The 117,060-nt window shown below is 49.6% G+C and overlaps 4 protein-coding genes across 7 annotated transcripts; 2 read left to right on the top strand and 2 right to left on the bottom strand.

The window, feature by feature from the left end:
• Positions 1–8,004: 8,004 nt before the first annotated feature.
• Positions 8,005–10,843, bottom strand: MMGT1 (membrane magnesium transporter 1). The gene is made up of 4 exons (XM_057404892.1): positions 10,735–10,843; positions 10,246–10,298; positions 9,171–9,274; positions 8,005–8,300 (listed from the first exon to the last, which is right to left on the bottom strand). Exons 1-4 carry the CDS (start codon positions 10,814–10,816, stop codon positions 8,138–8,140), a joined length of 402 nt encoding a protein of 133 aa, XP_057260875.1. The 5' UTR covers positions 10,817–10,843; the 3' UTR covers positions 8,005–8,137.
• Positions 10,844–12,013: 1,170 nt separating this feature from the next.
• Positions 12,014–31,559, top strand: SLC9A6 (solute carrier family 9 member A6). Its single transcript, XM_057404893.1, has 16 exons — positions 12,014–12,302; positions 17,960–18,159; positions 18,529–18,606; positions 19,234–19,310; positions 20,208–20,320; positions 21,743–21,848; positions 24,860–25,006; positions 25,230–25,330; positions 25,518–25,606; positions 25,802–25,915; positions 27,437–27,548; positions 28,308–28,461; positions 28,634–28,664; positions 29,804–29,883; positions 30,485–30,590; positions 31,089–31,559. Exons 1-16 carry the CDS (start codon positions 12,029–12,031, stop codon positions 31,362–31,364), a joined length of 2,058 nt encoding a protein of 685 aa, XP_057260876.1. The 5' UTR covers positions 12,014–12,028; the 3' UTR covers positions 31,365–31,559.
• Positions 31,560–46,892: 15,333 nt separating this feature from the next.
• Positions 46,893–72,366, top strand: FHL1 (four and a half LIM domains 1). Of its 4 annotated transcripts, none has more exons than XM_057404886.1 (6): positions 46,893–47,046; positions 68,466–68,647; positions 69,226–69,403; positions 69,823–69,992; positions 70,477–70,663; positions 71,376–72,366. In XM_057404886.1, exons 2-6 carry the CDS (start codon positions 68,492–68,494, stop codon positions 71,531–71,533), a joined length of 849 nt encoding a protein of 282 aa, XP_057260869.1. In that variant the 5' UTR covers positions 46,893–47,046; positions 68,466–68,491; the 3' UTR covers positions 71,534–72,366. The 4 variants fall into 4 exon arrangements, with proteins under 4 accessions (XP_057260869.1, XP_057260870.1, XP_057260867.1 ...); XM_057404887.1 differs by lacking the exon at positions 46,893–47,046 and adding an exon at positions 61,763–61,883; XM_057404884.1 differs by lacking the exon at positions 46,893–47,046 and adding an exon at positions 61,936–62,092 and having other exon boundaries at positions 71,379–72,366.
• A 2,486-nt stretch (positions 72,367–74,852) lies between these two features.
• Positions 74,853–116,302, bottom strand: MAP7D3 (MAP7 domain containing 3). The gene is made up of 20 exons (XM_057404880.1): positions 116,203–116,302; positions 104,165–104,266; positions 103,273–103,353; positions 101,673–101,836; positions 98,759–98,873; positions 97,806–97,838; positions 93,521–93,622; positions 91,442–91,540; positions 90,598–90,696; positions 89,427–89,552; positions 87,234–87,379; positions 86,364–86,494; positions 85,601–85,845; positions 81,124–81,259; positions 79,878–80,058; positions 78,529–78,633; positions 78,231–78,284; positions 77,547–77,640; positions 76,931–77,129; positions 74,853–76,066 (listed from the first exon to the last, which is right to left on the bottom strand). Exons 1-20 carry the CDS (start codon positions 116,285–116,287, stop codon positions 75,757–75,759), a joined length of 2,607 nt encoding a protein of 868 aa, XP_057260863.1. The 5' UTR covers positions 116,288–116,302; the 3' UTR covers positions 74,853–75,756.
• Between the last annotated feature and the right edge of the window lie 758 nt (positions 116,303–117,060).

Here is a 117,060-nt window from a genome sequence, read left to right as displayed (position 1 = left end):
CCTCTCTTAAGTAGATATCCTCACTGCTCATCAGTATTTTTTCCCTTGTAAGCATGAAGGAGTTTTCCTCTTCAAGCAAGCCCAGAGTCCTGCAGCTCCAGGCCTGGTCACTGATGGCAAATACCTGTTAGGTGCTGCTCTTCCCTGTTTGTTTGCACAGTGCATTTACAAATGGGTTAAGGGTATTCTTGCCCTGGTTTAACCAGCATCACAAAGTGATGGGCATCCTTCAGATTGAAAGCCACTCAGGATGTTACTGTGCTGTGCTTGGCTTGGCGGTGGTCAAGCAGTTGTGTATCTTCCTTTACAGGAAACTCACAAAAAACAACAAACCAACCTATTTTTATGCCTTCCCCCCCTTCCCCTAGAAGGTTTCTGCAGGTTCTGCCTCTAACCTGGCTGCCTGAAATGGCAGCAATGCAGGGGCTGGAGTTTTTCTTTTCTATTGCTTAATATCCACTAAGAAAGTTCTGCTGGAAAAATAGGAGTGGCAATGACTTGGCTAACAAACCGACAATGGAATAAGCTAAACTACTTCATACCAGCAAAAGGCAACATCACACCTTCAGCAAATGGACTTGCTGTGCTTGACTTGAAGGACATGCAGCCTAGTTAAGCTGAAAACAAGGCCAAAGACACTTGAGATCTGGCAGAAAGGAGGTTTGGCAGAGATCTGAAGGAAGGATGTTAGTCACTGGGTTTAAAAGGAGCTGCTGCTTTCAGGTCTGCAAAAACAAGCTGAAGTCTGTCTTAAGTGGAAAAGGAAGAAAGTGGAGAAGAATAATGCGTTGGGATTTAGCAAAAATCTTGTGGCCTGGAGCAGTTCTTAAGCTGTGCTTGTAAATCTGAATCTTGTGATCATTTCAGGGAGGGAGGGCTAAACTGAACAGGTTGGACTTACCTGGCATTCTCTGTTCCAGTTCAGCTGCAACCTGGTGTGTTGTTTCATCCTTGGAAGTAGACCCTTGCCTTGCCTTTAGCAGTGGTGTTTGTGACTGTCTCTTGGTAGTGGGAACCCTGTTGTCCATCAAGCAGGGAGCACAGGTAGGGGCTGTGGGTACTGCTGGTGGGACAGGCAGCCGCCGCTTGCATGTGCTGAAAGCTGGTTCACCTTCATCTGATCCACTTCAGAGCCTTCGCATTAGAGCTGTGTGAGATGCTCCTCAGGTAGAGCAAATCTGGTAATTCAAGAGTTCAGAAGCAGAACGTGCCAAGGAGGGAGTTAAACTTGGTGCAGCTTTGTGCTGAGCTCACCCAGTGGAAGAACATAGGTGCATGTGCCTTGCCTGGGTTGGCATCTGCACGAGTGGACCAGGAATGGTGACTGCTGGTGCCATGTAAAGAAAACATCACTTCTTACTTAGCATGAGCTGGGAAGCTATTGAAGAAGCTGCTGTGCATTAAGATTCTGAACTTGGGCTGAAGCTCTGAATTCATGGTGAAGCCCAGAAGAACAGTTTGGCCTGGGCAAGGCAGTGGAGTGGAAACCTCCGATCATGGCTGTGCTGAAGATTTATGTGTGTTTTTTGAGAGCTTGAGGAAGCTTCATCTTCACATCTGCAGATGGAATTTCATGGCTGTTTCCTAGCCCTGGATCAGCTCCAGCAGCAGTGGAAGTAGCCGGATCCTTGGCATTTATACACGCTTGCCGTCATCCCAGTCACTGTCACTCTGCTAATGCAGTCTTGCATAACATCCCTTAAAATATTGGGCACCCCTGGCTATTTGCTGTATCCCAACGTTCCCATTGCCACTGCTGAGCAGCTGGGAGGAGGGATGGAGCTATTTGTGAAGCATCCTCACAGTGGGTGCCCATTTAAAACACTTAAAGGCTCACAGAGAGCAGGAGGTTTACAAAGCATCACAAGGGCAAGGCTCTGTTTGTGCAGTGAGATGGTTTCTGGTCATTTTCTCCCAAAGTGTGTGCGTATTTTAGGGTTATATTAGTAAATATTTAACACAGAATATATCAAAGAGAGGTTCAGCCTCTTGTGAAGGATGGAGTTGGAGGGTTTCCCCTCTTGCTTCATCATGCAGCTGTGACCTCAGCTCGCCCAGTCCTTGCAGAGAAGGATGCTGGGCTCTGGAGCCATCCGAGGTCTTGGATTTGTGACAATAGGCAACTGCTTCCTGCTAGCTGGAGCTGGGCTTTTGCTGGCTGTGTGGACAGGCGCATTCCATCTCTTGAGGTGCTGGTGGTGTGAGCAGCTGCTGTCTGGGTGCGACTTCTAAAGCTTAGAAACCTGGCAGTATAACTGGGTTTGAGTGTAGGCGGCTGAAGGTGTTCTAATGAGCATTGGCTGCTGTAGTAGCTCATCTCTTGATAGTGGGTGCCTCAGGAGTCAAGGGTGCTTTCATGAGCAGGACACAAACACAAATGAGCCCTCTTCCCCAAGACTGAGAAGTGATAAAACCACTAAAAAAAGGGCATTTTGCTGATTGCAGATGGTTACAATGCAGCTGCTCAGCAGTGACATCCCATAGAAAAATAGCTGTTTCCCAGTCTGTGCAGCATATTAAACCCCTCCATGCACAGCTGGCACATTTAGCTGTGCTGGTGATGTTGGAGGGGCTGATCCGAGAGCAGCCTGCATCCCGTTTGCTTGCAGGATGTGAAAATGAGGTTGTTCCAATTCATCTGCACTTGGCTCTTTCAGAAGAGGGACAAAGCTATCTTGAGGACAGGTAGGGCTGCTAATTAAAGTCTTGTGGCACTCCTCTGGGAGAGCCTTTAATGATGGATGGAGGGACTTACCCAAGGTCATGCAGTGTGTCGCTGGCAAAGAGGGTTATGAAATCCATGCCCTAATTCGGTCTTTAACACTGAATTACCTCCCTTGGTGCTGGAAATCCCACCTAAACTCTGGTGTGTGTGGTGGGCTCCTGTGTTCCCTGACCAGCCTGGCTCTGGGGCATGAGGCTCCCTAGGGCTCGTTTCCATGCAGGGGTGGCTGAAGTGGGTGCCTTTGGCTGGAAGTGTGCATTTGGAGCTGGAGAAAGCAGAAGCTTGGAAGGAGGGAAGTGGTAGGACTGTAGTGAAGTTGCCTTAAGCAAGTAAGCACTTGTAGTGGTACTGCCTTGTCTTTACCGTGGAGTTCTGGCTTCTGACCTGAGCTGCTGCAGAGCCTTGCCTTTCTTAGCTGTGTAAAAGTGTATTTAAATGATAGCTTGGATACAGGGCTCCTGCCTCCGCACACAAGGAGGGGGCAGAGCATAGAAGCTGCTATCCAAAGTGATTGCCAGTGGAAAGAGAGATGGTTGGGGGACTGATGAGCTTTGGAAGAGGCTGTTTCAAGTGTGTGACGTTCAGACCCTCCTGTGGGAGCGTTGCTGGAAAACAGGGATCTGAATGTGTGGCACTTGCAGCGCTGCAGCAGCAGCATGGGGCTGGCAGGGAGCTCAATGCAGGTAGGGCATGCCGGGGCTCAGCTGCCATGGATGATGCTCAGGGAGCTGCTGCTGTGGTCAGGTCAAACGGGGTGAGAGCAGCTCCTGGGAGCTGGCCCTGGATTCCCCTGAGGGAAGGCAGCTGCTGGTGAGTCACAGAACCCCAGCCTGGTTTGGGTTGGAAGGGACCTTAAAGCTCCTCCAGCTCCAACCCCTGCCACGGGCAGGGACCCCTTCCACTGGAGCAGCTTGCTCCAAGCCCCTGTGTCCAGCCTGGCCTTGAACACTGCCAGGGATGGGGCAGCCACAGCTTCTCTGGGCACCCTGTGCCAGCCCCTCAGCACCCTCACAGGGAAGAGCTTCTGCCTAAGAGCTCATCTCAGTCTCCCCTCGGGCAGGTTAAAGCCATTCCCCTTGGCCTGTCCCTACATCCCTTGTCCCAAGCCCCTCTCCAGCTTTCCTGCAGCCCCTTCAGGCACTGGAGCTGCTCTCAGGTCTCCCCTTCAGGAGCCTTCTCTTCTCCAGGCTGCCCCAGCCCAGCTCTCTCAGCCTGGCTCCAGAGCAGAGCTGCTCCAGCCCTCGCAGCATCCCCATGACCTCCTCTGGCCTCACTCCAACAGCTCCACGTCCCTCTTGTGCTGCTGCCCCAGAGCTGGATCAGGGCTGCAGGGGGGTCTCCCCAGAGCGGAGCAGAAGGGCAGGATCCCCTCCCTGAGCTGTGCTCACGCTCTGGGGGTGCAGCCCAGCACATGGTTGTTGTCTTCCTGCCTCCTGTGACCTTGCCTGGCCGGCCCTGAGCTGCTCCAAACGCACTCAGAAACACCTTGGGGAAGGAGGGGGGATTTTTTCTTTCCCTGTTGTTTCGTTCCCGAGTGCCTCTGGGGAAACTGGCTCATCCAGCACCCAGCAGCAAGGGCTACACTGGGGATATGAACTGGGACCAAACAGCCTTGGGGGGGGGGGGGGGGTGTCTGTGCGTGCCCCGGGATCACCAGCATAGGGTGAGCCATTGGTCTGATGAGCCAAATGTCACCTTTGTGGTGGTTTTCTCTCTCTTTTCCTTGGAAAACAGCCTGTAATCCATGACACAGCACAGCCTGGGCCCTTGCCAGAGCGCCCTGGGGCTGTGTTCCGGCTCCTGCTGCCTCCCTGCACTCCTGCTTGCCTTCCTTGGCTGGAGAAGAGATCAAGTTAGCGCAGGGAAATGAATTCGCTGCCATTTTAAGGATGTAGCTTTCGTTGCACTCTCGATCGCTGAGACCCACCCGGGGCTGATGAAAAGGCTTTGTACCCGCTCCGGCACCGGACTGACTTTCACTGTGGTTCTCCCCCAGGTGATTACAGCTTCAAGGTGGACCTCAAGGCTGAAGCCAAGGAGCGCTTTGCCTTCGCTGCCCGTGCTGGCCCTGGAAAGCTGGTAGCAAAGGTTCTTGTTGCTTGTTTCACATTCAAAATCGCCTTTCCTCACCCTTCCCCTGCGCAGGCAGTGTGCCAGGGCCAGCAGGGAGCGAGCTGCAGCTTCCCTGCCCTGCCAAGCCTTGGGGCTGAGGGATGGGGGGGGCTCCCCACTGGTGCTGCAGGAGAGCCTTGTCTTTCGCCAGTGCCCTGGGGGAAAGCTGCTGCCTTTGGGCTCCAAGGAGGAGCAGAAACGGTGCTGCTCTGGAAGGGGGAGGGCTGTATCCAGTTGGAAATGTCCCCATAGGATGTGGTGGTGGAGATGGGAAAGGCGAGGGAGCCTGGAGCATGGGAAGTGAGTGATGAGGAAGCCAGAGTTAGAAGCAAATGGCCATTCCCTGCTTTCTCCAGGGAGGAGGCTGTGTTGGTGCTCCAGAGCGCTAGGACCGGGCCATAATCTATCCCAAGAAGCTTGAATCCAGCGCTGGGCAGCAGTGGGAAGGAGGCACACGGGCCTGGCAAAACTAATGCAGATTAAGGCAACAAATGCAAGTTATCAGCACGTGTCTTTTCTGTTATTGAATGCAGTAGAAGCATCCCAGCCTGGAGCCGCAGTGGTTCAAGGCACCACGGTCCTGAATGCCGTAGGGTGAGGCTGCAGACTTTCTCTTCAATCTAACCCAAGCAGCTCTTGGCACAAGCAGTGTTTTGCTGTCTCCTCTGAAGACCTGCACATTGCACGGTGAGCACGAGGGAGCTCTGGTGCTGGGGAAGGTGCCCTTGCCCTAAAACACTGATTTTGGGGGGGTTTGCACCCTCATGTTCAGTGCTGGGTGCCGCCGGAGCGCGGTGAGCCCAGGGTGAAGGGTGCAGTCATGCTGGGTGCTGTAATGCAGCAAACTTCCCTAGTTCTTCGCTTGCTTTTCAACCTCCCCCAGTGGAAAAGCAGAGCAGGGAGTGAAAAGTGATCTTGCTGCACAGACTTTAACCATTTCCAGCCCTGTGGGTAGGCTGAGAGCTTCCCCCAGCACCTGCTGCACTACCGCACCTTGCAGGAGCCTGTCCCCTGGGTTGGCAGGGGATGAGCACTTGATAGAAAAGCTTTTACTATGCTTAAAAGGAAGGCAAAATATGTCAGATCCCTTGACTAAGAATCTTAAAGACATGCAGATCCTCAGTAACGCTTCCCTCCTAAATGTTTTGCTTCCCTGCTTGTAGGGATTTGATTCCTCTCCCTGATCTTTACCTCCCGGTAATGAACACAGTTGCTTCATGTCAGTCCTCGGGGGTCACTTCTAAGCACTGAGTCACCAGGGGTTTGCTGCTGCAGCAGGCTCCAGGCTGCTCAGAAATAAACACAACAACTCCCAGCCACTTCAAGGATATCCATTTTTATTGGGCATTGTGAAATCCATAAGAAAAAATAGCTCGTACAGCTCTGTGGTAGAACCATTGCTGCTGGAGAGTCAGGTACGTGTCACGAGAAGAGACCTGATGCAGCCAACAGGACCCGTGCTGAGGTGCAGGTGATGTTCTCCACTCGCCCTGTCCCCCAGCAGCAAGTCCACCCAGCCTTACTGTACCACAAATGGGGCTTCTTAGATATGAAGGGTGAGCCCTGCCCCAAGAGACCCTTTCCCAGCAGCTCCTGCCAACCTCAGCATCAGCCTGGTACGGTGGTACCTGACCTTCTGCTTGCTTCTCCTTCAGCTGATTCCTTCCTCTGTGCCTCCCAAGGTCACCTGGCCAATGCTCACCCCTTCCTCCATGCAGTGGCCTCAGCAAGCAGCTCTCTTCCCCAGGGAGAGAGCAGTCTGTGGCAGAGCTGACCTGATACTTGCTATTTTTGAGGCCTTTGGTGACAGCAAGCTGGTTTGTGACAACCAGGACACCTTAGGAAGTAACCTGGCAGCTCAGCCACTTTCAGGTGGCAGAGTAACCCTTTCTAACCAAAGCCACATGCTCAAGAGTGACTGTGGAGCAGCAGCTGCAGATGTTGCTGTATCACTGGGGCACCCACTCCATAGGACGGGCAGAGTCAGAACAAGAGGCTTCAGTTTATGCAGTATTGTTGTTAAGCCTTTTGCCATTGACAGTTCTTAACAGGTTAAAAAGCAAAACCAGATGTTAGACAAAAAGCAGCAGCGAGACAGCCTCAGACCAGGCACAGTTCTCACTTCCCCATCAGTATCTTGAGCTACCCTCCCTTCGCCATGCCAGGTAGGTGGAATGCCAGACCAAGAGAGACTGTAGCATCGATTCAGCCCTAAGGGGAGGTGAGAACTGAGGTGTCAGTAAGAGTTAAGGGCTGTGTTATCTGTCCCACTACATGAAATCAAGACAGGAATCAACAAAAGGGCTCAGCTGGATAAAGAAATCAGACTGAAAGGCTCTGTTGGCAGAGAAGGGGGTGGCTGTACCACAACTTGATTACCTGTACCAGTGCCAACAACCAGAGCTGGCTGCTGGTCCCTACCCCTGGACCACAGCCAGAATGGGTATTTCTTATTGATACTTAAATACAGCTCATAGAAGATGATTTGGGACTTGTATCTGGTGCCAACAAAGCATTCAGCTGTCTGATAAACACCCCTGTATTCACAACCAGAGAGAAGAGCATTACAGTGGGCAATCAAGCCGAGATTATCTTGTGTGTCTATATATCTGTATATATCATGATATATGGTAGATTATCTACGTGATCAGATGTGAGCTGCCTCCCCCAAATCAACAGCCCCATACTGGGCAGCCTGAGGCAGCACAGGCCAGTTTACACTTAACTGAAGGAAGGCAATAAGGAAAGAATGTGATAATGGATAAAAAGCCCCAAAACCTTCACACAACTTTCTCCGCATCGTAGAAAAACAAAGATGAAGCAATCTCTTTGACTCCCCCTGCCCACAGTGTGCAGGGCTCGCAGAGCAGGAGATGCTGCCCCTTTTCCTGCTGTTCACCCAGCGTTTCTGAAGGCCTTCCACAAGCTGCAGTGCAAGCAGAGAAACCAGCCAGCACTCCACCGTTCCCTCTTGTCAAAGGGCATTAAATGCAGTGCAAACCAGCGTGCTTTTTTTTTTTCACTGGAGTTAAATCAGCTGCAACTTGATTTAATAGAGGGCAATGGGAAGGTGGGTTTCACAGCATAACTGTCGAGTGATTTACACCGCGTGGCCAATTCACAATGGAGTCGTTCTCATTAATCAGTGTACAAAGGTCATTAGTTTATATATATATATACTTTATAAAGTCTGGAAGATCAATATAAATACTGCTCCAGAAATTAAAAAAAGTGTTTACATCCCCGACTTGAATATTACATCTCAGTGTCCTGGGTTCACCATCAGCAGCTGGGAAAGCCTCAGCGGCGCAGAGCTTCCAGCTTCCGGAATTTCAGTGCTGAGCTGGATGACAAAGCATCTTGGTTTGAAGAGGAATTCACTGTGTCTGGGGACTGGAACAATACTCTACCACGATGATTAAATACATAAAAAGATGGATGGTTCCTTAATGTGTCAAACGTCCTTCAAAATATAAAGGTAGAGAGGCAGTGTTAATACTCTTTAAGACTCTTGCTTTCTTTTTATGTTTCCTTAAACAAAAACACAGAGGGAAATACAAAGGCAAGCATGAAGAACTAGTTCTACATTGAAACTAGATGATCTTAAGGTCCTTTCCAACCCTTCCTATCCTATCCTAAATACTGACTGCAGAGGTTGGACAAGCTTCACCTTCCTTGAGTTCTGCCTGCAGCACCAAACGTGCCAGCTTCAGCTCAGCTGCCCCTTGTGTTAACACCTTCATGCTTACTGGCAGCTTTCCCTCCGTTTCTGTGCCTGAAGCCATGGGGTTTAGGTAATCGCTATGAAATGCTATGAAATACAACCCTGGCAACTTGTTGGCTTTCCATCCTCTCCTGTGTTCCTGGAAACAGCCAGACAGGCCATGTCTGCCCGTCCAACTCCAAACTCTCCATTCAAAACCACTTATTTTCCTCAAGTCTTTCAGAGATTCTGCCTTGAATTCAATGTGAGATACAAATAACTCAAACTCTTGTAAAGAAGCAAAGGCAGAGGGAGCCAGGCATATTGCCCACAGGCTGAGACCACCTCAGGATCAGCCGCTTGTGGCTGCTGAGCTCTGACTTCCCATACAGACACTGCATTCCTCTTCCAACTCTGCACAGCAGAGGTGTGGCTGAGGGAAAGCAAGGAGGTGATTTCAGCTTTTCTGCTTATCTAACTCTGATATTAAAGACACAGCTGGCTTTCCCAGGCGTGACTGTTCACAACATGCATTTAAGAAGACCCAAGCAGCAAAGCTCTTTGAGTGCTCAGTGTGCACAGACAGCAGCAGATACATGTGGTTCATGAAGGGAAGAAATGAAAACATACTTATTTTTTAGCTCTGAAGTGGCATCCATGTCTTTAAACTCTCCTGCGATGTGTGCTATCCCATAGCACGTAACTGCAAAGGCTAACAGGGTCTGAAGAACTATCTGTAACAGAGGCACAACACAACACATACTTTAGAGTCTCTTTTCCTACATTGCTTTCTATTATTAACTATTTACCCCCCCAATAGCTCATCTTTCAAACAGTCTCGTGCTTTTCATCCCATGCTTTACAGAGGTGGAAATCCGAGTAGGAACCAGGTATGAGGGAAAGCAGTAGGAATATGAGAGTAGAATCTCAGCAGGGAAACTGAGGCACGGGAAGGTGAGATACCCCCACCTATTTAGTGTGGCAAAACAGTGATGGAGCCAAGAAGAGCTTCAGCTGCCGGACAACTGCTCTGCATTGCATGAGCTGAACGGATTCACAGGGCTCCTCAGTGAGCTCCTTAGAACAACCCCCTGGTTCTTGCATACTTAAGGCTCTAAATGCTCTCTCTGAGAAGCGAGCTGGCTGCCAGCACATGCTGTGCAGTGGTGGCAGCTGCTGCTCCATCCTAATGCCGTGCCCAGTTGTGGGTATTTGATCCCCTTTCTGATTAAGCAAAACTGGAACAGAGAATAACTGAAATGGGATTTAAACCCCCAAGAAACTGAAGCAAATGAAAACGACCCTCCCCCCCCCCCCCCCCCCTTCCTGAAGCAGGTTCTGCAGGCACACAGCCACGCTGGGTAAATGTCAGCCAGCAGAAGCCAGAGGGAGGAGGATGTTTATGCTGCAAAGCAGGAGACGGAGGCGAAAGCTCTCTGGGCTGAGTTCAGGGAATTCCTGGGCGAGCTGCTTCAGGGGGATGCTAAAGAAGGGCAGTGAGATCTGTACCTGGGGTTTGTTCTGACAGACAGAACACACCGCTGGGAGTCGGGATGGAAAACAGGGGAGGGAGCTCAAGTGAAAGCGCAGGTTAAAACCTGCTTTACCTTGTCTTCATGCTTATCACGTTAAAATAACAAAGCAACTGCGGGAGACTGAACAATCCACCCAGCACCTTACCGACGTTGTCACGACTGAAACTTACATCTATGGGCAACGTTTCGTCTTCCTTTTCTGTTAACCTCATGTAGGAGCGATCTACAAAACACAAACACGCACACGTCAGGCGCTCGCTCAGTGTAGAGAGCACGCAGCAGCAACACGGAGCGCTCGGGGACCCGGCTCGGAGCGATGCTCCCACCGCCCCGGAGCCATGCTCCGATCCCCAGCTCCGAGCGCTCCCGGTGCCGCTGTCAGGAGGGGAACGGCACCGGGCGGGGGGGGGGCACATGGAAGGGGTGAAGCCGCCATCGGACGCCGGGTTGCCCTTCCCTTTCCCTTCCCTTTCTTTCCCCTTCCGCTCCCGTTCCCCCCGCTGCGGGCCCGAACCCCGCGCTGTGCCGGTGCGCTCCCGGCGGGGCCCAGCTCCGCTCTCCCGCACCGCGGGCACGACGATGCGGGCCGTGCGCGCTCCCGTGCGGCCTCCCCGCCCCGGCCCGTGGCGAGCCGAGCCCGGTGCCCGCCGGTCACTCACGCTGCGCCGCCGAGAAGGCCGCGTGTGCGAGCGCGAAGAGGCCGAGCCCCACCAGCCCCTTCCACACCGAGCCCGCCGCCATCGCCGCCGCCGACAGGGGCGCACCCCCCCCACCTCCCCGGCGCACGGTGATGGCGTCAGCAAAGGGGCGGGGACAGGCCTCGCCCGAGGGGCGTGGTTTTGCGCGGCAGGGGGCGTGGCCGCGCCACCGCGTTCCCAGGCGGGACTGGGGCCATTGAGGAAATCCCGGAGTGGTTTGGGGTGAAGGGACCTCAAAGCTCCTCCAGCTCCAGCCCCTGCCACGGGCAGAGACCCCTTCCACTAGAGCAGCTTGCTCCAAGCCCCTGTGTCCAACCTGGCCTTGAACACTGCCAGGGATGGGGCAGCCACAGCTTCTCTGGGCACCCTGTGCCAGCGCCTCAGCACCCTCACACGGAAGAGCTTCTGCCTTATCTCCAACTTGAACTTCCCCTGTTTCAGTTTGAACCCGTTACCCCTTGTCCTATCACTGCAGTCCCTGATGAAGAGCCCCTCTCCAGCATCCTTGTTGCCCCCTTTGGACACTGGAAGCTGCTCTGAGGTCTCCACGCAGCTTCTCCAGACTGAACAGCCCCGATGTTCTCAGCCTGTCTCCATACGGGAGCTGCTCCAGGCTCTGAGCATCCTCGTGGCCTCTTCTGGACTTGCTCCATCAAACCCAAGGGGTTGGGGTGACCTCAGGAGCCAGGCTTGTCCCAGGGGGGAAGCGGACCAGCAGCGCTGGGCCAGGCAGCTCCTTCCCAGCTGAAAGCAGAGCACAGGATGCCAGGGACAATTCCTGCTCTCCGCATGCAAGAAGCAGGGCACCAGGGGACACACAGGTCGGGAGCCTGACCCCAGGCCAGCGCCAGCCATCCCAGGCCCTCCATGCCCCGAGGTGCACGGATAAGGGCCACAGAAGCAATTCCTTGGGGTATCTCCTACAGACCTCCTTCCAGCTGATCCCTGTGGCGCTTAGCGCAGCCCTCACCGTGCCCCCCACCCCTCGCGGCACGAACCCGCCTTGTTCACCCTGGCCCCACCTCGGGGCAGGCAGACCCAATCCCCCCTCCGCCCCGGCCCCCTTCCCCTTTGCACCCCCTTTCCCTGCCCTTGCGCCTTTACACGCTCCCCCTCGGCTCCGCTCTCCCGCCCCAACCCCGTCCCTATCCGGGCTCCCGGCAGCGCTGTCCCCGCCCCGCAGCGCCTGCGCCCAGCGCCGCTTCCTGGTGGTGGCGGCGGGGCCGGGGCCGGGGCCGGGGCCGGTACCGGGGCGATGGCGGGGCCGGGGCCGGTGCTGGCGGCGGTGGCTGCGGCGGGGCTGTGGGCGCGGGGAGCGGCGGGCGGGGAGGTGTCGGCGGCGGCGGCGCGGCCCGGGGCGCTGGAGGAGGAGATCGTGTCGGAGAAGGCGGCGGAGGAGAGCCACCGGCAGGACAGCGCCAACCTGCTCGTCTTCATCCTGCTGCTCACCCTCACCATCCTCACCATATGGCTCTTCAAGCACCGCCGCGCCCGCTTCCTGCACGAGACCGGGCTCGCCATGATCTACGGTGAGGGGCGCCGGGCACCCCCATCCCGCACGCCCCCCCCCCCCCCCCCCCCCCCCCCATTCCCCCGTTGCTCGGAGCCGGTCCCGCTCTGCATCGGGGCTGGTCCCCACCCGCCCCGTCCGTGGCACCGCAGCGGGTCCCTTCTCCGGTGGCCTCGTTCCGTGGGCACCCTCCCATGTGGGTGCAGGGGAACACCCGTATTCCCTGCCGGCTGCATCCCGGTCCCGCTCCCCCGGGGCTGCAGCGCTGGTGAAGCTGGTGGCATCCGGGGCTACCATGTGCCGGGTGGCCCCGCAGCTGTGTCACTGAGCACTGCTCCGGAGCTGAGAGTGAGGACTTGGGGCAGCACAGACCAGGCTTTGCCTTGCTTGGGAGCCTTGCATCTGCACGCTGGGGCTGGAGGTTGTGTTTCCATCCGGTGCTTGGAGTGCTTGCGTTACCAGGAGCTGTCTATGAGGAGTGGGGAGGCCGTTTGGGGAGATGCTGTCACCCTTTGCTGTGCTCAGGGACCCGCAGGCCCTATGTCCTGCTGCTCAGGGAGGGACCTGTGTGCATGAGCTCCTACTTTCGGGGTCCCTGCTGTGACAGGGTGAGGTGCTCCCACAAGAAGGGGAGCAGGTCTGTAGCTGCTTGGGTTTTGAGGCCAAGCTGTGACTTACTGAGGTGATGTGGGCTTGTGGAGCGGCCTGAAGTTACTGCATGGAGATGCCGTACATGGCTCTGTCCAGGTTATCCTGCATGGCTTGGAGTTCAACCAGAGCAGGGCTGGATGTTGTACTTGGGCAGTGATTAACACAGCCATGGATCCTCCTTCAGACAAGATGTGTTGAGTTCGGGGTTGCAAAGGTGTCATTGCTGAGTGCTGTGGTCAGTGCCTGTTCTCTGTGCCCTGACTCGGTGCTGGTGGCCAGACCCGGAGCAGTGATGTGACCGAGTCCCCTGCCCAGCAGGAAGCTTTGCTCCGAAGGCACTGACTTGCTGGGCCGTTGGCTTTTATGACACTCAATTCCAGTTAATTGGAAGAGTCCTTCCCAATGAAGGGGAGGAGACGCCTGTGTCAGCCCAGGGGCACACTGCAGCGCGCTGCCCTCATGGACTCCTGCAAGCCACCACTGAGGCACTGCTGGCCTCCAGCCCAGGGCAAGGGTTGTCACCTCCCCAGGACTGGAGCATGTGCTTCCAGGATAGAAGGTCTGCCTTCTCCTTCCACCCTGGGTCTTGCTGGCACATGGCCTTTCTATTCCTTTCATGCTTCCAAACTTGTTCTTCTCCTGGCGTTTTCTAACTCTTGGTGTTCTGTTCTCCCTGACCCACCTGGATGCTCCCCTTGCTCTCAGGCTGTTTGATCTCCTGCTGATCTGTAAAACTCATCTTTTCTGTCTGCTCTTTCGCAGCCTGGGCTCAGGGAATTGCTGGGGAAACGTAACGTCACCCAGCTGCTCATGCAGAAAATCCCCAGCTCTCCCCCTCCTGCCACCGCTTTTGGCATCTGCTTCTCAGGTTGTAACAGCTGCCGTAGGAAAAGGGATGTGTCATTTCCCAAGCAGGGCTGAGGTGCTGTTTTAGAGTGACAACTTAAAAGCTGCAGGGAGCAAAGCAGGTGCTGCTGTTGCTTTGCTGTCCCTCATCCCCGGCGATGCTCTGGTCCCCCCTGTGATGCTCTGATCCCTCTATGATGCTCTGGTCCCCTTGGTGTTGAACTGGTCCCTCTGTGATGCTCTGATCTCTCTATAATGCTCTGGTCCCTCTGTGATGCTCTGGTCCCTCTGTGATGCTCTGGTCCCCTCTGGCGATGCTCTGGTCCCCTCTATGATGCTCTGGTCCCTCTGTGATGCTCTGGTCCCTCTGTGATGCTCTGGTCCCCTTGGTGATGCTCTGGTCCCTCTGTCCCTCTATGATGCTCTGGTCCCTCTGTGATGCTCTGGTCCCCTCTGTGATGCTCTGGTCCCTCTGTGATGCTCTGGTCCCTCTGTGATGCTCTGGTCCCCTCTGTGATGCTCTGGTCCCTCTGTGATGCTCTGGTCCCTCTGTGATGCTCTGGTCCCTCTGTGATGCTCTGGTCCCCTCTGTGATGCTCTGGTCCCTCTGTGATGCTCTGGTCCCTCTGTGATGCTCTGGTCCCTCTGTGATGCTCTGGTCCCCTCTGTGATGCTCTGTTCCCCTCTGTGATGCTCTGGTCCCTCTGTGATGCTCTGGTCCCTCTGTGATGCTCTGGTACCTCTGTTATGCTCTGGTCCTCTTGGCGATACTCTGGTCCCCTCTCAGCCCCAGGGCAGTGCTGCAGCAGGGAAGCTGCAAAACAGACCCTGAATTCTGGGCAAGAGAAGCAATGTGTAAAAGCTTGGCTTTTTCTAATTAACACCCCCACCCCCCCAGACAACAAAATAAACCAACAAAACGAAGTCAAATGGAACTTCTGTACACCTCTTCCTGCCAAAACACATCAGAGTTCCCTTGATGGCTGTGCTTTTACTCTAAGTGAAAAGCTCTTGCTCCAGGTGGATTTATAGCTTATAAATCACCCTGTCAGCTCAGGGTTGATGCTCAAGAGCTGTATGGAAGCCAGAGTCATTACACAGGGACAGACAATAGGTGTTTAGCAGCTCCAGAGCTTCATCTGGGTGTTTAAAACGAAGCCCTCACCACTGAAGGTGATGAATTGAACCATTGTGTTTCAGTTCTCGTTGGGCTCTGGTGGTGGATGTGGCAAGAGCTTCTCTAGAAGCTGTTTCCTTGTTCCCACTCGGCCCCTGGCTCGCACATGTCTCCATTGCTCCTTGTCAGCATGAGTTCAGCTGCTCGCTACGTTTTCCTTTCCTCTCGGTGTCCATATTAATGCTCGCCTGGGGATGCTGTGTGCTTCCACTGCTGTTAAGTGCCTGCATGGCAATATATTAGTGTTCATTTAAAACCTTCCCTCGGAAACGTCCAGCAGCACCTAAAAAGTCAAAAAGAAAGCCCATGGGCTCTGGTTGTTTCTAATGGAGTTGGGAGGAGCGCAATGGAAACGCGCCCTGTGCATGAAAGAACTCAATTAATGGAGCAGCTTTGCCTTTAGCTTCCCTGCTCCCTGCAACTTTTGGCTGGCAGCTTCCTCCATGTCAGCTTCCCTGCGCTCAGCTCCCTCCCAGGGCTCAGCTCCGTGCCACTTTTGGCTGCAGGAGCATGTCCAGACTGGCAGGGAGGGTCAGGGCTTGCTGCTGGGAGAGCTGGAACCGTTTCCCAATGGTTCCTTACCCGGTCCCCTGGGCTCGGGGCAGGCAGCCTGAGCCCAGCGCTGGGGTTGGTGTCTGGAAAACCTTGGCATCTGAGTCGGGTTCGTTTCAAGTGCCTCCAGCGAGCATCGTTAGATGGGGAGGGTTGGTTAGGGACATGCTGTGGGGCAGATCTCTACTCTGCTGGGACGGGGGCATCTGCATGGTGACACAATGACCTGCGTGTTACAGGGTAAGGGAACACGTCTGATGTGGGGAGCCCCAAGCATGGGGGTCTCAGCAGATACTGGAGCTATCAGTCCCTTGTCTCTTATCCCACTCCAAGCCAGAGTGGGAATTCGGCTGCATCCGGAGCGTGGCTGGGAGCAGCTGCTTGGGTGAGTGAGACAGTGAGGACAAGCAGGGGTGCTATCAGATGTAGCTCTGCTTTGGGATGGGGATTAAGAGCAACGGAGGGTGAGTCAGGATCTCTTCTGAATTCCCAGCAGCAGCATCCGTGTCCGTCGTCCCTCCTTCCTCCTACAGGGCCTCTCATCTCAAAGTGCTGAGCCTGGGCAGTAAAGGGGTCGCTGGATGGGTTTCCATCTGGGAACAGGCTCCAGCAGCTTCCTGTGTGAAAGGAACACAAACCCAACTCTTTGAAAAGGCTTTAGAAGGCAAAGGGGGATGGGTTCAAACTGAACCAGGGGAAGTTCAGGTTGGAGATAAGGAAGAAGCTCTTCCCTGTGAGGGTGCTGAGGCACTGGCACAGGGTGCCCAGAGAAGCTGTGGCTGCCCCATCCCTGGCAGTGTTCAAGGGCAGGTTGGACACAGGGGCTTGGAGCAAGCTGCTCCAGTGGAAGGGGTCCCTGCCCGTGGCAGGGGTTGCAGCTGGAGGAGCTTTGAGGTCCTTCCTAACCAAAACCAGGCTGGGGTCCTGTGATTCTAAACCGCCCCAGGCAGTGCTGGAGGGGGAGAGCACGGTGTGCCTGGTGCTGCCTGCTCCAGAGGAGCAGAGGAGCAGTTCTAAGGGCAGAAGGCAGAACCTGGGTGGGAGGTTGGGAACTGGCTGCAGGAGATGCTGAATGGCTCCGTGGTCTCCTGCCCAGGCTCTGCTCCCGGGGGATGGTGGCAGAGGAAGAGTTTGCTGTTCCCTTCAGTCAGTGAAAGCACGGAGCATGATTTTAAGTCAGAGCGAAGAAGCAGGAGCGTCCTGGCAGGCAAATGGGGAAGCCTTCTCAGTGCTGCGGTCCCTGTTTAGTCCCCATGTGTCTGAAGGCTTCTCAGGAATGCGTGGTTCAGAGATGGGGTTGAGACCCAGGATTTCTGTGGTGCCTCAGCGCTGCCTTCATCAAGGAGTATCCAAACCCATCTGTGCTGAAGGCTATGTGGAAAGGTGCCCTGTGGGACATCCCTGCTGCCCAGCCTGCGGATGTCAGGGAGCTCTGCCAGGAGAGCCCTCTGCGCTACAGGCGGGTGAGGAGCAGCCTGCACCGTGTGAATGCCATCGGTGTGGATGGGAGAGCTCCCAGCTCATCAGCCTGCTGGGAAAGTGTTCTCTGCATCGCTGGCTTGCACATTAACCCCAGGATGCTCCTGCCCAGCAGCGGAGCTGGGGCTGCCCTGGGGCTGCTGCTCATGGTGCAGAGCTGAGGCTCCCAGGGGGTGAGGAGCAGACCCGGGTGCTTGGCCTGGCTTGGGGAGCTTCCAGGGGTTTTATAGAGCAGGGATGGCTGCTGTGTGCTGGGGAAGCTCCTCAGTGCGGGAGGAGGAGGGACGGTGCTGCAGCATCTTCCGAAGGATGCTCGCTGTCCTCAAAGTGTTCGTGGCGTTCCCGGGTATCATTTTTAATCTCTTACCAAAATGAAGGGTTTAATGTATTTCTGTAGTGGCAAAACGTGATGCTGGCAGGTTCTAGGTGCAACGTGCACAGCTTAGGCACACGTGAGCGGTGCCATGCCCGGTTCCCCACCTGTGTGCCAGCAATGCCCTAAGAAAACCAGCGTGCCCTCTATGTCTGCAGTTTGCTGCTCTAAAACAAGGGGGTCTGACTCATTGCTGGGGAGCCAAAACCCATCAGGACCAGTCCATGGCCAGTGTTAGAAGGTCTGCATGAGCGCTGGCAGGTCTCCTGGGAGGACACCTAGGGTTTTATAGAATCATGGAATCAACCAGGTTGGAAAAGCCCTTTCAGCTCCTCCAGTCCAACCGTTCCCAGCACTGCCAAGGCCACCCCTAACCCATGGCACTGAGGGTGTGTGAACCCTTGCAGGGCCGGTGACTGCAGCCCTGCCCTGCCATGTTCCAATGCCTGAGCACCCTCTGGGGCAGGAATTGTTCCTCAGCTCCATCTAAACCTGCCCTGGTGCAGCTTGAGGCCGGTTCCTCTTGCCCTATTGAGGCCTGGTCCGTGCGACCTCAAGGAGACCATGGCAGGTCTCACTGACACGTGTCCCCCCGCAGGGGTCCTGGTCGGCGTGGTCCTGCGCTACGGCATCCACGTGCCCAGCGATGTGAACAACGTGACGCTGAGCTGCCAGGTGCAGACCAGTCCTGCCACGCTGCTGGTCAACGTCAGCGGCAAGTACTACGAGTACACCCTGAAAGGGGAGATCAGCGCCCAGGAGCTCAATAACGTCCAGGACAATGAGATGCTGAGAAAGGTGAGGGAGCCGGTGACCGCAGAGGCGAGCGATGGGCACCTCTGTGGGGGATGCGTCCCGTAGCTGCTGCGTTATGTGCTTGTTTTCTCTCTATGTACATTTCACTTCTATCAGATTAGCATCAGCTGTAGCTTATAATTAGAACACAATGGAATGAAACTCCGGTTTCAGCTGATCTTAACTTAAGCTGGTTGGGCTCTGCACTGTGTCTCCAAAAGATGCCAGAGGCATCCTCAGAGTTGATCTGACGGCATCTCCTCCGGTGGGGGCACAGGCTTTCCTCCGTGTGTTTTATGTGACATCCTTATGATCTGTGTGTGTTGCCTTGCAAAGTGTTTGACTGTTGGGTTTTTTTTTCTCTCTTAACAGGTGACTTTTGATCCTGAAGTGTTCTTCAACATTTTGCTTCCTCCAATTATATTTTATGCAGGCTACAGCTTGAAAAGGGTACGTGCCTTTGCAGCTCCTGTGTTTTCAGTTCCTCTGCCCCCAGAGCATTCTTCATACTTGAACGTGCTTTCCTGCTTGCTCAGCAGGCTGTGGAGATGGGTACGGTTTTCCTCTGTACACGTGGGATTGTAGGAAGCAGGGCTGAGAGTGCCCCCGTCCATCTTGTCCATCCCTGGGAAGGGTCAATGACTTCAACCTCTCCCAGCATGGGTTTGGCAGGGGTTTGGAGGTCAGCTCTGGCCCGTTTCAGCCTCTGAAACACATCAGAGGGTGGGAATTCAGCAACTCTCTGGAATGCTGCTTTGGAAGCAGAGGAGAATGATCCTGTTTAGCTTGCGGGGGAAGGAAGGAGGAATGCTGCTGGGTTAGGAAATCAGTTACCAGGACTTAGAACAGCACCCTATTAAATACACAGGTATAAGAAGATGATGCATTCATGTTTATTAATGCTGCATCCACGTCTGCTGGTCTGGCAGTGTACACTCATGGGCACCGTTCAGCCGTGTTGGTGCAGCTCGTGGTGTCTGAGCAAGGTCCAAATAGCTGCAGAGCCTGTGTGGTGCCTGTGCAGGCTTGAAGGAGACTGTTAGCAAGTGTAACTCTTCCTTTTAATCCTCCTTCTAGAGGCACTTCTTCAGAAACCTGGGATCCATCCTGGCTTACGCCTTCCTTGGCACTGCCATTTCCTGCCTGGTGATCGGGTGAGTTACTGGAGCTGGTGTGGTTCTTGTGGAGGGCTTTGGAGGCTTCGAGAGCTCTGGCTGCTAATCCCAGCCCTGAAGGATCACACAGGCTCTCTGCCCCTGCTGCTCAGCAGCAGCCAGTAGTGCTATTCACCGGCCAAACGTCTGCTGTGCGCAGGGTGATTGCTGTCTAATTGCGTAGTGCTTTCTCAGCATCCCATCCGGAGCGGTTACACACCTGGCAAGGAAAGTTTCACACGTCCCTGAGGACTGTCTTGAATCAGGAACTTCAAACTGTTGAGAGCAGAGCCCTAACAAGCATGAGACACAGGCGTAGAGGGCAGGATCGTAAACTCATGTCCTGTCCTTACTTGCTGGAAGCAGGTGCCTGGTGAGCACAGATGGTGTGTCAGGTTATTCACCCCTGTGTGCAAAGGGAGCTGGAGGATTCCTGCTCTGAACAGTAGCACGCAGGCAGGCAAAGGGGGTTTTCCACTGGGGAGTCCAATGGATTCAGGCAGACTCAGCATCTGCGTTAGCTGTTCCTCGCTGAGGGTTTCGGCCCTTTCAAAGTCAGGCCAAGGTCACCCCATTGAAACGTGCTCACGTGAGACACTGCAAAGAGATCAGGAGACCCCATGAGCCTGGATGCTCCTTTTCCTGAGCCATGTCGTGCTCATGGGGGACTTTCCACCCTGGTTCCGCGGGGGGACCGTGTACGTGGTCCAGCGTGAGATCCAGCACTCGCCTCCCAGACCGTGGCCTTGGGGTTTCACTGCACTCAGCTCAGTTCTTCGGTGCCCTGGCACTTGGATAACTTTAGGGGTTAATCTGGCAAATTCAAGGGAATCGAGTCCATTGGGGTGTCATTTTAATGCACTGATGAGATGAGTAATTGCCTCTTCTAATCACCAGCTCTGTCGTGTATGGCTGCGTGGCGCTGATGAAAGTCACTGGGCAGCTCGGGGGAGACTTCTACTTCACTGACTGCCTCCTCTTCGGTGCCATTGTATCAGCTACTGACCCAGGTATGTTAGATGGGGTTTTTTCCCCTCATTTTATCTACATTTTGATCTGGTTTGAGTTGGGGTGAAGAGGGGAAGACAGTCTTAAACACCTGCAAGTGTCCTCCTTCTGAATTTTGGAGTTCAATGGATGTGTGACCTTCTTAGAGGTCACATTTGCCTCCATGCCTTTTGATTTCCTTCCAATTACATGCAATAGACCTTCCAAACCTCTGCTTTCCCGAATCTTTGTTTGCAGCCATGTCCTGGCCAGTCTCTCTCTTGACTTCACTGGGTGTTGGGACAGGTCCACCATGTCTCTGCCATCCTGTGCTGGCAGCAGATGCAGCACAAGCACATGTGTCATGTTCAGTTGGCAGTCTTAGTTTAGTGGTAATCATAGACTGGATCTGGGTTGCAAAGTGGGGAGCACCTCTTGGGTGTGATGGTGCTGTGGTAGACCTGATGGCAGATGGGCAGAGGCCGGGCAAGGACCGCAGGTAGAAGTAATGCTTAGAGGTGCTGCAGGTGAGATGTTGGCATGGTATCCCTTCTTTAGGCTTCACAACAGGAACGTGAAGATTCCACAGGTAAAAATGGAACGTTTCCCTGTGCATAAATGTGTTAAACCCCCTTCAGTGTGCACAGCTGAGTGCCTGGATGCTATTTTAGAGGACTTTGATTGGAATTAGCTCAGCCCTCTGCAGCAGCCTGAGCTGTGCACCATGCACCACGTGTTACATCTCGCTTGCTCTAGATGTTGTGATGCTTTTGCAAGGCTGAGGCACAAAACCTGCTGCGTTTTGGTTCCCTTCTTGGAGCTGCTGGATCACGGAAGGGCTTGAGGGTTCTGTGGTCTCTGCCATGTGGCTGTAAATCACAAGACACCCTCTAATGCCTGGCTTCCTCCAGTTGGGTCTGAAATGTTCATACATCTGTGCTGGCATTTCCACTCTGTCAACCTGTGTTGAATCCAAGGATTTCCCTTGGAGTATCAGAGATGGAAGGAGAAGACAGGCATCGTCCTGGACAAACCTGCATCCTCCTGGCCTTCTGTAGGTGGAGGAAGGCTCTCCCTGATGCACCATGCCAAAGGCATCACGAAAGCTGGGTGGCTTGTGTTAGCGTGGTACTGTGGCCCAGTCCATGAGCTCAGACCTTCAGCAAGCTCAGGGCAGAGTTTGCTCGTGTCTGCCTGCTAAAGACTCAATAGACCCAATGCCCAGGGTGCATTGAAAAGGAGCAGGAGGGAAATGATAAAGCAAATCCTCATCTGAAAGGGTGGAAGGAAGGCTGGTGGAGGGAGCAGGAGGGGTGGCTGGCACCGTCGCGGCAGTGGCACAGATGTGCAGGAAGGCAGCTTTCTAAACCAGGGCGTTTTGTCTTTGACTGCACCAAAATAACGGCGCCTTTTTGAATGTCTTCTCTTGTTTTTCTGTTTGTCAGTGACTGTTCTTGCCATATTCCATGAACTCCAGGTTGATGTTGAGCTGTATGCCCTGCTCTTTGGCGAGAGCGTCCTCAATGATGCCGTTGCCATAGTGCTGTCTTCGTAAGTGTGCTCTGCTTTTACTTTCAGTTGTTATCCGTGGTACGTGTCAGGTGCTGGGGGACCTCCTGAAGAGGTGTTTGCAAGAGCAGCTTTCCATTTGGAGTGTCCCCAAAAGCTCTAGTGACCTCGTGACCACATTGGAGACTGCAGTTTGGGACTGTGGGCTGCCCTTACAGCTTCCCTCTGCATGATGGATAGTTCTGTTTTGCTTTTATGCCTGGTTGACCTAGTCTAGAGGAAGTTTTTCTGTCCCTCTGAAATGGGATCAACACCACATGTGCTTTCAAGCCTCAAGGAAACTCCTTGCTGCTGGCTTTGCTCCTCCCTGCCTGCCTTCCCATCCACAAATACCTGCCTTGGGTGAGGTGGGAATAGTTTCCTTTCTCTCCCCGCTTTCTGTGCATCAAGAAGATGGTATTTCTTACTGAGTGAAATACCCTGCCCTGAACACATGCTGCCTTTCTAAAGAGTATTTGCTATTCTTTAACATCTTCTGTCCTCTGCATGCAGGACGTGTTTGATCTGCATTTTCACCGTGTAGCCATCATGGCACTTTGTTTGGCACTGTATGATATCTGCAGTGGTGACGGGTCCACGTATAGCTCAGACTAATGCAGGAAATAGGTCTGGAATACTTGTCACTCCAGCATGCTGCTTGTGTGGGTTTTCCTAAGGTGGAGGCAGCAAATAGCATCTTGTGAGCTGCGTATCCCCAGTTGTAGGCACTGAACTGAGTGCTTCTGTTGAGGCTTATGGAGCTCTTTGTATTGCTCGCTCTGGGCTTTATGCTGGATGTGTCCCCACTGGGGTGAGGGTAGATGCTGCACAGCCAGGTCGTGTTAGAAAGGGATCCCAAGTGAGGAAGGGATGGGGTCTTCCAGCCTGTGCTGGGAGGTTCTGGGTGGGTTTAGCATCAGTGTGGTGCATCTCCATACACGGAGGTGACCGCATCACCTCTCGCCCTGTTTCAGTGCCAGCTTTGTAGCTGTTGCTCTGATTTCCTGCCTTCCTCTTCCCACAAGCTGAGTTCCATCCACCCCCTGCCTGAAATAAGGTAATTTGCACCAGAACAGCAGCTCTGAGCTGCAGGCAGCAGTTATTTTGCTGCAAGGCTTTAGTGCAGCCCAGCCCAGCAGCATGCTGACCCCTTCAGGGCTCCTCGCCAGTTAACCTGTGCCTGTTTCAGAGCTTGCCATGGGCTTTGTCTTCAGGGTCACTGTAAGCAGCATAGGGCAGCCCCATCAGCACGGTGGCTATTGGTCAGTGCAGGTGTCTCCACTTGGGCACAAGCACATCTTGAGTGCAAGGAGGAGAGCTCCTACAAGAGCAGCCCCTGTGCCAGGGGAGGACAAGGAGCTGGGACTCCTGCATTGCTTGTGCCAGGAGCTGGGTGCCCACAGGGCTCCTCTCCTCCCTGCTTCCAGTCCTGGACAAACATTCCTGTGTTTGGGGAGCAGGATCCGCTGCTGGTTCCTGCCTTTCTGGTCCTGCCTCGTGCTGGTTTGGTGGCTGGGAGGTGGTTGCAGGATGAAGAGGAATTGAGCACAGAACCGAAAGCCAGTGGGCAGCGAGGTGCTGGGGATGCAGTTTGGGAGCAGGGAGGGGAATGCAGCTGCAGGGTCTCTACCTGCTTCTTCCCAAGGGAGGTTTCACAGGGGCTGAATGCCACAGAGACCCCCATGGGCAGGGACAGGGGGCATAAAGCTGGCGCTGATGTCTTATTAGTGATGCAGAAAGCAGAACCAGAAGGAAAACTGCTAAGAGGTAAAAACACAAAGCCAACATCCAAACAGTCGGTTGCGGAGGGGAAATGAAACCAGTCTGGGTTTATAAGAACAAAACCCCAAGCCCCAGAAGAGCATGTTGGGGAATGGGAAGTGTCAGATGGGATTGACAAACGCAGTTAAACCACAGTGTACATCGTGCAGTGTCAAAGACAATGCAGGAGAAGGAAAGGTGTTAAAAGCAGGGAAGTTGAGCAAGGGAAGTGACCCCTGACGTTGGTGTGCAGTTAAGGGAGAAAGCTGCAGGATGTGTGCATGAGGCAGTAACTTTCTGTTCCAGCAGAACTCAGGAGGTTAAACAGCAAAGGTTTAAAGTTCACATCCAAGAGTCTGAACGGAGCTGGCTGAGGGATTGCCGACTGGAAGTTAATGTTTTCTGTAAGCTTACATCCAAGAAAGGGATGTGAGGAGTCCGTAAATGGGGTTTAGAATCGTAGAATGGTTTGGGATGGAAAGGACCTGAAGATCATCCAGTTCCAACCCCATTTAGGAGGTGGATGAAGGCCCCCCTGTATCTCAGCCCTTCCAAGTAAAACAGTGGGAGGGCTCAGCTCACCGGAGCCCGGAGGGAGCAAACCCATTTACCATCCCACCACAAAGGCCTTTAGAAGTTTGGTGGGTGAGGATGAGCGTGCTGCTGTTGTGAACCAGCCCTGTGCCCTTTGACTTCCTGCCCTGCAATCTTTCACTTCAGAGCTCAGAACAGTGCCAGATAAATGCAGTGCACATTAAATGTGGTAAAGCAGAGTAAGTTATAGCTCTCCAGGGGATATTCACATCAGCCACCTCTGTGGAGTCAATGGAGGCTTCCCACTGGGATGCTTTGTGGTTGCAGAGTGCCTGCCTTTATAGAGCTGGTGCCAAACCCCCAAAATCCCATCATAAATGATGGACTGTCACTTAAGCAAATGCATTTGCAGGAGATGGTGCAAGAGATGGGCTTTGGTTTGATGCTCTCTAATGTCTAGAGCGAGCAAGTGCAGAGCTGTGCCTTGGAGGGGTGGCTGAACAGCAGGTCAGGAGCGAAGGGGATCCCAAATTGCCTGGGATGGGGTGGGAATGCTGCTGCTGCATGCTGTGATCCCAGAGGAACTGCAGTGTGGGACTTGGGTTTTGCCTCCCTGGTTTCTCAGGCTCGATGTTGGCTTATGTAGCTTTGTGGAGGTGCCTCCCCATCCAGACTAAGGGCTGTTCTGTTCTTGTGTGTGCTCTCCCTCCCTCTTGTAGCTCAATTGTTGCGTACCAGCCGGCGGGTGACAACAGCCACACGTTCGATGTCACAGCCATGTTCAAGTCCATCGGGATCTTCCTGGGGATATTCAGTGGCTCTTTTGCGATGGGAGCAGCTACCGGAGTCGTGACAGCTTTAATATCCTTTTGTTGTGTTTTCCCAAGCGTTTAGAGAGCTGCTTCTGTTGCTGTGCTGCATCTCACCCAGATGCAGCACTGCATGGTTCTTTGCCTTACTGCATCAAAGGCAGTGCCGTAGCTTCCTTAGGGGCAGGCTGTGTAGCGCTGCTGTGCTGCACAAGTGGATTTGCTGTGCTTTTAGCCTCCAGTTCCTCTCCAAATTGTCCTTAACCATCTGCAACGTCACCAAGTTCACCAAACTTCGGGAGTTCCCGTTGCTGGAGACGGGCTTGTTCTTCTTGATGTCCTGGAGCACGTTCCTGCTGGCTGAAGCATGTGGCTTTACAGGCAAGCTCCAGCACAGCCCTGTGTCCGGGATGGAGATCTGCAGGGATGATGGGGCTGTTGAGTTCTGCTTCTCCCAGTGTTGATGGCAGCCAGAGCTCTCCCTCTGCTTTATTTATTCTGGGGTTATTGCATTAAACCCCCTGTGCCTTTCATGATCAGGAGTCTAACGTGATGCTCTGCTCCCCAGGTGTGGTGGCTGTCCTCTTCTGCGGGATCACACAGGCCCATTATACCTATAACAACTTATCTACAGAGTCCCAGCACAGAACTAAGCAGGTAAGAGCTCTTCAGCCTCTCTAAGTCTCAAGTCCATTATCTTTTCATCCCCTCTAGCCACAGTGAGGTGCATCTGTCTTGCTACAGATGGGTTTTATGAGGAAGAAGTATTTACTGCGTGATGGATGGGCTCCTGTGTGTTCCCTGTTAAACCTCGGGTGTCTCACTCACTTTTAATATGTGTTTCTCTTTCAGTTGTTTGAGCTGCTGAATTTCTTGGCAGAAAACTTCATCTTCTCCTACATGGGACTCGCACTGTTCACCTTCCAGAACCACGTCTTTAACCCTACCTTTGTGGTGGGGGCTTTCGTATCCTTTGGAGCCCATTGTATAAGATATAAATAGCAAAGGGAGAGGTTCCTCATTCCCAGGTTGTGTTTTTCTCTCTGATGTGTGGGGTTTTCCTCAGTCAGCCTGGCTTTATGTTTAGAGGGGGATTTCTCCCATGGAGTGGTGCCTGTGCTGCTTACTTGAAGGAGATGGAGATTCTTCTCCCATCTTTGCTTTTCATCCCCCTGTCTTCTCTCCCTTCATTCAGATGAATTCTGGGCATTCAGATCAGCTGCTGCAGGGACTCCTGTTGGATGTGAGCATGGTCCGAAGCTCCAGGCTTTGTTATGTGCCAGGAGTGGCTTTGAGAATGGGGACTGCCCATTGTAGCCATTTATTTCCTGTTATTGGCTTGGTTAACCCTGGTTAAAAAAGCCCTTTTTTGCTCAAATAGCACAGTTAAGGCTACAGTAGTGATGCTGTGAGGAAGGATTTCCCCTTCTACAAGCTGATGTTAATGGAAACAAACTCTCAGCCCAAACCCAAGGATTTTGAAGGAATGTTTTCCATAACCCAGGGAAGCCGGTTCAGGTGTGCAGCATTACTTGCACCCTTTGCCCACCCTGAGGTTTATGGTGCTGCGTGCGATGTTGTTATCTTTGCCAGTGCTGGCGTATAAGGCTTGCAACGGGGTCTGCTGGATTCCCCCGGGAGCCTGGGGGATGGAGGGAGTGAAGAACATGGGGAATGCCATTCAGGTGGTTAGGCTGAAATTGTGTCCTCTTCAGCAGGAGCTGACTCACTGCTGAGATAGCTCATTCACGAGAGGGATCATGAAATGCATCTCTTATGCAAATTAATGATGCTCAGGACAGCACATGAAAGCTGGAAGCATTTTCCATATTATTCAGGGCTGCTCTGAATACTGGCTCCGAGATTATTTTTGCCATCTGGGTGCTGGTATTAAAAGACACAGCTTCAGAGATAAAAAGCAATATGAAGGGGCTGGTGCTTCTCCTATCTCACGGGCTATGAAAACAGAATGAGTCCCAGCTTCTCTTTTTTGTCCTTCTCAACTGCTGCTGCTTTCATTTTGCTGAATAATCTTTGGGAATGAGACTTGGCTTCAGGCTTCAAACCCAGCTGTGAAGTGTGGGGTGCCAGGGGCTGTCAGAGGAGCTGTGGTAGCAGTGATGACCTGAGCTTCACAGAGGACAAATAATTCTTGGGGTGGAAAAAGGAGCTGGCAGGGGGAAGCAGACGATGGGGAATGGTGTTTTTACTCTCCTCTCACTCCTCTATCCTGTCCTCTCATCGTTCACGTGTTTATTTGTGCTTGTCTCCATGTGATATTCCTGACTTGCAGTGTGTGCTTTGCTTTGGGGAGGCAGTAGCACGCTCTGCCCACTCTGCTGTAGCACTCAGAGCAGGGTGGTTATCTTTGCAGCCAAAGGACCAGGGTTTCTGAGGCTCCCCAGCGTTTCCGCCTGCTCTGTGTGCAGAGGTGGGTTGTGATGGGAGGCACAGGAAGAGCTATTTCCTTAATGTGTGCAAATACAGCTTGCTATCTTCCTAGGAAGAGCTGCCAATATTTACCCACTGTCATTTTTACTGAATCTGGGGAGAAGAAATAAGATAGGAACAAATTTACAGCACATGATGATGTTTGCTGGTACGTTATCGCATCCCTGCCTCCGACCGCGTGGCCCATCTGCACTTCCTTGCCTCTGAGCCCCTGGAAATAGTCCTTATTTAACTCTAAGTCTCTTACAGGCAGTGTCTGGAGGAGAGACTGGTCAGGAAAGGGCTCCCTTTGGCTGGGTGGTGTGAATACCTTGTTCTAGGGTGTAGGAATGAGCTCTTCCTGCCTTGTGCTTCGGTGCACAGCATAGGGCAGGAGGAGGGATTGTCTTTCTGCTTTCTGGGCTGGTGGTAACCCCAGCTTCACAGGGAATGCTTAAGCTTAAATCATCACTGTGAAAGTGCTGTGGTCTCCTCCAGTGGTGGATATCACCGAATCATGGAATGGTTTGTGTAGGAAGGGACCTTAAAGCTCCTCCAGCTCCAACCCCTGCCCCGGGCAGGGACCCCTTCCACTAGAGCAGCTTGCTCCAAGCCCCTGTGTCCAACCTGGCCTTGAGCACTGCCAGGGATGGGGCAGCCACAGCTTCTCTGGGCACCCTGTGCCAGCGCCTCAGCACCCTCACAGGGAGGAGCTTCTGCCTAAGAGCTCAGCTCAGTCTCCCCTCGGGCAGGTTAAAGCCATTCCCCTTGGCCTGTCCCTACAGGCCCTTGTCCGAAGCCCCTATCAGAGGGGTAGGACCGCTTGTGGGGCAGCACTGCTGTAAACCCTGGGTGGGGAAGCCTGCGATGGGGGCTGCTGTCAGTGCTGTGGGCTCACACAGCTCCTCCACCATCCCTTTGCTGGCAGGGCTGCGAGGAGCCATGGCGTTCGCCTTGGCCATCCGCGACACGGCCACGTACGCCCGGCAGATGATGTTCAGCACCACGCTCCTCATCGTCTTCTTCACTGTGTGGGTTTTCGGCGGGGGCACCACGGCCATGCTGTCCTGCCTGAACATCCGGTGAGTCAGGGGCTCTCTTGCTGCAGCACATCCCCTCCCTCATCCTGCTCTCGCATGGAGGTGCTCAGTTCGAAGAGATGGGAGGAAGGACACGATCCTCCCCTTGGGACCGCAGCCACGTACCCACCTGGCATCGCCCGTGCTAACCCTGTGCTTCTTGTCTCCTCCACAGAGTCGGTGTGGATGCGGATCAGGAGAACGTGGTGAGTGCGGTGCTGCTGGGCAGGAATTGGCAGGGGTTACGTGAAGCCGGTCCCTGCTCCGCTCCCTTCTGGCTGTAGGAGACTTTTTAGCTCCTCTGGGGAAAGGGGTTGCAGTCAGTGGGAGTGAGGATGTTTCTGTGCTCTGTCTGGTTATAATGAGCCTTCCTTTTAGTGACTTGTTAGGGAGGGCAGAGAAAACAACCCTGGACTTCCTAGTCCACATTACTGCTGGGAGCAATGCTCCCACATTGCAGGGAGAGACTGCAATGGATTCAGCCCTTCTCTGGCTGGGTTTGAAATAAACACCAAAATATGCATGACATGGAGGCTCTCTGCCTCATCCCGGTATCCAGAGCAGTACAGAAACACCATTTACTGCCTCATTTCATGTAGCATCTTCTGCCCCACTTGTACGTTTCCCCCCCTCCCTGTTTCCCGTGGGTAGCTATGTGGCAGTTCAGGAACCACCAGCCACGCTGAGATAAATGCTGGAGCATCAGGAGTTTCCCTGCAGCCTGGTCATGCTGTGGCTCTGCTTGATGGGTTCTGCACCTTGGAGGTGCCTTGTATTCAGAGCCATTTATTGGGCTTTTCACCTCCTGGGCAGAAAGCATCAAATGCTGAAGGCGGCCCAGAGCCATGAATCTGAAAGCCAGATTTCTGTGGAATGTGTAATTGTGTTCACAGTGCCCTCCAAACAGTTCTGCATTCTTTACTCTGACTAAAAGGAAGCCAGAGGTCCCCATCACACGCAGTGATTTGCATACAGAAGTCTCAGGCGAGGTTTGATGGAGATTGGACCTGTCAGTCACTACGAAATGTGAAGCCTGGATGCAGCCCCTGGCTCCGAGGCACTTTAAACCTCAGGGCCAGGAGCTGGAAGGCTCTAGCAGAAAGAATGCTTTGATACCACCTCCCTAAGGCTGCTCTGCGCTGCTAAATGCAGTGTGTGCTGGAAGCACCGCAGCCTGCTGTGGTGTGAGCATCCTTATGCTCTCCTAACCCATGGGTTTCTTCTGAAGGGGTGATGGAAGGTGTGCGTCTTCTTCCATCCCCCTGGGACAACCTGGAGCCTCCTGGCCCTGCTGGAGGTTGTGGCACGTTTCCCTGCTGCTGTTTAATGTCTGACTCTCCTGCAGGGTGTCCCGGAGAGCGAGAGGAGGAGTACGAAGGCAGAAAGCGCCTGGCTCTTCCGCATGTGGTACAACTTCGATCACAAGTATCCTTGTGTGCTGGGTCAGATCCTGTCTGCCCCAGCAGCTCTGCTGGCCCGGGGCATGGCTCGCTCCCTGCTTAGCAGAGGAGCCAGCGTTTGCTTTCCTGTGACACTGCTGGGTTTCGGTTTGCACCTCCTCGTGTCTGTGGCTGTGAGAAACGGCCATTTCCATCCACCTTTAGGGGGGATGCTGCAGCAGCTCAGGTCAAAGCTCGTGTCTGCAAGGCTGGAAGCCCAGGGACCCTCGATCCTGGTGGCAGGTGGGCAGGAAGGGCAGGGGTCCTCTCTTGCTGGATCAGTTCCCTCTTCCCTTTCAAATGCTTTGCCATCAATTAGTGGAGGAGCAATTTGCCACAATGAGAGGCATGGGACAAGTGATGCTGCGAGGCCTTTTCTTACCAGGGCTGTGTCTGGTCCACTCATGTCCCGCTGTGGTTATATTCACATCGCTCATTCCTATGACTTTTGTGCTTCCAGGGACTTGTTTTTCTTCCCTTCCTGCGATTTCCTGGGGACACGGAGTCCCTCCCTGCTGCCCCTGCATCCCACCCCTCGCCTTGCCAACATCGCCCTATTCCTCTTTCTTCCTTAACCCCCTCTGTAGCTATCTGAAGCCTCTGCTGACACACAGCGGGCCGCCGCTGACCACCACACTGCCAGGGTGCTGTGGGCCCATTGCCCGGTGCCTGACGAGTCCACAGGCGTACGAAGTGAGTCTCTTGGTGTCCTTTCCGTCATGGGTGGGTGGACTTTGGCATGTTCCTATTTCAGCGTAGCTTTCGGATGCTGCTCTGCAGCCTCGAGCTCGGAGCCTTGGTAGGGAGATCAGAGACTGGTGCTGAGGGATGAGCTAATACACAGAATCATGGAATGGTTTGTGTTGAAGGGACCTCAAAGCTCCTCCAGCTCCAACCCTGCCACGGGCAGGAACACCTTCCACTAGAGCAGCTTGCTCCAAGCCCCTGTGTCCAACCTGGCCTTGAACACTGCCAGGGACGGGGCAGCCACAGCTTCTCTGGGCACCCTGTGCCAGCGCCTCAGCACCCTCACAGAGAAGAGCTTCTGCCTAAGAGCTCATCTCAGTCTGCCCTCTGGCAGGTTAAAGCCATTCCCCTTGGCCTGTCCCTACAGGCTTTTGTCCAAAGCCCCTCCCCAGTAGGTTCCCTTTAGGTTCCCTTTAACCAGCACTTTCCCCGTTTGTTGCCCAGAATCAGGAGCAGCTGAAGGACGATGACTCTGACCTCATTTTGAACGACGGGGACATCAGTCTGACCTACGGGGACTCCACTGTCAACACCGACTCGGTGGCATCCAGCGGCACATCCCGGCGCTTCGTGGGCAACAGCTCGGAGGATGCGCTGGATCGGGAGCTGGCTTTTGGGGACCATGAACTCGTAATCCGAGGCACGCGCCTGGTCCTTCCCATGGACGATTCAGAGCCACCATCAAACGTCCTGGATAACGCAAGGCACGGTCCAGCATAAGGTTGCTTGGTTTGATTGACAGTAATAGTTGCATATATGATCAAGAAATATGTACTACCTAAAGTCTAATGCATGTCTCGAAATGTCTAAGCTGTATAAATATTATTTATATGGTGTCAGAAGAATATAAATATTCTCTGCCAAGCACTTGTAAAGAACAAGCTGCAAATTTAAGTTAAAACTGTGTTGACTGCACTGTGTAGGGTGGAACTGTTTTAGCATAAGAGTCTTTTGCACACAGTGAGCTTCTTTAATGTGTGGTTTGACAAAGGGTTTAGTTCCCAGCGGGGTGAGTAAAGGAGCTGACTCCCTGTTCATGCTTTGAGGCGGGGAGAGGAGGCTAGGGGAGAGGTGAGCGGTGGAAATCGCTTTCTGTTCAGATGAGGATTGTTACCTTTTATTTTGGTCTCAGATCTTCGGGTAGTCGCGTTTGAGATGTTTGAGCCAGAAATAAGCCACGCACCCTCTCAGCGGGCAGTAGCTGGTGCTAAACTTGTTCTAAACTTGTTCACTTTGTGGGAACCTGAGCTGGGATGTGGAAACCTCCTGCTTTCTGGTGCCCTGCTGCCCGAGCCCTGCTCTGTTTAGCAGGCTAATGGCACACACGCTGGCCAAAGCTGATGCTCGGATGGGAGCAGGAGGGAGGGATGGTTTGTGCCTGTAGTCGTGTAGAGGAGAAGGAGCTGATCCCACAGATTTTAGGGCTGAGTCCATCTTTGAGCTGGGGCTCAAGCCACCATCAACTCCTCAACTGGCAACGCCATTCCATGTTTTGGGAAGTGACTGTGTCTTTGTGTGCTCCAGTCCCTCCTCCTGCAGTCACAGATGTAGCTGAGGTGTGCAGGGCTGCACCACGGGGCCATGGAGCTTGGCCACCTCAAACACAAGCTTTACAGCTACAGATTGACGCGGTACCTCCGGCCCTCTCCAGGGGCATTCACTGAGCATCGAGGTGGTACTTGACGGGGAGTTGCCCATCCGTCCTCTTGTAGAGTCAAAACCCATTGCACTTTGTGTCCTAACTCCTTAGCATGCTGCCTGTCTGCAGTACCCACCCCGGCTCGCTCGTGGCTCTTACCGTTGAATGAGAAATGTTTGCAAGTTGATGGTTTTGGGTTTGAGTTTGCGTTCCAATTCTTCTTTTCCAAGGAAGAGCACAGAACAATTGGCGATTCCACGCTCGTGTTAAAGGGTTTACTGTCGCTATGGGAAATGGCTAAAAGTGCAGTGAAGTTAACCCTGACACCCTTCTTTTTCTGCTGGCAAGGGGGAATCACAGCAGTTTCCTGTATGTAATGTTGTTGTCTGGTTTAGCTCCAGTTTGGCTACACAAACCAGTCAGGGTTACCGGTGCACTACAGGCCTGTTCTGGAGTTAACCCTCTCCAGAGGGCTTCAACAGAGCTGTTTGAAAAGAGACGAGATGGAAAAGAGCTGGGTGAGTCCGAGCACTCCCATTAGGTTTCCTTGGAACAAACTGCACCTCTCAGGATGCGACCTTGAGACCTCACAGCAGTGTCCCCATGGCTGTTTTCCCCAGCACCACCTGAGAGCTGGCGGAGACAGGAAGTTTCAAGTGTGTGTATATATATATATACACTTGAAATGTATATATATGTATATATACACACTATATATATATATATAGTTGAGAAAAGAAACTTACACTTTCTGTTTGCTTTTTCATTTTCTCAGGTCTCAGTAACATTGCCTTAAATTGACGGACGTGAAACTGAATGATTTTGGCAGTTTAACCCCCAAAAATGCTTTCTTTTTCCTTCTGAACAAAACATGTCAGTGTTGCCATAGGACTCCTCTAAGAAGGGGGGAGGCTCTGTTAATATATAGATAGGGCATCTTCCTTGCACCGGTAAGCGGCAGTCTTGCTGTTGACGTAGCTGTTGGATTAGTGCTAGCCTCTTTGTTTCCTACTATGCAGGAATTCCATGAAGTGTGCATTTTCTATGATGTCTGTAACTTAACTTCACGTGTTTAAAAAATAACAAACCCAAAAAAGTAAAAAAAAAAACCCCAAAAGTAAAAAAAAACCCCACAGTAGGTACCTGTTGCCTTTAGGTTCACTGCATCACTTCGACATCCTGTTCCTCGTTCGGTTTGCCTTTTCACAGAGGTATGCTAAAGAACTACCTCTTGGTTTTTCCTGTGGCATCTGGCTGTGAATCCCATTTACAAAGCTGGTGCTGGTGCAGGATGGTTCTGCTCTGGTTCTGTGAACTTAAGATCCATAGAACCAGCACTGTTGTGAATAGTCCTGGTGCAGGCATGCATCTAAGCCAAAATTCAGGAATGATTTAGTAAATGACTTGGATCCCTCCTCAGCTGGGTGTTTTCTTTATCCTGCTGCAGCAGAGGATGCTCGAGTGCCTGGTTTCCAGAGGCACTGATGGGTCATGCTGCAGGTGAAGTTAAGGGTACCCTGGAGACCCTTTGCCAAATGGATAAGACAGCCCCGAGGAGGCAGTAACAGCACCCGCGAAGAAGAAGGTGCCCTTCTGTAAATTGAGTTTTCATGGCTTTTTGCACATGAAAAAGCATTGTAGGTAAAGTTCTGATTTGTCCTGGTACTGTCGATGTGTGTGGTAATGGCATTAACTCCGTAGTTGTGTTTGTGCAGCTGATGTGTGATAGCTGATGATCACTATTGGACCTTCTGTTTACACTGACTAAATCCTTTCCTGTTGCGTTGTACTGTGAAAGAAGGATTATGGGCTATAAAAGATGATGATGATGATTATTTTTTTTCTGGAATTGTGTGTACAGTTTCATTAATTCCCACGGAAATAAATCTGTAGCAAAGTGATGACGTGCTGCTTGGCCTTCTCAGCTGTTTGTCCATGGCCTTTGGCCACTGGGTAAGGCACAACATAGGGTGTTTGCCAGCTCGAGGCTGCTGAGCTCTCGTGGGCTTTCACGTCCTGTGTTCTTGTTGAATTTGCAGGTTGTTCTAGCCTCATCTGAACCATACTTTTGATGCTGTGTGCTCTCAGAGCAGCTGAAGAGGTTAGTTGTTCAAGTGCTTTACAGTCCTTCAATATAGAAGGCACCTAAACCTGGTTCTGAGGCCTGTGATTCAGAAAGGACAACCTTTGGCTTTTGGATGGTGTAAAAGTACATTGTTCATGGCTCTGTATCACTACAGCAGGATAGCCCCTGAAACCTCCTTAAACACTTGTCTCCCATCCATAGCAGCAGACAGTGAGGGGATTCGGTTCTGCTTCCCAAAGGGACCGTGGTCCTCCTGTGGGAAGCTGAGTCCTGAGCTCTCAGGCTGGGCTCTGCCAAAGCCTTGACTGCAGCTCACAAAGGTACCATGAGTCTGCGAGCGAGAAGGGCTCATCCAGCATCCTGCTGGTTATGGGTGCTCTGTGCTACTGAAGTCACAGGAGTGGGACAAGAGACAACGGTGTTATCTTATACTGTTAAATGATGCTGATCACACACCTCTAAACCCTGGCAATCAGGGTAAACACCATTAGTCCTGCTGCACACACACTGTGCCTCGTACTTGGGCATGTAACTAAACCAAACGTAGTTTAGCAATGCCTTTTAACCTCTTCAACCTCACAAGCCCTCAAAAGAAGTGCAGCGCCGCCTTGGCAAATGAATTTTTGTCTTGAAATAAGGTATGATCCTGGCTCTTGGGCTCACCATTGCTGAGGTGCTTCCTCCAGCATCCAAAAGGTAATCGGGACCAGAGGATGCAGGCAGGAATTCTCTGGGATGGGCTTGCTGTACCCATGTCATTTCAGCCATGGTGAAAGGATTCTGGATAGGTGCTGTCCAAAGGCACTGGGAGGAGGAAGGAGGCAGATCCCTGCATGCCCTGGGGAGGGGATGCACTGCAGGTCGGTGGGTAGAGCCCCCACTGGCTGGCTTGTCCCCATTACATCAGTTCAGTGGAGGCTGAGCTGATGAGGGACAGCTTCCAGTCAAGCTATCGCAGCGCGTGGTTTGTGTGGGGATCACCAAAGTGCTGGGAAATGGGAGAGTGCTGGGGTTCTACAGCCCCCCCAAAGCACAGGGCTGTTTCTAAAGCGATGCTGTATCCTCACACCCAAGGCACGGACAGCATTTGGCGGCTCTCTGCCTTTGTGCCATGCTGGGGAAGCATTTATGGGAGGAAAAGTAAAGAAGCAGCAAGCTTTTGATTCCTCTTCCTTACCTCATGCAATGAGCTCTTGTCCTTGCTGGCTCCTCTAGGTGGCAATATTGGAGAGGACAGTAGTTGTCCATCACCACCGTGTCCCTGCAGGCCCTGTGTCCACCATCCAGAGGCCTTCTCCATCCCCTCCATGGTCGCTATGCACTATCCATCTCCAGGCTTTACCTGCAGAAAGGAGAAGAGACCCTGCTGCCTCACTGACTGCTCTTCCAGCCCGAGCCCCTTTGCAGTCTGGAGGCAGTTGAGGTGATCTTGTGCCAAAGACTGTACGTAGGGATCAGAGAAGAGTTTGGGTTGGAAGGAGCCTTCAAAGATCATCTAACCAAGGTGCGTGTGGATGACCGTAGCTGTGGTGCTGCAGCTCAAGAGAGCAGAAAACAGGAGACATACAGAATATTTGAACAGGAATTGGGGCTATATTCTATATTCTTTTGTCATTTGCAGCATCTACATGCAAACTAATGAAGCAAAGGTCCCATCCATGCAACCAAAATGAGGACTGAGCAACAAGAAAACAAAGGACATCCCCCCCCTGCAATCCTGCATTCCCCTTGAAGGCCAGCTGCTTGTTGCTGTTCTTTCCCCACTGTTAGGCTTTCAGAGTCAGGAGTTTAAGCTTAATAGTCACAAGCTCCTTAAAGGATCAGTTTTAGTCCCTCACAGGTGAGCTGCAGCCCTTGCTGGAGGCGCTGATGGGTATCGGAGCTGCTTCAACCCTCCCACACAGCATCGGCATCGATGAAGAGATATTGCTCTTACTGACATAACAACATCTGCAGCAAAGGTGTGCCAAGGTCTGCCCTTGGTTTGGGAGCCAGGGGCTCTGGAGCATGTTATCTGGGACATGCAGCCCTTGTACAGCTCCATCTTGGTGCTCTTCCTCACTCCATGCTGGGCACTTAGAGCCTGGGTCAGAGGATACAAGATCCCTTAATGATTGCAGGAAACTGTAAGGGTTGGGTAGCAGAGCCTGGAATTTGCTGTCCCATATTGAGACATGCACATACACAGAAGGATTTGGTCTCCTTTAATTGGCTTTTCAAAGGGGATTCCAGCAGCTTTCCTCCTGCCAGCGATGCTCCAGCTCCAGGACCCCATTTATGGTTGCAATCTCCTATCCCTGCGTGGTTCACAGCATAGTGTGGTCGTAGCTACCCCGAAGGACATGTATGAGCGTTGCTCCCTTTCCTGCATGCATAAGCTCCCAGGAATGCAGACAAAGATAAAGAGCTAGACCTTAAAGCCGTCAGCTTTATGCCTCCTCTCAGCTCTTCCACCTGCAGCAGCAGCAAGGTTGGTTATTGCAGCTGCCCACATGGGCACTGCGCTGAGCTAGGAAGGCACCGCAGTGCAAAGGATGCTTTGGGAACAGGAAAACACCACTTGGTCGAGCATCAAAGCGTTTTGCAATGTGAATGTGCTCAGGCTGTGGCAGCAGCAGATATATTTTCCCTTGCCCTATAGGCTTGTGCTAAACTATGTCCAAGAGCTGCAGGTCCCCTCAGCCCTTCTTGTCCTTCTGCAGCCTGAATTCTGCCTGATGCTTCTGCCTGGGACATCTTTTCCCTCCTACCTCCCTCTGTGTCCTGGTGTCCAGAGCCCATGGTCAGCCCATGGACGGCTAAATCTGTTCTCCTGTGATACGGCTCCTGAAACTCCCAGGGGCACAAGAGGAAGGAGAGCACCGGATGCAGCATCACTCGCTTTTCCCTTCTCCCAGGCAGTTAATATTAATCATTGGTGCTTTTGGATACATTGTGTGAATTCTCCCAGCCTTTGAGGTTTTGGAGACGTGTATTAAGAGGGAATTGGGAATGCCTCTGGATCTCAGTGACAGAAGGGCTGGATTTAATACAGACTTCTTCCCTTCTCCAGAGAGTCTGGCATGCTTTTTAGCTTTGGAAGAGACACAAACATCCCAAAGCTGTTCAACTAAATCATTGCGAGGTCTGAGGCTGCCTTTTGCATTGGTGTCCATTGCTCAAAGTGCAAAACCCTCTGATGGGGCAGATCAAGTGATACAGCCCAGCAAATGCACCAGGTATGTCTGGATCCTGGTTTCCACCCTGGAGCTTCAGAGCTGTGTCCGCTGCTCACATGAGAAGGTCCAAATCCTCACTGAAGGCAAATGGGTTTCCCTTGTGACTCCGTTTCTGTTTTGCATGGGCCGGCTCCCCGCTGAGCTTTGCTGCTGGGAGATCTGCTGTCGATAAAATGCCTTCGCTCTGGGTCAGATGCCTTAAAGGGCTCAATGCTATTGTCCTGCTCGAGAGAAGCCAGGGCTGCTTGGCACGGTTACATGCCTGAGCTCAGCTCCCATCGGTGACTTGATGCTTCAGCTGCAATCTGCCTGTGCTCTGATGACAGAGCTGATAACAGACGGATTGCACTCGTGACAGGGGTGGAGGGGTTGAGTAAATATCCCCTGGAAAAAATGGATCAGCCTGCCTTGACAGATATTTGACTTGCGATCCCATTGCCAGCACTGGGCCTCAGCCATGCTTGCGAGGCTGGATTTCATTGCCCTAAGGAGGAGAGCCCAGCTGGGGGCCTGGCGCTCCCACCACGATAACAGTGGAGAAGTTGTGTGTGCAGCAGCCCAGAGCTGGCTGGGCTACAGAGCTCTGCTGATGGGGGAGCGGAGGGCAAATCTAACCCTGCGGATACACCCAGAGGGACCAGAGGAGGATGCATTGGCACCATTGGCAGCGACAAGGATCATCCGTTGCCCCCCCCGGGAGTGGATCTGATCCAGGACACTGAGACGGCGGGGATTATGGAAGCGCTGGAGCACACCAAGCAGGACAGTTAATACCTGCACCCGTGGGGCTGGCCGTGCTCCTGGCGCAGCGGCAGGAGTAAAGCCGAGGCCCACGTGTAAATATTTACAGCCCAGTTACCAGGGTTCGTGTTTGGCTCCTACCGTTGGTGTTTGTGGCTCCCAAGGACACTCACGGCATGGCTCAAGGGGCAGGAACCTCTCCGAAGGGAGGCAGGGGCATCGCTGAGCAGTGGGTCCAGCCTGGCAGCACCCAGGGCACTGGGTTGTGTGTTGCAGCAGCCAGAGCTGGTCCTGGCCGTGCCTTGTCCTCAGGGCGATGGCTCTGGCCCCCCTCGCTGCTGTGTGCTGCTCTCCCGAAAGAGGCTCCTTCATCTGCACTGAAATCTCTTCCTAACTCTCGTGTTCTTCCGCACATCCAAAGTCTCTAATGCCAGATATTTTTCCCCGCTGTTGGTTCAGTTTCTTCTGTTCCCAGCCCTCGCCTGAGCTGCCAAGGGGAAATAAATACCTTTCAGCCGGGAAGTGGCAGGAACACAGCTCCTCTATAGCCAGAGATACGGAGCAGAGACTTTCTCTTGGGTCTCTTTCAGCTTTGCTTTCAAACCATCTCTGAATCCCTTTTCTGCAGCAGGATTCCGCAGTCAGCGCTCTCATTTTCGCCTATGGAATATCCATTCCCAGAAAGCTCAGTTTAACCCAAAGGAAACACACGCGTGCTCCCCTCGTGCCGGCTGAGCTGAATCCATTGAGCACCCCATCCGCAATGGAAGGAGAGCGAAAGTTGAGCACGGACACATCTCCATAGCTGGGTATCGCGTCCAAACTCTTTTAGCCCCGAAAGCTGCCTGACAGCTCTTTACTGCAGCCCCTCCAGCACACCAAGCTCAGGAAATTGCATTCACCATTTCCTTGGTGCCAAACCGGTTGTAATGTTCCCATGATGATTCCTTTCTTTTGCTGCTTGTGAAACAAAGCCTTTTGGAAGCACACCCAGGTGTACTTTTTGCCTGTGAAGCTAACACGAGCATACAGCTTAAGGGGATGCTGCTCGCTCGGTTTGTTTGATGCTGGGTGACGAAGGCCACCGGGACGAGCATTATCAGTTTAACACAATCCTTTTTAGCAAAGGGAAAATGGATCTGACAGAGAAAGCAAAAACGCTGCTGGACACAAGGAACAAGCAGAAGAGGTGTGACCTGGTTTGTATGCATTATCATCAGCGTAGACCTGAGCAGTGCGCATCTAAACGGGCTACATGAAACATGGAGAGGGGCTTTGGGCAAGGTGTGCATGGGTCCCATGTCTGAGCAGAGCAGACTGGAGGAAGCTGTGGCAGCAGAGGTTTGTGAATCCCCTGCAGTGCTGCCATGTCTTCAGCTCCGCTTTTTGAACCCGAATCTTCTCCATGGGATGCTTTTGTGTCTGGAAGCTTGTCCTCTTCCAGCCCGTTGCTGCAAAGTCTGCTTTTGAAACAGGAGCCAAGGTGCTCACATGTCTTCGATAGCCTTCATCCCTAGGAAACGTAAGGGAAGCGAAGGATGCTCTTGTGTCTTTCAGCACACAGGGGAAGCCGAGGCACAGTGGGACAAGGTGACCCCCTCCAGCCTGCTGATGGGCAGGGGGAAGGCAGCCACAAAGCAGCTCAGCGAGGGGCTGCATGCACTGAGCACCACTGCTCCTGCCTGGACCAGGCAGGTAGCACCCGAGGGAGTGGTGTTACATGACTCAGCCAAAGCCAAGCAAGAAGGTTGGACCAGGATGAGGAACTTGGTCCCCTGAGCTGTAAGTCCCAGCCCATGCTATGCCTATTGCTTTTTATGTTCATTGCAGGATCTCATCCAGTTGTGTGTGTTTCTTCATGGTCCTCAGCTTTCTAATTGATTTGATTTTAGCTGCAGACCCAAGCAAGATGAAATCTGTCACGCTTTGTAAACCTCTGCTATGAGACCCCTGGTTTCAGCCTCTGGGCACCTTGAATTCCTTTCTTGCTGAGATTGAAATCTAAAGCTGAGATTAATAAAGGAGCCTAATTTCAGTGTGATGCCTGGGAGCCATCTTTTCAAACAGGGCACATGAACCTCCTGGTAAGCGTCACATCGATGACCATTGTTAGGCTAATTATGTATAGTAAGACAATGATAAACACGTTACACATCCCATCACAAATCCCTTTGTTCTGTTAAGTGAAATCTTGTATTATAATGCTATCACTTTACCTTATTCCTATTACAATCCTGTTTGTTAAAGCTCCCTGGGTACAGACCCACCCAGTAACTCCTAAAGACCAAGCTGACCAAATGACAGAACCAAACCTTGCCTCAATGTCTATCTGCTTTCCTTATGCAAATACTCAAATACTTGATGTATTCCTGTCATGCTGAACGGCTGGCCACGGTGTTTGCTGGAAGGGCCAGCCTGGAAATGCTTAAGCAAATTGTGATCCGAAACTTGTTGAAGTCAATGGAAACTTGCTTGACTTGAGCAGATGGTGCCTGAAACCTTTTAGTCATAGCAATAATTCTGCAGGAGCAAAGTTATTTATTTGCTCAGCCTATTCCCCATGCTTCGGTCTGTGGGATCTGGTCAGGATTAGGCAGGGTTGACACAAACCATGAGGCTGGTGAGCAGAGGGCTGGAGCAGCTCTGCTCTGGAGCCAGGCTGGAAGAGCTGGGCTGGGTCAGCCTGGAGAAGAGAAGGCTCCTGAAGGGGAGACCTGAGAGCAGCTCCAGTGCCTGAAGGGGCTGCAGGAAAGCTGGAGAGGGGCTTGGGACAAGGGATGGAGGGACAGGACAAGGGGAATGGCTTTAACCTGCCAGAGGGGAGACTGAGATGAGCTCTTAGGCAGAAGCTCTTCCCTGGGAGGGTGCTGAGGCGCTGGCACAGGGTGCCCAGAGAAGCTGTGGCTGCCCCATCCCTGGCAGTGTTCAAGGCCAGGTTGGACACAGGGGCTTGGAGCAAGCTGCTCCAGTGGAAGGGGTCCCTGTTGTGTCCAGTTGGAACTGGATGAGCCTTGAGGTCCCTTCCAACCCAAACCAGGCTGGGGTTCTGTGGTTCCATGGTTTCTCTACCCATGTCCCTGTAGGTGCATGCCCAGCTGAAGCAATGCCTGTGGCCACAAGCTGCCTGTTGCTTCCACATCCCTGCCCGTGATCCAGCAGGCAGCAGAAACACCAGGACCCAGGGCATGAACATGGATGGAAATGCTGAGGTTCAAACGACCGTAGAGCAGAAAACCTCCAGCTCTCTCTTTGGCAGAAACCTGCTGTTTGAACAGACCCCTGCAGGCTGCAGATAAACAGCTGTGACTGCTGCCAACATTCCTTGAACACATTTTGCTGCTGGAAGGATGGTTGGAACCCTTTGCTTCCGTTGCCTTTTCAAAAGGCAGCCTTGTGGGGCCAGAGGGTCAAGAGATGGGGCCAGCTTTGCAGGGTCCTGGTGCATCATCTTTTATAAATGGGAGTCACCTTTGTCATTTTCCATGCACAGAAGGAGCAGCTTGTACTGGGAGAAGCAATTTGGCCTCTGCCAAAGGCCGCCGAGCGGGCTGCCACGGCTGCTCCCCTTCATCTGATAGCTGAGCCATCCCCGCAGCTGCTTTGGAGAGGTGGGAACGGTCTCTAGCTCCATCCCTTCTCAGTGTGCAGATCCTGGTGTCACTGCGGAAAATCTGAGTCGTGGTGATGCCTCGGGCAGTGAGTCACTGTGATTACTCACAGGGGTGTTTGAGAGTGGTCTCAGCAGGTGACTGTCCCCTTCTCGACAGCCTCTTTTGATCTGCGGATCCAGGTTTGCTGATGGCATTGCAGGGCTACGCTACCCGTGTATTTTGACCCTGCGTGGTGGGAAGCGGGGTCGTTTCATGCATGTCACCCAGCACAACCCCAATCCCTTGCCTGTGCCTTGCTGTTTGCCCACTAAATTCAGGAGAACTCCCTGCTTTATCCTTCGCTGGTTTGCACAACCGCCGATGAAGGTGAATCCGCTGATGCTTCTCAGCAGCAATTTAACCCTTCACTCCACGCATGTGTATGGCTTCCGAACCACACCGGTAGGAAGGGTTATAGCAGATTCGAAGCTGACTGATGCCTGCTCTCGGGCTCCCCACTGGGGATCGCAGCACTCCTGCGCTCCATAGCCCGCAGGTCGCGATGCTCTGATTTACATCTGCTTGGAAAGCAGCGCGTGATGTGTTTAAACTCCCTGGAAAAAGGGGTTGCGTGGCTGATGCTTCAACCACGCTGTTACAAACCTCCCACAACCCCACCCGCGCTCCCCCAGAGGAATGACTCTGAGACCTCTCAGCTTTTCCATTACTTCGCCTGCATGGAGGCTGTTTGCTAATGGCCCGTGGGTCATCAGCCCATTGCAGGTGCCTGCAGGGTGGGGGCTCAATCTGGCCGCAAGTTATCCCCCATGGCAACAAAATGGGATGAGTTAGCGGGGTGGAGGATGCTGCATCTCTTTCCCTGTTTCTTGCTTTACTTTCCCCTTCCTCTTCACTTAGACCTCTTGAGATAGAATCATAGAATAGTTAAGGTTGGAAAGGACCTTAAGATCATCCAGTTCCGTGGGCAGGGGCACCATCACCAGAGCCTTGAGGGATCGGCTTTCCAATGTGACTCTTTATCTGTGAGAGAGGTCTTGTGTGGGCTTAATATACATATATGCATATATATAGATACATACATACACGTGCTTTATATACTTACGTAGTTTATGTGTATATATACACATATATATTGAACAACCAGTCCAGAACAGGGCACAGCTCTGACCTCCACATGCACAGGAGCAGCCCACGTGTGAGTCCATCTCTGCTGGGCAGGCTCCCCACCCTCAGAGGCTGGTGAAGGCAGGTGCTTGTGCTCACACTGATGAAGCCTGCCCATTAATGAAGCAAATAACAGGGCAGTGACCCCAGGGAACCAGGAGGTTTGTGGTGGCACCTTGCCCTGGCATGGCTACATCCCTTAGGCTGTGCTTTGGAAGGGTAGAAGGTCCCTTCCCAATGTTGCTTGCGGTCTGTCTGGATTGGTTAAGGAGGGGAGTGGTGAATACCCTCACCTGGGGCTGATGAGGAAGTGGAGGCAGCTGAGGGGAAGGGATGAGAGAAGAAGGGCTGAGGTAGTGGCTTTGTGTGCTGAGAGGAGAGGCAGGAGGGATCTGAAGGGCTTGTGTTGTGATGGTTACTGTTGTAGTTCTCATTATCCATCATCATTATTATCATCACCACCATCCCTGTTGGTGTGTGGAGCTGCTGTGGCTTGTGCAGCCCAGATGTCCCACGAAGGACAGGTAAGTGGAGCAGCCCTGGCATGGCACACCATGGGTGAGCATGTTACCCCAAGCCTGGCCCATGGAAACCGGGGCAGCCAAACCACCCCCTTGCCAAGGGGCATGTGGATGCTGTTCTGTATGGATTCACCCCACAATGCATGTGGCATCCTTCTGCAGGGCATCAACTTGCCAAAATGGAGCCCTCCATGTGGAAGACTTTTCCCCCTCAGTGGCTGCAGTGCGACTTCATGGAGACCCAAAGGAGGATGGAAACGTCTCTGTCTTTGCTGTATGGACAAGCTCGTGCTCTGAGGTGAGCCCTTTGCTTTGGGGTAGTGCCCTGCCCCGTGGGGTTTCTTGCAGGGCAGCCTCCCTGCATGACTGTGAGCTCCACCATTTCCAAATAAAGCTGTTAAATGGGAGTGAGTAATCCAACCGAGTGCTTTGCTCATGGCTCGCTTTGTTTGGATAACTGGGCAGGAATACATTGGAGCATTGGAATCCTCTTTTTTTCGGTTGCTGTAATTTACCATGTTTGCCAAAAATCAATGCGCAGGGTAATAAGTGTTATCTTCCTTAGTGAGCAGTGGAGATAGCACAGGCTTGACTCAGAGTTGCCTCAAGCCTTTGAAATGAGTTGTTTCATTCTTGCAGTTTGTTCCTGTTTAATCCAGTGCTTTGGCAGAGATTTTTGTAGTGCCATATTGTATCTGTAATGCAGCAATGCACGAGGGCCTCTTCCTTGACTAGTTATGTGCCGTCCTTGATCTCTAAATCATCTTTTCCAGACAGGCTAAAGCCACAGTTGTGATACGTGCGAGGTTAAGAGCTCTTAATTCTTCTCTGTTGGATACAGTGGTCATTTTAAGTCTGTAGTTTTAAGGTCTGATCCTGCCATGGCTCTCTTGCTGTCAGGAGCAGCAGGATTCAAGGTGGGGAAGAGTCATTTCTCTGTGCCTCAAGCCTTTGCAGACCTTCATTCTGCTGCTGTGTTCTGGATGGGACCTTGTGCCCGTGGGGCTGGCTGGGGAAGCCAAAGGGAATCTGGAGGATGCAGCAAGTGTAGGATGGAGCCTTGAGCTGTAATCCAGCAAGAGCAATGATGTACTCGGATGACAACTTGTTCTGCTGTAGTCACCGAGAGGCATCTTAATAGGATCAGTCTGTTACTTACCAGCTACTCCATTAGGCTGATAGACACAACTGCCTTACAGCAGGGCTCTCATGGGAGCTGCTGTTTGGGATTTGACAGTGTCATCTCTAGTTTGTGTTCTATGTGGAAGGCATCTAATGTTTTAAGTGAGAGGCAGAGGATCCTGACAGCAGCATGATGATGTTCTCTAAGCATATGGGATGCTTGTTATGCTGTTGGTACCTGGTTTTAGGCTTGCTTGCTGACAAGCACACTTGTGCTACCCCAGGTGCACAATCGTAGGATGGGATGGGTTGGGTTGGGAGGGACCTTAAAGCTCCTCCAGCTCCAACCCCTGCCATGGGCAGGGACACCTTCCACTAGAGCAGGGTGCTGTGGTTGTGATCCTCCAAGATGTATCTGTAAAGGTGCAAGGCCAGTTCCTAAGTGCTCCTACGGTGGCAGGGGCAGTGACTGGTGAAGAGGCATTAACTAAGCTCCTCTGGTGCAGGTGCTCCTGGCTTCATGCTGATCTTATGTCTTTCTACTTCTGCTTGCGGCCAGAAGCAGGAAGGCTCCTTCATTCCAAGGCAGAAACCCTGCATGAGGTTGTTGCTCCGTAACTGGTCCCTGGGGGTGTTCCCCTGTACCTGTGCGACCCTTAGATGGTCTTTACTCTACAGCTCCAGTTTCTCCTGGAGCTCTTGGCTTGATTCATCTAACTGGGAATGTTCTGTCTGAATGCCCCTTCCTTGAGGGGTCTCAGTCTCTGCTATTTCTCATGAGCCCCAAAGCTCTGCAGCTGCAGTCACAGAAGGGACAGGGGCTTTAGCTGTTCTTGTTGGTCTGATGGTTTGTTACAGGCAGCCCCTAAGGAGCAGCTCTTGCTGATGGTAAAGAAGTTTCATGCTTGTTGGGAAATGCTGGAAATGGGTGTTTGGATTCCTTTGCAACTCAAATGTAAACTTGAGTCCACAATGATAAAGAGCGGTGGTGTTCCACATCTGTGTTTCATGCATGCTGGAAGCTGCTCTTGGCAAGTGGGGATGGCCTGAGCCTTGAACCTCAGGGCAACCCAGCGCTCTGGTTCCTGCTAGGGATGCTGTTAATAGGGATGATGTAGTGTTAGAAGGGTCTGTGGGGTTTACCTGTTGAAACACAGGAATACCAATGCTTTTGTAAAGAGGGGATGTTTGCTCTCAGACAGGGTTTGCTTGCTTCTACTGAACAAGCATGCATTCCTTGGCCCAAGTGTAATGCTCTGCTTTCCAGGGACACCAGTGGTGTATCCAGCATGCACCCACCAGGACACCCAGCCTCTCCTGCCACCACACAGAAGCTTGGTTGCTCTCTAAGGCGCCATAAAACCCCACTTGTGTAGTGCAAGAGCTCCAACCAAGCTCTAAAAACCCCAAACTTTATTGCTGGGTCATGTATCCGATAGCAGAAGCATGGAAGCAAGTAGGGCAAACTTGGAATCATTATAGTAAGAAAGAACAAAAATCCTCCCCAAAATGGGATAAAGGATGGAGAAAGGAGAGGGGAAAATGAAACGGATGTAAATGTTGTCGGGTTCGTCTGGTGTGATGCAGCACAAGCAGGTTTGTTTGCAAATAGGGAAGACTTGCTACCTGATAGTGCTTTTTCTCCTGTCTACGTTGATGAAATACTCCTTTTGGCATCACTCTTGCTGGGCTCTCTTCAGCTGGGTTCCTTCCTTCCCCGCAGCTTGCTGACTTGAAATGCACCCCTTCTGTTTTCCACCCTGGAAACTGCCTCTGTGAACCTGAAGGTGACACATGCTGTGGCAGAGCTGCCAGGAAAAGCTTTGAGATGGGGTGGAAGGGGGGAGCTGGAGACAAATCCACGCACAAACGGAGCTTTTGTGCCACGTTTGCCATATGTGGAACGGGCTGGGAGCACGACTTGGGAGACAGCAGGGCTATACCCAGCCTGGTGGGTCCCATGTGCCCCAGCACCACTGCAGTGGGGAAGCCGGGGATCTGCTCCGCCGGCCCAGTGCCGCTGCTGGTTGGGGTTTTCCCCCCCGTGGCCCAGTGCAGAGGCCCTGGGAGGAGCAGGCTGTTCCCTTCCTCAGCTCCCCGGGCAGGAGCGGTGCCATTGGCTGCACTCACTTTTAATGTGCTTTTTTTTCCATCCCGCCTCCCTGCTATAAGTGGCCGAGCAGCCGGACAGCATCGCCTCTGCCAGGCTGGAAGCGCAGCCCTGGACCAAAGCGCTCCCTCCTCGCAGCGCTGAGCTCCATCCCTTCCCTCCTGGGCAGCAGCTCTCCCTCCGGCAGCCCGTAAGCACATGCCTCTGCCTCTCTCCCTCTCGAGCATCCCCTTAGCTGAGGGCTGGGAGCACTCCAGCATCCTACGCTGTGTGTTTCGGGGCTTGTGCTTTGCCTTTGCTCTGCTGGGGAAGGGTTTGTGAGAGCAGGGTGGGGAGAAACGGGAAGTCTGTTGGTGCATTATATATATGTATGTATGGTGTGTATGTATACATACAACATGCTTCTGAAATGCTCTTTCTAGAAAGCAGTCCTGTTGTGGATCACCGAGTTAACCTCGGGAGCCGTTTCTGTTTTAAGGGTGCTTTGGGGTGGGATTTCTCTCTGTTCTTCCTTCTGATTCCGCTTGCATCCTCTTTTCCCCATGGGTGCAGGTGGTGCTTTTGGAAGTACATTGGGGTATAAATGGAGCTTTTCTCTTTGCTTCCCAGCTGAGCGGGTGCTTTGGGAGTGTTTGCAGGGGTACAAGCTGTGAAAGAGCTGTCGGCTTTCCCAGGCAGGTGATCAGCTCTGCCTGTCAGAAGCTTTTAACGGCAGCTGGGGAGGAAATAGCTGAAGAAGTGGCTGTTAGTGGGCTCCCAGGTGATGTTCCCCACTCTCCCAGCATCACGATTCCCTCTCAATCATGGGAGCTGGCAGTGACAGAACTGGGAGTGTGGAAATGCTTTTCCCTGATAATTATCCCATCTTCCTGTTTCTTTCTGTAGTATGGAATACTGGGCAGTTTGTGACAAGCTGTCCCTATGTGACTGCAAACGCCTTCATCTTTATAAATCACTGCACCCTTGTATCTATCTGGATGTGTGGAAACACTTGCATACTGAAACTGTTCTCCCTTGTGTTTGCAAGATGGGTGTTTCTGTCACTAACCTTTAAGTGGTCAAAAGATAAGTTAATGCCTGTGACTCTGGTCCAGTTTGTGCTGTGGAAGCAGGAGCTAGGCTGTGGCTTAGCAATGGATGTGGCTGCTTTTCAAATAGCTGAAATCCAGCTTGAGATAAGGGGGAGAGAGGAAATGATCAAACTAACCCACCTACCAAACAGTCCTGTACCTTGTTTTGAGAGGAAGAGCATTTTTGTAACAACAAAAACCCTTCTGAAAGGAAACTGATTAAATTCTTCAGGCAGGGTGTACAAAGCAAGGAGCTGACCAAGCCACCAAACATGGCTTGAAGATTACAACTTCTCTTTTCTAATGACGAAAGCATCCCCATCGCTTCGCTGACAACATCCTCCTCTCTTCCCCTTTTCCTTCTCTTCCCCCAGGCTCAACATTCTTGAATAGAAATCAGCTCTTGATTTCTCCTTCAAGAGCTCAGGAGATAGAAACTCCTTCAGGACTAATACCTGCTTGTGTATTAGTCCACTTGGGTGATGGAGCAAACACCACAAGTGCCAAACCCCCTCAAGAGCTCAGTGAGTTAACGGCTCAGATTTTGGGCTGTGGCTCTGAGGAACAAGCTCAAGGCTGGGTTTTTACAGCTGGTTTAGGACCTGCACTGCTCTTACAGAGTTTGGGCTGGGAGAGGTTTGTAGGATTGGGTCCTTGAAGTGTTTCTACCAGGAGAAGTTGGTTCCTGCTGTGCCTGATGGCTTGCTCCATGTGTAGATCTCTGGCTGATGTAACTAACAGCAGCAGTTCAAAAGGAGGCAGGGTTTAGGGTACTCAGACACTTGAAAACAAACACTCCCCAGCTCATCTGTGCTGGCCTTCAGTTTGGAAACAGCCTTTCCATCAATCTGTGAATGGAAAATCCAGGCATGGTCTGAAGCAGCTGTTGGGAGCCCAGTCAGGTGCCTCTCCGTGTCCATGAATAGCGATTGATGCTGTAGGATGCCCTTTATCTCTGATCTAAACCTATATCAGGTGAGTATCTTAACGATCTTAAAAGTCTTTTCTAACCTCCTTGAGTCTATGAATATGGACTTGCAGCCCACACCCTTTGCATTAGGATGCTATAAAAGCAACTTCCTCCCCTTTGTGTAATACCTGTGTGACAAAGCCCTTGTTCCATGTTACCGGATATCCCACAGCCCTTTCTGTGCTGGTGGAAATCTGTGCTCCTTTGGTGTGGATTTTGGTGCCATGGCTGTGAATTATCTTCCCCAGTTTCATCTTACAATCACTACCAGTAAATAGTGTTCTAGCACTGGGAAGGAGGTGGGACATGGCTGAAACCTCCAGTGCTACAGTGGAGACGACTAGTGATGTAAGCCAGGGAGAAGACTGTTCCCACAGTAGTAGCCTGTGGGACTTGCATCACTTTAAGCTTACTCTGTCCAGGGGTTGCACTGGGGATTTAGGTGTCAATTCCTTAAAGAACCTGGGAAAATTCCTCTGATCTTGGCAGACGAGACAATCTATGGAAGCATAGACTCATAAAATGGTTTGGGTTGGAAGGGACCTCAGAGCTCCTCCAGCTCCAACCCCTGCCACGGGCAGGGACCCCTTCCACTAGAGCAGCTTGCTCCAAGCCCCTGTGTCCAACCTGACCTTGAACACTGCCAGGGATGGGGCAGCCACAGCTTCTCTGGGCACCCTGTGCCAGCACCTCAGCACCCTCACAGGGAAGAGCTTCTGCCTAAGAGCTCATCTCAGTCTCCCCTCTGGCAGGTTAAAGCCATTCCCCTCCTCTAAAGTCCCTTAAGGAAGGATTGAGTAGCTCAGTGCAGGGAATTAGTCCTGTGGTGTCTAGAGGCAGTCACAAAGTTGGGCTAAAATGTGGTCTGTACCATGTTCTCACCCTCTCCAAGCCCTGTAGCCTGAAGTCTCCTATCAGAGAGTTGCTGCTTGAACTGTTTCCTACAGCAGCTTTGCTCCATCCAAGCTGCGATGTGGAAAGCACAAGAAAGCCTTCTTGGTGGGGCAGTGTTCACCTTTCCTGCGCATCCCTGCAGTGTATCCGGAAGGATAATTTGGTCCTTGATGCTCGGAGTGATTCAGGTGTGTGTGTGTGTGGTGCCAAGGGCACTACCAGGGTGTATTCACACTGTTGGAGTGCAGCGTGGTCCCAGGGGTGGATGGATGTATACTCCTGAGCTTCTCCAACCTTTTTATCCCCTTTGATGAGATGGAAAATAGGGTTTGTGTCCTATGGTAGGACAGGGCTAAAATGACATTGGGGCCTTTGGATCTATTTGAAAGCAGGGCATGGATTGTATTACAGCCCTGTTGGAATGGGATAAACAGGGTCCTGAGGAAGCATGCTTTTAAAAAGCCTGACTTAAAGAGGTTGGAGAAGAAGGATGGGGCTCCTGGCAGTGACAGAGCTGCACCAGGTTGGAAGGGCTGGCATCACCCTGTGCTCCTGCCTGGAAAGGCGAAGGCAGAGTTCCAGTTCTGGTTTGGCAGCTGGTCCAGAGCTGCCTTATTTCTGTAAATAGGAAATTCAAAACCTCCCATCTTCGGAGTGATGCTCCCACTCCTGCCATGCACGTCCCGTAAGGTGACTGATGCAGTGGGATGCATCCCTCTTCCTCCTGCTCGGCAGAGCTGGCTGTTGGGCACGTGAGGAGGCAGCCAACAGTTGTTTAACTGGGAGGGATGCGTGTGACGTGGACGCGCTTGTGGTCTGTTTGGATGAGAGCAGCAGTTATCACCCACACCCCTAATGAAGAGCAGGAAAAGCTATTCCAGCTGGGAGCAAGCACTGCAGGGTGGCTTTTCAGCTTCCTTGTTCCTAGCATCTTTCCACCCCCGGGAAGGGGAAACTGGAACAGAGTGGAAAGAGGAGGCTAAAACCTGTGTCCCAGGAGACAGCCATAGAGGTTTAATGATTTGACCAGTATGTTTCAGAGCCATTTTACTTGTTGAGCTGCAGTGAAATGAGTCTGTTCTGATGCATCTACTGTGGTACAGAGGTGTGGATGGGGAGGAAGAACAGGAGAAATAGCTAATAATGATAAGCAATGGCCTTTCTTCCTGGGGAACGTCCCACTTGTCTTGAAGACACCAGAGCACTTCATGCTTTATGCTGGTGGAGCTTCAAATCAGGTGCTGGCTGGTTCCAGCAGTGTCTGCCTACTAAAATAGGTTTGAAACCACTGTTAACCAGCAATTGCATGTGCTAGGTTTGCTGAGGACCTCCTGCTGGGGTCTTGGCTGGTACAGAGACCTATAACCCTGAACCAGCTGCCCAGTGCATGAGGGTTCTGGTGTTCCACCAGCATCTGAGCAGCAGAGAACTGCAGAGCTTCTGATAGAGCAAGAATTGCTCTCCACTGTTTCACTTGGCCAGAGATAGCAAAGCAGCCCACTCGCTCCTCCAAAGCTCTGCCTTATGAGCCAGGGTGCTGCATGTGCCCTTCTTCCTTTGCTAAGGAAAACAGAAGTGGGTCCTCACTCTAAACCCATGGCTGGACCAGCCCACAGTGGTTGCCAGTTGGCTTTCCTGCAGGGAATTGGCTCCCAGCCCTTCCCCAGTGCCTTCATGCGGGGTTATTCAGCTTTCATGTGCTTCCAGTGGTCCCTGACCAGCGATCCCCTCAGGAGTAAGTGTGAAGCCACCCTAAATATAGCTTCCCCACTAGTGACAGGATGCTGGGGTGGGAGAAAACCAGATCCTTTCTCTTCAAGGAGTGCCCCACGTTGTGGGAACCATTTGGACTTGGCAGGCTACGTGCAAGGCATTTGCTGTTTGTTTAGCTTGGGACTGGCTGCCCCTGGCAGTTGTTACCATCAGCTGCATTTCTTATCTGCTCTTTCCTATAATAAACACTGGAGCAGAGGTTTGGAATTAGTCACTTTGGAGGCACTGCCTGTCTCCAGCTTCTGTCTTTTCGTCTTGGTTTTGTTCTCTCGAGCCTTTTCTGCTTTGTTCTGTGCCTCTTGGTTTGCCCTTCTTCTCGTTACACTGGCACAGCAAAGAGGCCTCGGGTATATCCCATAGGGATGTCATTCCCAGCACTGCCTGCATCCCAGAAGATGCGCTGCCCCGGGACAGCTGCTGGGTACTACAGGCATCTCCCAGTGTGACTTACCTGATCCATCAGATGGGCTGGATGAGCTGTTCTGGCTGAGGGCTGCTCAGATGACAGCACTGGAGGCAGTGCCAGGATCCTGGCAGCATCCTGCGGGCTTGGCACCACATCCTGCTCTTTAGCACAGCATTAACCGCAGGGCGGTTGGTTTGGAGGATGCAGCCACAGGAGCACCTCCAGCAGCACCAGTTTGTGCAGTCCTTATTCCGCTCGGAGTCATTCCTCCTGGTTTGCTCCCACCTCAGAATTCCCTGGTGATCTCCAAGCGTTGCCTTGACGTGATCTTGCCGCTGTCAGTACTGCAGGAGAGCAGCAACGGGCAGCGCAGGGCGCAAGAATTTCTCCCTCCCTCTGGGCTCATCTCGCACACAGAGCTATATATTTCACTCAGCACATGCAAATGCCATTTCCTCTCTGCCCACTGAAAGCCAGGCACGCTCTGGGACAGCCTGCCAGGTAAATGCTGCTCGATGGAGAATGTATTTCAATGCTGGCTGTGGCAATGACCTGGGTGGCAGCATCAGAGCAGCCCATGCTCACCCTGCACAGCACAAAGGCACTGGGGGAGGATGCAGATGTGGTTGGCTCTGTCTGGATTTGTGTATCTGGCTGTCATCCACCTCGTGCCATCATCTCCCCTTCTCTCTTATACCATTATCACCGATGATTTTTAGAGTCGTTCTGTCTGGCAAAACCACATTCCATTAAAAACCCACCCCAAAACAGAACCCCAACCCCTTTGGTCAATGTCAGAGGTGAGCTGGGCAATTCTGAGCTGTACCTGGCCTCGGGTCGAGGTGGGACAGGAAAATGAGCTCTTTCAAGCACTCTGCACGTTGCAGATCAGAGCAAGCAAAGACCCTGGGGTTGGTCCTGCTTCTCAGTGCCCCTCATGATGATGTGTGTGATGATGAATGGGAGGAAATTCCTGCCCAAGAGCATAAGCAGGCAGCAAGCCCTATAACTGTCCTCATAGTCCTGGCGTGTGAGATGAAGCTGATGAAGGCTGGTGTCAGTGGATGTGGTAGTATCAGACCCTCCCAATACCTCACTCTGGCTGGAGGGGGATTGCAAACAGCATCCCCCTGGTTATTGGGATGTGCTGGAGGAGCCTATACTGGTGTTTGGGATGGCAGGGGGCTGCCATGCAGGGTCTCCTGTGCTGCGTGTGAGCAAAGACCATGCCTTCGGCCTCCTTTTGCCACTTTCACATCGCTGGGGTGAGGCTTGAAGCCGGCTTTCCCTCTGACCCAGCAGAGCCCATCTCCACGGCTGTCCCCCTTTCTCGCCCCCAGGCTGTGCTGGTGCTGGGATGCTCCCTGTGTCCTCCACCAGACACTGAAGCAAACAACCAATAAATCTGCTCTAAACGAAGGAGGAATTTGTTTTGGTTACCAGGGAGATTGCCAAGGGCAAGTTCAACCTGAAATAGGGATGAGCTCATCCTCTGAGCAGCGGCGGTGCCTGAGCTGGAGCAGCCGCATGGAAAGGGAGCCAGCGCCGGCAGTGTCTGCTCCCATGACATCTGGGTGCTGCGGGAGACGTTTTGCCTTGTAAACGAGATCATGCAGGGGATGCTGTGTGGGGCTGGTGCCGAGCATGGGCTTTGGTAATTCCTGGAAGTGGTGATGACATTCCTGATGGGATCGTGGCCTGGAGAGCCCTAGGGGTGGGTTAAAGTGCTGCAGAGGTTCCCTTCGCTTAGAAACCTCTCCCCGTGCGGGGATTGTGGGGGATACTGAGGTGCTTGACTCATGGCTTTCTGGAGCAAGGGATGGAGCCTGTGTCTATATAAAGGGCACTGGTTTGAGCAGGGGTATTTTGGAAGTCTTTTATTATGGTTTTACAACATGGGGTGATTTGTGGCTGTTCTTGCAAGTCCTGCCAGGCCGAGGGATGGATTTCTTCCAGCTCCTTTCCTGTGTGGTCTTTGGGGACGGGACAGTCGTCCCTGCAGGTCTGCAATGTCTCTTCTCCCCATAGCATTAACTAGGAGCTTTAAGATCACCGATTCCAACCATTCCCCCCTGTCCTCCTTAGCAGCCTATCCCCACCCCAGTGCTCCACCTCCTTGGTATCGAGGCGTGTTTGCTTTTTTGGCTGTCTCTGGGTAACTAAAAACACTGCTGTGATTTCCACATCTTGGACTTGGCCAGGACCAAGCCTGTCCTTGCTCAACGCTGGCAAGAAGCAGGCAAGGCTTTTGCTGCAAGGCTTGCTACCAGCTTTGCTTTAGCACAGTTGAGAAGAGAATTTGGCTCAAGGGATGCAACGTTATCCAAGGGGCAGGAAAAGCCCTCAATGATTTGGAAACCTCACCCTTTCCCCATTGTCCTGCAGCATTCCCAGAGGGACAGGGGTGACTGTGGGCTGCACAAGCTGGGTTGAAAGCCACCGTTTCACATCTGCTTTAGCTTTTTGACAGCTTTCTCTGGCTCTTGTGTGCAATTAGCACTGCTCTTCTGTTACACGGGGGCCGAGCCTCTAGCAGTTTGCTTTGGAGAGTAGCTTGACAGCAAGCAGCAGTTGTATTGGGAAGGGCTGTTTCTCTTTGCAGACTGTGGCTTCTTGTTTATTGTCTTGACAAAGAAACCAGGATCATTTCTTGGGCCTGGAGCCACATTGCAGAGGATGCATTAATCAGACCCATCCCTGCCCGTACCAGCTCCGGTTGGTTTATTTCTGTCCTTAAAACCAAGCACTCTTCTAAGTGGTTTTTCTTACTCTAAAGCCTGTGGGTACCAAATGTAACAGCCCATAGCCTGTGCCCATTGCTCACTGATAGAGATGCTGTGATGTGCTGCCAGGAGACCCTCGGTGGGAGCATGGGACAGGAGAGGGACCTTCTCCTACCTCCCCACACCCTGGCTTGGCCCTATGGAGGTGGGGGATGAAGGTATTTGCTGTTTCAGCAAACAAGAGGCAGATTCAATTTGGCAGCTTAAGTAACCTCCGCTCCCCATCCTGCCTTGCTCCAGGCTCTCTCTCACCAAGTTTACTGATCCAACACCAGAGCAACTCGGGATTTGCTGGGCTACCCAAAAACTAGGGTGGGAGGAGAATTCCCCTGCCTCCCTCTTCCAAACCTGCCCATAGACCTCATCTGTGCAGATGAGGACACTCCGCTGGGATGTGGGAGCCTGCAAGGATGCTGGAGAGGGGCTCTTCATTAGGAACCATAGCGATAGGACAAGGGGTGATGGATTCAGACTTAAACAGGGGAAGTTCAGGTTGGAGATAAGGAAGAAGTTCTTTACTGTGAGGGTGGTGAGGCATTGGAATGGGTTGCACAGGGAGGTTGTGAATGCTCCATCCCTGGCAGTTGGACAGAGCCTTGGGTGCCATGGTTTAGTGTGAGGTGTCCCTGCCCATGGCAGGGGGTTGGAACTGGATGATCTTCAGGTCCTTTCCAACCCAAACCATTCTGTGATTCTATGAAGTGAGTGGTTCCTGTGGGTCTCCTCACCCTGCTCCGGTGTGTGTCTTCTCCTTGCCTTGTCCTGCAGCCTGTCCTGGAGCATGGCCAGTCAGTGCCCATGTGATGTGCCAACAGAGCAGTTGTGAGTTTGAAGCCACTCCAAGGTGAAGGGTTTTCACTCCTGCTGCCCTTGCTGTTGGTACAATGGGGTCCAGCCTGGCCGAACCTTCTCTGTGGGGAAGTTGCCCCCTTCTTTCATTTTAAACCACACTTAAACTGGAGTTAAAATCAAACCCTCCTAAAGCAGAGGTTTCTGAGAATAACTTTAGTGACTAATCCAGCCCCCCAGGCCTCACTGCAGGGGACTTTGCAGCTTTGGTTTTCCTTGCAAAGAATGCCCAGCATACATGCTGACAATTAGTCAGAGCACCCAAAAATACCCGTCAGCCCTGCAAGCTGATCTCCTTCGGCTCTTGGAGCTGAGACAGACACAGGGGTATGCACCGGGGGGCTTTGGGATGGGTTATTTTTAACGTGGCCACATAACAAGGGTGATCTGGTCCTCGCAGCCACCAGCACTGTCTAACAAGTGAAGGTGCACACAGCCAAGAGCTAATGTTGCTTGAGACTGTCCCATGGGCAGGGCAATGGGCTCGTTGTCCTGCTCAACCCATGCTCCAGGGCTGGCTCCTGTCAGCAATAAATCACTGCTCAGGACACGGCCCTGCAGCCTGTGCCAAGTGCAGGCAGTGCTTTGATGCTGTGCTGGGTGGCAGGGAGTCTTCCCAACTGGCATGCCAGTGCTCGGAAGGACGTGTCCTCATTGGAGCCGTGGCCTCTCTTTGCCCGTAGCCAGGTGCTTCTGCCCATCCCTTTGCTCTGAAGCTTATGCTTTACCCTTCTCTGACCGCCCAAGCTGGTTTCCTATCCTCGGTGTATCCCACAGCAGGAGTTTCTGCAGGATGCTTTGCCTGAATCCCAGTCCAGCCACAAACAGCCCCTTCTCCTCCTCCCATGAGAATAAAGCTCCTTAAGGGGAGCACCTCCTTGGGCTTGCAGAGCATTGCTTGTGTGGGGTTTTGGCTTGACCACTGCACTGTGTGGGCAAAGGAAGGAGGTCTGCAGCACCATCTGCCCTGCAGCTTCCCAGAAACAGGGTGTTTTGCTAGGAAACATCAGTCTAAAAGCGTTCCCAGCCTTTGGAGGAAGGTCTTGGGCATAGCCCATAGCACTCACCTTGGGAGCCTTGCTGTCAGGTGCTGCTGAATGAAGACAGGAGGATGGCAGGGCTGCAGGAAACCCATGCGGGGATGCTGGAGAGCAAGGGTGTTGTAGCTGATGCCTGGGTAGCTGCTAGCTTAGGACTTGTGGTGAGCAGATCTCCAGGGAAGGTGAATGACCCAGATGCAAGCTAACAGCTGAACCTCTTTATGTGCTCTCCTCAGTGAGCTGTTTAGCATCACTGAGAGCATCACTCAGCCAGCTGCTCTATGGGAAAGCAATGGAAAGCAATGAGGAGTGTAGTGGAGGCTGGGAAACACATCACATCATTCCAGTGCTGGCTCACTCACAACTTGGTGAAGCCCTGACAGGAGCCTTTATTGTGTGGGCATGGTGGGATTGTAGTGCTGTGAGTGTTCAGACCTCATGTGTCTTGGGAAAGGCTGCCGTGCTGCCTGCCTGGGATCAGCGTGGTGTTTGTTTGACAGGGACTTCAGCTGCTCTCCTCCCCTCTGAAGCCAGGGCTGAGCTGTGACTGGCAAACCCTTGAGCGGGCAAGAACCAGCTCATTTCTGCTCTTCTCCTGGCAGATGACCTCTGAGGGGGACTTCACATCTGGCTGTGATGCACCGAGGCTGCTTTGCTCTGCTGGGTGGATGTGTGTGTGATGCAGCCGTAAGGCTGCAGGGGAGGAAGAGGTGAGGGCTGTGCTTGGAGGCTTTTTAACCCAGTTATGGGCGTGATGCTCTTACACAGCATCTGAATCAGACCGGTCTTGGCAGTGCAGTGTGGATCTTTCTCCCTAGAAGAGAAAGGGAGCCTGAGTGTCCCCTTAGGGCTGGCTGGTGTCCAGGCGCATTCAGACCTGTGCAGTTCACGTCAGGGTGCTGTGGGCAGGCTGCAGAGCCTCCCAATCCACTGAGCAGTGAGCCAAGGCACAAGGATGCGGGAGGCAGAGCTGGAAGCGTGGCCCAGGTTTAACCCAGTGCATTTCAGACGAATACATTTGTCCTTCTAAGAGATTTTAGCAGAAATCTTCAACCTTTTGGGTCTGTCCCTTTCTGAGCTTGTACTGAAGGTCCAAACGCGATGGCAGGGACCGCAGCAGGCACTCAGCATCCTTCCTGCGGGAAGATACAGTCTTGGCATCTTATCTGTAGTACAGCAAAGAGCCGCAGGGAGGAGGGAGCAGGGGCAGGAGCAAACGGACTTCCTTGTGCTGTGGATTCAAAGCCAGCCCTGTCTCTATCTACACGGTGCCTGTGCGGCTCCTGTTCCCCACCCCGACACAGGCAGGAGCGGGGCCAGGACCTCAGCAAAGCCTTGGGTCTAGAAAGCAGCTCTTGGTTTGTGCACCGCTGGTCCCCGGGGCCTTTGTATCACTGCTGTCAGCACAGGCAGGGCTCTGCCACCTCGGCAGGTGATGGGAAGAGGAGCCAGTTGTACGGGTGGCAGCTGGGGAATAAACCGGGAGCTGCCTTGGGAATAGTGCTGGGAACGCGCCAGCCTGGGGATGGAGGCAGATGGGAACAGCCCTGTTAGGATCTCTTCCCGGTTTGCTGCTTTCCAGGTGTCTTTATTTCCAGCTCGGGTCTCTCTTGGCCATCCTTTCCTGTCCCTTTCTATACCCTCATCCTTGTCTCTTCTTATCCTGCTTTATTTCCCCTCTTTTGTGTCTACTCCTGCTATACCCGAGTTCATGAAGGGCCACACAGCTTGTGTCTGCTTCCTTATAAATCCATTCCCAGTTCTTCTATCCCTGCCTCCAGAGCTGATCCTAAAGCTTCCCCTTCATCCCTCAGCACACAGATGTGCCCCAGCTGTGGAAACAGGGAAGTATGGAAAGCACCTTATGTGCCTTTGCCAGGTGCTGCCCGTTTCCTTCCCCAGCATCCCTCTGAGACTGTTGTGTTGCCCGATGGCAGCCGTTTGTCCCCTCTGTCACTGCAGTGATGTCCTTGCTGGTTCTGCTCTGGATGTGGGTACATCCTATGTGAAGCATCGGTTGGAAATTACCTTTAAGATCATCAAGTGCAATGCGAAGCAGGGGATCTCTGCCTTGGGTTCATGTGAGTGCCTGCAGGATGCTGCAGGGGTGCGGAGGCTCATCCCTGTGTGCAAAGCAGGAGAACAGAGCTGGGGCTGAGTCCTGTGAAGCAGTTTTGTGATACTTCAAACAGAAACCATCCAGTTTTGAACCAAACCCTGTTTGAAAGGCCCTGGTGTCCTCTCTCCTCTTACCCCAGCTGCTTCTTGGTTGGCTTCCTGCAAACTCTGCCTTTACGTTATAAAAAGGAGAAAAGTTCATCTTGTTCAGCTTCTGCCTCAGAAGAGCCAAGGGAAATGCAACTGGGGTCTGCGTTCAGCTGCTCTCTGTGGGAGAACATCACATGCAACCCAAGATAGATGTCGAGTTAAAACTCAATACATAAAAAGCATCATCTGTGCTGTTACTTGGAAAGAAAGAAGCGGTGAGCATCTGTATGTGGAGGTGTAACCGCATCCATGCTGCAAATCACAGCCCTGTGCTACGGCAGCAGCAGCCTCCAGCCAGAATAAGAGCGTGGCGAGGTGGGAAGCAGTAACACAGGGCTTTGTGTAATGGGCAGCCCATAAACCGTTCCCCATTCAGGGAATGGCCGTTGTGTGTTACTGGGCTTTGCTGAGCAGGAGGCACAGCGTTACCCCAAGAGCTGGGCAGGTGCTCCCCTCCTGCTCCTGTTTACTGCTGCTTTCTTTGATGACGGTGACTAATAGCGCATCAATGCCTGGGTTATATCGGCTCTATTTAGGACTTTCTGCCCCTTGAGTGACAGCAGGATGTGTGAGCAAGCTGAGACTCCCAGGCCTTTTCTGGCAGGATTGTTGGGGCAAGAAAATACTCTGGAAAGCACAATGTGAATCATTTGTCTATCCGAGCGGATGACACGATGGCCCAACCACGCTGCTCCACAGTCAGACCCCTGTGGTGGGCTCAGGGTGTCCAGACCTGCTCCCTGGAGTGCTCAGAACCTACAGGGCAGGTTCAAAGGCATGAAACCCCAAGCCTGTGTTTCTGCTGTGCACTCAACGTGTCTGCAGCACTCACTGTTATGGGAGCTGTGGATGCGTGGTGCCTGCGTAGCAGAGAAGGGCTCAGCCAGGGCTGGCACCCTTTGTTTCATGGACTCAGGATGGTTTGGGTTGGAAGGGACCTCAAAGCTCCTCCAGTTCCAACCCCTACCATGGGCAAGGACAGCTTCCACTAGAGCAGCTTGCTCACGAGGCAACCATGTCCCTCCTTGGCACCTGTGCTTTACCTTGCTGTCACTTGGCTTGTGTGGACAAAGAGGGGCTTGGGAAGGAGACGGGAATTGCCCAAGCTCATGCAGCTAAAACCAGCCAAGAACCCAAGAGCAGCCGCATCCTCTCAGTCATTCCTCAGCCCATTCCTGCTGTGCTGGCCCAGGAGACCACAGATTCAAACAAAACAGCCTTTTTACTACAGAATGCACTGGGAAATCACCAGTGAGCTGTGCCATGCTGTGCTTCCCATGTCAATCCATGGTGCAGCTTCATGGGCATCAGCACGGCTGAGTCTTCCTCCTGCTTTTGGCCACACTTTCTCCGTCCCGTGCTGCAAACCCGCGTGCATTTGTGCACATGAAAGGCTTTGATGGCCAAGTGTCCATCCCTCCTCTCCACATGCCTCAGCAGTGCTGCCAAACCACTGCTGGACTGGGACTGGTGGGATGTGGCAGCTGTCGCCATGGCACAGCAGAGCTATTCCGCCTTTTGGGATGGGGAGCAAAGGTGACTGTTTCTAATGGAAACGCGAGGGTGTTCTGGGGGAAGTAGGAAGTGACTGAGGGTGGGAAGGGTGCCAGAGCTTTGTGTAGGGAACTGGAAAGGAATGAGAACGGGTGCTGGTGCAAGCGCTGCGTGCGTTGCCAAAAATGAACTCATGTCTGAATGCTACACTGAGATTAGCACAGGAAAACACCAGTTGTGAGGGTTCCTGTTACCAACTGAATTATGCAAACAATTTGCCTGAGTTTATAGATGAGCTGGGGCAGAGCAACGCTGGGTTTTTCCTAGCCAAAGTGTTTCAGTGCGCTGGTAACTTAGCACGCTTCCCAGCCTCAATCCGCTCTCCGAGTGGATCCATGCTGTCAAGCATGGCTTTCTCCAAGCCATGGTGGAGATGCTGACGTTGTGTGACACCTGGGGGCCCTATGGTGGGTGTGGAGGCCCAGAGCATCACCAAGCCCAGTGCTGCGGCTGGAGCTCCTAGGACCAGTGATGGGAAGGGATGATGCTCCGGGTTCCTGGCTGTCGCAGGGATGGAGATGCCGGTTGATGCTCGGAGGCTGGACCCCACTGCAATGGGCTGGCTGGGAGGAATGGTAAACATTGGCTCTTCCCAGTGGCTGTGAGGGAGGTGAGTGCCTTTCCCACGGCCGTGCAGTGAGTCAGTGTCGAGGCGGGATTAGCAGCTGGGTGTCCCTGGCCCCCGGCCCTGAGCGCGCCTCGCCTCCAATTGCATAACCCGGAGCTGCTGCATCCCCAAGGGAGCCCTCAAGCAGGGCTCCTGGCCTGAACCCGGTGGAGGTAGACGGGTGGGCTGGAGCTGGGGTCTTCCAGGGAGGTCTGTGGGCACTTGGGAGGCACCAGCCAGTGTCCTCTATGAGCCACGTGCTGGGGAATGAGCCCTTCTGTAGCGTTAGATGTTGGAGAGCATCCTTAACCATGAAACCCTGCTTTCCAATTGCTCACTTCGTACCACCGATGCCTTGTGCTTCCTTAGGGGAAAGCTGGAGGAGGAGCAGGGATGGTACTTTCAGTGGCAGTAAAACTTCAGTGCGACTATTGCATTGAGAGCACATTGAACCCATCCATGACCGTATCTGCTGGTACCCCTATGGGCTGCCAGCTGCATCCCCAGGGGTACAACCCACACTCTGCTTTCTGGACTGCAGCCCTTCCAGCTCCCATGGGGCTGTGATCCACCCCTTCCCTTCAGCAGTACAGACCTAACATTGGGTCTGTAATTCAGCTCAGGACTGTTTTGAGACACAATCTAGCTCTAAAGCCAAGGCCAAATAGTACTAGCGTGGGGTCAGGTTCCTCAGGCGCACTCTGCCTTTGGGACTAATTTGGGTGCTGAGTAGCTGGGCAGGTATTTACATGTGGCCTACAGAGACCTAGAGGTCTCTGGGTCCTATTCTTCTCCCTTGGATCACCTAAAATGGTAAGAATTTTCAAGGGGGATTAAGGTTGTGATCTCTGTGGAGGGGAGTGGACATCTGCTAGGAGTCCCATCCATATTAATAGCCTCCCTTTACATGTATGTTATCAAAGGGGGCAGCTCCTCATCAGCCCAAGAGACTGGGAACTCTGATACCTAAGGGGCTGCTGGTGACTTTGGGCTCCTCATCATGGCTTTCCACAGGCACACAGGTAAAGGGGATGTGGGGGAACACCCTGGAGCCCTGCTGCATGGGCAGGAAGGTTTTGCTAACAGAGAAAGAGCTTGAATGCAGGCTCCAGCCTCGGCAATTTCAGCTTTACCAAGTGATGGCAAATGGGCTTCTAACCAGTGTGGGGACTGGTGCTGGGAGCACGGTGGTGGTGGTGGCCCCATCTATTCTGTAAAGTGCATTAGGTATTAAGTGCTTTTGTATTCACTGCTGGGGCTCAGCTGGTCTTTGAGGAAGGCTATAGGTGAAAATGGGGGTGATGCTGCTCCTTGCAGCAAGCTTGCTACAGCAGTGAGGAGGGGAAACCCATCGCAAAGGGGGCCATGCGGAAGTCCAGGGTGTGAACCCAAGTGCTTTGTCCTGCTCTGGCAGGAAGGTTGGGCTTGCTCCCCTTTGTCTCGTACATGAAACAGTCTGACCCTCCCCACAAATAGGAAAGCGTTCACTTTTCCTTCCCAGTAACGCTGATTGGGATCTCTATGGCATCCCCATGGCACAGGGTGTGTTGTGTCCTCCAGCCCTGCCTAATCTCCTCTAGCCTGCCAATTGCAGACAATGGAAAGCTCTTGGGGGGTTCATAGCAGCTTATCTGATTCTGAGAAGCTAACCCTGTGTGTGTGTGTGTGTGTGTCCAGCATGCATTTACAATCCTACAGCACAAGGTGCCTTGTACAGGGCCATCACATCACATGAGACGTAGCCCAAGGGTGGATGCTGCAGGGGAGAGGGTGTTGAGTCTGGGACACAGCTCCTGTGGGCATCCAGCCAAATTGGGGCACAGCAGGAGCCAGGGGACAGTGGTGCTCCTGGGACGTGGTTGGGAGCATAGAGGCTCTTTAGATCTAGGGAGGAAAGTCAGGATGTGCTGTTTAGCTTCACACTCGGCCTCCCAGGACAAGGCAAGAACACGATGGTGTGGAACTGCCTGGGCTTTGTGTGACACAGGTGTGCATCATGCAAGACACATGTCTGAGTAAAATGTCCCAGCTCTATCCTTCTCATCTTCCTTAGGGGGCATTCTCTGGGCAAGGATCTGTGGGTTCAGTGTTGTGCTGTAATACAGAATAAGTGTCCCCATAGAACCCCAGCCTGGTTTGGGTTGAAGGGACCTCAAAGCTCCTCCAGTTCCAACCCCTGCCACAGGCAGGGACCCCTTCCACTAGAGCAGCTTGCTCCAAGCCCCTGTGTCCAACCTGCCCTTGAACACTGCCAGGGATGGGGCAGCCACAGCTTCTCTGGGCACCCTGTGCCAGCGCCTCAGCACCCTCACAGGGAAGAGCTTCTGCCTAAGAGCTCATCTCAGTCTCCCCTCGGGCAGGTTAAAGCCATTCCCCTTGGCCTGTCCCTACATCCCTTGTCCCAAGCCCCTCTCCAGCTTTCCTGCAGCCCCTTCAGGCACTGGAGCTGCTCTCAGGTCTCCCCTTCAGGAGCCTTCTCTTGTCCAGGCTGCCCCAGCCCAGCTCTCTCAGCCTGGCTCCAGAGCAGAGCTGCTCCAGCCCTCGCAGCATCCCCATGGCCTCCTCTGGCCTCACTCCAGCAGCTCCACGTCCCTCTTGTGCTGGGGCCCTTTGTCTCCAGAGCAGATGCTGCACTTGAAGTGCTGCTCTCAGCAAGCAGGGCACGGCGCTGTGCCGGGGTTTGAGTCCTCCTCAGCAGGAGGAAGCGCTCGGACACGGTGGCAATGGGGCCGTTGGGAACGGCTTTGGCACCCGGCTGAGGCACTTGGAGCTCTTCTTGCTCTCTATAACTTCCATGTTATCAACAGCCTCGTTACAGAGCGAGACCCGCTCGTGCCCCAGCCTGGCAATGGGAGAGCGGCACTGCCAGCCCTCCCAGCGCATCATTGCTTCCTTTCCTTTGGCATTGCGAACACTTGTTGTGCCAATGACCTTGAGGAGCGGGCTGGGGTGGCACCTCCTGTCTTGGATTAAGGAGACCCTTCTTTTAAGGGTATTCCCTGGTATTTATAGCGAAGCACACACGGAGGAGTGCTAGGAACAGTAACTGGGGTGACAGAGCAGGGGGTGCCGGGTCCTGAGCTGATGGAGGTGTCTGGGCCAGCGTGGGATGCGTGTGCTCGGTCTGCTGAGGGAAAAGGAAACTGATGGGGAGTCAAAGAGCAATCCCTGAGGATGCAGCTGTGGGTAGGCTATGGAGCGGCAGAATCGTCAGTCAAGGTTAAGTTCCAGTTCCCTTGGTTGGTTTCAGATCCCTGCTCCAAGTTCTTCCTTGGTGGTTTACCCCATTTAGCCGCATTCCCCAGGGACATTAACACATATCCGGTGCTAAGTGCTCTGCTTATCAGCTCTGCTTCAGCTCCCTTTGAGTGCTTCGGTTTCACTTCTTAGGCGAGCCGCTGGGATGCTGCCTTGTGGGATGGGATGCAGCTGAACTGGGAGGAACTGGAGCAGAGGCGATGGGTGAGGCAGGGCTGTGTGTCAATGCAGTAGCTTCATGGGGGAGGCACTGCTCAGGTCTGTACCCTTTACATGGAACCATAGCATCAAGAATGGTTTGGGTTGGAAAGGACCTTAAGATCATCCAGTTCCAACCGCTGCCATGCGCAGGGACACCTCACACTACATCCCAAAGCCTGCCCTGCTGCAGGGCAGCCCTGACCTCTGACTGCTCCAGAGGATGGTGTCAGGATAACTTGGGGGGCATGGAAGCCAATGGAACCCCAGTGTTTGGAAGATGGAAGGAATGGGTTGTGGGGAGATGCATGTGGGAAGCAGCAGATGCGCCCTGGGGACAAGTGGCAAACGGGCCCCTCTGTGGTCAGGTAAATGCTAGGGTTTGGGTTCCAATGGGTCTTTGTGCCAAATACCCTGACACTCGAGAAGGCCACCGCTCTGGCCGGCCACCCTCCAGCTGTAGCCAGAGCCATCAGGGAGCTGCATTTCGAGAGCACCCTGCCAGGGCTGGTGGCACAGGGACACCTTGCCTAAGGGGGATTCTCTGGGGAAGCATTGCTGGGTTTCTCTTGAGCTCTTGTCTCGTTGAGGGTCCTTTAGGCTGTGTAAGGATGGGAACATGCTACACTCACCCCTGTGCCCAGCTCCCTGTGTGTGGATCATGGAATGGTTTGGGTTGGAAGGGACCTGAAAGCTCCTCCAGCTCCAGCCCCTGCCACGGGCAGGGACACCTTCCACTAGAGCAGCTTGCTCCAAGCCCCTGTGTCCAACCTGCCCTTGAACACTGCCACAGGGGTTCCTGTCTGTCCATACTTTCCCTCTGTATCCCAAATCCCACCCCGTGGCTCCGGAGTTGAAGCCGAAACGGGGCTTGGGTCAGTGCCTGTCCCCAGGGTGCGTGATTCTGCTGGGGTTAAACAGGAGCCTCTCGACCAGGCTGTCAGCCCAGAGGCGCTGTGCTCTGGGTGTGATGCTGCAGCCACACAGCTGCCGAGCTGCCCCACGCAGTGCCTGGGGCTTGTTTCAAGTGCATCACCGTGAGCAGAAGCACAAAGGTGCGGTGCTTTGGGCTTTGGTGGCTGGTTTGGTCAGTGCACTCCCCCGGAGCTCCAAGCTCTGCATTGCTGTAGCATGGCTGTGCCACTGGGGTGGCTTCTGTGGCCCCCGTGCCCCGGTCTCTGGGTGAGCTGTTTCCATGGGGTGGTTGTAGGAGGTGGAATGGGTGAGCAGAGATTCAATGGATGGGCACTGCTCAGTGCATCCCCATCGCAGACAAGGACATAGGGGTGCCTTTCCTGGGTCTAGCTCAGGAATGCTACTGCTGAGGGCAGAAAACTCCTAGGAAAACGGGAAGCAAATGAATTCCCGGGGCTGTGTGTGATGAAAGGGGTGCTTTGGTGTGGGAGGTGGCAGGAGGCAGCAGCAGCTCTGTGTGCGTGGCTGCCGGTCCCAGCGCTAACTTGTCCGTGGGGCTGCTGTGATAAATGTGTCTCACGTTAGCGCAGGAGCATTCCATGGGGACACAGGGTTATGTTACCCCCCTGGGCCATATGTTCTCGGTTATGTGTTCTGGTTGAGAGCAACCCTAAACCTGAGAGCAGGAGCGTTTCGATGCCATGCGCCCTGGGCTCCGTGCAAGTGCATTGCTGCTAAATAAAGCCCCCCTGCTCGCTGGGGCCCTGCATAGTTTCCATGTTTCCCAGCTGTTTGTTTGTGGCTTGGACCGGCACAAACACAGCCCTCGCCGCAGGCTGGCAGCAGGACGTGGCCATCGCCTGCCCTCGCTCCCCATGGAGTGCAATTCCTCAGCCTCCAGCCTGCTCCCGGGGGGTTCAGGATGTGATCCCGGTCCTCACCTCTGCCGCAGCCGCCCTGTGCGATGGGATGCTCCAAGTCTGTCCTGCCTTCGGGAAGAGGAGCGCTCCAGCTTGTTCTGGCCTGATGCTATTGGAAGGGTGACGAGGAAGGGAGATGACTCCTGGAATTTATGTGCAAAGTAACAGTGTGAGGAGCACCTTGCCCTGCCCCAGCAGCATCTTGCCCTGCCATGGGGCAGAATGGTGCCTAAATAACAGCAACGCATCCGCTTGCAGGCAGGCACCACCCTGGGCTTTGCCTGTGGCTGTGTCAGGGCTGCTCGTGGGGCTGCCAGCTCCAAGGGAAGAAGACTTGGGTTGAAAAGGAGGTGAAGGCAGCAGCCACCCTCAGTTCTGGCTGGTGGGGACCTGTGGGGTTTGATGCGCACTGCTCCTCGGGGGCAGCAGCAATGGTCCTCATTCCAGCGTGGGGATTCCTCCTGCTGCCAGGCTGGGCCGTGCAGTTGGTGGTGGATCCAGGGCTGCTGGTGTGGGCAGTAGGGGAAAGTGGTGTGAACAGGTCCTCGTGCTGTAACAGCACAGCATCCTCTGTGGCTAATGGGGAGCCCAACAGGGTCCCACTGACCTTCTTGTGCTGTGGGGCACAGCCAGGAGCAGTGCACCCCAAGATCCCCATGCCCTGTTCCCATTAATAAAGGTGATGTGCTGGGGCTTGGAGCAGCCTGGCTGTTGTGCTGCTGAGCTCTGCCACAAGCAGGAAAGCAGCCCCTAAACTCCAGGGCTTGGTGGGGATGGCCTGAGTGAGGCTTGGTCCTAGTGGAAAAGGAGCTGGGGGTGCTGATTGATGGAGCTGAACATGAGCAGCTTGTGCCCACGAAGCCCCCAGCATCCTGACCTGGATCAGCACCAGTGCGGCAGCAGGGCCAGGGCAGGGATTGTGCCCCTGTGCTGGGCACTGGGGAGGCTGCACCTTGAGTCCTGTGCTCAGCTCTACAGGAGAGACGTTGAGGTGCTGGAGCGGGGCCAGAGAAGGGCAGTGGAGCTGGTGCAGGGCCTGGAGCCCAAGTGTGATGGGGAAGGGCTGAGGGTCCTGGGGGATTCAGTGTGGAGAAGGCTCAGGGGGGACCTGATGGCTCAGCGCCATGGGTTAGTGGTGGCCTTGGCAGTGCTGGGCAATGGTTGATCTTAAAGGTCTTTTCCAACCTGGTTGATTGGATGGAGGGGGAGGCCTGCTCTTGTCTGCTGGTTTTGACTCGAGGTGAAAGCCCAGTGGAAGGAGCCAGCTGGGAGCTGCACAAGCCTCCAGCACCTTGGAGGGCTGCAGCTGGGAACATGGGCTCTATTCTGCTGTGCTCGTGGCCGGGGGGACTTCTGCACACGAACTACACAGCCGGGGCTGCAGTGGGTCCGGCTGTGATGAACTGAGTGGCTCTTGCTATGGAGTGGTTGGGTATCATCATCCCCGCTTGATGTCGCATAGGATAATAAGCCCACGTGGTATCCTTCCTCTGCAGAAGGTGATGGGGAAGGGCTAGGGTGGGACTTTGCTCTCCTTGGCCACAGAGCCCATCCTGCCCCTGTAGGCAGGTATTTTGTATCTAGGATGGCTACTAAGGGGACTGATGGGGTTTGTGTTGCTGATGCCTTGTCGTATGGGGTTTGCGTGGCAAGGCTTTGGTAACGGGGGGGGGGGGGAATACAGCGGCGGCTTCTGTGTGAAGCTGCCAGAACTCCCTTGTCCAGTGGAGCCAGTGCCAGGCTCTGAGCTGGCCCCACCACTGGTGATGCTGATAGTGCCTGTGTGATAATGCAGTTAAGGGGGGGGAAACACCTGCACAAGAGCAACTGCAGCAGAGGAGAGGAGCGAGGATATGAGGGGTACATCCTGCAGCCCCCAGTGCCGGTGCAGGAGGAGGGGACAAGGTGCTTCCCCTGTGTTGTGTGTCCTAAACCACTGAGCTGGTACAACTGCCCCATCAGTGCTGCTTTCTCGAGGAGCCTGACACCATCACCCGCTCACTGCTGAGCCACCTTCCTGCTCCTCCCTGTGTGCACAGAGCCAGGAAGCCGGAGCAGCTATCGGGGTTTCAGTGCCGTGGGCTCACGTTGGCTCCTCCTGCAGGGCCTGGCAGTTACACCGTGGGCACCATGTCCGAGCGCTTCGACTGCTTCTACTGCCGCGACTCGCTGCAGGGGAAGAAGTACGTGCAGAAGGAGGGCCGGCACTGCTGCGTCAAGTGCTTCGACAAGATCTGTGCCAACACCTGCATCGAGTGCAAGAAACCCATCGGGGCTGACTCCAAGGTGAGCAGGAGATGGGGATGCTGATGAACCTCCTCTTTGTGCTCCTGGCTCTGGTCTGGTTGAGAGCTTCTGTGTCCTCGGGTGAGCCCCCCCCCGACCTGACGGGCCATGAACTGGAGCTCTGTAATAGGGGTGCTCACAGCAATGCTCGTTTCAATTCGGCCACATCCTGAGCAGAGCCCTGCAGGCAATGCAGCCTGTGCAGGATGCACAGAAACCCCATCTCTGGGCAAAGCCCTTGGGAAGCAAGGGGCTGAGCGCTGCCTGTTTGCCAGTCCTTTATTTCTTCATGCTTATGGCGGTAACAACGCACACCTGGGCTAGAGGGAATGTGACAGCCAGGGGAGCCCACCCTTACAGAACCTCCAGTCTCAAAGCTGTTGGTTTGAAGCATCTTTTGCTACCCCGAACGCCCACAGTGAATGTGACTGTTGTGAGTTTGGTTCGGTGTCCTTCCCTTGACTGCTTGCAGCTCCAAGCACTGACTGCAGATGTGCTCAGGTGCTGAGGCTGATGGCTTTAGGGCTGCTCAGTGAGTGAGAAGTGCTTATTGCTCCCTGCATGTCCGCTCCTTCCAGGAGCTGCACTTCAAGAACCGGTACTGGCACGACACTTGTTTCCGCTGCGTCAAGTGCTACAAGTCCCTGGTGGATGAGCCCTTCATGCTAAGGGAGAACAACAAGGTTTGGTGCGGCGACTGCACCACCAATGAGGATGCACCCAAGTGTAAGGGCTGCTTCAAGCCTATTATTGCAGGTACTGGTGCTGGGATGGGGTGTAACTGCTCTAGGGCAGAACCATGGAGGCTGCAGTTGGGGGTGTGGGCATCAAGGGGGAAGGCTGGAGCACCAGACCATGGGGCAAGGTCTCAGCGTTGCTCTCATTTGCCCATTTTATTCAAGTGCAGTTCACCCTCATGTGGAGAGCTCACCTCAGTCTCAAACCGTGTGTACCAAAGGCTTTGCTCTGTAAATCAGGGTCTCTTCTCCGGCTCCTGTCTGATAAATGTGATAAGTGAACCCAGAAGGTACAGAAATTAATCCCTTGTCCACATTACAGTTGAATGCATATGGCCAGGTCTTGCCTGTGGGTACATCACTGCATGGGGCGGGGGGGGGGGGGATTTTGCCACGAGCCTGAAGGCCCATGTAATGAGTTACTTCTGCCTCTTGCAGGAGACCAAAACGTCGAGTACAAGAAGATGGTCTGGCATAAGGACTGCTTCACCTGCAGCCAGTGCAAGAAAGTGATTGGATCCGGGAGCTTCTTCCCCAAGGGTGATGACTTCTACTGCGTCTCCTGCCATGAGAACAAGTTTGCCAAGACCTGTGCCAAATGCAAGAACGTAAGTCCTGCCCCTCTGCAAAGCCAACGCCAGAACTCGCTGTCCCGTGTCCTTCGGAAGCTAGGAGAGTAGAACAGGAGGCAGATGTACCAGTGCTGATGTTCCTTCCTTGAGGTACTGCTGCAAGCAGCTGGTGGTGTAACCCTGTGCGAGCCGATGGTCCTTGTGCAGTGCACTATCTGAGCAGGGATGGGGCAGCCACAGCTTCTCTGGGCACCCTGTGCCAGCGCCTCAGCACCCTCCCAGGGAAGAGCTTCTGCCTAAGAGCTCATCTCAGTCTCCCCTCGGGCAGGTTAAAGCCATTCCCCTTGGCCTGTCCAAAGCCCCTCTCCAGGTTCCCTGTAGCCCCTTTAGCTATTGGAAGACTGCAGGATTCCAGGCCAAAGAACTCCATTGTGCTGCACTAACTTTCATGGAACCCCTCCAGCACTCTCTCTCTTCCTCCCCACCACCTCTAATCCCATCCCTGCTCTTTGCCCCCTAGCCCATCACTTCTGGAGGCCTCACTTACCAGGAACAGCCTTGGCATTCCGAGTGCTTTATCTGCTCCAACTGCAAGAAGCAACTGGGTGGGAAGCGCTTCACGGCTGTAGAGGATGAGTTCTACTGTGTCGAATGCTACAAGGAATGTGTTGCCAAGAAGTGTGCTGGCTGCAAGAACCCTATCACAGGTACGTTGGAGTAAATGCAGCTTGAGGGCAGTGGGCACTTGAGGGCAGAACAGAGATCCCCACAGACCTGCTCACACCAGAAGCAGGTCCATATCGGAGGCCCAATCCCAGCAATTCACATGTGATCTAAGCCATGTGTTCTTGCTAGATGGAACCTGAGTTGGCAACTGAGCTCTTCACCCTTTGCATGCCTCAACTTTATCTCCTTCAGAACTCCCCCATCTAGAACAGTTCCATCTATGTCATTCTGGGAACCTCATGTGTACAAATGCAGTGTTTTATTGCCTCAAAGTGACTTCTGCTTCACTTCCCCATGTATTTTACTGGATTACAAAGCTCAGCCCTGAAATGTGGCATTGCCTCTCCTGCCAGTCCCATAAGACTTAAATTCCAGTCTGAGCCCATAGCAACCAAGGATGTTCAGCCCAACTGCTCCTTGCTCTGCATCCTTTCTTCAAGCTTGACCATTCCCTGGAGACAGGATCCAAGGGGAAAAGCTTATTGTAGAAATGAACCCCACAAGTCTTAAGCTACTAAGAGCAGTAATACTGAGCAGCCAACAGTGTAGTTCCAAGGCAATTTTGGCTACTGCTTTAGGCTTGTGAGACTGCAGGAGCATGGGATGCAGTTAGAATGGGAGTTGTTGCTTGGTGGGCGATCCCAGCCACGGGAACAGCTACTATCGCCGTCCTATAATTGTCTTCTCTCCTAGCAGGATTTGGAAGAGGAACCAGCGTGGTTAACTATGAAGATGAGTCCTGGCACGATTACTGTTTCAAATGCACAAAGTGTGCCCGTGGCCTGGCCAACAAGCGCTTTGTTCGCCATAACGGAAAGATTTACTGTGCTGAGTGTCCCAAACGACTGTAAGGAGCAGACTAGAGCAGAGTTTAGAGCCCTGCTTTCCCAACCAGGCCTGCAAAAGGAGGTTTTTGCATGTGAAGCATTTAAGCTTTTTCCATTTCAGTATAAGAACTAAAGTAGCCTCAATAAGACTGGGTTTGACTTTTGAAGCTCCTGCAGTATAAAAGCATGTAGCGCTGCAAAGATCTAACCTTGGTTCTAAGCAACTCGTAGTGTAAAGACTTGAAATGCAGGTAGATTTAGCAATCCACAGACTGCATAACCTGTGTGCGGCTCAAACTAGAACAAAGCTGGTTTTAACGTTGCCCGCTGAATGTTTAAGCTTGGCACTGAAATGAAGTGGGTTTGACAAGGCATGCAGTTCAGAAACAGAGATGTGAAGGTTGCACCTTGGCTCAGAGATGATGATTACGATGCTTTTACAAGTACATCACATACATGCGTTAATACATTACACACATCACATCATTAATAGCAGATCAATAATGAATCCCTTAGCTTAGCTACTGCATCAAACTGCAGCACATGTATGGAATGGCTTCACCTTACATATAACAAGGTTTTGGCAGTATGATTTAGCTGTAGTTAAGTTTCCATCAACTTATTTTAGTCTTGCTTTCTGCATGGTTTGCCCCAAAGTTTTACTCTTCAGCTTTTTTATATCCTTGTTCAACTGAGGCTGGCCAGCTACAATTATTAATCCATTAACACGAAGGAAATATTTCCACCCAAATGCACATGCATTTAAGAACTGCCTTTAAAACAGCTCAGAAAATGATAGCTCTCCTATCAGTGTATGGTTTATGATTTAATAAACATGAGACTTGTGCCTGCTTGGAGTCCTGCAGTCTGGAAAATGGGTTTTTCACTTACACAGTTGACACCTCTTGGGGCTGAGCTATTGAAATCAAGTCTCATGCATTGATACTGGCAAAGTCAAGAGTCAGCTGGTGTGCCATAGCACCCTTAAAGAGCTGAGAACCAAAGCACCGATTTCCATATACTTCTCTTTTGAATATATAACTGACACTGGACCATCTGCCACTAACAGCCTGTGTGAAAAAGCCCTTTGGAGAACATATGTGCTGGGACTGTCCATGCACAGATTTACTACCCTTCAACACTGGATAAGGTGGAGGTTTGTTTCCACAGTAATGTAATACAGGAATACTCATCAACTGGATGCTGCTCCAGTTCTTCATCCCTTTTTGTTCACAAGCACCTACCAGAAACAAAGTCCTTGCAAGAAAACACAAGGCAGCACCTTGCTGTATTCTTGATGGTCACTGGGTTGGTGCTGCAAGTGAAAAGCAAGAGCTTACACTGAAAAGTAAGTTAAAGAACTCAAGTTATGACCATGCCCTCAGCATGCACAAACACTGCAGGTGTTTGTTAGGCCAAATAACTTCCCAACCACACAAACACAATCACCAAAGAGGCTACTGCTAGTTTTGGGACTGCAGTGTGGAGCATTTACCAGAGCACAGCCCAAGGCAGGGATTGGAGACTCCCAGTCAGGTACCATTTAGCATTACAGAAATAAAGCATTGTTCAACTGCAAAGTTTATTTAACAGTGTGCATGTATTTACACAGAGCTGTAACAGACAACAAACAGTATCAGCACAGAGAAAAATCCCAGCATCTTTGCTGTTAGAATGATTGTCTCTGCCAGAGGAAACGGCTATCGTACAAAAATACATCTGTCCTTTTACCTAAGGCACTGCTCTAAAGGCTAAAACAGTTCTACTGCATTCAGAGGCGCAAAGAAGAGAGTAAGAAGGCTCAGTGAGGGCTTCCCATTGCAACTGCAATGTCAAATGTGTTTAGTTCCAGCGAAACCGTTTGTGTTTCACCACCGCAAGCACAGCTGCCTCTTGGTGCTTCATGGGAACTGAAGGATCAGCCCATGGGTTAGAGCAGCTATCCTGTAATCACTTATCCAGTATCCCTCTTGCAGGAACAAGGCTGCATTCTTACTTTTAGTAGCAATTTGTCAGGAGATGCTTAGTCAATCTCTTCATGCTGTAAAAAAGCAGCCCCGTTGAGGTTAAACATTACTCAATGCAGGCTTTAGGGGAAGGGAAATACATCTGCAGCTTGCAGCCACTGTTACAAAGCTAGAACAGGAACACATCAAATAACTAACATGGACAAAACATGACTTCGGTGGTCTAATACTGTTATGTACACAATAAAATAATACTTCCATAAGTGTAGATAAATAAGGACTTCAAAAGGAAACAGTTGTAAAAGCAGGACATGTTAAACTGCACGATGACAGACATCTCTGGGTACTCAAGGTAATACATTAGTGCACATGCTGTAAAATGTTCTGATGTTTGCCAATAGATTAAAACATATTAGTGATGGTCCAACAATACATTTGGAAACTGCCAATATTTTCACACTAGGACATGAGGAATTTAGCATCTCCATTCAAAACTGAAGACCTTCAGTTCTGCAGTTTTAAACAGCACCTGAACCAGTGAGGAAGAGCATTGTTCTAGGATGCTACAAAGGGAGTTCAGCTTTAACCGCACACTCAATGAGTCTTATTTCATCGAGTGCCAGTTTAGGAAGATGCAAAATGTGGCCAGGATCTAAGCAGAGAGCCTCCAGTGGCACACTGTTGTACATGATAGGAAAACTAAACCAGAGACAGGTTACTGTGAAGGGAAACAAGTGATACTGGAACCAGGAAATCTCTAACACTTAGCTAAATGAATGGAAAAGGAACATCAGCACGAGTTTCCCTGAACCGTTTCAAGGTGCAAAGCAGAGGTCTGGCATCCCTCTCCCTGGTGGTTTTTGTATGGTTTTGCAAACTTGAAGCTGGATAAAGGTAAAGAAGCAGCTTTTCAGAACAAGGCCTTCGGTACTTGGTAACACACTGGGTTACTGAAGTGCAATCAGGTTAGTTCCAGGTCTCTAGTGTGTGGTCACAGTTCTGTCCAAAGAGCAAAGAGAAGAAAACATGTAACCACCATAACTGTGTGCACGCCACATGGTCTATCAGCGCTGTTAGAGGCTACAGCCAGGCAGTGAGCACTGAGCCCCTTGGTTACTTACAGCCCAAAACCACTGCAGTAGCTTTTCCTTTTCCATATATGCATTATGTATCAAACCATATCATGGCTAACCATTTTCAAGTTCACCATTAAAAGGCAATGCTTTCTTTACTAAGAAGTTAATGACTGATCAGAACAAAACGCCATCAGCAGCATCACATTGAATCCAGTTAGTCGTGGCCTCAAGGGAAGTCTCGCTAAGGCTGTGCCCATGGGATGACAAGACGCAGAGTGACAGAGGAGACTCAGGAAACAGTTCAGGCTAGAAAAGTGCTACACTTTAATCAGAGCCAGTGCTACACATCACTGAAAGAAAATGTGGAGAGCAAGTCTTGCTTCTTCAGCTACCATTCATTTCCACTGTTCACACAGTCATTTCTCTCCTGCAAAGAGACCTCCTGCTGTGAGCACGTCCATTTGGGCTTTTGCTCCAACACCAGACAAGTTTAGTCCTACATGAACTAGCTTGCTGAAGCCTCTCTGACATGTTAGGCTGTACTGCATCAGGGTTTGGCTTCTCAAGTACATGTGGCTTCGGACACAGCCCTGCTTCTTTCAGGAAAATCCAGACTATTGTGTGTGCAGCTTTACTGCTCCTCCCAAAACGTAACACAACCGTCTGTGGAATTTAAGGTTGGTGTTACCCCTCCTCAGTGAGGGGAAAGGCTATTCTACAGTAAGTAGAGGACAGCTAATACCTTGCCAGAGACCTTTATAAGACCATGCAGGTCAGCATCATGAAGTTACAGAACACGGCTAGGAGGGGAAAGGTCTTGTCTGTAGAGTTACATCAGACACCTTTCAAACTGTTAGTATCTTCAAAAGTAACATGTGCCATTTAAGATAGATACCTTAGAAACAGCCTAAAATACAACAGATGGGCTTGAGTGCTGGTAGGAGATATAGGAGCTTCACAGGGGCTCAGCTGTGTCTTTGGAAGAGCCTTAATGTCAGGCCTTAGTTGCTGTCTAGACCAAGTCCCTAAAAAGGCATCAGTTGGTGACTCCTTTTGACAGGGTTCCAGTTACAAGCACTAAAGAAAGAGCTTTCCCTCCAGTCTACACAGTGGAAAAAGTGCCTTGAAAATAGGAAGCTGTAGTTAAGGCAAGGAGAGTAAAAAGCAAGGAAGTTAATTACCTAGCCAGAGGAAGAGAGGGAAGTCAGCTTGGATTACCTGATGAAGCATCTATAGGTTTGGTCAACGAATTCACTGCACCATCTTCCTCAAAAGCCAGTTTGGGACTAGAAGGTATTGTAGCAGCATCATTCAAGTTTTGATTACAGTTACCAGCAGAGATGCTGTCCGAGCTCAGTTTGGGTGACTTGGAATGTACCCCAACGTCAATAAACTCCTCAAAAGTCCATGAACTGGCTTTGCCATTAAGGTTCTGAATAAGTCCAGCTGTATGATCAGCTTCCATAACACCCAACTGCACCGAGGCATCCATAACCATTTCTTTCGCAGGATGGCTAGGGAAAAGAAAGAGAAGGGATACTTGGATTATCATCTCTGCATGTTTAACTTTTAGATTGATTTCAGGCCAGCCAATAGCAGCCTGCATGCTTTGCACATCCCTGAATATCCTGAAGGGCAATCCCAGACAAGCTGCCCCACAGGATCTCCCATTCAAGAGCCAATGGGGAAGAACGACTCACCAACACATAGCCACGTTTTACTATGCTGATAGCTTGCAGGTAAGGTCTGGCTCCAGTAATTTCCTATAAGCAAGCCCTGCACCATTAAACCTCTATTATAATAGTGTGATTTTTGACTTTCTGCTCCAGTTAAGACGTTTTAAAAACAAAACTGAGCCTCAGAGGAAAATTTAAAACAGATTCAAAATCTGATCCCAAATCAGAGTGATTCATTTTCATTCATTCTTCAGAAAATCAGGAAAATGGCTTTGTATTGCACCACTGAAGGAATGAGATTCCTTTATCATCACTCAAAAGAGTTCACAATGTCATTTCTAAATCATTAGCATTTAGATAAGCAACTGGGACGAGCATCAGAGGACAGATTTTCCAGTAGTAAATGGAAATGCTTCATGTTCAAAAAGATCAAATTTGGAATACTAAAACCAATTCCAACTATGGGAGGCTTTTATACTGTATCTGGTGTTTCACCACAACTGAAGATGTTCTACAGCTTTCTGTAGCTTATTCTTCCATTTCAGGTTTGCCCCCTCCCTCTTGTTTAATGCTTTGTTAACGATAGAGGGGTGCAAAGTTTGAGGCAAGACTACGTACACCACATTTAACTTCAACAGAGGGATGTTTCTTGTTTGATGGAGAACTGCTCTGATGGTAAAGCAGCCACCTACATGGACTCACCTGGCATCCTTCAGTTCAGGAACAAGTAGAGACCTCTCATCACTTTTCAAATCACTTCCATTCATAAACACTTCACTGGCCTTCACCTCAGACACCTCTTGCTCCTCAGACTCTGCAGAGATCAAGCTATGTGCAGTCTCTAAGCAACCCTCTGCCTCCCTCTTGACTTCCTGGAGCAGGTCAATGCCATTCAGCTTTCCTGGAAGTGGGGGGGGAAACAAAGAAGAGTTATAAAAGAGCTTCAGTAACAGAATTGCTATTCTAAATGAATAAACCCCAAGTGCCAAATGACCTTTTCCAGCCAAAACTTGAGGCACTTGGCTTCAACAAGCAGCCTCTAACAACATGAAATGTACTGTCCATCTTTAAAAATACACATGTAGAATGAAAGCATGCTGCCTGCATTTCACTCTCAAATCACTGTTGCATTTAATCCTTTTGTGGGTCTCTTGTGGTAGGGAACAGGCAATGATGTACTCTCTGTTCCAGCAGAGCCTCCCTGGCATTACTGGGACATAATGTCTCAGATGGTTACAATGCTATTACACAAGTGACCTTTTAAACATCACTAAGACACTTGAGAGCTACTTATAACTGGCTCTTCAAGTTTCCTTACCTGGTTGATCAGTCTTCTCCAGGCCCAGCTCTTCTTCCTCTTCAATATCCTCTCCCTCCATAGCCTCTGAGGCCGACTTCCCTTCATTCTGCAACTGAATTGCCAGTGTCACTCTGAATAACACACTACCCTCTAGTGTTTCACAGACAATTCAACCATAGCTCCTGTGCAGGACTAGCCCAAAGGCTAGGAGACACTCAGGTCACCCAGCAACACATGCTCTGCTGAGATAGGGCCTGCAAAGGAACGTGCGGGACCCACTGCCACCTCCTACCCACCAACTGTTCCCGAGCTCCTTTCCCTTCCTTTCCCCAAGGTGTATGCTAAATTGCCTTTCAGTTATATGAAGACTTGGGTCTTTGAATGTCCAGAGAAAACCAGCTACTCCTCAATGTAATATGCACAATTCAACACAAACCTTAGGTCACCACATTAACCACACTATATCCATTAATAACCAGATTTGCTTAACCAATCTGCAACTGCTAATGTCTGATCACATTGTTTTATAAGCCTTAAACAAAAACGCAAAGACTTGGTCAGAACAAGCAAAGCAGAAGTATGTGTGCAATGGGAAGCTACTGAAAAGTCATTTTGGTGCACCAGGACTTTGCACTTCACATGGAAGCCAGTTAGGGTAAGGGTAAGAAAGCAAGACAAGGCAAAGCCTTCTCTGGGAAGTACCTTGGATTCACTTTGATCTGATTTTCGTGTTCTTTTCATTATTTCTTCGATTCTCTGTTAAAAGAGGGAAAAGATTCACAATGACATAGAGAGCTTTAGAGTTCAGCATTCAGGGTTCAGTTTTCAATCACGCATTTTCCTATTTCATACATTTACTACTTTATTCCCCCTTTTTAAAGCTCACAAGCCAGAGCTGGGTTTTTTAACAAGCCCACACTACTTCTATTTAAATTCACTCTAACACCTCAGCCACCAATTCAGGCTGAGGAAGCTCTCTGTGCTTTCGAAGCAGCCGTACCTTTTTCCTTTCAAGCCTTTCCTGCATATTTTGCTGCATAATTCTCTCTCTTTCCAGCCTCTGTCTTTCAGCCTCTTCTTGAGCTTTTGCTTCAGCTTCTTCTCTCTGAAAATGAAGCAAAAAGATGAGAACACCCCATGCACAACTCACTTCCAAGAGTCAAACCCAGAGATTCTGGTTCAACAGAGACAGGAATATCAGACAACCTCTGTTTAATACTCCCATACACTGGAGCTAAATGCCAATTACCCAGCCACTGCCCTGAAATAGTGGTATTACTATGACATTCAGAAACTCATCTGAAAAGGAACATTAGGGGCATAGCTGTATTATGAGTATGCAAATGTTCTGAATGTTGTTGAGCTACTCAAGGCTCCAGCTATGCTGCAGGAGGAAGATTTGTGTCCAAGTGTTCAAGGACAGGTTGGACAGAGCCTTGGGCAACATGGTCTAGTGTGAGGCATCCCTGCCCATGGCAGAGGGTTGGAACTGGATGATCTTCAGGTCCTTTCCAACCCAAACCATTCTATGATCTGTCTAAGAAGGATAATTTATAAAGTAACAGGACACTGATTAAACCCTAAATCATAGACTAACTTAAAATTCTTGGCAGTCAAGTATTGCTACCAAGATACTTGGTGCTGAGCATCTTCTGTTCCTTCTACACAGGAAAATCTGTTCCAGTATGGTCAGAAAGACAGAAGCATAGTTAACACTGGATAATTGTTATAAACTTAAACATAAGCTTTTAAAGAAATGTTTAGACACATGTCAATGCCACCCAGCTCTTGAAGCACAAAGAATTTCATTGTAAAACTGCTTTGATTTTCAACATTCATCGCATTTAAAGAAAGTCCACTTGCTGTAAACCAGCTTCCTTCAGTTAGAAGTCTGTAAAGGTACTAGCTGTGGAAGATATTTAGCAACAGGAAAAGCAAACTAGGAAACACCACCCATCTTTCTTTTAAAGGAATGGAGCAAGCCAGATGACTTTCCAGACAGACAACCTCCTTGTAATCCACAGCAGTAAGCTGGTGAAGTGGGCTCAGTACAAACAGTATGTGTGCACCAAATAGCATCCCACATGGCTAGAAACCTTCCTGTTTCTGCCCCATGCTTGAATTTATGAAAGGCTGAAAGAAATATATATCAGATCATATAATCTAGAGCATGGAAATGACTTCAAGACATTCTCAAATCCATCTCAGACAGGATGAACTCTGCTTTACATCATTCCTGACAGAAGATTTGTCAAAACTGTTCTGTGAAAGAGAACCAAAGCCAACCCCCTTGAAAATGCATCAGCAGCTTGTGTGAGGGGCACAGCTGGAGCCTACAGATAAGCAGACCTGGTGCTGGAGCTCTGCAAGTTTCTCCTGCTCTTCCTGCTCTTGGCGGATCCTCTCCTCTTCCGCTTGTCTCTGTTGTTCCTCATTAGCCAGTCTCTTCTCTTCCTCCTGCTTGCGCAGCTCCTCCTCCCGTCGTGCTTTGTCCTCGGTTGCTCTCTTGGCCATTTCTTCTTCTCTGATTCTAGTGTTCCCAAGATACAGGTTACCACGGGGGTATTTATCTCTTGGAAAGCGTGCATGCACATGAGAGAATAGGAAAGCAAAACAGTTTTAAGTTATCCAATCACTAAATACCTGCGCAGGGATACTTGCTGGTGTGGATTTACAAATGCCACCATCCAGACCAAAGGAGAAAGCAGAATAACTTGGAAGAAACTATCTCTGAATACATAAATGCTGATGAAGTCGAGGTTGCTCCTAACAGAAATCTGACTGAGAACTGGATTAAGCAATGACTGTTTAATAAATACCACCAGTATCCATGACATGAATGAAGCTTTTAAACACAAATTTAGTTGTATTTCCTAACAGTTTCTTCTACAGTCTGAATTCCAGAGATACACTGGAGGTGGCCACTGCCTGATCACAGACATATCCGAGACAACATCCATAGCAGACTATATGCAAGCTTATGACAGCTTTATACCCATGAGTGAAACAGACAAAACCCGATGTTCCACCCTGTTCACAGAAGCACTGATTGGCGACTCCTGATCTATAATAAAGTTAGTCAGCACAGAGTTAAAAATTGCTCTTTAACAACTTCAATGCAGTGAGCCAAATACCCACTGATTTATCACCTTGAATTACCTGGCTGCCACATTTCTGATTCAGGTTTTGGATCACTACTATGAGATTTAATGTACATCAAACCTCTGCCCGAGTCCATCAAAGGGAAGTTTAATGCAGAGAGATTGACTACTTCAAGACAAATGCAAACAAAACAAACACCAGTGGTGTAAAAAGCACATTCTAGTTTTGAAATAAAGGCACCACTGGTGCCTGGAAGGAAAAAGCAGCAGTGGTTTGCACAGGGCCTATGCATTACATGTATACTGAGATACAGATTAACTATACACACAGCAACCTGCCCTACCTCCAACGGTGCTAGCACCTGTGTCAGCTTCATGAACTGCATGAAGGCTTATAGGAACTTGAATTAAAGCTTAGAAAACACACAGCTGGAGTGTCCATTCCAACCACACCCCAGCACTGAAAGCATTCCTTCCTTCTCCCGAAGGATTACCTTTCCTCTTCTTGTCTCTGAACTCTTTCTTGGTCTTCACGCTCTCTTTGCTCCCGTGCCAGACGCCGTTTCTCTGCCAAGATTTTAGCAGCTTCTTCAGCTGTGGTGGTCCCTGCTACTGTTTTGCTACTGGATTCTGCAAGGGTGAAGAGAAACTGCCGTTAGAAAAAGCCCCAGAAACATACAATGAAGATGTTATCACTGTGAGATGAGATCTTTCTTTTGGCCACTTCACTTATCTTTTCAATCAGTGCTCATCACTCAGACAGTATACCCCGTATCTAAAAGCCCACAAGAGCCAAAGGGAGTCCTAAAGAGATACAGAACCACAATATCTCACTGACACTCACATAACAACAACTCATTTCAACTACACTGATCCAGCCATTTGCCAGATGATACAGTTATTCTCCAATTACTACAGTACTTAAAACCATGTTTTTGAAGAGACACGTTTATTCTGTAACACTTACAAACACTTCAGAGAAAACTGAAGAAAATTCTGCACTGGGAAATGCACTTAACTGCCTTCTAATAAAAATGAACACACATGAGCAAATATTTCCTTCTTTGGTTCCATAACAGTATCGTTCATGCCTTTATAGTCGTAGAGCATCTTAGGGTGCAAATAATCACCATTTTATCTGGCCCTGAAGGCACACACTAATGACTTCAGTAATTCCATAGTGCTACACATTTGAGCAACAAATCAATTCCCAATTTACATAGAGATTGAAAGAGCTCCAACCACCAGGTTAGCAGCTATTTGCCCAGGCCTGCTGTTTATGTTTCATCGTGTCCTGCCTGGTGTTATGGTGTCTGAACATCAAAGATACTGTTATAAATTAACATTAGGAAAACAATAAACACATACTCTTGCCATTAGTGGCTCTCAATATATATTGAAAGAACGCTGATTTTTATCAGTTATTCCCACTCTTCAGAAACTGTTTACTGCACAAACTACTGCTGTTTGCAATGTGACTTAAGAACTCACCTGAATGCCCAGAGAATTACCTCTTGCTGTCAGTAGAGCAACAGCATCACAATGTTGGTGAAGACCTGCCTTGCTTCTTTTTAATATTTCACCAACCAGCACATGTGTGTTGGTTTAACACTTACAAAGCCCTCAAGTTAAGGTAATTTTAATGAACAATGACATCAGGGTTTGATCGGTTATTTTCCTTCTGACCTCAAGGCAAATCATTCAAAACACAATGCCATCATTAGGAACTTTAATACCTGAAAAGCTGCTTAAGCCCCACAGACACGTAATCACTGCCTGCAGCTGTAGGGCATTATTACAGAGTAAACCTTCAGTGGCTGAATCCCAGCAGTGTTTTGTGCCTGAACATCCCTCCTGCAGCCCTAGGAAAAGCAGTCCAGCACTAATGGGGTGCAGTCACAGAGCTGTTTTCTACCATTTAGATTTATCCAATGCTGAAAAATCAGCACCTCCCCAGAACACACATTCTGACTTGGGCAAAAATATGGTCACGTTGGTGCAAACAGGAATCAGCCACAAGAGCTCCAAATCTGAACTCAGCTAAAAGGGGCCCTGGTCCTCCTCCCTGAGCAGGAAGGGCCAGTTATAAGAACCATCAGCAGGATTTGCCTAGTCAAGACTTGCATGTGCTTTTCTTCCCATGCTCTGCACCTTCCACTGTTATTTAAAGAGAGGTTTCATTTAGTGTTGCCAGTATAACCATGACGAAATCAAGCTGCCTCTCTCCTCCACTACCACTTGAGGGTCTTGCCAGTTTGGACAAGTCACTTTTTACAGCAGAGGTCATCTTCTATAGTGCACTTCCACAGGAACCAACACAGCAGCCCTGGTTGAACACTGCTGCAATCTCAGCTGTATCAAAATTGGCTGACATTTTAAATGTCAGGTTTAATCTGTTTTCCCCCTCCTCAAAATTGAGCCTAAGTAAGACAACTCAATGCTCAACAAGAAGCCTAAAGGTTTTAGGCTTTTAAGTTACAGGGTTATAACATGATAATGATAGCTTGAAATACCTGGTATTGAAAACAACAGAAGAAAATTAGTCACAACTATTCAGAACACCTTGGATATGGAAAGAACAGGAGGCAGAAAGACAAAAGAAAGGGTAGGAAACCTCAGGTCTATGGGGAACCTTCCCATTGCATGTTGACTTTTGAAGCTTTATGGATGTTTTCCATATGGTTACTTCAATAGTGCTTTCATTTCTAAGCACCCCTTGTACAGTCTGTTTCCACAGGGCAGGACATGAGATTTCCCAATATAACTGATATCATGCCTTAAGCATTTTATAGTCAGCTCTATTTCCTTGGCTCCCAGCCATTCCCAATAAGAACTGCCTTTTTCTCAAAGGACCTTTTAGTGATGGAAGCAGAGAGAGGGAAGCAGGTAAGAGAAATGTCTCAGAACAACTGCGAAATGTCCTATTAATTGGATGGAGAGAAGATTCCAACACATTTCAAGGCAAGTCATTTATTCACAATTAATCTAGGAATCATATTCCAAAACCTTCACTACCCCAATACAAAAAAGCGAGGCTCCATGATAGTTTATTACCTATCATCATGCATAAGGTGAGAGCTCATGAAGGAGCACTTCTTATGCTTTAAGTTGAAACAAGCCTTTTAACTCTGAGAGAAGCTGCGAAAGGCTGTGCCAGAAGTGACAACTGCTCCAAGTCACTGAAAAATAAGAAGTGTTTTACTGCAGAACAGCATATTTCAGTTGGAAGACACAAAACCCAGGACACAGACTTGATTGCTGTCTGTCAGCAACAAGCAATCAAGTTCAGTTTGAAGGCGAAGAGATGGTATGAAGGTACAAGTGCACAAAGCTGAAACCAGGTTGATCCTACAGCACTTAGAGACTGATTTACCACATGCCATTCACCGATGTACTCTGACTTCAGAAGCTGCCTGGAATATGGTATTGCACCAACCCACAGGGTAAACTGCCTGCACAGAGGTGTTAAATGAGAATTGGCTTGAAAATTGAAAGAACTTTTAAAGAACAAAGATTTTTGCCTCACTTGGCAATACTGCAGTGTACCAAAACATTCAAAGAGAGAATGAAATCATCTCTATGTTGAAGAACATGCCCACTATTTCCTTATCTTCTGTGTGTCAAAGAAAAAGAGCTTTGCCAGCCCCAGTATGAGTCACTACCAAGATGAGTAGCTTGAGGATTAGCAATAAAATAGAAACAGGTAAACTGGGTTAGTACAGTTCCAGAAGTCAGTGTAGAGGAGACAAGGTGGGGCATCCAAGGAACAAGGACGGGCGTTCTTGTTCCAGAACAACTGGAAGTTACAGAAATAGGACATATTGTTATGGAGGTTTCAACCAGCCAATGACATAGATCACAACTGATGTTGCCCCCTCTGAGGCATGCAAGACATTTATCACAGTCACGGAGCACACTGAAGGATGAACAGTCTGACTGCAAAGATAAGTGATGTGACACTGAAGACGGATGTGTGACTTCATACAAACATCCACAGTGGGCTATGACACCCAGGCTTCCTTCTAGAGGAACACATGCTCAAAGAACTGTACCACAAATGAGTTCTTCAGCTGACTAACACCACATCCTGAGCAGTGTCAGGAAGAGCCTCAGAATTAACAGATGACTGCAGCAGCAGAGGAACGCACAACAGGAATGTACATGCAGCAACATGCAGCAAGCATGTGTTCCCACTTACCTGCTGTCTGAAGGATTTCCACCCCCAGTACTGCCCACTGGCTGTAACTTACAGTCCAGAGATCCCTCCTTTTCCTGTTAAGTCTCCCCTAAGTTCTCCAAAGAGAAACCTCATCAGAAGGTTCTCCCAGATTCTGCTCTGAGATAGTAGATGGCAATAGTAGGGACAGAGGCTGTGCTTACTTGTCGTGATGAAGAGGACTAAGAAACTAATTGCTTATTAGGTGTATGTCTCTCCTTAACCTACCATGATAATCTCTGAGTGGGACCTGTGAACTGGCCACTGTTTCCTGAGGCAGCAATGATTATAGGAACCAAGACTGAGGCAGCCTTGTAGCTTTGTGAGAACCAGCTCTGAGCCTGTCATGCACCAGTAGCTGATTTCTCCTCCAAGCAGGTCCTCTACACAAGCAATTTTAACAACTACCAACTGGACCTTTGTGTAGTTAAACCACTGACTTTGCAAACCTAAGCTAGGAGATCCCTCAGCCAGTGTAGTTGAAGTCCAAAAGGCAAACGGGATTTCTGCTTTCCTTAAAATTACAGTGCAAGCAGTAACATTGAAAGCTCCTGCCTTCAATCTCCAAGTGTTCCAACTACTGCACTAAAGCCCACAGCCAAATGTCAACCACATAAAACTATTGTATAATTAGCAATGAACAGCTTCTGCTTAAAGCATCTTTCCTTCCAGTGCTCTGCCTCACAAATGATTTCACCAGTCCTAGCCCACAACAGATGTCTTGAATAAGGTGTCAGTCATGGAGAAACACTCACCTTCTTTGGTCTTTGTGCTAGCTGCTACCACATCCCTGTCCACAGCTGGTGAAACACCTTGCTCTTGTCCTGTTCCTTCTGTGCTCTTATCCTTTGGTTTGCTCTCTGCTTCAGTTTTCTTTTTGGTAATGTTCACGACACCAGGAGTGAGAGGTGGACGTTGGATGGGTGCTGATTTAGAGACTGGACTAGGAGAGGGTGGCCTCTGTTTTGACATGCCAGGGGAAGGTGGGCGAGTCTTCTGCCTGTTGAAATAAGCAGTACTGTTCAGGGCTAACCCACAACTGAGGCCAGAAGTCTACTTTGGTTAGTTTACATCACCTACCTCACTTCTAAATGTAAATCCACCCATAAACCACTGGTGCCTTCCTCATAAAACTCAAATACAGGATTCCAAAATACCCTGGGCACCCAGACTCAATATTCATGGGCCAAGATCAAATCAGGTTTGCAAGCCCTGATGTCTAACTCCCCATCACCCTGTGATTCCACTCCAAGAACCTTCCTACACTGATAGAGGCAGCTCAGTCTATTCAGAAGCTCACGTTTCTCATTGCTTTTACTGCACATACTGGACAGAAAACTGGGTGCACGGTGTCTGCACAGAAGAGACAAAGGTTCAAGTAAGAGCTGCAGCCCTACTGCAGAAATCGGACCAAAAATGAGGTGCTCATGTTGTATAACATGGCATTGGTCATCCACATTCCAACAGCACAGCTGTCTTGAGATAGGAAGCAGCCTTCCTTTTGTTCTGGATGCATACCTAACTGTAGAAGGTGATGGAGGACGCTTCACCACATTAGCAGGAGAGGGGGATCTTCTTCGGGCAGACACAGATGGCGAGGGAGGGCGTCTTAAACCAGAACCCGGAGATGGTTTGTCCGTCTCTGATTTCTAAGGTGACACATCGAAACAAAACAATGCTCACTCTCTAGAGCACAGTACAGAGGAGTTGCTACCCCCAAACCCATACAACTTCTCAACAAGATGTACTTTACATTTTCTTTATGTCCCAAAAGACAGACCCAGTCAAATTAAACTCTGGGAGCCATAAGCAGCAAACAGTATGCTTTGGGATACCAAAGAGATCAAGAACCATAAAATCCCAACTTGATTTCCATACTGTGTTTCTTTAAGTCATAGAATCCCAGACTGGTCTGGGCTGGAAGGGACCTTAAAGCTCCTCCAGCTCCAACCCCTGCCACGGGCAGGGACCCCTTCCACTAGAGCAGCTTGCTCCAAGCCCCTGTGTCCAACCTGCCCTTGAACACTGCCAGGGATGGGGCAGCCACAGCTTCTCTGGGCACCCTGTGCCAGTGCCTCAGCACCCTCCCAGGGAAGAGCTTCTGCCTAAGAGCTCATCTCAGTTTCCCCTCTGGCAGGCTAAAGCCATTCCCTACAGGCCCTTGTCCAAAGCCCCTCTCCAGGTTTCTTGTAACCCCTTTAGGAACTGGAGCTGCTCTAAGGTCTCCCCTTCAGGAGCCTTCTCTTCTCCAGGCTGAACCAGCCCAGCTCTCTCAAATGCTCTGAGTATTTCAGTAAGCAAACAGAGTACTGAAGCAGGAGCCAATCTCGAGCTGTTTTCCCCCCTCCTGATTAATACAAACCTAATTCCTGTGGATTTTCAACAAACCTGGGTTGAATCTGGTGAACTTGCATCAGATGAAGATACAGAGGACTTCAATCTGTCGATGCTACGACTGCGCACGGGCACTTTAGGAGCTGGGACTGGGGAACTGATGGAACTGGCTGAAGCTGAACGAGGACAGAGGTGAGATTCTATAAAAGTTAGGAATTTGACAAGACAAAACGAGAACCAAGTGCACAGCATGAGAACAGGAGAAAAGGAAGAGGGAGAAAGAGAGAAAGAAAGATTGTGTGTGTTAGAAACCATACAGAGAAACACCCCAGGCAGCGCACATTGCAATGGGTCACGGACACAGACACCACCACCACACAATTAGTACTTTGGAAGCAACAGCACCAAGAATCAAACCATTCTGAAAGCAGCAGTCTGGAGTAGATAAAAATAAAATGCTTTTCCAAAACTTGCCTGAATTTGTGTACACCAGTGTTTAGTCTTAGTTAGGCTGCATCTAATCACAAATACTTCTGTTTTAATGGCTTAGCATCCTTCTTTACGAGTTCTTCGTGACAGGTTCAAATGTGAAGCAGGTTTCCCTCAAGGAGGAAATCTTCCTTCTTTCTAATGAGTAAATACTCGAGTAAATCACTGCGATAAAGCAGCATTACATTAGGCATCAGGGCATTGCAACCTTTCCTTGTGAAATAAGCATTTGTGCAACACTGTTCTACTTTCCCTCTCTGATCCCTTTATCACTACCTATGGTTGTGCCCTTTACCCAAGTCAACAAATCAAAACAGGTGGTGTCAAAGAAACCTACTGAGAAGAAAATATCAACCATTAAACTAAAGTACCTTTCCTACCTGAAGTATCTTCACACGTAAGACACTGAAAGCAACTGTACCTTTTAATTACTTTTTCACTAGCATGGCATAGATAAGCATACATAGATGTAAATATAGAGACTGGAGTTTTCTACAGCCTGAATAAATTGTGACAGATGCAGCACTTAACTCTGTAACTTGGAAAAGACATTTTATTTTTATATAGACAGCGTTTGTGCAATAATTGCATTCTGTGTGTGCAGAGCTTGTGCTAAAGCACAGGTACTTTCTACTGAAGTGAAGAAAGTGCCTTTAAGTAAACTGATGAAACCATGAAAGTGATCTTTAATTCAGCAAAAGTGAATAAGTCACATGCTGTCAGTAACAGTGAAAAAGATGGGATTTCCCCACATGACGTGAACTGAACTGTTCATGGCAAAATAAAAGTAGCACAGAGATGGGTGTGCAAAAACATGACCACTGACCACAAACCAGTACATGAAAAACTGATGATTACACAAGGGGAGCAGTGCAGAAATGGTCCTTGTTGGTACACCAGGGACAAGTCAAGTGGCATAAGACCAAAAATCAAGAGGGAATAACATACTTCAGAAGAAACAAGCAAAACTGGAATGCAAGTTGTAAGGTAAGAGAGGAGAAAGGACTCCACATTGGTTCCAGATACACATTTACTGGGGCATTATTGCAACCAGTAACAATTATCAGACATGTGGGATGCAGCTAGGGCTTGCCCACGAGGCAAATTCCTGTGTTAGTATTAAGTTGAGCCACAGAGTGGGCTTATCAGCTCAGTTTGAACCACTATAAAATTGCTTGAGCCAACAAGGGCTTCTCTATGATACCTATAGTATCTTCTCCTGCTAGTATACCTCTACTTCGACAGTCAGCATGAGTGAAGCCAGCCTGGGGATCCCTGTTAAGATAACCCCTTTGTCATCCTCCTACAAGAGTTTCTCCACACAAATAAATTTAGGCTTTGCCCTTATTCCTTGGAGCCTCCTGTGAAATTATACACTTGCTTGGGTTTTTTTCCCCCTCTTTCATTTCTTAGCACTGATGTCTGACCAGGATGTCTCAGATTCACCTGAGACTACAACCCAAGTGCTAAAGTCAGCTAAAAAATCAAACCCAACACCAGCATCTGGTTCTCTGCAGATCAGTTAAACTGGCACTGGAGTTTTAAAGCCAGTATTACTCTGTGGCTTTGTAACCTAAACATACAGCATAGCATATGAATTGGTTATTATACTCATCAAAAAAAACCTTGGGTAAGTTGTATTACACATAACCATGTATTAAGGGTCTTGATTCACACTGAGGTGTAGCACGGTTAGCAACTATCATGCAAGTTCTTTCAACTGCATAGGACTTTGAGGCTTTGCTGCCCTCCTGTTACCTGAGGGATCCTGTCCATCAGTCGATAATGTAGCAGCACTTTTACTCCTAGCTAAAGAGGCCTGTGTAGGGGCGAGGAGGCGACTGAGTACGCTACTGTCCAGAGGACTGAGTTGGGAGCGACGAGCTAAATGATGGGAACAAACCAAAAAGGATCCAACATGAAATCATATAATGAAAAAGACAAGCAATACAAAGCAAAGGAAGGCTGGGAGCATCGCTGCAAATCATAACAGGTTTGGAAGGAAAATATTGAAGTCATGGAGAGGGAAATCCAAACTGAAAGCACAGCAGGGTTAAACACTGCAATCTTATGTTGCACTTCTTGTCCTTGGCTTGCTTAACACCAACGTGCAAAGACTGGCACATGTACAACAGAGGTGAATGCTGAAGTCAGTCAAAGCACAAGAAGTTTCTGACCCAGCTTTTCAGGGCTATATGCTCTGAATGGCAGGAAAGGCTGCTCTGGCATCATGAACAGTAGACTTGCAAGTCAAAGTGCATGGTTACAGTCAGGCATCGTTTGCACACACAGATTCACACAGACAGCACCCATCACCCTCCCATACAGGAAAGATTCTAAAGCAGAGTATCATTTCCACTGCTGGCAAGGGCTGCTGAAAGGAAGGTTTCAGAATTGTTAACCCAAAGGGAAAAACAAGTTAGAAAAGTTGCTAGTCTTCAGCTTTAGGAAGAGTTCCTAGAAGAGAGGTTATCTGTAACCTAGTGGGGAATACACAGACCAAAGGAGACTGAAGTGAGAACAGGTTCCTTCCTTCACGTGCATGCACAAAGATTAGGCCAGCAGCCGGGACAGAGAAGTTGCTTTTAAACTGAATGATGGAAGAGAGCTTAAAAGCAAAGGTAAGATTTAACTAAGAAGTGTACACAGCAGTGACATTTTTACTCTTATATTTAAACCCATCAGCTTTCAAATACATCTCTCTCAAGCAGAAGACATTTTGCTATCTGCTTACAGTGCCAGTTAACAAACTCTTTGGTCCAAAGGGAGAAATTTATCCTTTACAAGTCTATCTTCACCACTGGGTAACTAAAAACCCATTAAAGAGTCCTAAAAACGTAAGAACCAAGGAAACCAGTGAAAGGTAACCTATCCAAGCTTTGCTGTGAATGGCTTTAAAAAGAAGCAGTTAGCTTTAGGAAACAACCACCTGGTTTTTCTTCCTTTTTCACTTTTTCTAGGTCGGGAGAGGACTGGGGTTTACTATTCACTCTATTCAAAGATGTGCTCCTCTTCTTGTCTGTTCCTCCTAGAGACCAAGCGTAAGGAAGATTATTTGTAACAGGACATTTAGATATATGATTCTCTAAACTACCATTCCCAACCTTTGCTTTTGCCAATCTAAACCCACTGCTCTAGCATTATGAACCACTACTTTCTCATGAGTTAAATGGTTTGCCTACCATGTGTCTACTCTCCCCCCACCCTTCCACTCTCCAGAGGAATGCTGCTGCTTTATAGACACAGTTACCCAGTATCTGGCACTGCAATGTGCATAACAATATTTATGCCACAGTGCACTGACTATGTGCACAGCAATGAAAACCTGAGTAAAAACACAATGAAACTGGGACATGGTTTAAAGTTAGAGAATCCCAGACTGGTTTGTGCTGGAAGAGACCTTACAGATCCAGCTCCAACCCCTGCCATGGGCAGGGACCCCTTCCACTCGAGCAGCTTGCTCCAAGCCCCTGTGTCCAACCTGGCCTTGAACACTGCCAGGGATGGGGCAGCCACAGCTTCTCTGGGCACCCTGTGCCAGCGCCTCAGCACCCTCACAGGGAAGAGCTTCTGCCTAAGAGCTCATCTCAGTCTCCCCTCTGGCAGGTTAAAGCCATTCCCCTTGGCCTGTCCCTACAGGCCCTTGTCCAAAGCCCCTCTCCAGCTTTCCTGTAGCCCATGTAGGTTTTGGAAGACCTCAAATACCAAACCCCTCAACTTCAAACATCCCATTTATTGCCTCCCAATTCTCAAAACAAACTGGTTTCTAGCACCTTTCTGTTCCACCTGTGCACCTTTGAGTGCTGACTGCTGGGAATGTGGAGGAACTTTGTTATTCAGTCTGTTTAATGAGGCACTTCTCTTTGTGGTACCTGGAAGTGAAAGTGCATTTATTAAGCATGTTGAAAAGCCCAGAAGTCCCCTCCAGCACCTGCCCCACTTCCCTAAGAAACAGAGTCATTAAATCACTTTGTCGTATGAATCCTTCACAAACAGGAAAACTGGACAGGGGAAGAATTACTCTACATAAAGCATTAATTCTGAGAGTGAATCTTCTGATTTCAGCCATCTTTTACCAACCAGCCATTTCTTCCTCAGTGCCAAGAGCAAGAATCACTCTAACTTGTGGGGTGATCTAAATGACCTCTACATCCTGACCATGTGGACCAGCTGAAGTCCTGTCCAAATATCTTGTCTTTCAGGCCACCTGGGATTTTCTCCTCCAAAGCAAATAAGGATTCAAAGGATTTCAAGTAAATCTGAAGTCAATCCCAATTAGTTCATCATTAGTGACTTTGTTAGCAGCTTCATTTGTATTTTACAGCCCTGTTTCTGACTCATACTCAGAGCTGAACCCTGCAGACACAGGATATATAAATATCATTTGAAATCAAAAGCAGTGACTCAGAGCCCTTGCCAGTATAGATATAGTCACTGATTTCCCTACCAGGCCTACAGAGTAGGAGGACAAGTTTTAACACTGCATCACCTTCCAGCATGAACCAGCAAAATCACTGTGAGCTGGGGCCATGGCAGGGATTCTTCCAGCACACCTCATTGGATCCGAAGCTGCAGATGGGCAGAACACTGCAGTACAGACCTAGGTGAACCTGGTTTTGTATTAAACACCACTTAGCTTGATGATGCTCTGCATCGTTTTGGAGAAACAAAACCAAAAGCATCTGGGATACGGATGAAACATTTGGGAAGAATCCCCATAAGGAAATCTTAGGCTAAAACAAACTGGTATGTGCTCATGCAAATAGTCTCTAGCTTTCTTAATAAGTAGATCAGGGCAATTCCTTGTGTTTCCTAATTTCTTTGGGGTTTTATTTGGAGAAGGCAAATTGCCATGATTTATAGAATGTACTGGGATGGGCACAGAGGAGAAGGCAGAGAGAACACGCATACGCAGAGGGTTGGTAAACCAGAGCTCTCATTCTCCACATCCCTGTTTAGTTGTGGGGTGCTGTTTCAAACATGGCAAGCTGCAATCAGGAGCTTCATCTACCCTGAAGCTGCAACTCAAAATGAGGCTGGAAATCACAGAAATTGGTAAATGATCTCTAGAGTGCAAAAGCTCCAATAAAAGTAAAGAAATAGATGGCTTCCAGGCCATTTCTATTCCTTGGTAGTCACTGGCACACAGTAACCCACCCAGAATGCTTGTGAGCAGGGGTGTGCACTAACAGTTTGAGTATCAATATGAGATTACACTCATTGGGCTAGGAATGGTGTCAGAGCTGCATGCTACAGCTGCAGTCATGCTAGACCTACAGGTCACAACAAAACAATCTCCCACCCAAAACACCTCCATAGGCATCAGGGGTTTTCCTGCATCCTCTATTTGGTTAAGGTACAACTGTAGTATGAAAGTGTGTGTCTACAGAGTACAGGACTGGCACAAGAGAAAGATGTCAAACCCAAGCTGATTTTTAACATCCCCCAGGCAATCAAATGACTGAAGCTGTCTAACAGAAGGCAGCAAACTTCAGTTTTGTACTACTTCTCTTTTGCTGAGATTTCAGGGTGTGATTTGAGGCATGCAACCCCCTAAAGATGATGTGAAATGATTCATGGATCAATATTTCACCCGAATTTGACTCTAGTAAAACGATTCCAGATATTAAAAGAAAAAGCCAGGAGTCTTTACCGTTGCTCTTCTCCTTTAACAGAGATTCACATCAACTGGGTCAAAGCCCTCAAGCTGGATTAACAAACTGCATGGAACGCATTTGAGATCAAGACATGAAGTGAGTTACACAGCAAGGGAGGAAGAGGAGCATCACTCCACCTCCTGCCTCCTCCCCAGTAGCAGCTCCCCTGCCACCAGGAGCCAGAGAAGCACTTACTTTGATGAGAAGCGTTTAAAAGCGCTGCGGATGATGACAACCGTTTATCCATGACAGCTTCTGCCTGTTTGAGGTTTGCTGTGGAGGTAGACCGCTTGCTGGCTGTGTGAACAAGTGCTTGCTTTAGCATTGAGCTTCGTACCTCAGGAAGAGCCTTTCACACGTTGCTGGGAGCTCACTGGGGAAGTATCACATCCTGAAAGCCAGCTCCACTTTTGCTCAAGGAGAAGCACACATTGTGTGTTTTGATCCAACTAGGGCCAGTTGTAACGGGCACACAAAAGACATTTCAGTGGAGGCATGCCAGGGTTTTGCACATATGTATGAAATACGAATCTTAAACCCTGTGCTCCTAACATATAAAGGCAAAAGCTACTGAGATTGTGTGTTGTTACCAGAGAAAGTAACAACGAAACCTTCATTCCTTCCACGTGGATACGGTAAACCAGTTTTCCAATCACAAGTTAACAAAACCAAACCAACTGCTTTTGGAAGGATAAAGACAAACAGCATTCCTGTTTCTGATTCCTTCTCAAGGGCTGCTGTGAATGTTTTAGAAATTTCCAATTTTTCCCTGTTATCTGATCCATAAGTTCATGTTTTCCATTAATTTTGCAACTCTTTTGGAAAAAAACCCCTGCCACACCAGGCATTAATTGTTCCCTTGCATGTGTATACACACAGACATATCTCCACACAGAAATCATCTCCCACATGGCACTACAAGCCAGATAAATACCTGCTTTTTAATGTCAAATAATGCACTTTCAGGATGAACACTACTCCAGAGTGTAAAAGCCTTGCAAAAGCATATACCCGTCGCTGTGGGAACTCGATAAGCAGAAAACAGTAATGCACACAAAGTAGGGAGGACGTAGCAGGATAACCACAAGGAATTCCATCCATCAAAAGCAATTAATCAATTTTCCTGGCGCACTGCACAGCAAAGAAGATTAATGTGAACTCATTAGTGCATAAGTACCAAAGGAAAAGCAGCACGACTCACCACAGAAGCAGCACCTTTTCCCTTTGGCCAGCATGCTATAGCATCCTTACAGCAAGCACAAGGACACAGGATTCCTATGTACAGCCCTGTCTCTGTATAGTACTTCTGACACCCATACCCAGCCTTCCTGAGCATGGGGCCTCCTGCAGAACCAAGTCAAGTGAAAACCACATTTTGGAGCTGAAGCTACACAAGTGGCAAGCTCTTGGGCAGTGAACAAGAGCCAAGCTCCCACGGGACTTATACCATGGAGAACTGGGGGATCTACCGAACCTAATTAAGAAACAAAGATCTGAGCTTAGTTTACCTTCCCAACACAACAAAAGAGGGCATTTTAGGAATGAAACCTGAGCACTGGGATAACTAAAACAGCCTTGAGAGGTTTTGTACATAACAAAAATCAGCAAGCTCCCAACCCATGGCTATGGGTGCTTTGGAAGGCAAAGACTACCCTCTAGTGTCTGCTCTGAAAAGCAAGCCTGGCTCCTGCCTCAACTCAAGTGTGTGAGCCTGAGGCCTCCAAGCATCATGGAGAGGCTTCGTACAGGTTTTGCCTGGTTCAGATTGGGACTTCTGCGCTTGGCCTGAAATCTGAGATGTCAACTATCCCCTGCTGAGACCCAGAGAGCACAAAAGTAAATCCTGCATTCAGAAAAAGGACACTGAGCAAAGCAATTCTATTCCAGCAAGCTGTGGGATGGGCTGTGCTGGGTGCTAGAGACAAGGGTGAAACTTCTAACAAAGTATCACAGAATCCCAGACTGGTTTGTGTTGGAAGGGACCTTAAAGCTCAGCCAGTTCCAACCCCTCCCCTGTGAAGGTACACTTTCCATTAGAGCAGCTTGCTCCAAGTGCTGTCCAACCTGGCCTTGAACACTTTTCAGTTTGCATTCATTGCCCAAGACCTTGAGAAGTCACAGCTTTTTTGATCAATACATTCACAAACGCCTCAAATATCTTTTTTGGGGGAGAAACAATACTTATATTAAGGGATTTGAAATGCAAGCAGCACATAGCACCAATCCCATGTGATACCAAATAGAAGGGGGGGAAGCAAACTGCAGCAGCAAAGCCAAAGCAAGCACAGGACTGCCCTACCCCTTGCCATGGGGTAAGGAGCTGGGAAACATGGTACCTTAAGGAAATCATTATGAGAGCAAGGAGCTCTCAATTGTAGCTTCTCACTGAGCTTCCCTGAGAGAGGGTCCTACAGTCCTCACTGAGGCTGGATAAAATGAGGCTAAATAGAGGAAGATTACCAGCCTCTCACTTCCTCCCAAACTTCTACTAGGACAAGGAAGCTCTTTATTTAGAAAGGAGAGACTCTGGCAGCCCAATTTCTATTCTAATGGCACGTCTCCACTACAGATGCACCTGAACATCTCGTTTTGCTTAGCAGTCATCACTAAACCTGCCTTGCCATTTCTACCGGCAGACCCACACCCTGCATGTTTCATCTCAGCCCTGAGCAATGCCATTAATGTAATGGTTGGCTTGGGGGCTTCCATCAGTTTCAGGCCATCAGTGGAGTACTTGGCGCAGTCTCAGTGAATCATACTCTGTACATAACAGAGAATGGCTGATGGCTGGTGAAATGCTCACTTTCCAGAGCACACTGCCTTTATCACCCACAACTGCTCCTTTACCAGCCCATGTTCCTAAATATTACTGCTGACACAGCCAGTTCCTGGAGTCAAACACAAATTCCACACTGTGTGGATGCACAAGTCTTAAACAGATACTGTAGTGTTTGACTGTCTCCATGTTTTCCAAACTGGTGCCAAGTTACCCACACTGATCCACCACACCTGAACATATCTGCTCCTCCTATTGCCACTTTATGATGCACAAGGTACAGCTTAAGTGCCTGTTGTTACATCAGGAGAATGTTTGTTGGAAGACATTTTAATGTGCTTCATAGAATAGTTTGGGTCGGAAAGGACCTTAAGATCATCCAATTCCAGCCCCCTGCCATGGGCAGGGACACCTCACATCACCATGTCACCCAAGGCTCTGCCCAACCTCAGCAGCACTGAAGACCATCTTCCACAATCAAAAGGACAGACAAGACTCATTTCCTCATGTAAATTGAGAGAGCAAAGAACATTATGTGTGTCATAAAGCTTAGCTTTAAAACTAGGTAAGGTAGAAAAGAATGGAAGAGGGGAGAAAAAAAATGGTGCTTTCTATATGTTAGGCAAATGTGATTTCCTAGATTCAAGGCTGAATGGCATTTGGTAACGTAAAATAAAGTAATTGGATTTGTATACGTAACCAAGCAACCCATGTTGAACAGGTAAATCAATCCAGTCAAACTGGCTAATTCTGAGGAAAATTAAGGATTCATGCTGTGCAGAGGAAGGGAAGAGAGAAGTTAAATAAAATACACATGCTTCTGCTGTGTTGCCAGCATAAGCCACAGTAGTTAAATCACACTCAGTCAGACTGTTCATTGCATTTTCAAGTCCCATATTGTCAGCATTAGGAGGCAGCTGGATTGAGTTAGTAATGCTGTGAGTATGCACACATTGTCACTATTTAGCTGGGTCTCAGCTATCATCTTAAACTAGCTGCAAGAACCAGTTTTGCTTAGTAAACATAGAGCCTTAACAGATATATCAGTGATCCAAAACGCTTCCCTGAACGATGCACTGGAAGTGCCAGAAATCCAATGAAAACATAGTTAATATGTAGAATGATGCTTAGGTAATGGACAGATCTGATTTGACACGGAAGGAGTATCAAACTGCACAAAGGACCCATTCCCTTACATGAAGTTTCAGCAAAACACCATTTGATTTTGCAAATGTTACTTCAATTGCTGGTGAAGCAAAGCAAAAGGAAACCAAACCAAAGCCTCCCATGTACTTTGTGCAAATCAGCAAACAATGAAAGGGTTCAAAATTGCCCTGATAATAAATAAAAGCTGAAGACTACCGAGCTAATTTGTATTCAAATACATGGCATGAAGAATTTCACTTCTCCTCCCCCATGCTGCATCCAGGCATCTTGGAAAACCCACATGCGCATATCCTTTCCCTGCAAATTCCCTCAGGATGCCATGACTTAAGCTGTAGTTTAATTAGCTGGGAGGGGAAGTTTAAAACATAGGGGACTGCTTTCTGCTTAGGGATCACAGTTGCTGCACAGCTGGCCAGGGTCCAGGAAAAGATCTATAAGGAGATGGTTTTCCTTAGTTTCCGAGATACAAGAACTCCAGTTTAAAAGGTTAGTAGTGAGTGTAAAGCAACAGAAAAAGAACAGTTTGGAAATCAATACCACCAGTTCCACCTTCAGCTGCCGTCTGTTGTTCTGCAGAAGAAGAAGGGTTGTAAGCAAAGTCACAAGGTCAAACAGGAAACAATACAAGTTAACCAAAAACTGGGGGAGCTGGGTATCCTAATTATAACTTATATCAAAGCACTTTCAAACAGGTTCTAAGTAAACACTTCAAAGTCAAGCAAGCAGACAGAAGACAACACTACTAAAACACACTTGGTACCAATCCACCAGTTCAGAAGATAGGCTGAACCAAAGCATTTTATGTTTCATTTTATTCCTGGACAATAACTTGTATGAAGTTACTTACTGGTGGGCTCTTCTAGTTAGCTAATAACAGGAAAAGATCCCTTCCACTGCAATCCTGATTTGCTGGTCTGATTTCAGAACGCTTACAAGCAGAAACTCTTATTGCGTGAAATAGGAAGCAATCTGAGCTCAAATAAAAGAGTGTTAAAATACATCACCTAATCTAGAATAGAACCTAGTGTCTGGACACTCCCCACTGCATCTCCTTACCCATTACTGGTCATTCACATCATCAGTGAGCATTCTGTAACTCTAAGGGTGTGTTTAAAACATTTTAGATGTAATATTACAACTGGGTAATAGTACAGCTGGGTTTTTTGTTCTGTTTATCATCAGTCTTATCACACCATCACATGTGCTGCATTTGAAGGACTCTATTTTAGCATTACACATTACAGTTCCCCTCATCTGATGACTGAGGGCTGGCAACACAATGCTGCCAGGTGTTTTCCCACGTGGCTTCTCTGAAGCTCTTCCCAAAGTTAAAAATAGCTCTAAGTCAGAGCAGCATTTCAGGGCAAGCACAGATAGGATCCTTTCCCTGACAGCTATGCATAGATCCTGTTGTAAGATCCTGGATAAGAAAGGATGCCCAGGTCCCTGTGAGCAATGCCGCACCTGCCAGTGTGGTTTTAGCCACTTACCCGTTTTGCTCTCCGAGTCTGGAGTTACAGATCCTCCCCAGGACCATCTCTTCTGTCGTGTTTCCAGTCGCTGACTCCGTTCCAAGGTACGATGCAGAACTGCTTCGTATCGCTCCTATCATCAAACAACAGCTCTATGAAGCTTGTAACTATAGAGTACAGCTATGCCAGAACACAGATTCTCCCCCTCCCAGTATAATTTGAAATGTTTCATCTATACTGCCTGCTAACAAGCTTTTGTTACAAAAACTATGATGCAAAGAACATTAAGGGCAATTAATGGTTTCGAAACACTGCAAGCATGATTAGGTTGAGCTGAAGCACAGATAATCTATTCTGCTCTTGACTTAAAATAGCCACCCAACAGATTTCCTATTTGGAAAACAGCATGACTGATTTTCTAAACAGGGATGAGCCCCAAAGTGAGCAAAAATAAGTGCTTATTCTTTAAGCTATTTATATTGTGGAGTTATTTCTAAAAGGTGGCAAGAATCCTCCATTATAAAATAACAAGTGTAAGGCTATTTGGTTTTCAAACAACTGCATAAGCACTGACTAAGTCTTAACAGATACTGGCATTAACAGACCAGAACCAGCAAGACATGAAGGCAAAGCTGTATAAAAGGCCAGGCAACACCAGACCTCAGCAACCACTGCTGGCAGGACAAAGAGGATGCAAAAAACCTTTTGTTCCTAGTCTCCAGGACCAGGAGCTGCTAATGGGGGCACTGGAGCTCTGAAGGTGAGCTGTAACCATGCCAGATTGATTCTTCTCAGCCAGGTTTCCATACACATGTCAACAACACATTTCTCTTCTGGAACAGTCATATCCCAAGTGATCTTTTGAAGCAGTATTTACTGCTGATACACTAATGCAAGATGCCAAGGGACTCATTATCCAAACTTTTCTCCCTCTTGAGGACACAGGACTTTTGCCATCTTTCAACACCATCTCACAACACAAACTACAAAGCAAACTCGGAAGGAAGGGAGGAACGATTCTGTCCCCTGACAAAAGATAAATCTGTCTGAAATACAAAGCTGAGCTTCCCCTCTTGCAGAAACCTGAACTGGAGCTAGCCTAAGTGCCAAAGTACCCAGACATTAGGTAATCCGTAGATGATATTTCCATGGAGGTATCTGCAGTGCAGTAATCTTCAAAGTCATAGCTAGAGACATAAGCTTCACTTTACAAACAACAGAGATCAGCCATCAGCTCAAGACACATACATAGTAAGTTGCACAGCTGTACAGAATAACTAAGTAACTGTTAAGAGAGGTATTGAAATCCTAGTCAAGATTCTCTTAGGCAGAAAGCCACTTCTTTTTCCATAGGATTTGCTATTGAAGATGATTAACTTGACTTGGCTGAAACACCAAGCAAGAATGTTGGAGATTTATGTATTTTTTGATGCACTTCTATCTACTAAATTTACAGCTATAGATGGCATCTTCCTGGCAAGTATTGCCCTAAGGTCACAGAATCCTTAGGGGTGGGAAGGGACCTCTGAAGATTATCTAGTCCAACCAGGGAGGTTGCTAAGGCAGGGTCACCTAGAGCACAGCCTAGCTGTTTTGAAAGTGATAGTTTTCTAATGTCAGAGTACCAAAGCCAAGATCTGCTTCCACTTTCTGGTTGAAAGCAAGGTTTACAGGTCAAGTGCACACTATTTTCCCCACCTGCTGGATTCTTCATGTGTAACTGTATGGACAAGGTCAACTTCCTCCAGGGACTCGGTGAAAGACATGGTTAACACCAATCAGCTAGCCCATGTCGTCTTCATCCCAGTGGCCACTTAAAACATACCTACCATCCTCCAAATTACATGAAGAAATGTACTATATAGCCTGAGGGGTAACACGTTTTGAAGCAAAAGGGATGCTTTTTACTTGAAGTAGTTGCTTAAAGGGATGAGACTGGATACTGCAGTCGAGGCCCACCCAAACATTTCTGCTTGTTCCCCAGCAATGTGAACTATTCCATGAAGTCCAAATGGAATATCAGTCTGAACACACCCAGAAGCCAATTACAGAGAACCAAACACCAGTGTAGAACACTGCCAGGCAAAAAAGGGTAAAATGGATGTATTGGTAGAACAATGGGACAATGGCTGGACTCCAAGGGCACAACCAGGCCCTTCATCAATGACCCACAGCAACTTCTTACAACCAGCCTATGAAAGCACACGTGCATGTCACGCCTTTATTGCTGACACCCTGGAATGACCCCTTTCAGCACCTGCATCACATTTAACACACACTAGAAAGTCTACTCTTCAAAAGAGATGGCATAACTTCACACATTTCTTTCTACTTTCAGCTTCTACCAAACTGCAATGAGCTCTGCAACTCAAATACCGCTCTGGTGGTCCACATGCAGTCAAAGCAAAGGCAAATTGCCAAGTAAGAATAGTCAATACACAGATCAAAGCAGCAAATGGTAACTACACATATAATATTATCAACTGCTCAACATACACAACAGATTGTAATTGAGAAGTGAAAGAACATGAGCCTCTTGGACCACAATGGGGCTCCCAGGAAGCAAGACAGAGAACTAACAAAAGCCTGAGACCTGCCAGCCATGCTGACTTATAAGCAGGATCTACAAAATACAGAAAGCAACCTAGAAATCTAAGAATATGGGGTGAGATTTTTGCTCATGTGAAAAATAACCAGTGACCAAATGCAGCTCCTGAAGGCCTGAGTGCCTCAGGTATAGCTAAAGCTAGGCATGGGACGGGGAAGGAGGACATGTGTCTATACAGCCCACTGCACAGATGTGCATATATTTTTATGTTCTAATACATTTCCCATTTCCATAGCTTCCTATTTCTAATCACTTCAGAGCACAGTAATGTAGGAAAACAACGGAGCATTTTCTTTCCAACTACAGAACTTTGACACGTGGTACCTTTTCCTCCTCGATTTTTTGTTTCCTCTTTTCTTCTACTGCTGCCCTCCGTTGTTCCTCTTTCTGCTTCTGTTCTTTTAGCTTTCTCTGCCTTTCTTCTAGCTGTTTTTCATACTGGAGTTTTGCCTTTCTCTCCTTCTCCAGGATCTGTGTCTCTCTGGCAGCTGTAGGTTTTTAAGGAAGAATTAGAATCAAACTTGACTATTCATCGATATTACAACACAACTTACAGGCAGGAGACTACCACAGAAAACTATCACCACTTAAAGCTAGAACATACAGCAAGATTAGCTTGCAGAGCTGGATGACACTGCACATGACAACAGAGGAGTCTAATTCTGTCTGCAGGTTAGGCTGGAATTAGAAACTTTCCTGCCATTAGACTTTACTGCCTAGACAGGAATGTCAGGATACACATATACCCTGTATTAAGCATGTATTTTTCTTCCCATCCTAATAGCAAAGTCTCTGTCGCTAAGTAGTGAGTACCAAAAGGCAGAATTTTCTATGTTGTGCTTTTCCTTTCTTTTTATAGAACAAAATACAGTGGAAAGCTTTAGAGCACTGAGATAGATGGGAAACCCCCCACAGTTACTGCATCCGAGGTCAAAAGAGTTGTGTCACTATTCTCCACAGCCTCCACCTAGGAGCAGCTGCGTGCAGTTCAACAGGAAGCTGCAAGCCCTGTGACAAAAAGCTCGTGGTTGAATACACACAGTGGAAGTATTTTCCATGGCTATGCAGATTAAACGACCCAAGAGACCAGATAATTACACCAACAATGCAGTACCTAGATATAAGATACAGATATAAGGCAGTATCTAGATATAAGGCACCCAAAATAATGAATTTATCTGTGTCCTAGTCCTATCCTCTCTCCATGTTAGGATAACTCCATCATTCTCACTGCTTGGCTTTCATGTTAAGAAACAAACATACTGGCCAGAGAGAAACCACTCCTCACAAGCTGGGAGACCAAGAACCAGAACTGCAGGGCATCCTGTGACCCTTTCATCTCTTGCCACACATACATGCACCAATTCACATCACAGGCAGCTTAAAGCTGGGCAAGTTTATGCTCCTCTCTGGGTCTCTGATTCTTTGCTAAGATAAAGTATATACTGCTGACACTTCAATTGAGGAGCCACTGCAGCATGCTAGGAAACAAGGGAAACAGTGTTCAAGGCAGTCAGGACATTCAGCTAGCTAAACCTTTTCGATCCACTCTGAATCAGTGTTCCCCAAACCTCAGTCTTTAGGGCTACAGGAAGGAGTTCTAAAGCTAAAAGTTTTACTTTGAGAAGTGTTCTTGGTAAGGCTTTCAGTAAGAAACGGGCTAAATTTATTTGCTGGTCACTCAAAAATGGAAGCTCAGAAGTGACATACAGCTTTAGGAAGCCAGAAATCTCTAGAAAGTTTTCCTCTCAAATTTAATAGTTCTTCATTCAGGTTCACAGATGGTCACTGATGCAAGACCAAGAGCAGACCTCGCCTCTTCTCCCCAGCAAGCTGGAAAACGTGACTGAACACGGAGTAAGAAAGTTATTCCTTTATCATAGACATTGAAGGAAATGGTGTTTGAAATGAAACATGAAAATACCTTGTTGCTTTTCCCGCTCTTCTCTACGCTCCCTGGCCAGTCTTTGTCTTTCTTCTGTTCTTAGAATGGAACCATCTATCACTGTCAAAAGGAAAAATGAACACATCCAATTGTCAGTCATTTCAAACATTCAAATTAGTAAAGGAAAAGATGAAAGTCTTCGCTGTCAAAAGGATAATGGAACTTCCCAAGAGGGACATACAGCACCAAAGCACTGCACATTCCATACAGAGAGAGTCAAGATGTAATCTGGAACGTTCACAGGAAGCTGAATACCCTCCTTTTTCCCTTTTCCATTCCCTCAAAACAAGCAATCCACTATTCTTACTAGGTACAGCAGAAAGTAGCCACAATATTAGAAGGCCCAATGCACACAGCCAAAAGAAAGCCTGAACAGAAGTCAGGTGCGTGGGAACACACCCATTCCAAAGCCACTTCTGATCCTCATTCTTGTACATATTAATTCCTGTGATCAAGAATTACAGGAATCCAGGACAACTCAACCTGAGAACAGATAGTTCACCCAGAATAACCAATTCAAAGTGCTGTGGGATAGCTAGTTTGCAGCCTAAGCAGAACCAAGATTCCTTAAGTCTTTGTGGGTATTAAGACTAAGATTTCAGCAAGAAGCGAACTGGTAACCTAATGAGAGCACAAAACCAACCCCATTTATCTTTGTTGTTATGCTCTGCTGAAAAGACAGGCAACTTCATCAACTGAACTGTGAGCAAGCCATGAGCAAAGACCTTCCATGAATCCCTGAACCACTGACGAGGTGCTTTGTGCTCTGATGCCTCCTGAAGAAAGAGCATCAAACTTCTTCTTGAAAGGAGTTTTATTCATTCCCTTGTGAACCCAGTACTTCATTAAGAACAATGACCAATAATTATACCTGGTTTAGTTGCCGTCTTTATATTTATTGAGGTCTGAACTGCAACAGGGCTAATGCCACTTTGGCTTCTTCTTTCTTCTGCTATGGCCTGGGCTGCAGCAACTGTGAGAAAGAAGAATTCCATAGTAAGAAAAGCTCTACAACCAAAATCGATTAAATAAATAGCTAAAATAAAGACATAAATTTCTATCTGAGGTTGCAAATACTTTTATTAAATAACTATCCTGGGGCTGATCAACTTGTGAGAGGAAAAAACATGTTAAATGAGACTTCAGACCTGGAACAGCTTTGCTATGTTAAAAACACCAGTTGCGAACCCTTATGTTTGAAGATGCGGAGCAAAGAACTAGAGAGTTTCCAAACTTGTATATGGAAAGAAACAGTACTTAGCAGTTATGAGTCCGACTTACACTTAATAATAAAAGCTCTTTGCTACCATACACGTATTTGCAGACTGAACACACAGATGTAATAGTCGATTAGCACTGGTAGAATCATCTTCTCATGAAGACCTTTCATTATTTCATGCCATGAAACAGAAAGTGGCTTAGCTGCAGAAAGAAAACCATTAAGGGAGGCTTACAGTGGACTTCTACACTGGATCTTCAAAAATAAACTCTTAATCATAAATTAAGACTCCAAACCAGTAATTGGAGCATTTGTGCAGAGACCCATTCACCTTAGGGGAGTTTCACCAAGGTGAGCACACTGAACTACGGCTCACAGTTCATCACAGAGAAATGAAATGCTGGCAATATTAATTCTGCTAAATAATTAACCCCATTATGAAGCCAGAGAGACTGATTTACACATCACTTTCCACAGATTTTCTTTATTTTGGCATCAGCTTTCACTTTAACTGATCACCTTTTAGGGTGGGAAGGTGAAGTGTGACAGGGAAAGCAGGCAGGGTAAGAGAGCATCAACCCATTTTCCTGCACAACTTTGTCTAGGAGCATCCTTACAGCAGTGACACCTTGTCTTCAGCTTGGCTGGCAGATATGGGGAGATCAACTTGATTCTTGCAGAGGAAGCAAGAGAACACACCATGTAATCAGCGAACAAGAGAGAAGTTGATGCCTGTCTTAAACATAAAAGGCAACCCACAAAAGCTACCTATAAAGTACCAGATTTCAACCATAACGTGCAGGAGGAATGGTGTTACTTTAAATGTAACACCAAATTCGACAAGGAAAGCTCTGCCAATGATCTCAGGCTTCCCTTTAATAGAGTAGTGCAGGATGCAAAGGAGGAAGGAAGAGTCTCCCTCTTCTCCATGCATTGCCATGACAACTAGTTGTGTCATGGTAATAACCCTCCCTAAGGCTGTGCCCAAGAACAATCACCTCAAAGTGTTTAATCCCATGTGATGTCAGTGATAAATGCAGATTACAATCCTTATTCAGCAACTCTAAGTTGTCACCCGCAGCTGTTGCCATGCCTTGAATTCATTTTTCATTGCAGCACCAAACAAACGTCTTCCTCAGTTCCATCCCATACATCTCAGAGCTCTTTTCAGACAAGTCAAGAGACCAGATACACTGCAACACACTAAGATTACCAACTGGCAAAGAGAACAGCTAAAAAGGCTCACCGTAATTAGTCAGAAAGCTGATTTACACACTGTTACATGTCACATAGATGGGCATCTAGCCCCAAAATGTTACCAACAAAACTATATATTCTCAACACAATTAGATGTGAAAACAGCCTGAGAAAAACTGGCCTACTGCAGGCTTTTCGGAAAGCAAAACCATACAGCTAGGGCACTTACATCCAATGACACCTTCGTAGATCAAGAAAGGATCAAGAAAGAACATGAGCTGCTTCAAATACCATTTCAAGTGAAGCCAATCCCAGAAACCCAGTTGCATCTTCAGTGTCCAGCGGGAAGGGAGGAGACCGAGGGTGTACAGGGAGATGGAGCCAGCCTGTCCGGGAGAGGAGCCCAACAGAATGAACTCACCCTACACCTACACCAGGCATAGTTAAGACCAGCACTGGGATTTTGCCTCAGCTCTCCAAGTTTAAGTATCCAAATTGACTGCAAGAAGCAAGCTGCAATTTAAAGAGGTGCAACATTCACCTTATTTTACTTGCAGAGGTAGCTGACGATGAGAAATCTTGCTGAACGAACCAGGCGTAAAGGATGCAGGGATTATGCCTTTATTTATTCATTTAAAACCAAACAAACACAATGTTCATGATTAGAAGGCACTCATTTAAAAATGTGTCACATCTGCAAAGCAATTAGGCAGTTCATCTTAATTAATTAAGGTTGCAAAAAAGTACCATAGAACAGGAAAGTGGGTTACGGAAACAGCACAGCTCGCAAAGGACACAGAGGTGTAAAGAGGCTGCAACTACTTAGCCAAAGGATTTTGTATGTCAGGGGTTTTTTGTATGTCAGTCAAAACAGTCTGTGTTCAATGCTTCATTATTTGCATAGAAACAAGGTGCTTACAAATTGGGAAGGAGCAGATTTAAAGGCACCTTCGTGTCACACAGAAGCAATCCATAAAGTCAGCATGAAAAATGAACTGGGGACGAGAAGAAAAGATTATTAAAAGGGGAACAGCCATCCCCCCAAGATAAAAGAGCTCAGTTTCACCAAGTCTCAGGTCAGCAGACAGATTTTACAGCCCTTGTCAATTTGATGATAAATTTACAATACGAAACTGTGATTTCCAAACTCCACGTTCGCCTACAGGATGCGAAAATGAACTGCACGCTGTTGTACCTTTCAACCTCGAAAAGAAGAGAGACTTTGCTTTAATATGATAAAAGAAATCTGCATTTTTAATACATTTAAATATCCTTTGGCACAGATGCCTCTCATTTTTTGGCCTAGCTTTCCATAATGAAAGTAGCATTGCCCATAATGAAAGTAGCATTTTCCATATCGAAAGCAGCATTTTCCATATCGAAAGCAGCAGCCTTCAACTGAGCAAAGCTTCCCTGCAAAGAATTCTCCACAAACTCTTACCTATCTCTGTAAAATAAGCTTAAGACTTCTGTAATTAAACAGGATAGCCCAGGATGGGAAATCAGTTAACAGCCATTTCAGTACAACCTGTCTTACTGAGGGGAGCCTGCATGGCCATACTCAGCGAACTTCCTGAAGAAGTCTCTTAGAGGCAAACATAAATCTCACTTCTATTCTGAGCTGCCCCTCCCACAGCAGTCACTAAAGGCTTTCACAGCTATAATTTGTGATCTGTATAATGTGTGCGCTTGTTTTACCGTGGTCTACCTTTAAATACTGATATTAATAAAAGTACAGGCCACACATGTGGCCAATAACAATATCTGCATTCATGCATAATAAAACAGGTATATCAAATGGTCAGGTAATTTGGGAAGCAGTTTTCCTCCTGCACCCTCATCACTGTTTCACGCTACGTGTGGGGCCAAGCATCTCATGGATAACCCAAAGCAAGGGAAGCAGCAGGAACTGGCTGCTGCAGGAGGCAACGTGCCAGACAAAGCTGACTCCCAATTCCACCTCCCAGCTGAGGCTCAGGCTGGAAGTCCCACGCAGGTACAGCAGTGCATCGCTCACTGAGCATGACAGCACTTCCTTTTGCTGATCAGGTTTCCTATATGCCCTAAGAGACCAGTGCTAAAAATAAAACCTTATTCCTATTTCAATCCTTGCACTGAGTTAATACCCTTGGCCCTTGGCAAGGCTGCCAAAGGACCCACACAGTTGCTGCTCTTAAACCTCCTTAAGGACTGAAACAGCTCCATCTCTTCATCTAGCGAGGTTTAGGGCTTCCATCTCGGTACCCACGACCCAGCCAGACACTGCTCCCCATGCCAAAGCAGAAGGAAGAGCAGAACATGCTGACTTTCACAGCAATCCTTCTGGTTCTTTTGGTTTAATGACTCCTTATGCAAAGCCAACAACCAAAACAATCCCAGACTAAGCCTTTGAAACAAAAGGTAGGAGGTCTCCTGAATGCAAAGCATTGTTGTGAATCTAAGCGTTTTCATAAAAGTTGAAAGCAGGTAACAAAAAGCCAATAAGAAATCCATAAACCAAAAGTAAGCTTCCAAGCAAAATGTCTCTGGATTTTATAGCAAATTGATAACATTTTCATCTTGCTCCATTACAGCAGCTAATAATGCTTGTCTAGCCAATGGCAATCCTTGTCAGGAACACTGTTCAAATCCTTTGTGTTCCAATCATTTTTGTCCATGCTTTCAGGAATGATGAGGGAAGTCAGCATCCAACTCGGAGATTTCTGTGTGCTGTCTTTTAAGCTGATTTCCACTCATTAATTAACACGGGTTAAGACAAACGGACACAAGATCATATCAGATGCTACCAAAATCGGGTACCGGTTTTACACCACTACTCCTTGTTTAAAGGACACCAGAGGAAGGATGCACCCTCACATAAGGTGGACAACACCAACTTCCTAATGATGAACAGCAAAGCCCTCTCAGCATGCACTCCTCTTCTCCCTGCTCTTCCTCTTCTTTCTGACTTGATCCTCACATCCCATCTTGGGGCTGCAAGGACTGCCAGGATCCATACCCAAACACGTGAGCCTCCCAGTAGGCACCCTCTGACGGACCAGCTGGAGGGCAGATGGCTCTCCTGTTTTGTCTGGGCAGCCACCAGATGGAAGGCACACGGATCTCCAGAAAGCAGTGCCTGCTGTCTCTCAGCTTCAGCAGGCCTGAAGAGCTTCCTGTTGTCTCATCCTTACTCCAGGCCCCATTCGCACACTTCCGTTCTATCTTTATTCCCTGCAGGGGATACCTGTTTTGTTATCTTTATGTGCTTTTCTCTCTTTAAGCCAGTTGCTGCAACTGCTTGTGAACAAGAATCTGGTTTTCTTCCCAATGTCTAAGGCAGTTTGGGATGGTTTCTTCAGCTCATCACAAGTATCAATCCCACTGGAAAACTCTTGACACAAGCATTCCTTTGTAGTACATGAATGAGCAGCTCCACAAATAAGTATTTGAGACCTATTTGCATGAATGTAAGCTTTTACTTAAACATCCACACTCAGATTAAGAGCTGGAAACATTTAAGAAACCCCCACATCATCAACAAAACACACCGTATTTCCAAGAAGGAAGCCTCCAAAGATAGAGCTGAAGCAATCTCAAAGCCACATTACCATATTCATTCAGCCTAGGGCGCAATCAGAGAGGCACCAGGAAGGTTGCTAGTTAATTTGTGGGTTGATCTCTGTACACTTTTCCTTAGGGGGAGCGCATAATCTAAACCAGACTTGAATGTAACACAAGCACAGACCAAAGAATCATAATTTGTCCTTGGAAGAATTGGCAGTCATCTCCAAACACTCTGTGCAGTCAGAGATGCTGTATCACTGTCCGACAGCCACATTAGGTGAGCACCATCCTTAGTCCAAATGCTAGTCTCTCTACTTAATGGGAAAAACAACCGGGCCTTCTGCTGCATTCACCTTCCCCTTTGCCACACTCTTCTTCCCCAGGGTTCTTCCTCACCATCCCGAAGACACATGGAAAGGCTTTGCATCATCCTGCAGGGTCCACTGTTTGGGGTTTTTAATCTTTCACCATCTGTTTTGATGCCATCACATCATTTGTACAAGAAGGTCCTCCAAAGGAGTCACCTCTCCACTTCACACATTGCCAACCCTCGGTGAGCTTTAACTCAGGTCATTCCCCTCTTCTACCTGGCATTAGTTAATAATCTGTTTATTGCATCGTGCTTACCAAGCTTATCTGCAGTGACTCTGCTTAGAGCTGATGCTTCCTGCATGAAGGACATCCAAGCCTCACAGTCCCAAGTGTGTTCTTTAGCAGCCGCGCACTGCTGTCCTGTCTTTGCCGTCTGGAAGCACAGTCTTAGTAAGACACAGCCACAGGGAAGCTGAAGCTTTGGAACGGTTGGAGCACTCATTATGTTTCCCAGTGAAAGAGCAAGGCACTGAGGTTGGGTAAAATCCTCCACCAGAATAAATTAAGGCTGCATTTTAGATGTAAAGAGAATTATTTCTGCACAGTTTCTGTGGGTTGGCAACTACAAACTCTTCTCACCAAGTGAAAAACAAACAGGAATTGCTTTCATCCACCTTGAGTGATTTCTTTGAAAGATATATTAGACACTGACTGCAACGCTGATGCAATATATAATGACTAAAACTCCCTTGTGAACCTTCCCAAGTGTAACATAAATCAGTAGTTACCTGCTTCTGCATAGAGGAAATTCCAAAGTAGCCTAATACACTGGACTGAAATGAAAGCAGTTCATAGAATAAATACGGTCTTACTTAATTTCAAATGGATTCACTGTGAAACTTAGTAGTTACATAAGTTACATTGCAGCCCAGGGGTCATCAAAAGCTGGACAGACGGAAATCAGCATCTCTGCTTTACTCCTCCAACACTGGAGGCTGCCTTCAACTGACTCCCATTCACCCTCCTGCACTGCCACTGCTACAAGTAACTTCGAGACAAACTCCTGCTCTCGTCTCCTCTTTCACATCTGTTTTCTCCATTGTATTTCTTTCTCTTATACTGCACTAGCCCTAACACTGGAAATCAGCTAACTTCTATCCACTACTTCCCCCTTTCCTGAGCAGCCTGATTGCTTTTGCTTGCTCCAAGCCTGTTCTAAATGCTTTTGTCCTCTTTGTCTGTAGGCTGGCTATTGTTTAATACATACACACAGCCCAAACAATGCCAGCAAAGAACACAGCCTAGCACTACAAGTCACAACGAACTTGAGGCAAACTCTGTGAAAACACCATTTTGAGATTTCTTTAGCTGGAAGGATAACAGCTTCTTTACATGACAGCAGTGAAAACTACTGCTTTTGCCTTCTATACTCAATGAATTTCTTAATAGCAACTTCAGAGCTCATTCAAACACTGTCTCTGCTCCAGAAGAAGAGGGACCGTATTGGCATTTACCCCCAAGACACCAGCCTTCAGACTCAAATCAAACCACTGAATGCACCAGAACAGTGATACAAGACACCGAGAGGTCCGCAGCGCACGTAACGCAGCAAACGCACTGTCTAAAACAAGACAGTGATGCAAAATGGATACAGGGCAAAAGAGACCAATAAAGAGACTCTATTTTTGCTTAACTCATTACCTACTGGCAGAGCTTTCAGAGAAATCTGAAAGTAAGGGGACACTTGCTGATCTGGTCTGGAGATGCCTGTCCTTGGTTTTGAATGTCCAGAACCCAACCTATACATCATTGATCAGCATCGTGCTGCAAAAAACACAGCCCTTTAAGAAATCCTCTTGGCAAAGCTAAGCAGAAGATAAACTTTCAAATGAATAAATGTGTTCTATTAAATATGTTCTTTAAGCATAAAGATTTCTGTTGGAGTTCTGTATTCTTGCAGCCAATCCCTCTCGGACTTGCAAGAACACTTGGAAGCTTTAAAACGCTTGCCTAGAGAAAGCAATTCACAAGCCACTACAGTATCTTTGCTCCCTCCCAAGATTCAGGTCAGTGCATTCAAACAGTAGAGGCTGTCTGTAAACTAAGAGCCAGTTAAGTACTCACAAAGCAGTATTTTAAGAGTTCCCTGTGAATTATGAAGGCATAAAACACCCCTCGGCTAGTGGTACCCGTGTTCTTCAAAGCCAACTTCTGCTGTGGATCCTTCACCTAGAAAGCAGAAGTTTCCAAGGGACTGGAAAATAAAAGTAATTTAGAAGAAAACAAGTGTCAAGCAGCAGCCTTCCTGAAAAGCAAACGCTTGTGGCCGTTTCTGTACCCTGTGAACACCACAGGAACATAGGGTGGATGTGCTGAGGCACTATGTGGGCAGCTGAGGCTTCTCTTCCAACCAAGAACACTTGGAGCAACATTTGATCTTTCGTACATGAATCCCATAGTCCAAGTTCATCCCCAGAAACTAGAACAGTCTGAATTTACTGGGCAGGCATATATGAACACATTGAAAGCCTATCATCAAGTAAGAATTACCTGGATGTAAGATGCATAGCTGGAAGCTACACGGCACCAAGTTATTCGTGGCAGACCAGGAATTTGAAGACCCTGGTTTGTTTTTAAGATCCCATCAGTCAGATGCAGAGAATATTAAAACATCATTAAAACTGCATGCTCAGAATTGTATTTGTCAGGGTATCCTTTCACAACAGGGCTGCAAGTATCTCCAAGTATTTAATGAAGGTTAAAAACAGAGAGCAGCATTTGATACCCCTAATGACTAACCCAGAGTATTTCTTCTGTTTATCTCATAGTAACCCAGGGCTTTTCTTCTTAACTCTTTTATCACTTTGAACCACTGAGAATTAATACTATCATAAGTACTGATATGTACTTTAAATACTCCTACCTGTTTTCTTTTTCTTTTATACACCAGTGTATAAAGAAGCAACAGTCCCTAACTGTAGTCACATTTTCAGGCTATGCACAAGCATAGTACAAGCCACAGTATCTCTGGGCTCTCACCATCAGAGTTATGATCCTTAGAACTCATTATTTGTTGACTACTTCCATCTGAATTGAAGCATGGAATCCAAATTTATCTTCTGCAATTTTAACACATGAAGAACTATGTCGAGAATGGAACATTCTGTATAAGCCATTTCAAAAAATAGGCTGCATATACACATGGTTTTGATTTTTCTTTCCAGCAAGGAGGATATCCTTATCTTTCTTGGATGATTTTGGAGAAATCTCAAGAATTTAAAGTTTGCAATTAGAATAAAACCATTTTTATAAACCATTTACAACTGGAAGTAGACTTCAAAATGTTAAGCACCTAAGATGCAGCATGCACCTTCATGAATCAGCATGCAATTATCCCTACTCTGTACTATTGCATTTCCATGAACAAGAAGAAAATGAAATTAAGGCTTGTAGCCATCACAATTACATTAAGCTCTCAGCCTGACTTGGGAATGTTCTCTCTCACCACTGGGATCTCACCAGCTGCTGAGCTGCTCTCTGCATTGACCGCCTTGGCACTCTGTAAAGCACTCTAACTTCTACTTCCACATGGGGGAAAAGGACATAGCGCAGAAAAACCTTAAAGACCTTCAACAAAGTTATTAGGAGTTGGACAGAACAAGAAACTGAAGCCAGACCTAGCAAATGCCAATTGAATGTCCCAGTCACTGGGCCCCCTTTGCTCCACAGATGGAACATGTACAAGTCATTCACACAAACACCACCAAGATGACAACTCAATGCCTTCTTTCCTGTCAATTCTGCATATATGTGTTTGGTAAAGAAGTTACCAGGAACTGTGCTCCAGGCAAGGCAGACAAAGCCAGTCTCACTGACACAGGAAGAAACAACTGATTAGATGGAATGAAGCTGTTATTAGATAGCTTCCAACATAACTAGGCTAGGCCATGCAGGTCATGGGAATAATGCCTGCAGCTAGGTTTGTTGAAAAAGACACTTCATTTTTGTCCCATGTCCTGAGACAGGTTTCCCAAAAGACCATTTAGGTATTGGAGAGGAAAACATACATGCATCATTTTAACATACTCTTTTGAACAACCTTCACAACAGTGATGCAGTATCCAAGTGGAAATCCTAGCTACAGTGCAGCCAAGCTCTGGCAAAAGCAAGTACACATTCCCTACTGTTCATACTACAAAGGACATAATCAGAGATGTTAGTATTTCAGTGAAAGTGAAGATAAACCAATAAATGTAGGCTACAATAGCTTCAACCAGAGGAAGTTTTATTCTGATTACCCATAATGTTCAAGAAAAAACACTCGCTGGGTAAACCACAAGTAAATGCCTATTCTCCTCAAATCTTGACAAGCTCAGCAGTGCTTACGGTATTAGAACAGGAGCAGAAATTCCTCTTCATCCCTGAAGGATGACAGCAACAAGCACGGATCACAAGAATGGAGTAAGCAACTGCTGTTTCTGCACTGCTGTTTCACAGCGTACAATCATAACTCATTGCTAATGCTAAGCGATGTTCATGCATCACTGACAGAAATGTTAACTGGCTTCTAGCTGTAGTAGGAACTGTACTCTTTGTAGAATTGCTGCTTTTTGTTACCCACCTGAAGGAAATAAGATTGGACAGGTGTGTAAGAGCAGACAATTACTGCAAAGAAATCACAGAACTGACACAGCAGGCATGATTTGACCTGCAGAATCTTAATTACAGTTGATATTCAGGAAAGAGAAGCACCTTTTCCTTACTTCAATAGTAGCTTTAAATGGCAAGAAAAAGTCTCTTTAAACTTACCCCATTGGTGTGGAAGTTAGTAACAAGTGGCACCACGGGATTCTACACTTTCAAGGCCTAAAATCCTTAACAAGCATCAGATCAAAGCAGTATCAAGAGGCTGGTAACAGAGAGCGGAGGCTGAATGGTAGCGTGGCCCAAACCAGGTTCCACCTGCTGTCTCTTCACATCTCCAAACAGCCGGTATCAGACTTGGTTACTGCTTGCAACCTCTCTGAACAGCAGCAAACACAGTGGCAATTATCTTGCAGATTCCACTGTTAAGCACGGGATGGCAAGGACCATTTCTAAACATCGTTTGCTTTCCCCACAGAGCGGGGGAGTGCCACTGACAAGCAGTCAGGAGCAGAACTGCAGCAGCCTGTACACTCGCAGACAGTATTGCTTCACATCAGCAGCGAGTTCATCCTCTAGCATGTAACTGCTAGAAGTGCTTCTAATGTAAACTGAAGTTCAGATTCTGGTTCAGTGACTTCTACCCCCTCGGGGGAAAAAAAATCAAGGTCTAGCCTTGCCAGGATCCAGTGAGGGGGTTTGGTTTTGGTTTCTAACATGATGTGCATATTAGAACACGCGCGTATCTAAAGGGAGATGGAGCTCAAGGAACATTTCACCTCTGGTCTTGGGATTAAATCAAGGTCATGACAGCTGTCAGCAAATATGAGTGCCCACTTTTAGAAGAGCTCAGGAGCCACGATGTAACTGCACCCAATGCACAAAAGAAAGCTCAGCAGTTCCAGCAGGCAGGATAAGAATCAAACAGACATGGCCTGTGCAGGTGAGAAGTGCTATCTTTTGGCAGCGTTCCTTCTGGAGCACTAAACTCTCTCCGCTTTGAAAGAGAAATAAAGAGTAATTCAGTGCTATTTCTGACAGACGACCCACTGAAGACTAAAGGCTGCCAGACAAGAGTTGTGCATTCACAACCTTTTGCCAGCACTCTTCATGTAATTACACAGGTACACTGAAAAGAATCAAGCAAGAAGCTATCTGAGCAGCTCCTGCACACAGTCCAGATTAGCTTAGATCAAACCACACTTCTCTTGCTTGATTTTTGTCTCGGATAAGAAAACGTTTATCTTTGCTAATGGCTCACCCACAAAGCCTAACGTGTGGAGATGTGCCATGAGATTATGCTTGGAACATGTATCAAGGATGCACAATACTCATTTATGATATTAAAGGGCCTAAAGAGGCACATAAACACACCCAAAGCAAAGTTTCTTTAGCTCTCTTAAGACAGCAGTTAAACAAAAGGGAAGGTATGAAGGTATTACCCCAGCCTCTGATTGGGGCTCAATGCCGCAGACTGCCCCTGCCTCGTACACCTGAGCTCTGAGCTGCCAGCGGCCGCACCGCACGGACAAACCGGCTGCAAACACCGATGGTTTGCAGCGAACTCAAGAGCCCCCCCAAGGAACCCGGTTAGCTCGGACCGCCAAGAAGCGCTGAAAACGGGGCTGTTGGGGTAACGAAGCCGCCCTGCAGCCGCTCGCTGCTGCCCGCAGGCTGCAGAGGTCCCAGCTCGGCTCTTAACGCCCGGAGGAGGAGAGGAGGCTCCACCGCCCCACAGCCCCGTCCGGGGGGCGGGCAGCGCCTCTCCCTCATCGCCCCGGACACAAAGCCCGGCGGCTCGCGGGCCCCACATCCCGCTCCCGGTGCCCGTCCACCCCGCCTCGGGAAGGGGGCCGGGCGTACCGCGCGGCGGAAGGCGGATGGGGAGGGGGGGGGACGGACACAACACCCGGCCCCAACGGCGGGCCCCGGGACCGCCCCGCCGGGACAGACCCCCCCCCCCCACAGCGCCCTTCCCTGCCCGCTCTCACCCATCTGCTCCCGCAGCCCCTTCAGGGAGGAGGAGGAGGAGGAGGAAGAGCAGGAGGGGGGAACCGCGCCGCCGCCCTCCGCCATCTTCAGTGCCGGGACGCGCCAGCGCCGGCCGGGCAAAGGGGGACGCGGGAGCGCAGTGCGCAGGCTCCGCGCCGCCCGGCAGCGCCGCCGCGGGGCAGAGCCGAGACGGGGCGGGGGACGGCGGGCGGCGGGCGGGGCCTGCCGGGGGCCGGTAGCGCGGGCGGGTGCTGCCCCAGCGGGGCCTCCAGCGGCGGCAGTGGGGAGAGCGCCACATCCCCATCCCCATCGCCATCCCCATCCCCACCGCCATCGGCATCGGCATCGCCATCCTCATCCCCATCCCCATCCCCATCGCCATCCCCACCGCCATCGCCATCCCCACCGCCATCCCCATCGCCATCCCCATCGCCATCCCCATCCCCATCGCCATCCCCATCCCCATCCGCATTCCCATCCCCATCACCATCCCCATCCCCATCGCCATCCCCATCCCCATCGCCATCCCCATCCCCATCGCCATCCCCACCGCCATCCCCATCCCCATCCCCATCGCCATCCCTATCCCCATCCCCATCGCCATCCCCATCGCCATCCCCATCCCCATCGCCATCCCCATCCCCATCCCCATTGCCATCCCCATCCCTATCGCCATCCCCATCCCCATTGCCATCCCCATCACCATCCTCAACCCCATCCCCATTCCCATCCCATCGCCATCCCCATCGCCATCCTCAACTCCATCCCCATCCCCATCCCATCCCCATCCCCATCCCTATTGCCATCCCCATCCCCATTGCCGTCCCCATCGCCATCCCCATCCCCATCCCCCATCC

This window comes from Pezoporus wallicus, unplaced genomic scaffold (genome assembly GCF_028554395.1).
Source record: "Pezoporus wallicus isolate ANWC-B61680 ecotype Strahan unplaced genomic scaffold, APGP_CSIRO_Pwel_v1 contig_6217, whole genome shotgun sequence".
Classification (NCBI taxonomy): Eukaryota; Metazoa; Chordata; class Aves; order Psittaciformes; family Psittacidae; genus Pezoporus; species Pezoporus wallicus.
Note: the sequence above shows the minus strand (reverse complement) of the source record. Positions and strands in the feature narration are given on the sequence as shown.

Bases quoted from the DNA above. Each gene is read 5' to 3' on its own strand.
- FHL1 (XM_057404883.1), top strand. From the start codon at position 62,071: ATGGCTTTCCACAGGCACACAG. The intron at 68,648-69,225 runs GTGAGCAGGAGA...CGCTCCTTCCAG, and splicing joins CCATCGGGGCTGACTCCAAG to GAGCTGCACTTCAAGAACCG. The intron at 69,993-70,476 runs GTAAGTCCTGCC...TTTGCCCCCTAG, and splicing joins CCTGTGCCAAATGCAAGAAC to CCCATCACTTCTGGAGGCCT.
- MAP7D3 (XM_057404880.1), bottom strand. From the start codon at position 116,287: ATGGCGGAGGGCGGCGGCGCGGTTCCCCCCTCCTGCTCTTCCTCCTCC. The intron at 103,354-104,164 runs GTATAATTATTG...TCCTTTTGACAG, and splicing joins AAAGACGGCAACTAAACCAG to TGATAGATGGTTCCATTCTA. The intron at 86,495-87,233 runs GTTTGTTGAAAA...GTGTCACCTTAG, and splicing joins GTTCACCAGATTCAACCCAG to AAATCAGAGACGGACAAACC.
- SLC9A6 (XM_057404893.1), top strand. From the start codon at position 12,029: ATGGCGGGGCCGGGGCCGGTGCTGGCGGCGGTGGCTGCGGCGGGGCTG. The intron at 25,607-25,801 runs GTAAGAGCTCTT...TTTCTCTTTCAG, and splicing joins CCCAGCACAGAACTAAGCAG to TTGTTTGAGCTGCTGAATTT. The intron at 30,591-31,088 runs GTGAGTCTCTTG...TTTGTTGCCCAG, and splicing joins CGAGTCCACAGGCGTACGAA to AATCAGGAGCAGCTGAAGGA.
- MMGT1 (XM_057404892.1), bottom strand. From the start codon at position 10,816: ATGGCGGCGGGCTCGGTGTGGAAGGGGCTGGTGGGGCTCGGCCTCTTC. The intron at 9,275-10,245 runs GTAAGTTTCAGT...CCTCTGTTACAG, and splicing joins ACGAAACGTTGCCCATAGAT to ATAGTTCTTCAGACCCTGTT. The intron at 8,301-9,170 runs GTATGTTTTCAT...TATATTTTGAAG, and splicing joins ACTTCAGAGCTAAAAAATAA to GACGTTTGACACATTAAGGA.